Source organism: Magnolia sinica, chromosome 19 (assembly GCF_029962835.1).
Source record: "Magnolia sinica isolate HGM2019 chromosome 19, MsV1, whole genome shotgun sequence".
Classification (NCBI taxonomy): Eukaryota; Viridiplantae; Streptophyta; class Magnoliopsida; order Magnoliales; family Magnoliaceae; genus Magnolia; species Magnolia sinica.
In genome coordinates, this window is record NC_080591.1 from 29,458,104 (window position 1) to 29,602,282 (window position 144,179).

A 144,179-nucleotide genomic window follows, 5' to 3' on the forward strand; every position below is an offset into this window, starting at 1 on the left:
CATATTTGGCCCTTGTGTGAGGTCATGGGTCCACCGTATGTTATGCTCTATATGGGCCATTCCTTAGGGGCAATGTTGGTTAAATATCCACATTGTCGAGGTCAATTGTCGATGCCGAGTATCGATACCGATTATGAGTATGTGATAGCATAGCACATGATGCATGCCCATATGCAGATGAGATATGATTGACCATTGCATATGCCATAGTGCCGCTTGTTATGAGACTCCCTAATAAGCGAAGATTATCTCACATGAGCGCACGATATGCGTAGAATTGATGCATGACTGGATTGTATGACTCATGCATCTTGCATTGTGTCTGTGATTACTATACGCCCTAGCGACATCGGAGCCGTAGCCTCCACGTGCATATCGTGGATGGCCGATGGGACACCGAAAATCTGTTTTACATGGAGTGCTATAGATATCCCTATGTGAAAGTCCCTAACCCTCTTGGTTCCTGAGGTTGCTCCAACGTCTAGACCGAGTGGATGCATGAGCGCATGAAGGCCATATACCGTTAGGCCGCTTTCCACCGTATCGTGGTCGGTTGAAAGGGGGTACGGCCTTACCTACTCGAAAGGAGGGGACAATGCTAGGCCGAGTCTGACCAACTCGAGGAATGGATCCGCTATCGACGAGGTGGGCCCGATATTGGTAGGCGGATAGTAAGGTCTCTTCCACTCACCTTATTGCGCCGATGGGGCGGCAATCTAGTTTGGACCGTAATAGAGCCCGATGATTTTCTGAGAGGAACCATTCTCGATATGTGGACTTATTGAGTCGGAATTGCATACTCATGCATTCATTTCATTCACTATCCACTCGGCTAGTGGTACGTAACTAATTATTGTGTACCTTCGCATGGCCTGATTTCAATTGGGCGCACGACTAACCCGAGATCAGGAGTTTACCATATTGAGTCTGACTATCAAAATTTAGATATGGGACCTGGTTTGGATAGAAGTCCTTTGTGATAAACCCTATAGCTATACTACTTACTATCATCCCGACTTCACACTCCAGCTTAGTCATTCCATTCGCACCGCATATTGCATTGCATCCCCGGCATCTGATATTGGCTCATTATGTTTTTACATTGCATAGCCTTGATATGGCCATTAGCATTCATGTCTTGCATCGCATAGCACCCAGCCATCTAGCAAAAGGCCAGATGACCACACTCCTCGCGATCGTCGTTCGAGCAGAAAACCAGAGGGTAAATTTCGTTCCTACACCCCCCTCAACACCTCTATCGAGCAAATTCTACTAGACATCAGAGGGCAGAAGCTTCTGAATTGGCCTGTTTGCATGAAGGCGGACCCAGATCATCGAGACAAACGTAAGTATTGCCATTTCCATCGAGATCACGACCACAACACATCCAATTGCGTGGATCTTAAAGATGAGATTGAGATCCTTATTCGTAAGGGTCATATGCGCTGGTATACCAAGGAGGAGAGACCAGCTCGGAAAGAAGAGCGAGACCAACCAAATAGCATCGTAGAAGAGCCAACCGATATCTGCACCATTTTCGATGGCTCATCCGGTGGAGGAGACTCGAACAGGGCTTGAAAAGCCCATTCTCGGAAGCTAACCTGGAACACTACATTCACATAACCGAGCGGCCGAGCAAGGGACTCCGGATCAACCCGTGCAGCCTGACATTCACAGAAGACGATGCGCAGGGAATATAACATCCGCACGACAATGCCCTAGTGGTTACTATGACCATAGCCAATCATAAGGTGTATCGCATCCTGGTCGACACCGAAAGCTCAGTAGATGTGATCTACTCCGACCCCTTCGAAAGAATGGGGATTCCAAGGTCACGCCTCAAACCTGTAAAGACCCCCTATACGGCTTTACCGGAGAAAAGATGATCTCTAAGGGGGCCATCTCCCTCCCTGTGACGGCGGTAGAAGGACAACATCAAGTCACTCTCCTGGTAGACTTCCTCGTTGTCAATATACCATCAGTGCACAACATCATTCTGGGTAGACCTTCTCCCAATGCAATGAGGGCAATCGTCTCTACCTACCATCTGATGATGAAATTTCTCACTGAGGGCGGAACAGGCTACCTCTGAGGCGATCAGCGTGAAGCTCGAAAATGTTATACGATTGTAGTAAAGAAAGGGTTCATGAAGCAAGCACTCACCGTCAATGTCCTAGATCCTAGAGGACCTGCAGAGGACTCATCTATGGAAGACCTGGAGAAAGTATCGCTTGACGAGGCAGACCCAAGCAAAACCGTTCAGCTCGGAGCATCGTTGAATTCTGAGTAGCGATCTGAAACGCTGGCTTTCCTGTGATAGTACAGAGATGTCTTCTCATGTTCGCATGAGGACATGCCTGGAATCCCTCCAGATGTAATGGTTCATAAGTTGAATGTAGACCCAGATCACAAACCCGTAAAACAGAAGAAAAGACCGTTTGATGTCGAGCGGTATGAAGCCATAGCCGATGAAGTCTTCATACTGCTCAATGTTAGCTTCATGGAGGAAGTACACTATCCTGATTAGATCGCAAACATGGTCCTTGTCTAGAAAGCTAATGGAAAATGGTGGGTCTGTGTAGATTACTCGGATCTAAACAAGGCCTGTCCGAAGGATAGCTTCCCATTGCCTCGGATTGATCATCTGGTGGACAGCACAACAGGGCACGGACTACTCTCCTTCCTGGACGCTTATTCCAGATATAACTAGATCACGATGCATCCCCCAGATAGGCAGAAGACTACCTTCGTCATTGACAAGGGACTCTACTGTTACCAGGTCATGCCGTTTGGCCTGAAGAACGTCGGGGCCACATATTAACGGCTGGTGAATCAAATGTTCGCCAAGCAGATCAGGCATACTATGAAAGTTTATGTCGACGACATGCTTGTTAAAAGCGTCAAGGCATCCGATCACTTAACAGATCTCAAAGAAACCTTCGCTATCCTCCGAGAATACCAAATGAAACTAAATCCTGTGAAGTGTGCTTTTGGAGTTGGCTCTGGTAAATTCCTCAGGTTTCAGGTCAGCCAGAGGGGCATCGAGGCAAACCCTGACAAAATCAAGTCACTTCTCGATATAAACTCGCTTCGGACTATCAGGGAAATACAATGCCTGACCGGACGAGTAGCAACGCTTGGACGGTTCATATCCAGAGCCACGGACAAATGCCTTCCATTTTTTCAGCAATTGAAAGGTCATAAGAAGGCAGAGTGAACATCGGAATGCGAGCAGGCTTTTCAGTAGTTGAAACAGTATTTAGGTTCGCCACCCCTACTATCTAAGCCCAGAGAAAGTAGTTCCTATTCTTGTACCTGGCAGTTTTAGCCTCAGCCGTCAGCTCAGCCCTGATTAGAGAAGTAGGGGGCAAGCAACATCCCATATACTATGTGAGCAAAGTCATAGTGCCAGCTGAGACGAGATATCCAACTCTGGAGAAGTTAACACTTTATCTCGTTGTCTCGACTCAGAGGTTACGTCCCTACTTCCAAGCTCATTCCATCGTCGTCCTGACAGACTCTCCCCTCAAACAGGTCCTTCAGAGGCCCGAAGTGTCGGGTCGACTAACCAAGTGGGCCATCGAACTCGGGGAATTCGATATCTAGTTCCAACCAAGGACAGTGATTAAGGGCCAAGCTGTGGCCGACTTCATTGTAGAATTCACCTCCCCAGGCGAAGAGGGGATTAGTGCCGAAGTCGAAGCGGCTCTTTCGCCTATTCTTCTAAGTAATCAAGAGACGGTATCGGAACCAGGATGGACCCTTTATGTAGATAGATTATCCAATGTCAAACGTGCTGGAGTAGGAATTGTCCTGGTCGCGCCTGATTCTACACCCATCCAGTATGTGATCAAACTTGGTTGCAAGGCCTCTAACAATGAAGTGAAGTACGAGGCTCTGCTGGCCTGACTCAGGCTGGCGGCCAGTCTGGGGGTCCAGTCTCTCCAGGTACGATGTGATTCCCAGCTGGTAGTGAATCACATCCCCACTGAATATGAAGCCAAGGAGACTAGGATGGTTGCTTACCTGGACGAAGCAAGGAAACTAATAGAAAGATTTTGGAGCTGCACTATCTGTCAGATCCTCAGATCAGAGAATTCCTGGGCTGATGCCCTAGCGAAGCTAGCCTCGGCCACGGAAGGAAAGATCCCACGAATCATTCCCGTGGAGTTTATAGGACATCCGAGCATTGATCAAACAGAAGAAAACAGTAAATCCAGTAAATAATACTCCGAGCTGGATGGACCCGATTTATAGCAACCTCACATCCGGAGAGGTCCCCTCGGATAGGTTGGAAGCCAGGCGCTTGAGAGTCAGAGTGGCACGGTACATAGTCCTGGACGGGATATTATACAAGAAAGGGAATTCACAGCCCCATCTCAGGTGTCTCTGTCCCGATGAAGCGGATTACGTGATTCGGGAGATTCATGAAGGCATTTGCGGGAACTATTCTGGTGGTCGAGCCCTGGCTCTGAAAATACTCCTCCAAGGATACTTCTGGCCGACCATCAGGGAAGGCTAGAAGAACTACGTCCAAAGGTGCGACAAGTGTCAACGGTACGTGGCCGTGCCGAAGCAACCAGTAGAAGGAATGACCCTCATGAGTGGACCGTGGCCGTTCACTCAATAGAGGATCGACATCATTGGACCTCTGCCCACAAGGAAAGGGCAGGTCAAGTTCATCATCGTCGCAGTTGAATACTTCACCAAATGGGTCGAGGCCGAGCCCGTTGCAAAGATCACAGAGCAGAAAGTGATTGACTTTGTCTGGAAGAATATCATTTGCCAATTCAAAATCCCACGCACCATTTTGTCTGATAATGGTAGGCAGTTTGATAACGACAAGTTCCGAAGTATGTGTCGACGGCTTGGCATCTCGAACGTGTATTCCTCGCCGCGGCACCCACAATCCAATGGACATGTAGAGGCAATTAACAAAGTCATCAAACACCATCTCAAGACAAAATTGGAGAAAGCAAAAGGCAACCGGGCTGAAGAACTCTCATTCGTCCTCTGGGCTTACAGAACTATGGCTCAATCATCTACTGGGGAAACCCCATTCTCACTTTCCTACGGTTCAGAGGCAATGGTGCTAGTCGAGATTGGTCTCCCCACAGCTCGAGTCAGAAATTATCAAGAGAATTAAAATGCCGAGCAGATTGCGGTCAACTTGGATCTACTTGAAGAAGCCAGAGACATCTCTAGACTCTGGGTTGCTGCTCAACATCAACAGGTGGCATGATTTTACAATTCTAAAGTCAAGACCAGGCGGTTCCGTCCACGAGTCTTAGTCCTACGCCGAATCTTCCAAAACATCACAGAGCCGGGGGCTGGGGCATTCAGGCCTAACTGGGAAGGGCCATACCATGTAGTCCGATCAACCAAACCCAGCTCCTACCACTTAGAAGATCTCAAGGGCCGTCAGCTCCCCCACCCCTGGAACGCCGAACACCTAAAAGTCTACTACCCTTGATGTAATGGCCGCTGAAGGCCTTCAATAAAGTTACAAGCCTTTTAAGGCCTTTAATAAAAGAAGTTTTCTTTCCACATCTACTCGCACGACTTATCTCGGACTATGTACAAGCGGAAAAAGTTACCCCTGATGAACAAAGGTTAACTTGACGGACCGATCCCTTCGAGAAGGGGTTGGGACGTTAAACTCACGAAAATCTACATAGGAATCTCCTCGAATTCAGAGATCAAATCCCAGGGACATCCGAACTCTCCAATAAAATCGACTAAGCACACCTTTCGTGAGGGGATTAACCCCTCAAAGGGGTCAGTCCTTAAAATATTAAATATCAACAATTAATCAACACACGTGAACAAGTCATATACCCACAATCGCCATTAATGCAAAAGGGAAGTCTAGTTACAAAAAAAGGGAAGAGAGTGAAAACATGAAATTGTTAATCCCTCTGAGCAGAGGGACCAGCTACAGAGTTGGGGGGTTAAACGTTGACAACGGCCTCGAAGACCTGAGCAACTTGGACAATCTCCACAGGAGGGGCACTCTCAGGCATGTTTGCAGCTACAGGCTGGGCGTGACCAGTGGTATCCGCCATGAGAGCGTCGAGGTTTAGAGCCGAAAAAAGATTTTTAACCTTGATTAGACAGGCATCAAAACCTGTGTCATACCCGAAATAGTACAACTTGTCCAGCTCCTGGGCCCTTTCAGCGGAATCCTTGTATTCCGCCACTGTCGCGGCCACCTGTAAGACCGTTTGAGCCTCTAGCTCGGCCCGTAAGGAAGCCTTCTCTACAAACGCAACATTCTCGAGGACCTTCCACTGTTGGACTAAATGGTTTGCTGCCATATGCAACTTCGATTCGAGGTCTGCCTTAGCCACCTTGATCCCCGACTTGGCTTCTAAGGCCCTGAACTCCAGGTCCTTGTTAGCCTGGCGCAAGCTCCTGACTTCGAGCTCGGCCATGTCCAAGCGAGCTTGGAGTTGGTTAACTTAGCCTTGAAGTGCAAGTTCTCTCACCCGGCCTTCCACAGCAACCTTCCTCAGTTCCTCTTGCTCCGCGGCTGAAGCCTCCAGTCTATTCTCGAGCTCGACTCGTTGTGTGTTTTGCTCTGCTCTCTCCTTCTCGAATTTCACCCGCTCTACTTCTTGTTCCGCCTTCTCGACCACAAATTCGGCTCACTCGGCTTCAACCCGCTCCATCTCCTTCAACCTCTACTTCACCTCTATCATTATCGACAACAACTGGTACATTACAGTTGCATAGTTGTTCACAAAGCTGACGTGGCGGCGGGAGAGTGTATCGGCGATCTGTGCCTCCAATACTGCTTAGCTGCCCAAGGATTCAGCTGAGCCATGTGAAAACCAGGAGACAGGACCCTTAAAGAGGGTGAGGAAGTTCCCCCCTTGGAGAGGAAGCAGAAGCTTCTCCCCTTGGGGGAGATGTGGAAGCCCTCCTTGGAGAGGGTGTGGAAGCTCCCCCCCTTAGAGAGGGCGAAGAAGCTCCTCTAACCCCACTAGCCGCAAAGCTTGGGTAGCTGCCTCAGGTGCATTTGCTGCCCGACCCAGACCTCAGCGTGACCTAGCATGAGCTCAACTTTAGCAAGGGGGACCGCAGGTCGCGAAGAGGTAATCACACCGAGAGTATCCCCTACTACCTCCCTCTGTGACCTAGAAGGACCCGACTGGGGGGCTTGCTCCTCCACAGAAGGCGATGAAATGGTGATATGTTCGGCTCGGGTAGGAGCTCCAACCCCTGGAGCCTCAAGAGCCCGGGCAAGAGCTCCAACCTGCAAAGCCTCATGAACGGTGGTCGAAGCAATGGCGGGAGCAGCCTTTGAGGGAGCTTTAGCGGGCCCAATCCCAACTAGACCTATAACTGGAGCAACCTCGGCCTCAACTTCAGGAGCCTTCCTCTTCCTCGATGCTACCCGCGTCCTCGGTTCGGAGGAGAGGACAACATCCATCGGAAGACGCGGAGGCCTTCTCCTCTTTGAACCACCATCCTCCATCCTTGCAAAAAAAAAAGAAATAGAGGGGAACAAAAATCAGCCCAGTGTGACCAACTAACTAATCCCCGATATCTCTAACCCCGCTTACCTAGGGCGAAGAGAGTGGGCTGAACTCTACAGAAGTCAGACGACACCAGACTCTTAGGGTTAATGAGCCCAAACAAGGTACGTCGACCCGCAGGGATCACTCAAACCCGGTCGACCTGACGCTTATGAAAAGCAAAGAGATCGGGAGCCCCCTTCGATTGAACTACAGGCAAAAACAAATTATAAGACCGGGCACAAGAAATAACCGAATACATAATACAATTAAAAGAAAAGTCTGACGACCTGGATTGGTGAACTTGGTCGGGACCCAAGTCTGTAGCCGATCCAATTCAGAGGCTGGGGCCTCCCACTCGCCCGAGGCCCAGAACCACTTCCCCTTCCAGTCTTTATTAGAAGAGGGAAGCTGCGTTATCAGGCCTAGGATACATGGGGGCTTAGCTGAGAAGTACCACCAGGCTTTGTCTATGGTATCATATTTGGCTATGTACAAGAACAAAAATTCCCCTGGCATCAGTCTCTGGTTCCCTGCCTGATGACAGAGGACAAAGGTGGAGGCCAGAGTCCTCCAAGAGTTCGGGACCAGCTGCCCCAACACGATTCCCAGTTGCGCTATTAACTCACGCAAGAAAGGATGGAAGGGGAATTGAAACCCACACTGGAGGGCGCAGATAAAGATGGTGATCTCTTCCTTAGCAAGGGACCCTACTTGGTCCGTGGGGGCTGGGGCTCGAATATGGACCGAACTGGGGATCTTTGCGGATTTGAGCCATTTGAGACTCAACTATAACCAATCCCCTAGGGACTATTAGCTTAGCTCTGCCTCCCTTGGAGCCTGCTTTCGACCGCCCTGCGGGGTCTCAGAGAGCCCTCTTTGCTCCTTTGTCACCACTCTTAGCCCTTTGACTTGTGAATCTTTAGGCAGGAGCTGGGTTGTAGAGGGGTACGGCCTCGAGAGAGCCTTCAGACTCTCCAGATCTCGAAGCGATGGTCTCTCGTTCATCCTTCGAACCAGCTCCCGGACCAAACTCATCTCGTCAGAGTCGCTCGACATAACAGAAAAGAGCGCTAAGTGTTGGAAGACTCACAACAGTGCAGCCGATACCTCATGGTGAAAGTTGTTTTGGCTCTGAGATCTTTTGCTAGATTGAACCCCCCCTAGCAGTCAGGAATCCTTTTTTCGGCAAAAGGCGATTTCCGGTGAAGGCGATTTCCAACGAAGGCGATTTCTGGCAGAAATTCGGAAAGGAGGAATGCAAAAGGATGAAATACGAGAAGTATGGGAACAAGGGGAAGAGGGGTTTATATAGCCACCTCATCATTCGACGCCATCATTATTAGTGACTATACTGAGGGCCGATATGACTTAACATCAACGCCATGAGATCCGTGGAAGGGAGCGATACGTCCAAGTCCACGCTTCAACGTCAGAATCTTCCTAGCATTTAATGTCATTCAATGCCGCAGGCATCTCTCCGATCCTCTAGCACACGTGGCGCCGTTCCCCTTGCCCCGCCCCACCATCTGCAAAGCGTAACCGTCCCCATGCATCCTCTACTGAGAGGACGGGAACTGAAGAGACATAGCCGTTATGCCGCACGTGAGATCACAGAAGAGAGAATCGCATTAATTACGCCCCGATCGTCTCAATCGACAGCAGAGATACGAGTGACATCTTGTCTCCCCAGGTATTTACTCTCTAAGTCCATGCTCGAACTAAAAGAGTAGGGGCTTCTGTTAGGAAATCCAACTCGACGAATCAAGTTCGCTACCTACCTCGGAGCTCAGGGAAGAGACCTTGGAGGTGCACGACTAGCGAACAAGCGGGTTCAGGTCCACCCTCGGTCCAAGCTGAAGCCTGCCTCGGCTTCTAGCCTTCTTGTTCAATAACTCAACGAAAGAGTCATATCTGCACATTAGTCAATGTCCAAGCCTTGGGGTTGGGAGTATCTTGGTTCCAGATCCAAATCCGAGGCTGTGGCTATACGTGTACATTCCGGATGCCAAACTAAGAAACTGCCTTACGCGGACATGACCGGATATCTCGCCCATAGTTACGCTCCTCTAAGACACGATACGCTACATAATCCCTAAATTACGGTCAAAATCTCCAAGATCACAGAATCCAACTGATTAAGTAAATCATGCCGAGATTAACGGACGCAGATCACTCAATACGCAGGTATAAATACGAGGGGATTTCATTGATACAGGTACGCAACATCTCACACCCTCTCTCGACATTCAACTTAGACCCAGATTCCCTTGACCTAACTTAGGCATCAGAGGGTCCCCCGGCTTAGCCAGGGTCTCCTTTGCTCACCCCTTGTGCAGGGACAGGGCTTGTCGAAGGTTTATTGCATTGAGTGGAGGGTGATCCAGATTTTGACCTCAACACCACTTATTGGATTTCTTGGTTATACAATTAAATCATTAAGCCAAGGATCCCCATTACAATAATATCATATTTCAATTGTAAGCCAGAAAAAATTTATGAAATAACAGATCATCCTATGCATTAATTACATAGATCATTCACTCTTAATCTAAATCACATACCTTAATGGAAAGCCACATCTAATGTTGACAAATGAGGAAAAAATTTGATCTTCCTCACCCTACACCCTTCTAAAAGCTGAGATAGGAGAAGAAGTTTTTTGTATATTTATAAGGGGACTGAGGCTTTAAGAATGAGGGTTTGAGTAGTTCAAACCATGACAACTACTCCTCCATGAGTCTCACACTATAAGAGTGAGTGTCTCTCTAAAATACAATGCATACATAATACAATCCAAGTGCACCTCCCCTTTCTAATATAAACTTATCACAAATACTATGTGGCTCACCAATATCTCAATTTAAATAATCCAATGGTAAGATGTAGACCATTGATCTTGTGGGGCCTACCTAATAAAAGTCTTATAAAATATACCAAAAATACAGAGTAAATTTATTTTATAGTAAAGACTTTCACCTTGCAAATGGTTTTATAGTAATATTTATTATGGAAGCACTAATATGTGTTTATTATGAAAGTGTTAATATGTAAATATTGTAATAACAAACATGTCAAATATTGCTTTTCTCATAATAGGCCATCCGCAACCGGTATTATAGATGGACGTTTCAAATTTATGCATTATTCTACCATGTGTATTTGAGAGATTGCTCTATCATAGTTTGGTTCTCCCAGCTCTACCATATGAAAAGTGAATTACCTGTCTCTAAAGTCACATCAATTTTCTGTTATTAGATTGGGTTCCACACATGGGGCACGTGTATGGTTATCTGGACTAAGCATCATGTGAACAAAGTTGTTGATTAGACCTTAACCAAATTTCACTAAGTTGGATTATCTTAAGAGTCATTTGATTTATGGGAAAGAAGTTCAAGAAAAATGATGCATTTTTAGAAACATTATTTAAAAAATAATGATAAAAGAAAATTTTCTTGATTGTTTTTTAATAAGATTTTCTTTAAAAAACCTCATTTTGTAATTTGTTGTTTAGAAAAAGAAAAAATTTCAAAAAAAATTTACTCGAAGAGGGAAGACGACACATACATGTGCCGAAGATGGATTGTGGCACTGCCACATTGGCAAACATGGGACATCAGCATGTGTGGGATGTTTGAAGATGGATGATGGCACATGTGGCATGCATGTTGACATATTTGCTTAAAGATAGATGGAGGTACATAAGGCACATGTGGTACAATTATATGTGGTGTATTTGCACATGTGGGGAGCTTGAAGATGAGGGCACATGTGGCACATTTTGGGAATATGGCACATTGACACACTTGACAATGTGTTATTGCACATGTCACACATGTTGCATATTGGCATGTGTGTGGCATGTGATTTAAGATGGATCATGGCATATATAGAACATTAACACATGTTGGGCACTTGAGTGAATGTTGCAATATGTAGGGCACTTGAAGGTGGTTAGCGGTATATATTGCATATGTAGCACATTGGCATGTGTCACGCATTTAAAACACTTAAAGATGAATAACGGCCATGTGGCACAGGTGGCTCAATAGTACATGTGGCATATGTAGAGGGTTTGAAGAAGAGGATGTGATGTTGTTCACTCCCCAAGTATAGGGTTGTGATGTAGTAATAAACTTGGTAAGACCGAGGTCGAATCCCAAGGGACTGATACCTGTACGTAATCTGAAACTAAGTAGAACTAGAACTAGAATAAGATGAAATCTAAATCAAATAGAATTTAAGGAATAATGGTGAAATATTAATCTAAAACTTAAAGAACTCAAAGGTAGGAAACTAGGGTGCCAAGGATCCACTTGTAGCAATTGAGAAGTTACCTTGCATTGATTCAGGGACACGGCTGGAATCAGAGTCCTATCCTATCCAATTGGTAAAAAGAGATTTGTTAGATCTCTGAACTTCTCATGAATCTAATCATCAACAGATAAAATTGGTGAAGATTTGGAAGTGATTCCGTCACCTAACCATGCCCAGGAGACTATGGCAAACAACAGCAATTTACCAATCTCACAGCTAATCATGAGAGAATTGTGAAAGTTAGGAAAGGTTCAATCGCCCAACCATGCCCATGAGACAATGGTGAACAACAGGGTTCCCCAGTTCACAATCTCAATAATGGAAAGAACATACTTAAAGCTATCACAGATCCATTGTAATTTGAGTCACAATAAACCATTAAAAACTAAAAGTATACCTTAATAATCAAATTAGAATCCATAAGGTTCAACAAGACATGAATCAAAACAAGCAACCATCCTAATCACGCTACCAGCTTCACCTCTTAGCCCTAGCTGAGAGGCTTAGCTAACCATGGATCTGATTAACTAAGAAAAGAAAATAAACAAAAAATAGGAAAAACTCTTCTTCACGTGTGCATGGACTCCACGATTGCTCGTCGCCCTGGTTCCCTCCCTCTCTTTCTCTCACGTCTTCCTTTATAGGCAGAGGGCTCGGTTTGAGTCGGTTGTGTCCTGTTTAGAAACTGCCTGCGAAGGCTTTTACGCAGTCAAGACAGCTCTCTGTTTTGCGCGTTGATTTTCGAAAGTTTCTTGCGTCAAGATTGGAATCGACGCAGTTAATGGTACGATCCTCCATCTCGACTTCTTGGTTAGATTCGAAATCGCTTAGGAGGTAGTTGGGACATTCCTGATTGTGCCAATGAATGCGATGGTAATCACTGAACGGCTTATATCGATGGTTTCCTCAAGAAATGGTCTCCCTTGCGCCCATTATTGCACATGCCACATCTTGCATGGACTTCTCCAAAGTGTGTCTTTCTTTGCTTGAACGATGCCCTGAGAAAGATAGACGGCCCGGATCAACCACCGGATATCCGGATGGTGGCCCACCAGACTTGTCCGCAAGCCCTGTTGCGAACAGAGCTTTCCGTTTTCTTACTGTGATGGTCGGTGAGCCCCACATTGATGGTTACGAAGAAATCCATGCCATCCAATAGGTTCCCCACGGAAAACCGTTCGGGAAGACCAAGTCCAGTTTGATTTCGGTGTGACCTACAAAACTTCGCGTTACACCATTCATCCTACGTTTTGGATGAGCACTCCACACATTTACTTGCATGGTAGAGAAGGGACACCTAGGCGTGGGTTGTGGTTGCCCCACGGGACAAATGAACGGTCCAGATCATGAATTTGAATAAGTAGTGGGCCCCATTGAGAGAGATCGGTGGATGCTGGTGCGTCCGCTGTTACTGGTGCGGAAAGAGTCGGGTAAGCCGACTTTGAGTGGGATTCCTAGTCCGGTGCGGCTCGCGTGCGGACGTGCTGTGTACACGCACGTCGCACGTGGGGTCCACTGTAATGTGTGTGATCCATCCACTCCGCTTATTCCTTTCCTCTTGTAGATTAAGTGGTTGAGACCAAACTTGAAGAATATCCAGATGTCAGGTGGGCCTGAAATTGGAGATTAATGGAATAATCTGTCCGTTGGCCCACTTCTTGAGATATTTAATGGTTGAAATTTAATATGTATGGTTTATTTATCGTTCCCATCCCATGTATGAATTTTTGAGTCAATCGGATGGCAAGAACCCTGTGATCTTGCATTTTGCATGTTTTTCAAGCCTGTTTGAAGTGAGTGGCTGGAATCTCTCTGATCTCTGGTGTGTAAATTCTCAATCTTGGTCCCATGGCATCCCGTCCAATGTCTTGGTGATGCCTAAGCGTTAAATTCATACTTTTAGTATCCTTTCCAATCCACACTCCTAAATTCACCTTGCATCACAAACACAATTAAAATGAACCGTTAAGCAATGTCATGTTCGTAAATCCAGGTAGTAACTGGGGTCTAATATGCAATATTTGACCCTCAACAGATGTAGAGCGGGTCGCGGATAGTTTCATGGCCAAGATGGATCAGAAAAGGCCCGGTCGACGACAGAAGTGATTCGGACCGTCGGACCTTAGATCGGGCGTATCTCACAATCCGGAATAAATTATCGGGCGTAAAATATATAATTTTGGGGTAGAACGAGCTACTTTAGCCAACCAACCCCACTATGTTGGGTTGCGCTGCCCAAAATTGTGAAAAACCCCTGAATCGACGGTCGTTTGTTTTAATTTCATTTTTACTATAAATAGTAAGTTTTAGTTTGATTATAACTCTTCATCCGTCGAGCTTTAGGAGTTATGCCCAACGTGAAAAGAGCTTAGAATAATTAGGAGAACGGTTTAGTAAAGCCAAATAGGACACTTACTATTTTTGGCCGAAAACGTTGCACACTAGTAGACATCACGGCCATCTATAAATAGTAAGTTCACTATTTATAGTAAGTCGCGGATTCTAGGAGTTTGAGTTGTAGTTTGATTCTGATTTCTTTCTCATTGCTTGATACCCCTATTTAAAGGGTTGTGAACTCATTTTTATTCATCAATTAATCAATTTCGAATTTATTAGAATTTATTTCTATTTTCTGTTTTCTTTCCTCGTGAATTCGAGAAGTCTCTGTGAGGAGTCCAGAGAAGCTCCATGGATTCGGAGTAGTTATCCTCATCACGTTCTTCCCTTCGTCAATTGGTATCAAAGTGAGGATTCCCCTCGGGCAGATGGTAAACAATGAAGGTATGAATCAAAATCCTGTGGACGGTGATCCAGGGATTTGTTATCTTTTGGAAAGAATGGAAGCTTTCCACCGGGAGAGTCAGTTGACCATGCGAGGGCTGCAGGAAACTATCGACCGTCTTACGGATGTGCTACTTCCTTCCCGAGTCCTAAGTGGTGCTCCACCACCCATGGTGGCTCCACCACCCATAGTTGTTGTACGACGCAATCCCGATTTTCATAAAGCACTACCAGTGGCAAACCTACGGCTACACCAGATGATTCAAGTTCTAGTGACGAGGACCTTAATGAGGGTTTTGCCCGACGACCAATCCATGGAGGTGATCATCTAGATCGTGCTGAAAGAGACTATTGAGGTAAGGTTGAACTTCCTAGTTTTAACGATTTATTGCGTATAAAAGATTTTCTCGATTGGCTAACCGAAGTAGAGAGATATTTTGATTACATGGACGTGCTAGATCATAAAAGGGTAAAATTGGTAGCGTTTAAATTAAAATCTGGTGCTTCTGCATGGTGGATGATTATTGAGAACTTAGAATGGTTAAGTCCCCAAGTTCGAATAACTTAGAGATTTTTTGACATAGCCCCTTACCGTTAAGATTGCGAGACAGCTTAATTCGAAGATTAGTAGGGTCACCATAGGGTCGATGATATGTCTTAGGGGTGCGAGGTTGAGATTAGAGACCGCTATCTTTATCCCTTTGCAAGTTAATTGTGCCTTCACATATATACTTGATGATGCTTCCTCTTCCTCCTCTTCCCTTGTTTATTCTGTAAATTTTGAGGACAAAATTTTTATTTGGTGGGGAGAGCTGTAAGACCCGTATCCTATCATGTACTATTCCAGAGGCTTCCGCGGTCATCCCGGTCGAATTTCGGTGACCTGCAATCGGTTATCAGTGTTTGCGCGTGACCTTGAGATGTGTCCCGTATATCTGAGTCAGCTCGACTGGAGACTTGTACCAGTATAACAGCGCCGTCACCGCGGTTCCGATGCCGCGTCTTGCACACTGATGCGGTACCCTGGTCAGGAGATATCCGCGTTCAGTTCGAGGAAAACGCCGTGCATTATAAATTTTGAGAGAATCCATCACATCAATCACCTCACTTGTCAAAAGTACACCCATCACTCAACCCATTACTCTCCCCATTCCCAAGTACAAAAGCAATCTCAAAAGTCAATTTTCCCATCACCTCACCATCCTCTCTCCATCACACATCACCTCTCCTTACAAACCCCTCTCTCTCATTTCTCAACACATTCCAAGCTAAGCAAAAAAAGGGACGTCCAAGCTCTCCCATATGAGAGAAAGTGCATGTGTGTGGCCCACTTTCCCATCCCAAATCCTTCATCCTAGCTATTCAAACCTCATCACCCTTCATCAAAGTAAAGCACAAGGAGCTCGGCCTTCCATCGGACCAAGAAGATCGAACGGTTGGTGCTTATTAGGCTAGAATTTTCATGTTTTGATGATGGGCCAAGTGAGGCCTACCGATTGATGGTATGGATCTCACTTTGGACCCTAGGTGTGGCCGATGGCCCACCTTGATCCACATGATCATTCCATGATGGGGCTATTCTCCATAGACCTCATCATGATGTTTATTTTCTTTGCATGGCTAGAAGTCATCTATACCTTCCATTTTTGTAGAAAATGAATCTCCACCGTTGATTTTTGATTTGATGGGCCCACGTGTTATGGGACCCACTTGATGTATGATTGGTTGCAAAGGAGGGCCCATAGTGTCGGGGTCCCTCCATCACACGCGTGTCTCTATCTGTCTCTATCTCTCTCTCTCTTTTTATGTGATGATATGGCCATGTGGCCCACCTGGATGGACCCCACCATGAAGCATTATTTGATCCAAGCCATTTGTAAGTGGGGCCCTCTTTATAAGTGTTGTATATACATCATCCATCATTTGGTGGCCCACCTAAGCAGGCCCATCTTCTAAGCTTGAAATGGCCAAACCATCCAGCGTCCCTAGACGCTGGACGTTAATGGAAGACACAAATATTTGCCTTGGGTTCAAGGCTGTTTGGGTAGACCGCTTGGGTAGGCCCCACCTTGATGTTTTAACCCAATCCACATCGTCCATTCCTTTCCCAGACCATTTTAGGCGTTGAGCCGAAAAATGGGGCCAATCCGACTTTCGGGTGGGCCATAGCATAGCAAACAGCATGCTTACCGTTGAAATACCCCCTGTCATTTCTATATACCAAAATATATCAGATATTGAGCTTATTTGGCTTGTCCTGAGCTATGAGAACCAGTGGGCGGGGTGAATTCTTCCAACGTGGGCCCCATGCATGAAAAACTGTAAAAATATGCGATTTCAAAATAATAATAATAATAATATATGCAGCAAACACTACTGCTGCCAGAGGCCCGCAGGCAGCGCCTGCGGCATTGGGCGGACGGACAGGAGGACCCACGGTCCAGCCGTGAGCCCCACCATGATGTGTGTTCAACATCCACTCCGTGCATTTGGTGGGCCCCTTCCTGAAGTGGGCCCCCTCCAAAAATCAGCCATGTAGGGAACTTAGGTGGCCCACGTCATAGGAAACAGTTGATTAAATGGCTGCCATTGAAACACTTTTGGGTGTCCCAGAAGTTTTGGATCAGCGTGAAGTTTGTTTTTCTTTTCATTCAGGGTCAGTGTGACCTTATCAACGGCTTGGATGGCAAATAAACATTATGGTGGGCCCTACTTGGGACCCACCTTTATCGTTTAAAGCAGCTGACGCTGTAATGTACAGCAGCTCTATAGCTGTTGTACTGATGCCAGCAGGGCATATGGGACCCAGCTGTTGCGTGGGTTCCATCCACGTCGTCCGTCCATTATTTAGATGGTGGAACGTAACCATGATGCATGTGTTATATCTACCGTCCATCAAGTTAGGATGGTGGGACCCACCTGCAGTGGGAACGGATTAGCTGGGTACCTCACACCAGTTATATTGCTTGCTGGTGTATTAACGCCACCAACCTTGAGGGTCCCACTGTTGTACGATGTCAACAAGTTCTACAAGCCCTGCAATGATGTATGTGTTTTATCTAGGCTGTCCATCTATATGGGACCCACCATGATGCATGTGTTGCATCCAAACCATCCAACCATGTTGGGAAGCTCATTTTAAGGCTTGAGTTTAAATACGAGGTAGATCTAGGATTAGGTGGACCACACTATAGAAATTAGTGGGTTTGTCCGTCTACCATTAAAACCCCTTTTAGGTCATTATGACCTTATGATCAGATTGGATGGGAAATAAATGTTATCGTGGGCCTTGGGAATTTTAATAGTGGAAATCATTATCACCACTCATCTTTGGTATGGCCCATTTGATATGCATGGGGCCCAATTAGTGTGGCCCATTAAATATACATATGGCACATGCGAGGTGGCCCACTAGTCATATTTATGGCCTATTGGTTGAGGCCCACCTCGATGTGTATGAGGCCATTGTTGAGGCCCACCTTGATATACATGAGGCCGATGTTATGAGGCCCATTTGATGTTTTGGAGGCCCATGGGTCGAGGCCCAATGGGATGTACACAAGTCCATTACAATGTGTGATTCCTCCATAGTTTGTGTAATGATGTTTTATGGCAGACCATGCCTTAGGAGCAATGTTGGTTTGACGTCCACATTGTAAGAATAATGTTGGTTAAATATCCACATTGTGACCTTGCATTAGGCCTTGTTAGGCCCATTCTTACCAACTTCGATTAACGTGACCGATTTGCCAATTCTGATTATCGTGACCGATTACCGACTCTGATTGCCGTGACTGATTTGTCGATTCTGATTATCGATCGATCCGATTATCATGACCGATTTGTCAACTCTAATTATCGATCGACCCCGATTGTCGTGGCCGATTGCTAATTTTAATTGACACAACCTATTTGTCGATTCTGATTATCGATCGATCCGATTGTCATGACCCATTTGCCGACTCTGATTATCGATCGACCTCGATTGTCGTGGTCGATTGCCAATTTCGATTAACGCGACCGATTTGTCGATTCTGATTATCTATCGATCCCGATTATCGTGGCCGATTGTTGATTTTGATTGACGTGGTCGATTGTCGATTCTGATTGACGTGACTAATTTGCCGACTCTGATTATCGATTGATCCCGATTGTCGTGGCCGATGGCTGATTCCGATTGACGTGACTGATTTGTCTATTTTGATTATCGATCGATTCCGATTGTCGTGACCGATTACCGACTCCGATTGTCGTGATAGATTTACCGATTCTGATTATCGATCGATCCGATTGTTGTGACCGATTTACCGATTCTGATTATCGATCGATCCCGATTGTCGTGGCCGATTGCCGATTCTGATTGACGTGACCGATTTACCAACTTTGATTATCAATTGATCCCGATTGTCGTGGCCGATTGCGGATTATGATTGACATGACCGATTTGCCGATTCTGATTATCGATCGATCTCGATTGTCAAGGCCAAGTATCGAGGTCGACTCCGATTGTTGAGGTCGAGTTCGAGTGTCAATTTCGATTGTCGAGGCCGATTTCAATTGTCGAGACCTATATAGTGTATATGCGACTCGTAGTTGAGGCCCATTGTGATGTATATTCGACCCGTGTTTTAAGTCTAATGTGATGAATATGAGGTCTATGTGATGAGGCCCATTGTGATGCATTTGAGGGTCAGGCGATGAAGCCCATTGTGATGTATGTTAGGCCCATGTGAAAGGTCCATCGTGATGTGTATTAAGCTCTTAAGCGAGGCCCATGGTGTTGTATATTTGGCCCTTGTGTGAGGTCATGGGTCCACTATATGTTAGAATCTATGAGGGTCATTCCTCGGGGGCAATGTTGGTTGAATGTCTACATTATCGAGGTCGATTATTGATGCCGGTTATTGATACTGATTATGAGTATGTGACAGTATAGCATCATGATACATGCCCATACGCATCATCTGCATGTTTGTTATGAGATGTGGTTGATCATTGCATATGTCATTGAGCGTGTTGTTATGAGACTCCCTGATAGGTGGAGGTTATCTCACATGAGCGCACGGTATGCGCAGGATTGATGCATGACTGGATTGTATGACTCATGCATCTTACATTATGATTACTGTACGCCCTAGCGACATCAGGGCCGTAGCCTCCACAGGCATATCGTGGATGGCCAGACGGGACACCGAAAATTTGTTCTAGCATCGGGCTACCATAAATGGCCCTGGGTGAAATTTCTAAACCCTCTTGGTACTAGAGGACGCCCCAAAGTCGAGACCGAGTGGATACATGAGCGCTCGAGTGCCGAATACCAGGAGGTCGCGTCTCCCACTGTATCGTGGTCGGTTGGGAGGGGGTGTGACCTTACCCGCCCGAGAGCAAAGGGCATTGCTAGGCTGAGTTTGACTAGCTCGTGAATGGGTCCACTATCAACGTGCTGAATAGGTATTGGCAGACTATTGGCCAGGCGGATAGTGAGGTTTCTTATGCTCACTTGGACTGTGCGGCTGGGAGAGCAGCAATGCCATTTGAAGTGTACTAAACCCCAGTGATGATCCCAGAGATGAACTATATTGATACGTGGACTTATGTGGAGTTACATACTCATTCATTCATTCATTCACTATTCACTCGGACTGGTGGTGCGCAACTATTTGTTACGTGTACATTCGCACTGGCCAGGATTTCGGTTGGGACGCGCAACTAACCTGAGATCAGGAGTTTACCACATTAAAACTAACTATCCAAATTAGGTATGGGACTAGTTTAGATAAAAGTCCCTTGTGATGGGCCTCATAGCCTGCGATACTACGTACTATCATCCCAACTTCACACTCTAACATGGTCACTCCATTCGCACCGCATATTGCATTATATCTGTGGCATATGGTAATTTGGGTTATTATGTTTCTGCATTTATATGGTCTAGGTACGGCTGACGCTATTTGTGTTACTCATAAGGAATGTATATTGCATTGCATCCTCTGCATCTGATATTTGGCGCCCTATGACTCCTCATTTGTATAGTTGATTCATACTGCGTATTCTAATATTGTATGACTTATGGACTTGTCAGTGTTTCCGTTTACTCCGTTATCTTATGATTTGTTATCTTGTCAGTATTTCTGTTTACTCTGATAATTCCTGATCTTGTCAGTATTTCTGCTTACTCTGATAATTCATGATCTTGTCAGTATTTCTGCTTATTCCGACATTGTATGATTTATGGATTACCAGTATTTTCGGTGTTATATAACTATGGCATTGTATTGAATAATTAGCACTTACCTTGTGCACACACTTACACCACCCTCTAAGCTTTCTATAAGCTTATGCATGATAGATGCGTGCAGGTGATGTTAGGTTGCAGCAGTGTTGAGCTTGGAGCATACAGTGGTCTTCTGGAGCTTGATTTTCGATTTATGTATTTCCTTTTCAGCATTGTACTGAAATGATTATATTAGTGGATATGTGATGATGATGTTACCTTTGTGAATTGAGTAATCTTGTGGTAATGCTTATTATGAGTTAAATGTACAAAAAAAAATTCCTCCATTTAGGATCCCGAATCGGAATCTAGCATATGGATGCTAGGAACTGAGAATGGGGTACTACAGAGGCTGTCGGCACCGGATTTGAATATCAGGATTCCTGTGAATCCGATTTTCTAGTTTGGGGCGTGACAGTAGAAACACAACTTGCAAGAGCTCCTGCTCGTTCATATCCTTCAACTCAACCCCCCATGATGGGTCCCACGCAAGATCCAGTGCTGACACAAGGAAAAGACTCAGTAGGAGAACGTCCTCAACTTTCTACAACCGCAAACCGTGATACGGGGAGCCGCTCACTCAGACCTCAACGTGCAACACCCACAACAGCGGGTCCGAGTAGGATTCCAAATCCTTATGCTCGGCCAAGGTCGAACAATTGTTACCACTGTTGTCACGCCCCAAACTCGGAGACCGGGCTCACAAAATTCCCGATCGCCGAATCCGGCGCCGACAGCCTCCGTAGAACCCCATTCTCGGCTCCCAGCGCCCATTCGCCAGGTTCCGATCCTGGGATGCTACAAGGAGGATTTTGTACATCAGTTTGATTCGTAATAAGCATAACCAAAGGCATAACCCACAAACAACAACCAAAAACTCCATCACATTTCCACTATAATCAAAAACTTTCCAAGTACAATGAGCATAAGGGAAATACAATGAAGATAGACCAAAACTCCAAAAGAAGATCAGCCACGCGTCCAAGCCTCAGCGCTGCTGCGATCCAACGTCACCTGCACGCAACGGTCGTGCATAAGCTTATAGAAAGCTTAGAGGGTGGTGAAAGTGTATGCTCAAGGTGATAATGTAGTCATGCAGTATCAGAGTAATGCGAAAAATGCTAATGAATGCTAAGAATCCCATTAGCCGTACCAAGGCCATGCGGTGCAAAGAATGATGTCGGCCATACCAAGGCCATGCAATGCGAAATGCAAGTCAAGCATACAAATCCTCGTCTAAGTCCACATGTCAATACGGCTCAAATCTGGAATATCACCGGGGTCTAGTACACTCCAAGCCAGATTGCCGCCCCATCGCGCGCAATAAGGTGAGTGAAAAAGACCTCACTATCCGCCTGCCAATATCGGGCTCGGCTCGTCAATAGCGGACCCATTCCTCGAGCTGGTCAGACTCAGCCTAGCATTGCCCCCTACTCTCGGGCGGGTAAGGCCGCACCCCCTTCCAACCGACCACGACACAGTGGAAAGCGCAACCGTCTGGTAATCGGCACTCAGCGCTCATGCATCCACTCGGTCTAGACGTTGGAGCAACCTCCTGGTACCATAAGGGTTTAGGGACTTTCACCCAGGGATATCTATCGCACCCCATGTAGAACAGTATTTCCGGTATCCAATCCTGCCAACCATGATACGTCTGTGGAGGCTATGGCCCTGATGTCGCTAGGGCGTACAGTCACAATATCACACAATGTAAATGCATGAATCACACTATCCAGTCATACAGCAATCCTGCGCGTATCGTGCGCTCATGTAGGGCAACACCCCCTGTACGGGAGCCCCTAAACAATCTGCCCAAAGGCATATGCTATGATCAGTCATTTCTCATATCAAGCATACGTATGATGCATATGATCATGAATCATGAAATTAAACATGCTATATAGGATGGATGATGTACATAATGAAGATGGGCCTAGACGGCCTACACATAACACGCACGAGCCTAACAATGGGCCTTAGGGAATGTCATAATGCGGACATTTAACCACACTATACTTGCAATGTGGACATCAAACCACCATTGCTCCCAAGGCATAGCCCTGACGTAAACATCATTACATAAATCATGCTGGGATCGTACATTGCAATGGACCTTAGGCACGTCCCATTGGGCCTTAAATACGTCAAATGGGCCATATCATATGGGCCTTGTATTCATCAAGTGGGCCACATCACTGGGCTGCACCAATGGGCCTTATGTGCATTGCAATGGACTATAAACTGTGGGCTTTAGAACGTATCAAATGGGCCTAATCTTATGGGCCTTATGTGTATCAAATGGGCCACACCAATGGGCCCCAAATGTACATCAAATGGGCCTCAACTTTTAGGTCCTAGTACATCTTGACGGGTCTTAACTCATGGGCCCCTAACACATCAAATGGGCCTCGTCCCATAAGCCCAAAACACACCAAATGGGCCTCGACCCATGAGCCTTACATGTAATCAAAGTGGGCCCCAATCACGGGCCAAAAATAATTGAGATGGGCCTCCCTCCATCATTATATCAAATATAATGTAATATATAATATATATGTAGTGCATATATAATATAATATTTTATATACATATAAATATACATATATATTATATATATATATATATACACACGCACGCACGCAACACGCACGCACTCAGCACGCACGCACCCACACCCATCACTCAGCACGCACGCACCCAGCACGCACGCACCCACACCCCTCACAGTGGGCTCCACCGTCCAGGCGGACGGTGGAGATAAAACACTTACAGCACTGTGGGCTCCATGTGGGGCCCACCATAATGTTTAGATTCCATCCAAACCCTTAATAAGGTCAAGCAGACCTAGGAGAAGGGTGATAAAAATTTTCACCTTGATCCAAGACTTCTGTGGGCCCAAAAAGGGTTTCAAAGGTAAATGTTCAATCCCACTGTTTCATACGGTGTGGGCCACCTGAGTCTTGGATCAAGCTGATTTTTGGGGTGGGCCCACGTCAGGTAGGGGCCCACCATATGAACGGTTTAGATGGTATATCAACATCAAGGTGGGGCCCACGGCTGCAGCCGTGGGTGGCTGAGCTACGTCCGCTCGCCCGAGCGCTGGTGCGCAGGCAGCGTCCCTGCTGCCGCCGTCTGACACAGCAGCGTCAGCTGCTGTGTTGCCCATTTCTTTTTTTTTTTTATTTTTGAAAATCCGAGGATTTTATAGGTGGGGTCCGCATCCAGAGAATCCACTCCGTCCAGTGGCGTCCCATGGCTCAACACGAGCAAAATAAGTCCAATATTGGACATATTTTGGCATATAAATAATCAGGGAGGGTTTCAATGGTGAAAACCACCATTTGCTATGGTATGGCCCGCCTGAAGGTCTGATGGATCCCATCTTTCAGGTCAACGCCTAAAAAGGGCTTAGGGAAGGAATGGATGGTGTGGATTTAATACATACATCAAGGTGGGGCCTGCATGAATGGGCCTCCTCCATTAGCTTGAACCAAGCTTGTATTTGTATTTTCACCAAACGTCCAGCGTCCCTGGACGCTGGACTCTCTGGCCGAGCAAGGTGGGCCTACTCATGAGGGTTACCACTGATGGATGGCGTGGGTACAATACACGCAAAGTGGGTCCCACAGGTAAAGGGTTTGGATAACCTACTAACTTCATGGTGGGGTCCTGATGGGCCACACAGCTTCATCATCATAACCACAAGGAAAATAGAAATAAAAAAAATAAAAGAAAAAGGAAGAAAGATAGAGAGTGAGACCGTGTGATGGAGGGACCCCAGCACTATGGGCCCTCCCTTGCACTAAATCATACATCAAGTGGGTCCCATCTTATGTGGCCCATTAAAATTAAATCCAACGGTGGAGATCCCTTCTCCACCAAATTAAACGGTCTAGATGACCCTAAATATACAAGAAAATAAACATCATGATGGGGTCCATGGAGAATGGCCCCATCATGGAATGATCATGATGATCCAAGTGGGCCATCGGCCACATCTTAGGGTCCAAAGTGAGATCCAAACCATTGATCGGTTGGCCTCACTTGGCCCATCTTAAAAATATGAAAATCTACCCTATCAAGGCACCCACCACTTGATCTTCTTGCTCCCTAGGCCTCCTTAGCTCCTTGTACTACCCTTTGATGGTGGAAGATGGGAAATGGATGGTTGAGACGAGAGATGAAGGGGTGGGAAAGGTGGACCTCACAAGGGAAGTTTTCTCACCATGGGAGGACCATACGTATGGGACTTGCTATGGGAGAGTTTGAATGAGAGAGAGACTTGTAAGGGAGAGAGAGAGAGGGAGTGAGATAGGGTGATGGAGTGATGGGGGATGGTTTGGGTTGAAAATGGTAAAAAGAGGTATGGTTGTTGTTGAAATTTGGAAAAGAGGAGTGGTGAGGTGGAAAGAAGGGTGGACTTTTGTAAAAGGTGGTGATGGGTTGATGTACTTGAGGTATGGGGTGCTTTGATGGTTGATTGATGGGACTAATAGTAGAGATTCCCTCGAAATCCGCAACGCGCGTTGTTTCTTCGGAATAAACGCTGATCGGCATCTTCTTGCCTGGGTATCGGTTCAGTGCGCAAGTCACGGCGTTGGAACCGCGGCGACGACGCGGTCACTATGATATATCTTTCAGACCAAGCCGACGTCGGTGCGCGGGACCTGGCTTAGGATCGTGCGCAAATACCGAATATGGTGCGAAGGTTGCCGGAATTTGACCGGAAGGACCGCGGAAGCTAACGGAACAGTACGGATTAGGACACGGGTCTTACAACTGTGGCCAACCAGGCCACTTATCAAACACTTCTCCTCAACATCCCACAACACACTTGACTATAAACGAAGGGGGCACTGAAGATGAGGCCGCAGAAGAAGACCATGGGTTTGATAAACATGAACAAATCACTGAAGAAATAGCAGGTGGCGATGAAGTGACAGGCGATGATCGTGGCGAATTTCTAGTTGTGAGGCGATTACTGTATGCCCCATGAAAGGAATTACATCCATAACGACACAATATATTTTGTACTCGATGCACTGTCAACAGAAAGATCTGTGATGTGATCATAGACAGTGGTAGTAGCGAGAACATCGTCTCAAGAGTGATGGTAGACAAGTTGCAGCTACCAATGACGAAGCATCCTTCCCCGTACTCAATTGGCTAGATAAAAAAGGTGAATGAGACCAAGGTAACTAAATAATGCATTATCTCATTTTCAATTGGCAAAAATTATAAAGATCAAATACTTTGTGACGTGGTCGACATGGAAGCTTGTCATATGCTACTCGGTAGTCGGACCGTGATGCGACCCATCGGGGACGAGATATGTCTACATATTCGTCAAGGATAATCGAAAAATAATCATTACCCCTATGCTACTAGAGAAGCACCCTGAAGCTTTTAAAGCGGAGGGGAGTTCCCTCTTGACCATTCGGGATTTCATGAAGGAATCCAAGGAAATCGGCAAGGTATACGCTATAGTAGTGAAGGGCGAGGAAAAGGAACCCTCAAACATCCCTCCAAGTTTAAGACTATTGCTAAACGAATTCAAAGAAGTCTGGCCTGAGGATCTACCTGATGGATTGCCCCCCTGAGGGACATCCAATATCACATAGACCTCGTCCCTGGGGCTAGCCTGCCCAACCGCCCTCATTATCGGATGAGTCCGAAGGAGTGTGAGATACTTCAGAGGCAAGTGGAGGAATTGATCCGTAAGGGTCTCTTGAGAGAGAGCATAAGCCCATATGTCGTACCAGCATTATTAACGTTAAAAAAAGATGGAAGCTAGCGCATGTGTGTTGACAGCCAGGCAATCAGCAAAATTACCATCAAGTATTGGTTCCCAATATCACGGTTAGACGACATGCTCGATATGCTAGAAGGGGCAAAGGTGTTCTCTAAACTAGATCTAAGGAGCGAGTACCATCAAATTCGTATTCGACCCGGTGATGAGTGAAAAATGACATTCAAGACCAAGGAATGGTTGTATGAGTGGCTGGTCATGCCCTTCGGCCTATCGAACGCACCAAGTACTTTTATGCGTTTAATGAATCAAGTTCTAAAACCGTTCACCGGCCGATTTGTGGTAGTATATTTTGATGACATATTGATATATAGTCACGATGAGGCAGAGTACAGGAAACATCTCAGGCAGGTGCTGCAGGTCCTACAAATTAACAAGTTGTACCTTAACTTGAAGAAGTGTAGCTTTTAACTAACAGTCTGTTGTTTCTACGATTTGTTGTAACGTCCACAGGCATTCGGTTGAGATGAAAAGGTACGAGCTATTAGGGAATGGCCGATCCCAACAAACATTCATGAGGTGAGGAGTTGTCACGGGTTGGCGACTTTCTATCGTCGATTTGTGAGAGATTTTAGCACCATAGTCACGCCTATAACAAATTGCATGAAAAAAGGACCGTTCCAGTGGACCGATAAAGCTGACGAGAGCTTTCATGAGATTAAGCATTGTTTGTTTACAATACCGGTCTTGGTGCTTCCTAATTTCGACAAATTGTTTGAGGTTGAGTGTGACGCTTCATACATTAGAATTTGAAGAGTGTTATCACAGGAAAGCAGGCCGGTAGCCTTCTACAGTGAGAAACTCAAGCCCGAAAGAAGTGGTCGACTTATGAGCTTGAGTTGTACGCAGTTGTTCAGGCACTGCGACATTGGCGGCGTTATCTGATTCAAAGAAAGTTTGTTTTGTACACTGACCATCAAGCATTAAAATTTATTAATAGTCAGACTAACGTGAATCGTGTGCATACTAGATGGGTTGTGTTTTTACAGGAATTCACGTTCGTTCTGAAGCACAAGTCAGGGCAGCAGAACAAGGTAGCTAATGCACTTAGCCGTCGTGCATCATTACTTGTTACGATGAGCAACGAGGCGGTCGGCTTCGACTGTCTCAAGGAGTTATATGTCGTGGATGAGGACTTCAAAGACTCGTTGATGATGTGCCAAGAAGGTCACCCCAGTGACCTTCATATACAGGACGATTTTCTCTTCAAAGGGAATCGATTGTGCATCTCCCAAAGTTCTCTGAGGGAGTAGATTATTCAGGAGCTATATGGAGGTGGCCTCGGTGGACACCTGCGGCGAGACAAGATGCGAGCTCTTGTGGAAGAGCGGTATTACTGGCCGCAATTAGTACTTGATATGAGAAAAGCCGTACAATGTTATCATGTGTGTCAGACCTCCAATGGGCAATCTCGGAATACGGGACTCTATACCCCGTTACTTGTACCTGACAATCCTTGGGAGGATTTATCAATAGACTTCGTGCTTGGTCTCCCACGAACACAACGCGGCATGGATTCGATGTTTGTGGTGGTAGATCGTTTCTCCAAGATGACGCACTTTTTCCTATACAAGAAGACCCTCGATGCAACACACGTGGCGAATCTATTTTTCAAGAAGGTCGTACGGCTACACGAGGTCCCCAAGACCATTACTTCCTATCGTAACATGAAGTTCATTAGCCACTTTTGGTGGACTTTGTGGAATCGATTTGATATACGACTTCAATTCAGCAGTGCTTACCACCCACAAACTGATGGGCAGACCGAAGTTGTGAATCGTACGTTAGGAAACCTCCTTCGCTGTATTAAAAGAGAAAAACCGAAGCAGTGGGATTTGGCCTTGTCTCAAGCAGAGTTTGCATTCAACAACATGGTGAACCACTCGACAGGGAGATCACCGTTCCAGATTATCTACGGACGAGTGTCTCGCCACACACTTGACTTGGTTCCCCTGTCCAAGCACCCAGGTACGAGCATTGCAGTAAAACATATGGCAGATAAGATCATGGGCATCCATGCAGAAGTGCAGACCAAGCTACATGCCTCGAACGAGAAGTATAAGGAACAAGCGGACAAGCATCGGCGACAAAAAGTGTTCGAAGAGGGCGACCGCATTATGGTCCATCTACGCAAAGAGAGATTTTTGACCGGGAAGTACAACAAGTTGAAAAATAAGAAGATTGGACCCGTCCCAATCATTCGAAAGATCAATGACAACACTTATGTTGTTGATCTTTCAGATGACATGGCGATCTCACAGACTTTCAATGTCGCGGATTTGACTGAGTATCATGAACCAGAGAAGGATGAAAACTCGAGAACGAGTTCTTTTAAAGTGGAGGGGACTGATGTAGAGCGGGTCACGGACAGTTTCATGGCCAAGATGGATCAGAAAAGGCCCGGTCGACGACAGAAGTGATCCGGACCATCGGACCTTAAATCAGGCATATCTCACAATCCGGAATGAGTTATCAGGCGTAAAATATATGATTTTGGGGTAGAACGAGCTACTTTAGCCGACCAACCCCACTATGCCGAGTTACACTGCCCGAAATTGCAAAAACCCCAGGATCGACGGTTGTTTCCATGTTTTAATTTCATTTTTACTATAAATAGTAAGTTTTAGTTTGATTATAACTCTTCATCCGTCGGGCTTTAGGAGTTGCGCCCAACATGAAAAGAGTTTAGAATAATTAGGAGAACAGTTTGGTGAAGCCAAATAGGACACTTACTATTTTTGGCCGAAAACCTTGCGCACTAGTAGACATCAGGCCGTCTATAAATAGTAAGTTTACTATTTATAGTAAGTCGCGGATTCTAGGAGTTTGAGTTGTAGTTTGATTCTGATTTCTTTCCCATTGCTTGATACCCCTATTTAAAGGGTTGTGAACTCATTTTTATTCATCAATTAATCAATTTCAAATTTATTAGAATTTATTTCTATTTTCTGCTTTCTTTCCTCGTGGATTCGAGAAGTCTCTGTGAGGAGTCCAAAGAAGCTCCGTGGATTCGAAGCAGTTATCCTCATCACATTCATCCCTGCGTCAGGATGCCACATATTATACATGGTATATTGATGCACGGATGAACGTGATGAGCTCGAGCACGTCTTCCTCGAGAGGATAACTATTCTGAATCTACGGAACTTCTCTGGACTCCTCACTGAGGTTTTTCAAATCCACGAGAAAGAAAGCAAGCAAAATAAAAAATAAATTCTATAAAATTCGAAATTGATTAATGAATCAAATAAACGAGTTCACAACCCTTTAAATAGGGATACCAAGAAATGAGAGAGAAATCAAAAGCAAACTACAACTAAAACTCCTAGAATTCGCAATTTACTATAACTAGTAAACTTACTATTTATAGACGGCCGTGATGTCTACTAGTGCGCAAAGTTTTCGGCCAAAAATAGTAAGTGTCCTATTTGGCTTCACCAAGTTGTTCTCCTAATTATTCTAAGCTCTTTTTATGTTGGGCACAACTCCTAAAGCCGAACGGATGAAGAGTTATAATCAAATTAAAACTTACTATTTATAGTAAAAACAGAATTGAAATAGGGAAATGACTATCGATCCAGTGGAATTTCACAAATCCGGCTTGCGCCACCTAGCATAGCAGGGTTGGGTGGCTAAAGTAGCTCGTTCTACCCTAAAATCATATATTTTACGCCCGAAAACTCATTCAAAATTGGGAGATATGCCTGATCTAAGGTCGGACGGTCTGGATCACTTCTATCGTCAACCAGGCCTTTTTTTATCCATCTTGGCCATGAAACTATCCGCGACCCGCTCTACATCACATATTGAGGTGTATGACATTTTGAAACGTGTGTCATTAAAAGGAAGGCGATGGCACGTTACACATGTGGCACAATGGCATATGGGTGACACTTTAAGATACAGCGGTGCATGTTGCACATGTGGCACATTTGCAGATGTGGGACACTTGAAGATGATTGCACGTGTGGGGCACATGGGTGGTGGCACATATGATGGATACAAGAGACACTTTGTAATATAAAAAAGTTCTCTCGTTTTCCTCAATTTATTGAAAATGAGACTTCTAGGCATAGAGAATGAAATGAAAATGCGGTATTTTTTAAAAAATGAGAGGTAAATGAAAACTACATTTCTATTTTATTTATTAAAAAAAATAATGAAAATGCCATTTTCATAAAAATGATGCTATCACGATTTATGTTTCAACGAATATAAACAACTCTAATGGGCCTGATTGGTGCTTAGGATTAAGTGGGATTAGGTGAGATAGAATTAGTTTATTACAATGAATATATGGTGTTAGAGATTGTCTTGAAATCCCATGTTTACGGGGACATCGTATTCCATGTTTGGAATATAATTGTTGAAAATGTAAATCCTAGGTTTTACTTGTAAATACGTTTGGATTGAACCTGTGGTAACAACGAAAATCACATCTCTGGAAGTATACGATTTGAAAATGTCACACACCAACGTTCCTTGTGTGTTGACGTCACCAAGTTTTGTGGACCCCACCATGATGTATGTGTTATATCCGTACCATCCATCCATTTTGCGCAATCATTTTATGCCATGGACCAAAAAATGAGGCAGATCCAACGATTACATGGACCAACCACAGAAAGCAGTGGGGACAATGATGCCCACTGATGAAACCTTCCTAGGGTCCACATTGATGTTTATTTGTCATCCAACCTGTTCATAAGGTCACACAAACCAGTATGAAGGGAAAACACAAATATTAGCTTGATCCAAAACTTTTGTGGCCCCCAAGAAGTTTTCAATAGTAGGAGTTCAATCCCCACTGCTTTATGTGGTGGGGTCCACTTGAGTTTTGGATATGCCTGCTTTTTGGCACATATCCTAAAATGATCTCAATAAATGGATGGATGGTGTGGATGGTGCCCATACATCATGGTAGGACCATGGAACTTGCTAACATCAACACACACATTTAAATATTTTCAAACAGTGCAGGGTTGGGAAGCAATGGTATTTTGAAAATCTCCTGCTACAATGCCTAAATCGGAGAGGGATTCCTCATATCCCTTTCCTTATTACAAGGTTTTGGGCACGTTTTTTTTTTAAAGCATTCAAAGCCAATATCCAAGAGAGAAAACAAACAAGGCGTGGGTTTAAAATGTGGTTCCATCAATTCAATACCACCCAATCCCTTCTAATAATCTGAACCAAACAAGCCTTAAACAAGAATTTCCTTAATGGTAGTTTGTATGCCACTTGCTTAAGACCTGTAATTGTCCAAACAACGTGATTTGTGATTTCTTCACCACCACCATTTTAGCATAAAATATATGAAATGGGTGGTTTGGATCTCATCTATGACAAAACTAATGGTTTAGATCTCATCTATTTGGAGACAAATTGCCAGATGACTTGCCACCACCAACGTTTGTGGTGACTCGACATGGCGGGATTCGATCGGGCCACCTGCCACTACTGTTAGAGATGGCCAGATAAATAGGTACTAAACCTAACAACTTTTAAACATACTTTGCGTGTGCCAACACTCCTACGTGATTTCCTCGAGTTTCTTTCAGCTGCTTCACATATGGGACGTGGTATTAACTCGGATATAATAATAATAATAATTAATTAGGAGTCATCACAACAAAATGAAGCTTAAAATTTATGACTAGCTAAAAATTATAGAATGACTTATGGGTTAAAGAATCATAAGAATCTCTAAATTAAGTGACTACTAGCCAAAAAATTTTGAATAAAGGCCCCAGTGACAAAAAAACAAAAGATTAGACACAATTTTCTACGCGTACAAAGTATGGGTCTCTGCTTTATGAGATTTTAAATCTTTTAGGGATTCAACTAAGCTCTAAAAATAACTAAATCTAGGGTCGTCCTGTTGAGTCACCTTGCTCAATGTCAAGCTAACATGAAGAAAAGAAAAGAAAGCAGTAATAAGATGTCATGTCCCCCAACTCCGGTACCATGATTATAGCCAACCATGGCCTCTGGTTAATTGATAGGACGTGACCCTAGGAAAATATTAAACATCCATATTCATCATTTATCAATCACACATTCACACATATAACCACATGTATTAAGAAATCATAACGTATTTTATTCTACTTTATTCTATCATCATTGCTTTTAATTATCACTTCACATGAAATAAAATAAAATTTGTCATCCACGTGGTTGAGAATTCAAACAGGAAATCTCAAAGTAAGTCATGTATGTTTTAACAATCATTCAGACATTCCCTGATCTTCTTTACTTTCGTATTATCTTTTTTCTTTTTATCTTGAAAGTCAATAAATTGAATGGAATGAGTTTTCCACAGCTCAATGAGATAATTCTAAAATAAGAGTACTTATGCTTTTTCAGGAATGATAAGAGTACTTGCGCGTTTTCAGGAAACCACCAGAACATAAATTTCCATATAACTAGAAATAATGAGTGCACAATAACTTTTACGATTCTCAATGTAGTTTGTATTATGAATACCAGGGCTAATTCTATTACAATTGGCTAAGTCAAATTACTCTCATATCATATACTTGTATTTCTTCAGTTGGACAACCAGGAGCCTTAATATCCAGCAACCTAGATTCTACAAAGGAGTTTGTACTTACTTCCTATTGAAGGACTAGATGTCAATCCCGACATGACCTATAACCTTGATTTCAAGAGAAAAACTAATTGATACCACTTAAGAGCGAGGACTATCAATCCCAAAGACCCCTCAATATTCCCCTCTATTTAGATCGCTAAAAAACATTCAATTATATCTTCACCCACTCTAAATCAATCATCACCCTCTCATTTGGTATTCAAATAATGTTCATGATGTATGTATAACATAATCAATCATATATAAACTTTCAAATATAACTTTATAAAATAGCACTTTCTAAATAAAGATTTTTCCAATTACAAACTTTCCAAATATAAAACTTTCTAAAATGGGAACTTTTCAAATATAAAATGATGCATGTAAGATGAGATGCTAGTGTAATTACTTGAATTAGAACCACTCCAAAATTGATTCAAAACTGTGGGTGAGACATCCTTTGTTTCGTTCATGGCACTTGACGTGTTTTTCTTCTTCTTTTTTTAATCCTGGACCTTAGGTGCATGCTTGGGAAAATGTGTCTTCTTATGGTGCTTCCGTACAATCGTTTTCATTTCAGTAAACTTTCTATAAATAACTTTTAAATATAGACTTTTCTATTTGAAAAAAGCTTCCTAAAAAGGAACTTTCCTAACTCGGATCCAAATCTGACGACCTTGATATGAAATCAACTTTATTTGGTTGAAATGGAATGGACCAACTATAGAAAGAAAAAAAGAAAAAAGTTTATTCGACAATCTGTCTTATATCCACCTGATCGTACTAACGGCCCATTCGTGAAGGATTTCTGGTTTGAGCTTATTCTAAGTTTTTTAAGTCTCGTATACATTTGGGTGAATTATTCCTTATTGGTTGTACTTACGTTCAAGTGTGGTCTAGGCTAAGTTGTCTCATGGGCATGGATTAGGACCGATCAATATTGGATCATGGGTTCGATATAAAGAGAAAATTTGATTCATGATAACAACTTAACAAAATTCACAATGGTTTCACCAAAAAAGTTTGATTGGATGGCCCGAATTTAACAGTCCAATCGGTCCACTAATGGGCCGTCTTGACGGTCCGATTTTAGCCATTGATGCTCATCTTTTACTATGGCCTTAAGGGTAAGTTCAGGTCTGGGTTTAAGGACTTTGAAGGCCTATCCAATTAGCCTATTTTGGGTTTATCCACAATCAGATCTAACATGTACTTGGGCTTCAAGGGTGGCCTATTGTTGGTCCATCTTGGGGTCCAAGAAAGGTCTCATTAAGATCATAATAAGGCTGAAAATAAATAATATAATGGTCTAAAACATCGATTTACTAGGAAATAATTTCTACATTAATCAACAAATTCAAACAAGAGGCGAACCACTTGATTTTACAATGGTTGAAAATATGGATTGCTGGAGGGTTTTGAGTCTTAAGTGGCCTGATTTTCAAGCCTAAAAAAAGGGCCCCAAGGACCTTCACAAGGTTGCCATCAAAATGGACCTTATTGGGCTTAACCATTGGACCACAAGTGGGCCCCACTTGCTGCCCAATATGTGGTAGCATGGCCCCCATTTTCTGGTCATTTTTTACCTCAAATCCCTAGGTCCATTGGGGTTCAGGTGGGTCCCACATAGTTGAAAACCATGTCAGCAAATGATCCAATTAAACCTCTTATTTTCCAACCTTTTTGCAAAACTCGATTCATCACAATGTATCGAGATCACGACAAGATAATTTTAAAATGTGTACTTTGGGTCATTAGCCGGCCTCACAAGTTGGTCAAAAGGTGGTCCTAAAGTCTCTTATTATGCCAATTAAAATCGACCCTAATTAGTCTTCTTCATGGGCTAGCAGCAGCTAGGCCCCACACGCTACCCAAACTGTGGTAGCGTGGTCCACTTTGCTGGTCCATTTAGATGATTGATCAAAACTCAAAAGGGTCTAGGTGGACCCCACTTATGTCGCAAGAACACATCAGCAACTTAGAAATCAAAACATTTATCGATCAATGCATGCAAAAGATGGCCAACATTAAGATTTGTGATTTTCCAAGAGAGATGGGTCGATTTGCTCCAGCTTTCCGGAGGCCATTAGTCGACCCCACTCTTAATCAAAACGCGGCCCTAAGGGCCTTCGCACGCTGGCTCGAACCGATCCCTAAACTGGTCCATGTTTTGGACCGCAAGTGGGCCCCACTTGCTGGTCCATTTAGAACTGTTGTTCTATGATAAAACAAGGTTTAAGTGGGCCCTGCTTTGGTCCCACGCACTCCAGCAATTTGTGTTTAAAGAAAGTCTACACTGATTTCAAGGTCGATCCATTGTAACTGTCTATCGCATCAATCATTGTATGGGCCAATCATGATCTTCGAATACACCATGTGGATCCGTACAAATCACACATAATTTTCTCTGATTGGTTCTCACAAGGGATGACAATAATGGGGATGAACACCCGGTACATAAGTTAAATAAAGTAAGCATTTTTAAAAATAAAAAAATAGATCTCCAAATTCAATGAGATCCATCCTTCAAATGATCGATCTATCAATCCCTTACGTGGATTGATGATTAAAAAGTGTTTTTGACAGTTGAATTGGTGATTGATCAAAGAAATAAAAAAGATATACATTAGGTTCAAGTATCGATAAGCAAAGATCACTCATTTAAGTGTGTAATGAATGCATCTCTATTGGACCTTATGAGTTCAAATAAGATAGTTTTCTAAAAAAAAATAGATTGTATATATAACAAACTTTTGAAAAAAAGAATTTTGTACTCTAAAATTTATCAAGAATATTATATAAAATGTAAGTAATGAAATATGTGAAATGCAAATGTTTGCTTGAATAAGATGTGAGAAAGAAAATGAGAAATCAATTACTCTTGTGAAAAATAAATGATCAAGCGTCTCTAAATCTATCCTTATTCCAGATTTAAGTAAACTTTTTCTTCTCTCTCTCTCTTGAATGGGTAGCCTTTCAGTTACTAGAGAGAGACTTTCTCAATGTATTGGACTGGATTCCCACTGGTACTTATGTGACTTGATAATGATGTGATTTGATTTTGCATTATTCAAAGTCATTAAGTGATAAGAGTTATCCTATGCTAATAAGCGAACGGTAGCAATCAAATTCTTATTGGTATTTTTTTTTACAGTCTTTGAGGTATTCTTGTCATTTCAATAGTTCTGGAGTCTGATATGAAAAATCCAGGTGGACCATTGTGACCAATGGGAATTGGATTTCCGTTGGCACCATGGGCCTAATCTAACTTGGGGAATGGTATTATAAGGTCGACCTCATGGGAACTTCCAATGAGGTCAAGCTGTGTGGGCCCCACCGTGATGTGTGTCAAACATCAACACCGTGCATTTGATGGGTCCCCTTTAGGTTATGGGATATCCCAAAAATCAGCTATATACGGAACTCAAGTGGGCCATACCATCTAAAACTATGTGAAGACATGCCTAAAACATATAAAAGCACTTGGTGGGGCCATGTGAGTTTTGGACACGGTTGAAACTTGGTCTGACCCCTCATCCAAGTGGGACACACAATGAATGGGATGGATTTGTGAACCACATCTCGGTGGGCCAAATAACTGATTATAAATGTTTTAATGGGAGGGTAACCCCTCTCAACTGTTATATGTGGTGTGGCCCACTCAAGTTATGGATTGACTTGATTTTTAAGCATGTGGCCTATCATGGAATGGTGCATCTAACTAATGGGGTAGATGTTTGATGCACATCATTGTGGGGCCCACACTGCTTGACCTCATGGGAAGTTCCAAGCCTCATTTTAAAGTTCGACTTAATTCCTACAAAGTGAGGTGTTTACAGCATGACTCCATTTTTAACATATGCACATGGCCCAATCAAATCTCATCCCTTTTTGAAACACGTGGCCCAATCAAATTCCCCACTTAGGTCACCAACCACATTAGTGCAATCTGCATCTCACGCAATCCACATTCTATTCATTTGTGCCACATTTTCTAAATGACATAGAAACACAGAAACGGAGGCACAAAATCCACTCTCATATCATTTACCAACAGCAGAGCAGGGGAAGGACAGAGACACGATGCTCTAATAACTAAATACAAATGTATGATGTAGACATTGTACCATAATCTCCAATACAACCGTTTTCTTCCTTTCACTTTTCAAATTTTTAGAATATCCAATCCACTTACACAATCTTCCATAAAACGTTAACCACACCATATGAAAAATATTAAAATCAAAACATAGATGAGAACAAAATAAAATGAATGGTCAAAAAAGAAAAGTAAAATTTGGGGTCGTCATGCGGAGTCGCCTTGCTCAATGTCAGGCTAATACGACTATAGTAAAAAAAGAAAAGAAAAGAAAGCAATAATAAGATGTCATGCCCCCAACTCCAGTATCATGATTATAGCCAACCCTAGCCTTTGGTTAATAGGACGTGACCTTAGGAAAATATTAAACATCCATATTTATCATTTATCAATCACACATTTGTTGGGATTTGGTCTACGGAATCACACAGATATGGATCTAGGATAGCAATCTAAGAGCACCAAGCAAATATAAAAGAACACAAAGATTTAACGTGAAAAACCCTTACGGGAAAAAACCATAGCACAAAGAGATAGAAAATTCCACTATGAAAGCACATATTACAAAGATGGAGGACTTACTCAGCTTGAACAATCCCCAAACCTCACCTTCTTTCCACCCCTTGAAACCCTAGAACCCTTTTAAAAATACTTAGAACCTCTTATAATATCCTCTCAGTACGTATACAACCCTTTATATAGTTTTAGAAAGAAGCCAAAACGAAATAAGAAACAAAAATCACAAAATCCGCGTTTCCGCAGAAAATCTACGTAAAACCTTCGATGTCATCGAAAAATGACAAAATATGTCTAGCGAGCAGGGGTGAAAAACTGAAATAAATTCGATAGCATCGACTGGCTTCGATGTCATCGAACTGGCTTCAATGACATCGAAGCTGGTTCGATGTCATCGAACCATGTAAACCACATTGAAGACATCTGTTTACAACAATCTCCACCATGTCTTCAATCTTCAAATATGTAGTTTCTTATCCCCTTCTCTTATCTCTACCTCGCATCATAGCTTCATTACTGCTTCTCGTGCACACTCCGTCCTTCTATTACACCATCGTCGAGCACAAAGAAGTTGCACAAAACTTGAACTTCTCTTTAGGAACGACCTTGGTGAGCACGTCTGCTGGATTCACGCTAGTGTGAATCTTTTCCAGTATTACGCCTCCTTCCTCAAGCACCTGTCGTATAAAATGGTGACAAACATCAATGTGTTTAGTACGTGAGTAATAAACAGAATTTTTAGCCAAATTGATAGTGTTCTCGCTATCACAGTTAACCGGCACGGCCTCCTGCTAAAGTCCCAACTGATTTATCATGCCTCTGAGCCAAATACTTTCTTTAAACGCTTCTATCACTGCTATATATTCTGTTTCGGTCGTGGAAAGAGCCACCACGGATGAAGCTTCGACATCCAACTGATTGTTCCACTCACTAGTACAAACGAGTAACCTAAAGTCGACTTTTTAGAATCCAAACTGCCTGCGTAGTTTGAATCCACATACCCTACCAACTTTGTCTCTGTTTTCTCAAAAGTTAAGACGCAGTCTTTCATACCTCGAATGTATCGAAGTAACCATTTCACCGCTTCCCAATGTTGCTTGCCGGGATTTGATATGTATCTACTCACAACAACGACTGCCTATGAAATATCTAATCTCGTATAGACCATGACATACATTAAACTGTCAACCGCATTCTATCAAGGCACATGAGACATAACCTGCTTTTCATCATTTGATTTAGGACATGTTCTGAGGAAAGCTTGAAGTCATTGGCTTTGTCTAGTCCATCTTATACTTGATCAACACCTTTTTAAGGTATTCTGCCTGTGATAACCAAAGCCTGCCCTTCTTCCCATCTCTATGAATATCTATGCCGAGAACCCTCTTTGCAACCCCCAGATCTTTCATCTCGAATGTCCTTGATAACTGAATTTCAGTACGTCGATTTCAAATATATCATGACTGGCGATCAACATATCATCAACATACAATACTAGGATGATGAATTTGTCATCACACAGTGTCTTGTAATAAATACAATGATCGTATTCACTCCGAGTAAATTTCTGACTCAACATGAAAGAATCAAATTTTTTATACCACTGCCTAGGCGACTGTTTCAATCCGTACAACAACCTCATTAACCTGCAAACTTTTTTCTCTATCCCTTTAATTTTGTAGCTCTCTGGTTTCTTCATGTAGATCTGATCTTCCAACTCCCCATGAAGAAATGCAGTCTTGACATTCATCTGTTCCAGCTCAAGATTATATTGGGCAACCAGCACCAACACGAATCTAATAGATACTTGCTTAACTACCGGCGTGAATATCTCTGTGAAGTCGATTCCTTCTCTCTGAGCATAACCCTTTACTACCAATCTAGATTTATATCTATCACGTTTTCTTTTGAATAACCACTTGCATCCGATCACTTTTCGGCCCACTGGAAGTTCTACCAGCTCCCATGTGTGATTTTTATGCAACGAGTTCATCTCACCGTCCATAGCGGCCTTACACTTTTCTACATCAGGCTCACTGAGAGCCTCCTGAATAGTAGACGGGTCTCCCTCATCTGTAACAAGGGCATATTTAATATTAGAGTCATCTCTATATCTTGTCGGTAATCTGCGATCACGCGGTGGGTTTCTTCTCACGTATGTCTCTGCCTGAGTATCATCTGTGTCAATCTGGACGTCTACGATCAACTTTTCTGGTTCCTCTTACTCCTCTTGATCATTCTTGTGGAATAGAGAGCTTTCATTGAATCTGACGTCACGGCTAGTGATGACCTTGCGTGTGACCTTGTTGAATAACCTGTAACCTTTTACACCAACATCATAGCCAACAAAAATATACTTTTTGGATCTATGGTCTAACTTATCTCTCTCAACTGACGATACATGAGAGTAAGCTTCACAACCAAATATGCACAAATCTAAGTAGTCCAGCTTATGACCACTTCATACTTCCTCTAGAATTTTATATTCAATTGCTGTAGACGGGAACCGGTTCACCAAATAGCAAGCCGTGTTAATGGCTTCTATCCATAAGTCCTTGCCCAATGCAGCATTACTTAACATGCATCGGACTAAGAGATTCTGATTCATTCGCTTAGCCACATTGTATTGTTCGGGCGTGTAGCGCACTATGTTGTGCCTAATGATCCATTCATCATTGTAATATTCATTAAACTTAGTGGAAGTAAATTCTCCACCATTATTAGTCCTTAAAATCTTTATTTTTCGCGCTGACTGTTTTTCCACCATTACCTTTCATTATTTGAATATGGTGAAAACTTTAAATTTACGTTTCATGAAGTAAACCCAAACTTTCCTGGAGTAGTCATCAATGAATGAAACAAATCATGATGACCCCCCAGTGGAAACTTCTGGCTATGACCCCCATACGTCAGAGTGTACATAATCAAGCACTCCCTTACATACATGTTTTCCAGTTTTAAAAGATAATTTAGATTGTTTACCATATATACAATGCTCGCATATATCTAAATCAGAATTTTTAAAAGCTAGAATCAAACAACGATTAGATAGTACCTTCATGCCTCGCTCGCTCATGTGGCCCAGATGAGCATGCCACATATGTGCAAACATGGAATCTACAACATTCGTTGCCACTTCACCCTTTAAAGTACTTTCGATCAACTAGTAAAGGTTTCCGTACCTTTGCGCTCTCATAACCACGAGTGCCCCTTTTGAAACTTTAAAGACACCATCAATACCAGTGAACTTGCACCTTATAGCCTGAGTGCACCGAGAGAAATCAGACTTTTCTTCATATCAGGAACATGCCTGAAATTAGTCAAGGTACGCTCCATCCCATCAAACATCTTGATACTCACCATACCAATAACCACAATATTACAAGCATTGTCATTACCCATAAAAACCTGACCACCATCGCATTCCTTATAACTGGCGAACCAACTCTGATGAGGAGTCGTGTGATATAATGCTCCTGTGTCAAGTATCCACTCGTATTTATGATTGTCGTGTAAGTGACCAATCATGGAAACAGACAGAACATTACCACCACTTGTCTCTTCATCCGATGTGACAACATTAGCCTCCTTGGAAGAAGCCGCTGAATTTTCTTTCTTCGCTTTAGAATTTTTACAATCCTTCTTCATGTGCCCAGACATCCCACAATTCCAGCACTTTAATTTTCCTTTACCCTTGCCCTTGGATTTGGATCTAGGTCTAGAAGATCCTGTACCTCAATTAAAATCTCTGCCCCTCGTAATCAATGCATCAGAAGATGTCCCCATGTCGCCTTTTAGCTTTCTCATGGCCTTCCCTTGAAAGGCTAAGATAATGGTGTCGATACTTAAGGTTTTATTTGAGGTCACATCGTGTCCTTGAATGACTCATAAGATGCATGAAGAGAATTCAACAATATACATGTCTGTTCCTCATCTTTGACCGCTTCCTCCATATCTAGTAATTTACATATCAATTTATTAAAGTTGCTGATGTGGGCTTCCAGATCTCTACTCTCTGTCATCTTGAAGGTATAGCATTATAGCTTCAAGTATAAGCGATTTTCAGAGGACTTTTTCGCATTGATGTTCTCTAACTTCGCTCATAAACTAGCTGGAGTTTTCTCCCTCAAAACATTATAGAGAACCTCATCCGTGAGACATAAACGGATAGAGGCTAAAGCATTACTATCAAGGGTTTCTCATTATTCGTCTTTCATAGAAGATTTCCACTCCTTAAGAACTTAATCTCGCCTTGCTTGGTTAATAGGCTAATTATTTTAACCATTCATAACTCAAAATTATTTTTGCCTGAGTACTTCTCAATATCAAACTTGGCGTTACTCATTATTGTTAATCCTTCAGATTCAGATCTGTGACCCAACGATTGTTCTGATACCGCTTGTTGGGATTTGGTCTGCGGAATCACACGGATACAGATCTAGGATAGCAATCCAAGAGCACCAAGCAAACACAAAAGAACATAAAGATTTAACGTGGAAAACCCTTATGGGAAAAAACCACGGCACAAAGCGACAGAGAATTCCACTATGAAAGCACAGATTACAAAGATGAAGGACTTACCCAGCTTAAGCAATCCTCAAACCTCACCTTCTTTCCACCCCTTGAAACCCTAAAACCCTTTTAGAAATACTTAGAACCTCTTAGAATACCCTCTCAGTCTGTATACAACCCTTTATATAGTTTTAGAAAGAAGCTAAAACGGAATAGGAAACAAAAATCGCAAAATCCGCATTTCCGCAGAAAATCTACGTAAAACCTTCGATGAAATCGAACTAGCTTCGATGTCGAAAAATGACAAAATATGTCTAACGAGCAGGGGTGAAAAACCGAAATAAATTCGATGGCATTGACTGGCTTACTGGCTTCGATGACATTGAAGCTGGTTCGATGTCATCGAACCATGTAAACCAGATTAACATCTGTTTACAACAACATTCACACATATAACCATATATATTAATAAATCATAAGATATTTTATTCTACTTTATTCTATCATCATTAATTTTAATCATCACTCCACATGAAATAATATAAATTTGTCATCCACGTGGCCTAAAATTCAAATAGGGAATCTCAAAGTAAGTCATTTATGTTGTAACAATCATTCGGACATTTCCTGATCTTCTTTACTTTATCTTTATACTAGAAGTCAATAAATTGAATAGAATGAGCTTTCCACAGATTAATGAGATAATTCCAAAATAAGGATACTTATGCTTTTTTAAGAAACCACTAGAATATGAATTTCCATATAACTAGAAATAATGAGTGCATACTAACTTTCACAATTCTTAATGTGGTTTGTATTATGAACACCGAGGCTAATTCTATAACATTTGGCCAAGTCAAATTGCTCTCATATCATATACCTGTATTTCTCCAGTTCGACAACCATGAGTCTTGATGTCTAGTAACCTAGATTCTACAAAGGAGTTTGTACTTACTTCATATTAGACGACTAGATGTCAATCCCGACATGACCTATAACCTTAATTTCAAAAGAGACACTTATTGGTACCGCTAGGAACTATCAATCTTGGAGACCCCTCAATCTTCCCCTCTATTCAGATCACTAAAAAAGCATTCAATTATATCTTCACCCACTCTTAATCAATCCTCACCCTTTCATTTGGTATTATGTTCATGATGTATGTATAACATAATCTTATATAAACTTCCAAATATAACTTTATAAAATAGCACTTTTAAAAAAAAAATCAAATTCTAAACTTTCCAAATATAGAACTTTCTAAATAAAAACTTTTCAAATATAGAATGATTCATGTAAGATGAGATGTGACGCAAGGATGGATGTGATGAGGTTGATCACCATCTTCCTGAAGAGGATAATTACTCCAACTCCATGAAGCTTCTCTAAACTCCTCACAAAGATTCCTGAAGTCCACGAGGAGAGGTAGAAAATAGAAATAAATTCTAATAAATTCGAAAATAGATTGATTGATGATAAAAATGAAATTACAACCCTTTAAATAGTGATACCAAACCTAGGAAGAAGTTTTAGAATCAAAATCCAACTCAAACTTCCTACAATTCATGACTTACTACAAATAGTAAACTTACTATTTATAGACAGTCATGATTTCTATTAGACTTCATGGTTTTTGGCCGAAAATAGTAAGTGTCCAATTTGGCCTAACCATGTTATTCTCCTAAATTTTCTAAGCCCTTTTCATGTTGGGCACGACTCCTAAAGCTCAAAGGATCCAGAGTTATGATTGAACTAAAACTTACTATAAATAGTAAAAACAAAATTAAAAAGGTTTTTTGACGGTCGATCTAATGGAATCTCGCAAATTCGGTGTGGGCAACCCAACGTAGCAGGGTTGAGTGGCTAAAGTAGCTTCTCTTACCTCAAAATCTTATATGGTACGTTGAATAACTCATTCCAGTTTGTGAGATATGCATATTATAGGGTTTTGATGGTCCTGATCACTTCTGCCTCCGATCGGGCCTTCTTTGGTCCATCTTAGACATAAAAGTGTCCATGACCTGCTCTACATAAAGATACTAGTATAATTACTTCAAAACCACTCCCAGATTGATTCAAAATTGTGGGTGAGACATCCTTTGCTATGTTCATGGCACTCGACGTGTTTTTCTTTCTTTTTTTCCCGAACCTTAGGTGCATGCTTGGAAAAGTGAGTCTTTTTGCGGTGCTTCTGTCTTATCATTTCATTTCAGGAAACTTCCTATAAATAACTTTTAAATATAGATTTTTCTATTTGAAATAAGCTTCCTAAAAAAGAGCTTTCCTAGCTAGGATCCAAATCTGATGACCATGATATGAAATCAACTTTATCTGATTAAAATGGAATTGATCAACTATAGAAAAAAAAAAAAGTTTATCTGTCAGTCTATCATGGATCCACCTTATCGTAATAACGGCCCACTTTTGACATGTAATTTCTTGAAGGATTTCTAGTTTGATCTTATTCTAAGTTTTTTGAGTCTTATATACATTTGGGTCAATAATTCCTTATAGGTCGTTCCTACGTTCAAGCGTGGTCTAGGCTAAGTTGTCTCATGGGCCTGGATTAGGGCCAACTGATATCGGATCATGGGTTCGATAAAAACAGAAAATTTAATTCATGATAACGATTTAACAAAATTCACAATGGTTTCACCAAAAAAGGTTTGATTGGATGGCCCTAATTTAACAGTCGAATTGGTCCACTGATCGGGCCGTCTTGACGGTCCGATTTTAGCCATTGATGCTCATCTTTCACTATGGACTTAAGGGTACGTTTAGGTCCGAGTTTAAAGGCTTTGATGGCCTATCCAATTAGCTCATTTTGGGTTATCCAAAATCAAATCTAACATTGCACACTAAATGACTGTGAACTGAGGGTAAATGTGGCTTGAGTGACCCAAACGCTTAACTACTACTTGGGCTTAAGGGTGGCCCGTTGTTGGTCCATCTTGGGGTCCAAGAAAGGTCTCACTAAGATCATAATAAGGCCGAAAATAAAGAATATAATAGTCTAAAACATGGATTTACTAGGAAATAATTTCTACATTAATCAACAAATTCAAACAAGAGGCGAACTACTTGATTTTACAAGGGTTGAAAATATGGCTTGCTGGAGGGTTTTAAGCCTTAAGTGGCCTGGTTTTCAAGCCTAAAAAAATGGCCCCAAGGGCCCTAACAAGGTTGCCATCAAAATAGACCTTATTGGGCTTAACCATTGGACCACAAGTGGGCCCCACTCGCTGCCCAATACATGGCAGCATGGCCCCCACTTTCTGGTCTTTTTTTTACCTCAAATCTCCAAGTCCATTGGGGTTCAAGTAGGTCCCACATAGTTCAAAACCATGTCAGCAAGCGGTCCAATTAAACCTCTCATTTGCCAACCTTTTTGCAAAACTCCATTCATCACAATGTATTGAGATCACAACAAGATGATTTTACAACTGATGTACTTTGGGTCATTAGCCCCACAAGCTGGTCAAAAGGTGGTCCTAAAGTTTCTTCTTATGCTGGTCAAAACCGGCCCCAATTAGTCTTCTTCATGGGCTAGCTGCAGTTGGGCCCCACATGCTACCCAAAGTATGACAGTATGGTCCACTTTGCTAGTCCATTTAGACGATTGATCAAAACTCAAAAGGGTCTAGGTGGACCCCACTTACCTCCCAAGAACACATTAGCAACTTAGAAATCAAAACATTTATCGATCAATGCATGCACAAGATGGCCAACATTAAGATTTGTGATTTTAAAGAGAGATGAGTCGATTTGCTCCAGCTTTCCTGGGGCCATTAGTCGGCCCCACTCTTAATCAAAACACGGCCCTAAGGGCCTTTGCATGCTGGCTCAAACCGATCCCTAAACCGGTCCACATTTTGGACCGCAAGTGGGCCCCACTTGCTGGTCCAGTTAGAACTGTTGTTCTATGATAAAAACAAGGTTTAAGTGGGCCCCTCTTAGATCGATCCAATCTAATCGTCTATCGCATTGATCATAGTACGGGCCGATCATGATGCATGTGCGCGCATCATCTTCTAACTACTTTTTAGTGGCCTTAATAAGTCCACATTGTGGTCTTACATCCGATCCAACAAGATCAGCCCTTGCACGGATCAATTTTAAAGGGCTAGATGATTGGACAAGAGTAGGCCCCACGTGCATACAACGGTGGGCCAAACGTTGGCCATGCCTCTCTCTCTCTCTCCATCATGCCCTCTCATGGTACATTGTACTTAAAAGCCTTTGAACTTAAAACTCTCTTTAAGCCTTAATATCTCTCTCTCTCTCTCTCTCTCTCTCTCTCTCTCTCTTTCTTAACCACAAGCTAATTGGCTTTTCTTCCTAGAGGAGAAAAATAATAAATATTTAAGCCTGTGTGTTTGGAAAGAGCTAAGTAAAAGTGAAAGTGTTAGGACGAACATTAAACTTTTCACCATTCACTCATGCCTTTTACCATTAGTCCACTCATGCTTTCTTGACCATGAGATATAAAAATAACTATGTGAATATGAGAATTTGCACAGGATGCATAATGATGCATGTATATATGAGATACAATAGTAATATTTGTTAATCTAGTAAATCAAGTCTCCAGTGTTTGGCATTATTTTTTACACTAGATGTACATGTGTGTCAGAATTGAAATTGCGGCTTCAATTCAAATCGAACGACAATGACCCAAAGTGCTAAAATAGGCAGACACATAGTGTATGACCGAAATCTGGTGAGATCGGTCGCCTATTCAGCCACTCGCTTCATGTGTAAATAGAATAAGAAGATATTTAGAGAGTTGGGTTCGTCCTTTGATGATGGGTTGCACCTTTACCTTCCATACGTCAGGAATTTTCGATATAGATAAAATGAGATGAGAAATGAATTCTTATAGTCGATCATAAAAAGCAGCTGCAAAACACATTTTCGATTAATGAACTGAATCCAGTGCATGAGCGTAGATTTAGATTACAACTAAAGATTACTAGCTACTTGGTTAATACTACGGATTATACTATGAAATGTAAACAGCGGACTGGAAAGTAAATGATTACACTAAGAAATGTAATTTGTTTAACATAGAAAGTAAATGTTACACTATGGAATGTAAATTGACTGGCAATTAAAAAATAGATTTGGGTTTGATTGAGTTGGTATGAGACAATTTTCCTTCTTTCATTCCTCTTCTATTTATATCTTTGATCCAACCATCTAAATCTTTCCCATGCTCTGATGATTGTTATAACCGTTCGTCATTACTTTGAAATTCTTTGTTTTTCCTCTTGCCACATGTCCTGTAACCGCTTTCACACAATTGCTTCTTCATCAACTACTTCAGCAATACACGACACCATCTGATACGCTCTAGCTGTGATTACCAAGAAATCTTCTTCGTATATATCTTCAGATCTTCAAATACACCATGCAGATCCATACAAATAACACATAGTTTTCTCTGATTGGTTCTCCCAGGGGATGGTAATAATGGAGATAAACACTCCGTACATAAGTTACATAAAGCAAGCATTTTTAACAATAAAAATATAGATCTCTAAATTTGATGAGATTCATTTATCAAATGATCAATCTATCGATCACTTACGTTGATCGATTATTAAAAAATGTTTTTGACAGTTGAATTGATGATTGATCGAAGAAATAAAAAAGATATATATTTAGTTCAAGTATCTATATCAAAGATCACTCATTTAAATGTGTAATGCATCTCTATTGAACCTTATGAATTCAAATAAGATAGTTTTCTAAAAATAATAGATTGTATATATGACAAACTTTTGGAAAAAAAAAATTGTACCAAAAATTTATTAAGAATATTACATAAAATGCACGTAATGAAATGTGTGAAATGCAAATGTTAGCTTGAATAAAATGTGAGAATGAAAATGAAAAATCAGATATTCTTTGTGAAAAAAAAATGATTAAGCATCTCTAAATCTATCCTTATTTCAGATTTCAGTAAACATTCTCTCTCTCTCTCTCTCTCTCTCTCTTAAATCGTGTAGCCTTTCGGGTGCTAGAGGGAGACTTTCCCACAAGATCTACGAGACAAAAACCCTTTCACCCTGAGAGTTCTCTTTGAGACTTTCCTATGATGCTCTTTGCTTCCAAACAAGGAGAATGAATTGGAGTTTTATGTATTAGATTGGATTCCCACTAGTAATGATATGACTTGATACTAATGTGATTTGATTTTGCATTATTCAAAGTCATTAAGTGATAAGAGTTATCCTATTGATATGTGTAGCAATCAAATTCTTACAGGTATTTTTTACATTTTTAAGGTATTTTTGTCATCTCAATAGTTTTGGAGTTTGAAATGGCAAATCCAAGCATGGACCAATGTGACCAACAAGAATTGGATTTACGTGGCACCATGGGCCTAATCTAAGTTCGGAAACTTCTCATGAGGTCGAGATTGGTGGGCCCCACTATGGTGTGTGTTGAACATCAACACCATGCAATTTATGGGTCCCATTTAGATTATGGGATATCCCAAAAATCAGCCATATATGGAACTCAAGTGCGCCATACCATCTAAAACTATGTGAAGATATGCCTAAGATATATATAAAAGCACTTGGTGGGGCAATATGAGTTTTGGATGCGACTAAAACTTGGACTAACCCCTTATCCAAGTGGGACCGCACAATGGATGGACTAGATTTGTGAACCACATCTGGATGAGCCAAATAAATGATTATGAATGTTCAATGAGAGGGTAACCCCTCTCAAGTGTCATGTGGTGTGGCCCACCTAAGTCATGTATTGATTTAATTTGTAAGCCCCTAGCCCACCCTTCCATGTTGCATCTGACTGATGGGGTCAACGTTCAATGCATATCACAGCGGGGCCTACATAACTCAACCTCACGGGAAGTTCCGACCCTCATTTTAAAATTGGTGGCCAAATAAATGATTATTAATATTTTAACGGAAGGATAACCATATGTGGTGTGGCCCACCCAAGTCATGTATTGACTTGATTTTTATGTCCGTGGCCATCATGGAATGGTGCATCTAACTGATGGGGTAGATGGTCGACCCACATCACAGTGGGTCCTACATAGCCCAACCTCATGGGAAGTTCTTGACCTCATTTCAAAGTAAAATTTAATTCCTACAAAGTGAGTTGTTTACAGCATGGCTCCATTATTAACATATGTACGTGGTCCAATCAAATCTCATCTTTGCTGAGACACGTGGCTCAATCAAATTCCTCACTTAAGTCACCAACCACGTTAATGCAATATTCGTCCCACCCAATTCCCATTCAGTTCATTTGTGCCACGTTTTCTAAATGACATGGAAACACAGAAATGGAAGCACGGAATCCGCTCTCGTATCATCTACCAACGCCACAGCTGGGGAAGGACATAGCCACAATAACTATATACAAATGCACCATGTAGACATTGTATCATAATCTCCAGTACAGCCGTTTTCTTCTTTCCACCTTTCAAATTTTTTGAATATCGAATCAACTAAAGCAATCTGCCACAAAACGTTAACAACCTCATATGAAAAATATTAAAATTAAAACATGATGAGAATAAAGTAAAATGAATGGATAGAAAATTTTACGACTCAACATATTAGTGTGGCCCACTATATTACTGGATTGGAACAATTTTCTTAAAATACAATAAAATTTATCTTTCCTAAGTTTTTGACGGTTGGATATTCTATTAACTTGATAATTTTGTAGGAAAAGTTAGCTGTCTCATAACCTATGGTACAGTCACTTTATTTGATTATTTCCGGTTGCAAATGGCTGATAAGCACTGCATCTCTCTCCATATCTTTCCCGAATCCGTTCCAGACGAATAAAATCCCTCTCCCTCTTAGACCGGATCCTCCACCACAGCTGTTTCTAAATGAATGATCAGCACCTGATTATAAGGTCCATCTTGATATATTTGTAAAATCCAATCCATTCATCAATTTAAATACCTCGTATTTTAGTACATAAGATTAAAATAAGACTGATATAAAACTCAGGTGGGTCAAACAAAAATGAACAGTGAGTATGGAAACCTTACCGGGGGCCACGATGCTGTTTATCTTCCATCCAATCCCTTAATTAGATGATCGACCGCGATATAGAGAAAATCCAATAACTATTCTGATGAAAAACTCATGTGGCCCAAGCCGAACGAATCCATATGTTTCAACCGTGACTTTCATTGTTCCCGTTTTGTGGTTCATGTGAGCTTCAGATCCAGCTGATTTTTCTTCTCTACGGCTAATATTATGTGATAAATCCGGTGAACTGGAGTAGAAGTTATATGAACATTAAGGTAGGCCCCACAGAGATCGGATGTTGGACGATCCTTTCTACAAGTGCTGTAGAGAATCTGGGTCTTCCCTATCTATAATAAATAATAATTAATAAGGGATTTTTTGTAGAACCGCTACCTTTTAGGTTATTTTCAAATAAACGCTTTAAAATATTTAAGGCCAAATACTTGATGTTACAAATAGCCGAAAAAACCGCCTAGACTAACGCTAAAAAAACGGATTTGTCCAGTTGGTGTCTAAATGACGAATTTACCCTTTTACCTTTTTGTTTTTTACGGTTATTACCATTACGATGGTAGGGGCGCAGAAAGATTTATGCGGCACTACATGCATACGTGTGATTGACGCCGCTCATCCATTGCCATCTAAGCCATGAGCCAAAAAAAAAAACAGAGGTATATCCAAATCACAGGTGGACCCACTACAGAAATGCTGGTGATGGAACACTTCCCATTAAAAAGATATTGGACTTATAAAGTACGGATCAAGCAGATTTTATAAATTTGCCCTTCATCCATGTCTGCGTGCCTTATCCACTGGTTAGATGGGCCCTAGGAAGTTTCCAACAATGGGTGTAAAACATGCTCAGGCCCTTGAAGCTCAGTGAAACAGATATTGGGGGACAGATTGGGTACTACCCCACCACGACCTAACTAAAGTTGGACGATCCTATCAGAGGATATGTGGGCTCCACTGTGATGTATATGTTTTGTATATGTCATTCATCCATTTTGATAAATCATTTTTTTGCCATGGCTCCAAAAAAAGGCAATTTTAAGGCTTAAGTGGACCACACTAAAGGGAGTAGTGGGGATTAAATTCCTATTGTTGAAGTTTCGAAGGGTTCACTTGCCATCCAACCTCTTCATAAGGTCACATAAACCCTTGTATGAAGGGAAAATATAAATATCAACTTGATACAAAACTTTTGTGTCGCTTGAGAAGTTTTTAATTGTAAGGTTTCAATCCTCACTTTCCCATTACTTTCTGTGGTGTGGTTTATTGGAGCTCGGAAAACACCCCACTATCAAAGCATGACCATGCGGCTTTGTAGCTATGGTGGGATCCCTAATCAGAGTGGATATGCGTTTAAAAACACCCCCAGTAAAGCAAATGACAATTCAAATTGAGCCAGGATTAGCCCAGCACAGCAAACCAATTGGGAGTGATTGGCTACCACTTTGCACAAAGGTGGCAGTGCTACAGCCGACTTTGCACAAAGGAGGTGATGCTACCGCCAGTTTGCATAGAGGTGGCCGTGCTTCAACCGGCTCTGTGCAGAGCCGATGGATGCTCAGTTGGTTGTGAGTATTTATCAATGTGAATTGACCCAATCAACGCACTCTAATAGATGCTCGATTGCTCCGATCCCTTCATCTGTACTTCGATTTCCTGAGCGTAAGTACTTCTAATGACTTGGCACTTTGATCAGAGGCTTAGGAGAACCGAACCTAACTAAACACTTTTACATGTCCCTTTTCAAATGCCCATTTAAAGGACCCCGTAACTAAGAACAAGGATGGCTCACAAAAGAGTAAAAAGAGGGGGAGAATGAGGGTAATCAGACTCGGGTAGACTTTGAGATAGAAAAATGAGAAAAAAAAAGGTAGAGACAGGTTTTTATTCTCTTGATCTCTTCCATTCTCTCAATCTCTCTTTGTTTTTTTGGATCTCTTCTATTCTATTTCAATTTCAAAGCCAAAGCATATATTCTTGATCTTTTCTTTTTTTTTCCTAGTCCGTACATCCTAATAAATTTTTTGCTGTTTATACTTTGAACACTTACGAGTAGGCTTTGCTCTAACATCACATAAAGTATGATTTACAGTTGCCTCTCCTTAGGGGATCTTTTGTATCAGAAAATGCATAATCTAAAGGAGCAATCGAAATCTCTCAATTCATTTCTTTTCCATACTTTTATCAGAAAACTCTTTTCTGTCATTTTCATTCCGTTTTCAATTTACGTTTCGTAGTTAGATATTTAAAGTTTAGCATTTAACTGAAAAATCCCTAAATTCCCTTTGAAAGCGTACAGTCTGGCAAAGTAGATACTGTATTTTATATGGGCGATAAAAGAGTGTTTAACCTCTTCCTTTTTTTTGTAACTGAGACCATTACCCAAAATTAATGGCACAGACCTATCCAAGAATCACTCAAGTTGAGAATCCTTTGGGTTTCCCTATCTTAAGGCGATTTCATAAATTTCTAGCCAACCATGGATTTTGAAGCTTTTATTTTGGTTAGCGATGGCTCCAGAACAATGTTCAATTGAGCCATTCAATTAATCTTATGAAAAGTAGTGTGCAAACCAAAACCAAACCGAGTTACTGGGTCAAATGGTACAAGTATGATACATGGAGGTGTTATAGACGACATTCATATCATCATTACCTTCTCTTTTCAACCCCTTCATAGGGTTCAGACATGGAGGTCTTAGTTTTAGGTTCTACCGGATCTAGAATTTTTTATCTGGGCCTACATAGCTAATGCCCATGTTAACTGAGTACACGTGCATATGCATTCTAGATTTGCAAATGACATATGCTTTGTAACTTGTTGGGTACCTGAATCCTATCACATTATAAATTTGAGTAAATTCTAGCCTTATATATCTATTTACGCTATCACATATCTATTGCTAACTCCATGTTAGCCATTAGATGGTCCATATTTTCATTAGGAACACCTAGTGGGCAGCCCGGGGGGAAAAGTTTCCCCGAGCGCACATAAGCTTTTAATTTGCCTCTTTTTTGGGGATCATGACTTAAAATGATCTATCAAAATGGATGGACGACATGGATAAAATATATACATCATGATGGGCCCCACAAAGCCCTTGACAAGACCACCTAACTCTAGCTAGGTCCTGGTAGGGTAGTACCCAATCCGCGCCATGATATTGGAGCACGACTTGGCAGTGATCCTAAAACTATTGATGTGAGCACGACCTTGACGACACGAGCTACCTTGATGTATGAGGGATGCATCCATGATGTTTATATGCTTTTCTAGATTATTTTTTGGCATCATAAAAAAATGAAGCAAATACAAATATCAAGTAGACAACATCACATGAAACATTGGTTATTGACCATTAAAAACCTTTTGTGAGCCATATAAGTTTTGAATCAACCTAAAATTTAATTTTTCCTTTCAATTCTATGTGAAATTATCAAGAGTTTAGATGGTCAAAAGAAATTCCACTGGACCCTTTGAAGTTTTTAATGGTGGGCGATCAACAACCACTTTTCCTATCATGTAGTCCACCTAAAGTTTCTATCTTCGTCATAGTTAGGATTATTCCTTAAAATAAGTTGGAAAAATATATGGATGGCGATGTGCATATATCGAGGAAGGCCCTATCTTCAAGGTCGCACCCACATAGTCGGCTCTGAGGTTATAGCTAAGTCACACTCGTTGATATTATGTCTTCCCTTTGTTCATGTCTTAGTAGCTTGGTCTCTATAACCTTATTAGTAGGTTGGATGGCCCTAATAAACATTAGGGTGTTTTTAACTAAGGAGAGGGTTCAATGATATTTTTATTGAATGAGAGGGAATGAGGAGACGCTCAGTAGAATGGGAGAGTATGGGGGCAGTTTTATCAATTTGAAGAATAAGGTTTGTAAACCTTATAAGACCTAAGGGCCTGTAAATTGCATGGGCTTAGATGGGATTAGGTGGGATGAAATTGCATTTGGTCCCATGTAAATTCCATCCGGTGTTTGGGGAGGAAAGGAAGTGTAGGGATTAGGAGGGATCGAATTGCATTTGGTCACATGTAGGATTTCAGGTGGATTTTGAAATCCACTACACATGTAAACCCCACATTGATGCATGTGTTTTATCCATGTTGTCCATCCATACATACCATTTAAACATGACATTCTAGTTATATGCGTATACAAGTGACCGACATCTATTACGAATTTGGTTCGTTGATTACAATTTCATGGTCCACTAAATTGGATTTTGCTTAATCCATTGTTTTTTAAATAGCAATAATTTAATCCCAAACATGAGGATTTGATGACCCAAATACCATGGTATTTCCAGACATGCAATCATTGTGCAAATATATGTTAATCCCATCTAATACAATTCCGTATTATTTAATCCCATAGAACAAACTGGTCATAACGATATGTAGAGCTATACATGAATCGAGTTAGCTCAGTTAACTCTCTCGACTCGACTCGAAAAAGCTCGATTCAACTTAGTTCGAAACTGAGTTCAAGTTGAGTCGAGTTGATATTTGGAGCTCAAAATTTTTTTGAATCGAGTTTGAGCTTGTTTAAGCTTGAATCAAACCTCAACTTGAAACAAACTTGGATCGAATCAGTTTGGTGACTCGATTATTTTGATATTGACGTTGCTCACCAAGTGTTTGATGAAATGACTCAATGAAGTGTTGTTTCGAGTACATATATTTTCCGTGGGTTCGGCCAGTAGCAAGGAAGTTATGTATACAAAACAAATCACTACAAAAAACACTTTATATGATAAAATTATCCTCATATTTTGATTTTGATGTTGCCTTCAAGTGTTTGATGAAATGCCTATAAACCATTATTGCTATTTTGTATCCTGTGAGAAATTGAAGGTACATTTCATGTGTTTGAGAAAATGTTATACAAGCTCAAACTTGACTCAAACTCTGCTAACCGAGTTGAGTCAAGCTGGCCAGTTAGGCTCAAGGATTGATCCAAACCGAGTTCAGCTGGGGTTAGCTACTGGCGGAGCCGAGTCGTGCTGTGCCCAGCTCCACTCGGTTCGACTCGTGTACAGCTCTCAATGTGGCGGTAGGCGGTTGAATGTCTAACAATGTAAACCTCGGGCAGTTTACTTTAAATGCTTTGAAAGCACGCGTTTATTCGTAAATAGCCTAAAAGGTAGGCCGTTGCACGGGGAATTCCCTAATTAATAATCTGTCCAAAGCCCTTATATATAACGAATCAAATGCTCAAACCATTTTCCACTGTCCTTGTCTTGCAAATCTCCTCCGCTTCTCCTCACCTACGGATCCGTCGCCCTTGCCGGCGATCTGCGTACAGTTTCCGGCCGATTCCCTGCCCGGAGAGATGTCGTCGGCGGCGCTGAAGGAGCAGCTGCACGGGCTGGTCAATTCCATGTTTCGGGAGGTAAAATCCGATTGTTCCGTTCTGATTGATTTTCGCGGATTTCATTAGACGATTTTTGAGAGTTTTGCTGGATCTGCACCTATTTTCTCTTCTTCTTCTTCTTCTTCTTCTTCTTTTTTTCGTATTTTTGTGTGATGTTAGGGCAATGGATTGATGAATTTAATTACTCCATTAGGACAGCTTTACAGCAGTTACAACTAGTGGTTTTGCTATTTTTAGGGTTTTTGTTGAGGATTTCTGGTGGACTCTTTTCTGTTTATTTTTTTACTCTTTATTACTCTATAGGTTTGGAAAATTATGATTTATTTTAGTGTAAGAGCTCAGTTAATTTAATTATTTTATTTTGATGGATTTTTGTTGAAGTTGCTTTTTTTTTTTTTTGAGTGAAGTTTAAGACTAGAGGACTGTTGAGAGCTGCTCTCAGTCTTGCATTCTTTTCTCTGTGGTTCGAACTTCATTCCTGTGCATTGAATCTTATTGCAATTAGTTTCTTCCTTGATCTAGTTGCATAGATTGATACTATCATTTGAACAGATTTTTGTTGATATGGATTGACAATTTCTTAGTTTTCCATGATTTATGTTGAGATTTGGTGGAATATGCTTTTCGTTTTTCTTTCTGGATTCTTATGAAGTCTTGGCTAGTTTAGAGTCAGCTTTCGGATTGTTGAATTCCATGTACTCATTGTTATGTATTTTCATTGCTTTTTCTTGATAATGTTTTTTTTTTTTTTTTTTTTCTCTCAGTTTTCAAGGATTCCTTGTAGACATTTGGGGTGGACTTTTGTTACTTTAATTTGGGGATTTTTACCACGAAGTTCATCTCACTACATGATTTTTCCGAAAAGTTCTTATACTTTGAATATAACCCAAACGATTCCTCTGATTGTATGGACAGGGTTTGAAAAGACCCATTTACCCCAATTTTAAAATTGAGAGCAATAATGGTTGCGTCATAGCCAAGTACCATTTGGTTCTTCATAGAAAAAACTCTCTGCTTTTATGCCACTTGTGCTGGATGTTCGTACCATGTAAACTGTAACCCCTGTCATCAATATCGCCTGGGAAAAAAATGCTTCCTTTCACCATGTAGGCCAATCCATTCGAATCAACTGACAACCACCTGATTTTTGGGATTAGCGATTTCTTGATGGGGCCTACTTTTTTATGGATGTTCTCTACGAGGGAGTTGTCTGCAAGAATGATAGGCCTGCATGGTCTGGTCTAGTAGATGGACAGTGCCAAGCCATGGGCACCCCTAGTAAGATGGACGAGCCCAATCCATGCACCTGTTGCCATGTGTATAGTTGAGAGAGGGAGAAAAATGAGAGAGAAGCTTTTGAACTGGAATCGTCTACAACACCTAATGCAGAAGCTCATGTAACACCCAAGCTTGGTGCAGCTTACCATGATGTTTGTGTGAAATCCACTCCATTCATTTGTTGGTCCACCTCATTTTCTAATTGCACATAACAAATAAATCAGCTCGATCCAAAACTTAGGCGAGACAGACCACAGGAACAATGTCAAATCACAACTAAAACCTCTAAATTTACGCAGTGTATCCCAGCTGAGTTATTGATGAGGCTAAATTTTGGGATATCTTTATCTTGGTGGGTCTCGCTTGATGACAAGGTTGGAGGGCATATCGATGTTGTCAAAATGGTATAATTGATCCTGTGTGACGTAAGGTTGGAGGGCATATCGATGTTGTCAAAACGGTATAAGTGATCCCGTGTGACGTAAGGGGGCTGTGTGCTAATGCTCACCATGATGTTTGTGTGAAATCCACTCCATTCATTTGTTGGTCCACCTCATTTTCTAACTGCACATAACAAAAATCAGCTTGATCCAAAACTTAGGCGAGACAGACCACAGGGACAATGTCAAATCACAACTAAAACCTCTAAATTTACGCAGTGTATCCCAGCTGAGTTATTGATGAGGCTAAATTTTGGGATATCTTTATCTTGGTGGGTCTCGCTTGATGACAAGGTTGGAGGGCATATCGATGTTGTCAAAATCGTATAAGTGATCCCGTGTGACGTAAGGGGGCTGTGTGCTAATGCGATGACACAAACCCAAAAAAAAAAAAAAAAAAAAAAAAACCACTACAGCTATAAAAACTATAAAAAAACAAAAAACAAAATTCAAGGAAAATGAAAAAACTATGTAAAAATAACTACACGTGTAGGGAATTGTTTTTTATAGTTTTATTAGACTATTAGACTATAACAAGTAAATTAACAGCTATTTAAATGAATGTATATACTAAAAAAAATGTGAAAAAACAACATACAAATTTTATTGATGAGAATAAGAGTAGTGGTAGAGTGAGAGATAGAGAGTAAGAGAGTTGAGAGGTCGGAGACATGCCTCGACTGAATAGGGTATTTCTATGTGTGGGGTATAAATAATTCTTTATGGGAGTCGAATTAAGGTTACACAAGAAAAGCTTTTCTGGGTATTTTAGGGTGCTTGAAAGTTCCAAGGTTGTAATCATTTTTTGAGAAAGTTTTAATTTCAAATATTTATAGTAAAAAAGTGAGAGAGTGAAACACAAAAAAAGTCCCAGCAATCAGAAACCTAACTATTGGGAGGTTATGCCACCACATACAGTTTCCAACAGTATAACCACAAAACTATAGGTTATGTGGTCACATACTTCTTTGTATGAGAGCATAAGCCCCAATGGCATATGTAGTCCACTTGTCCAAAATGGCATATTCGATGGCACAATCGCTTATGCGATTGCATATGACAACACTGGGGCATATACACAACGCAGTGGGACCCAAAAGGTTTTTTCTGGTGGGCAGTCCCCCTGCAAATATTTATTGTGGCGTGGCCCACCTGGGTTTTGGATCGGCCTTATTTTACTCAGGTTTTGTGGTGGGGTGTTGCAACTGAGGAACAGAGTGGATGTCACGTGAAAATCACGGTGGGCCTACAGATCTTGTGTGTTGCACGTTCTATTGGTGTTACAAAGGATTCTGGTCCATTTTATTTAGTCATCTAAGTTGTAAGCAGGCTCCCTCTCCCCCTTTTAAATGGACTGCACTAGTATAGCACGTCAGGGGGCATGTCTACAGCTGACTAAGCGCCATTTGGAGTAAATATGCATGAGATCTTCCCTCTCTATCAGTTGCACTAACTGATGCTCATCCTAGAACCCAAAAATCGGGCCGATCTATATCTAAGGTAGGCCACACCATAGGGAATGGTTCAGATGGAGGCACCTACTATTAATTGTGTGTGGGGGCCATTGTGGTGTTTATATTCCATTCGACATGCCTCTCTAGGATGAAGGGATGTGCAAAAAATGCCTTGTTCCAAAAATTAGTTGCGCCATAACATGTGTATTTAGATGTTTTAGGCATGATATGCAAGGTTCCCTGTGTTGTGGCCCCCTTGTGTGGAAATTGTGTTTTGAATCTCTCTATAACATTTTCTGGCTCTCTTCCTGAGCTGGTTCTAAATCTTTTGTTTGTGAACTTGACTCAATGTTTCTTGAAGGATCTTTGGTTTTCTGAGCATGTCATTATTTTTTGTCATTTCAGAAAGTTCTTAATTGTGAAGATGATTACTTGAAGGGAACTCTTGTGTTGAGCATATGATGTTGGATTTTTTAAAATATATTTCCCTTACAACAAGGTTTCCAATTGCGAAGGCATGGATAGCGTGTATTGCATATTTTCTATTATCAATCCTAATTCTGCATAGGATGTTATAGAGAGCAATTTGTTTGAAAGTCACTGATAAAACATGGAGACATTGTTGGGCTGTGAAAGAGGACTATTTTATTCTGGTAGTTATGAAATATCATCTATCTCATTCAGGGACTGTTGGATGAGCAATTCACGCAGCTCCAGATGTTACAAGATGCGAACAATCCTGGATTTGTGGCAGAAGTGGTTGCGTTGTTCTGTGAGGACTCAGAAAGAATCTTGGCAGAACTAACCAAATACCTGTACATTCAGATCTCATTCATCTCTATGGTTTCAGTGTTGATAGGTTTTATTGATTTAATTAAATTTGGTTTGGTTCTTCTTCATTCATTATGCAGGGATCAAGCTGTGGTTGATTACCAGAAGGTTGATGCCTATGTTCACCAACTGAAAGGAAGTAGCTCAAGGTAATTCATTGATTTGTTCATCTAAGCAAGGCTTGCAGCAGAGGCATTGTGTGTAATCTTTAGCTAAAATTGGAATATATATATATAAGCAACTTGCTGTAGTTCCACTAACTTGTTTTGTGAATGTATGGAATTACAAATAGCCACCAATTTAAAGGAAGGAAGCAAATCCATTAATGTATTGTTCTTAAATTTGCAAAATTTAGGTGACACTTATTCTAATGCTACTTCTGAACTTTGATCTTTTAAATAGTGGCCTCATACGTTAAAAATAGTTCCCTTGTTTTATTTTCCTTCTACTTTGAAACTTTGACACTTTATTATGACTTTCATCCCCTTCCATTATTCTTTATTTCTCTTTTGTTTTGAAATATATGCTTTTCTAATTTTTACATTGATAAATCAAAATAGCAGTAAATTGTGTAAGTTTGTGGTTGGGTTTTAGCTGTTTGTGTAATTGCAGTTGGACAAGCAGGACATCTTTGGTTATCTGATTTTTATTTTTTATACGTTCTCTTTTAAGGGTGGTTTGGATGCATGGAATAAAAAAGGGTGGAAATAACGCCTTTTTTGGAAATATAGTCTTTGGAAAGATACTCTTTATCATGTTTGTATGGTGGGATTGTGATTCTATAGAATCACAAATTTGTGTTTAGAGTGAAGAAGAGGAAAGACAATTAGTGGTTGAGTCCTTGTAGAAAAAAAGGGACAAAACTAGCTGCTATGAGGAAAACACATGGGCGCTACAAACCAACTTTTAGGCTGGAAAGATGAATCAGGCCTTTATGAAGAAACACATTCCTAGCAAAAGCAATTTTCAGGGCATTCCATGTATCAAAATGCAAGAAACAAGTCATCTTATAGACCGTTTTTGTTAGTGACTGCTTCCATGGAGCCAAATGATCCCTTGGGGTTTGTTTTGGGGTCAGATTAGGGACGATTCGGATTTGCATGCTTTCGCAGGGATAATTTAGGTGATGTGCGTAGTAAGATTTAGGATAAGTATGTTATTAGTTTCTTGTCTTGCTCCCCAGTTAGGCTGTGTCTACAAGACTCTACACTTGCTTTGAGAATTATGCGATTTAGTGTTTTATATTGGCATAAATATTTCCTTTTGGAGTTTTTACATGAAACCCTAGCTATTGAGGAAGTTTTCTTTTGCATCAATTGGTAGCAAAGCTGTTTTGCCATTATATGGTTCACCTTGATTAGAACAAATACTTCTTGTTATTGCATTACGCGAGTTGATCTAATTCCAAAATTTCAGTTTTTATTATAGGAAAAACTTTGCAGAAAGTAGAGGTTGAACGGTGAAGAACCAAACAAAGAGATGAGAGTTCAAATGCAAAGGTGAATCTCCAATGATTGACAGCGGTTTTCTGAATCTTTATGTGGAAAATTTTCTTGTAAGAATGGTCCCAAGTGAAATGCTATGGTTGGTTGGGAGGTTCCGTGGGGTCATGGAGGTTGTCATCCCTTGTCTGCCTTGATAAGCGATCATCTAGGGCTTTGCATTTCTGCAATTTTAAGCGGCGGTGCAAGATGTTGAAGAAGCATCAACCTAGCTGAACAGTGCATGTTTTTTTGGCATAAGAATAGTGGCTCATAATGCAAAATATGGGTTGAAGGCTCTTATTGGTCACAAGATAAGTGAACCAGATCCTTTTGGCCACTAGGAATCAACCATATCAGAGTGATGCCGGTCACAGTGGTCATTCACCCACAATAAGGCTGCGTGGAGGGCACCTTATCATTGAGATGGAAATCCTTATATGAAGCTCTTCAAGAAGGTTGTGGTCTGCCTCCAGACTAAAGGAAGGCTAAACCAGCAAGGAGAATAGTGATGATACTTTGGAAGGGAGGTATGAATGGGGTAAAATTTTTGAAGATGGGTTATCTTTCAAGAAAAAAAAAGTTGAAGATGGTTTGTCACGACTCATGAGGGTTTCTTTGGAAACCTCCTTTAGATTGTGGAAAGGGTTTTGGTGGATGATGGTTTTCTGATGAAGGCTTAGATGATGTTGTTCACATTAAAGGCTCTAAAGGGTTAGGGGAAGGCCCAAAAGGACTTGGGTGGAGATAGTAAGAACAAACTTGATGACCTATGGTCTTACTGAAGTTGTAGCTCTTGATAGAGTGGAATGGTGGAACATGTTCATGTGCCGACTCTAATGAACTGAGATCCGGCTTAGATGATGATGATGATGATGATAGTTTTGTGATGGAGGAGAGGAAGGGTGACCCTTGTGTGTCCATTTTCCTAAATAGGAGATTACGCCTTTTGGAGAACCTTTCTCTTTATTCTAAGTTCCAATTTCCAACTGATGGGGAAGTGTTGGCAAAGTTTGCATGGCTCATTGGGTGCATTGGATCAAAGACGACAAGGGCCACATGGGGAAACTTGTAAGAGTCTCCTTTAGGGTCCATGAGGACTTTATAGCATTATTCAAATCAGTGGCGGATATTCGTGCATAGAAGTTGGCCTAAACTTCCCCAAGAGAAGAAAACTCTGAAAGGTAGTCGTGAGCTATCTGGGTTGGTAACTCGCTATGATAATGGGAGTGGAACAATTAGGGAGATTGAAGGGGAAGGGAAACAGTGCTTGTTTGTCATGGAAACCCTCTATTGGAATGTTAAGGGGGTTGGGATGCCCTCTGAAAAGACCCATAACAGAAAGCTATATTGTCATTGAATGGTGCATCTAATGGCACTCGAGGAAACTCAAAATCAGGCTATTTGGAGGGTGGTAGATTCTTTATGGGTAGGGAGAAATAAGGATTGGATGGCCTTGGAGGTGGGGCTGCATGCAATGTTGTTGTTATTTGGAACTTGGGTGTTTGGATTAAAGGGGACTGGAGTTCGTTGTGTACTTCTCATGAAGAATGCGTCTAATGAACTCGATCATTCCAGTCAGAACTTCTGGCTTGAGCTGGATAATGTGAGAAATAGGGAATAGGAACAGTGGTGTATTGGGGGTGATTGGTTGAACAGAAATGAGTTGGTTGATCTTCCTCTAATAGATGTGTTATTTACTTGTATAATGGTCAAGAGTGTATGGCAATGTCCAAGTGGGACCACTTTTTGGTTATGATTGAATGGATGGATGTATTTCTGCTTGTGGTACAACGTGGTTAACCACATCTGGTTGCTGACCACTGCCTTATTATCCTTGAAGCTTAAGGAGGATGACCACTAGGTTTGATCCCCTTTCCAATTTGAGCTCATGCAGCTTTAGGAAGGATTATTTATTTATTTATTTATTTTTTTAATTTTTATTTAAAGCAAGTGAAGGATTTGTGGAATTATTGTTTGTAGGCTGGATGGGTCGCAAGACTGTTGCCATGGTTTTAAAAAAGGGTTAGAATAGGCTGTACCGTAATCGTATCGGTTCACACCGTTACACCATACGGGGTGAACTGGTTTATTAGAAAAGAAAAGGAAAAAAAGAGTCATACTAATATGCACAATACAAAATGGTAACATAATCCACCAAATCATGCTTGATTTGTGTGATTAGGGCCTAGTCCGTGTCAAGGTGACAAATGGTCTGGTATAACATTATGATTTGTGTGTGATTAGGGCCTTTAGTTTGCAGATGACAAGCTCCTGTTTTGTGATTCTGAGGATGACCAGGTCGATGATTTGTTGGGAATTATTGGTTGCTTTGAGTGGTCTCAAGTCTTGGAATCAATATCCACAAAAGCGAGATGTTTGGTATAAGGTTAACATTGGATGGTGTTGAGAGCCTTGTGGAAGTTTTCCAATATGCATCGGCAAGCTCGTTTAGTATTTATGGGATAAGATTGTTTAGAGGATTGACAGAAAGCTCTCTGGCTGGAAGAGCATGTTTTTGTTGACTAGAGATAGAACCACCTTGATTAAGGCATCCGTGTCCAACATGCCTCTATATTACATGTCCACTTTCATTGTTGGCTGGTGTCTTTAGCAAATAGGAAGGGGATATTGAGATTTTCTTTTGAGAGTTTGGAAGATGAGCATAAGTTTCATCTTTTGAAGTGGGGTGAGGGTTGGTGAACTTGTTAGTAAAGGCAACAATAGTCACTGAGTGGTGCTTCTTGGATTCATTTCTAGGAGGATGTTTTCATGCATCTATCCTTATTTTGGCACCTGTTGCTCTAGGAAGAAGATTTCCATCTGGCTTGGCCTTTTCTTTTAATAGAACTTTTCTCTTTATTGCTCAAAAAAGAAGAAGAAGAAGAAAATTTCCATCTCTCAAGGTTTCTCACTTTCAGGAGGCTAGGTGGTTTGGGATTTTCCTTGCTGAAAGAATTTGATGGATGAGGAGTTGGGGGACATGGTGTGTTGACTGAACTCTTGTTGCTTTATGTCCCTGTGTTTATTGATCAAGATGCTTGGATGTGGATGCTGCCTTCAGTTGTGTCATTTCTTCTTAGCCTGGCGTGGAGGGAAATGAAGCATGGGTTCTGTGGTGTCGCTCTTTTTCATCAGTTTGTCATCTGGCTTGAGCACAATGACAGACATTTCTGCAATTGTTGTCATTGCCACGGTGAGATGTTTAGGAAGGCTAAACTGGACGTGATTGCATGGGCTTTGATTCTTAAGCCGGTTGCTTGCGTTTTGATCATATCTTTGGATTTTATTTTATTTTTGTCTTGTTTTTTTCGTAGATTTTCTCATCTTTGCCTTTTTGTCCTTTTCAAACAAAATTTGGAGCGAAAGAAAGTAAAGAAAAACATTGCAGAGAAGATGTTGATGATCGATCAATTTCTCTAGGAAACCTGCTTTTAGACTTTTCCATTGTGGTTGTTTGGCTTCATGAAAATAATAATTTATGGAATCTGTTTCAATGAGCCTGGTCAATTTTTCACGTTTGAGTGCGTGGAAGTACTGCGAAACGCACTTTCCTCATAATGGTCCTCCCCCCCCTTTTTTTCCTCTTCATTTTGGTAGGTCCCAATTGCTGTCTCTTTCCTCTTGAATCCAAGCATAAATTCATGATTCCATGGAATCACAATCCCATCAACTAAACACGGCAAAACAAATCTCTTTCAGAGATTCCATTTCCTAGAAAGGCTTTGTTTCCACTCCTTGATGATTCCATTCATCCAACTGATTCTCAAGGAAACTTTGAATCCCTGGATATCTTCTTATATCAAATTGACCTGTCGGTCTTGTAAGAGGAAGAAAAGGGTATTCGCTATTTTTAAGTTGCATTATTCTAGGGTATTTACTATATTGTCAGTTCTTTGCAAGCCTGATAACAGATAGAGGACAAGTATTTTCTGATGCTATTTTTGAGTTGCATTTTTTCTAGCATATTGTCATGATTTTACTGTGATTAGTGATATGCTTTCTCGCACTTGAGAACTCGAGCTCTCTCGCTCGAACTCTCAAAATCATTGAATCAGCTTTCCGTTTTCCTTATCTTCTTTTCTGGTGTTGCAGTGTGGGTGCTCATCATGTAAAACTTGCTTGCATTGAGTTCCGTCAATTTTGTGAGGACAACAACAGAGATGGGTAAGGAATCTTATATGTATCATGATATTAATATGTTGTCTACAACTTCTATCATACGTATCTTTTGATGGTAATAGCTAAATATCCAATATCAAATGCATACAACTGAATATGGAATCTAATACTTGGATGCTGTTGCACTAATTTGTGATTTTCCTCTTTAATTTCCTATACATTTACGTGGACTGCCATGTGCAAGGAACAAGCCAACTGATTTGTGTAGTTAACGTGTATTTTTAATTGCAGACAATTTCATTGCAAGCACTTGTCGTGTGTAAGGAACATAGCTAACTAATTTGTGTAGTTAATGTGCATTTGTAGATGCAGACAATTTCATTGCAAGCCCTTGTATCATAGTTGACATCTCTAGACTATCTAATGGGACTAGCTAAACCATCCAGATTTCAGTGCCTCTCACCACAAGCTGGTCCCTGTCCATCAATCTCATGTGGACCACATCTTAAAGCTGGCTGTTACATTGATACCTTTCTCCACTATCACAATGGCTGCTGTTTTGAATCTGTCTTTTGTCATTACAATCTTCTTGTCAGTTCTTTCTAAAGTCATGTTGATAACATCAAAATCATCATTGGCCAATGTCCCTTTTCAACATCTCCGTATGAGATTTCATACATGCTTCTTTGCATCATATATCTTGTTGTTCTTTGTTATTTTTCTTTCGAAATTTCCTCTTTTATGCAAATTTGAGGTGTGGTTTGCAAGTCATGAGTTGTGCTTGTTAGGCCTTTCTCCTCTTAATTGCTAAAAGTGCTGCAAATTTCTGTGTACTAAACTAGTAATGTCCTGTCGAGTCTACAGAGGACTGGATTTGGATGAACAGTCATTAATTTCAACCTTGTTGGGATCTTGTTCAGGACTAGGGTTTTTTTTTTTTTTTTAAAACCATTTCAAAATTTCAATATATTTAAATATATTGCTTGGCCTTGTGAGAGAGGTGCTTAATTTGCATCAACATGTTCATTGGGAATTCTTTCGTTGTTGACAGTTGTCTTTTTTCGTTAGTATAATCTAAGACAGTAATTGTTTACAGGCATCATTACCAGTTATCAGCTTGGGTCTCAGATACGTGGATCATTGTTAGAACGTGCCTGTGTAGACACACATAAAGGATTGGTTATCTGATTGTCACGTACCACTCAAACTGAAAGGGAAATCTTATAGGATAGCTATAAGACCAACCATGCTTTTATGGGACAGAATGTTGGGCAGTTAAAGAACGTGTTTATAGGATGTGTAGCTGAAATGAGGATGTTGAGATAGATGAGTAGCAAGACGAGGTAGGAAAGAATTGAAATGAAGGCATTCAAGGGAACTTAGTAGCACCAATAGGTAATAAGATGAGGGACAGGAGACTTTAGATGGTTTGGTCATGTGCAGTGGAGACCAAGAACTGTGCCGCTTAAAAGGAGTTAGTGGGTAAAAGTTGAAGGATGTGTAGCTGAAATGAGGATGTTGAGATAGATGAGTAGCAAGACGAGGTAGGAAAGAATTGAAATGAAGGCATTCAAGGGAGCTTAGTAGCACCAATAGGTAATAAGATGAGGGACGGGAGACTTTAGATGGTTTAGTCATGTGCAGTGGAGACTAAGAACTGTGCCGCTTAAAAGGAGTTAGTGGGTAAAAGTTGAAGGCCCAAAAAGGGCAAGTGATCTAACCGAAGGTCTCGCCCTTAATTGAGTGGAATGGTGGAGCAGGATTCATGTAGCTGACCCCAATTAATTGGGATAAGGCTAGTAGCTTTGTTTTTTTGGGATTTGTGCCCTTTTAAGCCTTAGCTTGTTTTCCTAACTAATTCAATATTATGATGCCCTCTAAAACCTGTTGGCGATTGCCATGTGTCTCATATCCCAAAAGCCCCCAAAGTTCTCATATATTGCCAACAGATTACCTTAAAAATCTATGAAGGGGGCCCTCCATCTGTTGCAAAAGGATCTTTGGCTAGTGTCCCCTTTCTCTCTCTAGAATATGCAAAAGCCCTCCTAAAGTCCCTGTAAAAAAGGAGAGATTAACAAAAAAGGTAAGGTTAAAGGATTCAAGAGCTCTTGAATTCACCCATAAGCATACTGGCTAATGAGAATGCCCCAACCTTTTTGGGTTTGGAGAAACGGCTCCAATAACTGCTGCTAGAGAGGATTTGTTTGTTCTCATTTCTGAAGTCTGACCTCAGCCTTGCGAGAGAACCTGCAACTCAGTAGCCCTATCAGATCAACAAAAACTGTATAAGTTTCCAGCATAAGACTCACCGCATCTCCCCTTTCCTGCATCCTCTAATTCTTATTTGATTGTTACTTCATTTTCCTTATTTTTATACCCATGAAATCCAACTCTTAAAGAATTAATTAGGGTTGTAAATGGGTCGGCTTCCATGTTATATTCATTTTCAATGGTTCCTTTTAATTTTGTCTTTATGGGTATGCCAAGAATCAGTTACAACTCAAAAGAATAATCATGTAACAATATTTCCTGGACGTTGTTTCCTAGTTGGTCTTGTAGCTCAATTTAGTCAGCTTATGTCTTCAAAATGTCCTGGTATTGTATAAGAGCTAAAAACCCAGGTAGATCTGCAGTTACAATTAAACTCTGAAGAATCTGAGTAAAGTTCGAAGAATTTGAGTGTCATTGGCTTAAAGTAATTATATTGTGATTGCCAGACTTCTCCAGAAGGTTCCAGCATATCCTTAATGAATTAAGGAAAGATAATATAACCATATGCATAATCAGATTTTGCAACCTTGGGTAATGTTCTTGCATCATAAGTAGAGCTGGGCATATCTGACTCGATCCGGTGGATCTGACTCGATTCGAACCGAACCGACGGCCTGGATCGGGTCGGATTGAGTAGGCACACCCAAATCCGACTGTACATCGAGTCGAGTTCGGATTAGTGACCAATCCGGACCGATCCGATCTGCACAATATTCATTCAACATTGTTTCCTGTAATGTTGTCCACTTGAGATTAGGATATACCTCTTCTTTTTTCTTTTTCTTTTTTAATACTATAAAATGATCTAGAAAAATAGATGGACGGCACGGATGAAATAAATATGTCATGATGTGGTCCACGGAGCACTAACTACCAGTGTGGCAGGGGAGTAACGAATTAGGCCTCTCCTCTCAGGCAGCGCATGGCTCGAGGTGCATTGATCACCGAGCTTGCCAGGCTGCCAGGGGAGTAACCAATCAGTCGCAGTCAAGCTCATGGGAACTTTCCCCGAGGTCGAGCTGTGTGGGCCCCACCATGATGCGTGTCTAACATCAACACCGTGCATTTGATGGGTTCCCTTTAATTTATGGGATATCTCAAAAATCAGCTGTATACGAAACTTAGGTGGGCCATACCATATACAATCATGTGAAGACATTCCTAAAACACATAAAATCACATGGTGGAGCCCACATAAAACTTGGATGCATCTGAAACTTGGTATGACCCGCCATTCAAGTGGGACACACATAGTGGATGGTCTGGATTTGTGAACCACACTCGGTGGGCCCAAAAATGATTATTAATATTTGAATGGAGGGTAACCCGTAACGTCACCCAATTTTGAACGAGAAGTGAACTGGTGGCGGCGGGTGTACTGTGTACATGCTTTTGTACTGATGTAAGCAAGTTACGTGGGTCCCATCATAAGGTATGTGTTATATCCAAACCGTCCATCCATTTGGCGGGCTCGTCTTAAGGCATTAGCCGAAAAATAAGACAGATTTAAAGATCAAGTGGTCCACACTGTAAAAAAAAAAAAAGAAAATTTGATCTAAACCGTACCCAACCTGATCCGACTCGGTTTCCCTGACCGAGTTGGACTCGGTTCGGGTTAGGCCAGTACTGCACCGGATTGGATCGACTCGGAGGACCTGGACTCGGTCCCGGATCGGATCCAGTTCGGATCACGTATTGAAAGTCTTGGACCAATTCGAGTTGGACCCAATCCGGTCCGACTCGACTCGATGCCCACCTCTAATCTTAAGGGTCACATGGAACAGATTTGAAATTCATGTGATCTCATTTATCGAGACACTGAAATAATCAATCCTATTTATATCCAATGAAATATTTGAACTCTTTAGTATTTTGATAAGGAAAGATATCACTCTAAATATTTTCTGTTTTTTAAAAGAGTACCATTACTTTTGAGACCCTTAGCATTTTAGACTCACATCTATTGCAACCGACAAATATTGGTATTTGATGTTTATGAAGTACAGGGTGAAAAGATCTTCATTCCAAGCTGATGAATATGTTTAGCTTTTTTCCCTACTCTTTTTGTTGCAGAGCTATCTTGGTGTATGATGTTATTTAAATTTTCCTCTTTAAAAAAAATTGTTTTATTCATTTGGTTCTATCCTTTTGCTCATATATCTATTTTGTCACAAGTCATTTTCTTTCACTGAAAGGATGTATGTATTTTTTTTTTTTTTTGGCAAAAGGTGTGCGCGCTCGTTGAATATGGTCAAGCATGAATATTGTCATCTGCGTAGTAAATTCGAGACCATGGTTCAGGTAATTCAAAATGTACAATGGCTCATCTCAGTTCTTTAGCTGCATTCATTTGTAAGTATAAGCATATCTGCACCAGATCTTTCCCTCACCCTGCTGACTTGTCTGAGTAACTTCTCCATTTTCATGAGTTCTTTTGAAACTTTAGTTCATTGTGTAGCTTTATATGATTATGTTGACTGTTTAAAGGGACATGCTAATAAATTTTTATATTCATTCAAGATATTCAACCATCCACTATCATTTTGTTTCTGGTGTATCAATATAATAGTATTATACTTACTTTTTTTATATAAAAAAAAAAAATAGAGGTAATAATTTTATTAGAAAGGAGCCTAAAACATAGAAAACATTGACCCATATCAGCTTCACAGTAATCCATGACAGAGTTTATATATATATATATATATATATATAGCCTTCTGGTTTATCTAAGTGTCACAGTTTTCATATTGGTTCTTTCTTTTATAAATCACCGGGCATATCTGCCAAGGGCTACATGATCTCCTTTACACCCATGATCTCCTGCACATGGTACCCCCCTACATGATCTCCTGTGCGCGCGCACACAAACATCCAATCCTTAGGTCACAGCAGGGCTCGTTATTTGTACAATGTGTTGCTATCCATTTATGCATGGATGTCTCACCGTTTTTATCACCACATTCTAGCCTTTTTGTGAATAGCATTTTGCTAACCCCACACGCATATGCAATAAAGGGCCTGTACATGCCACACTTGTGCCAGCATGGCAAGATATGTCTGAGATCCAATCCCTACATCAGAATGGCACCACCATACCCTAGTCCCAAATTCAAGTTGATTCACTGGTCAGGTGGGCCACAGTTTGCAAAACGGATGTATGGCTATTATGGAAAAGTTGACTGAAGTTTTCTGATCTATCCACATGTTTCCAGTATCAGGGCCCGCATGCTGTCGGGCCTATGATGGATGGATTAGATCTCGCATGCAGGTGCCATGGTTGCACATGCCAGCTTTATTGCACACACGTGCTTGGCAAAGCTCTTGTGAATCACACAAACTCTAATTTTCATGCCTGTTTATGAAAAATGGCAACTCCAACGCAGCCCCACCTAGGGTCTCTCTCCTCATAAGCTTAGGTTTTCATTATCTTATAGTTCTTTTAGGCTCTGTTTGGGTAGACGCCTAAAATGAGTTAATTAGAGATTGAGATCTCTAATGCACAATTATTATTAACAAAAATGAGATTAACTCATTTCTAGGCATGTACCAAACAGGGCCTTAATATTTTTATTTGGGCAGAGATTTTCTGAAAATATCCTGATATGAACCTCGAAAATTTAAAATCTACCGATAGTTTCCTCTGTGAGAAAAAGCCTAGATGAGTTTTGTCACCGTTCATAATGGGCTGGGCAATACACCTTTTCAGTACTAGAAAAGGTTCTGGTTGCAAAGCTTAGGGTATGGTCGAAACTTTACATGTATCAAAACAATTTGATAAAAATGACCAAGTGAGGGACATTGATGATGAAAATTTACACACACCACATGTTATCTGTGTACATTTTAATCTAGCCTGCCTTTTCCCCCTGAGCTCGGATGTCGTGATTGCATGGCATGTGATTGGTGAAGAGATATGTCATGATTGGCATTGCGTGGCACCTTTTTGTTTGATCTAAAGGCCATTCATCAGTTGGGGTCCATAAAATCAGGCCAGTCCACTCGTGAGTTGGCAGCATGTGTATGAGATAAAAAATGAAAATAATGCTGAAGGTCTGTTTTCATTTTTCACTGTGCCCATGTGGTTCACATGATGAGTGCACCTTCCTAATTGTTGGGTCAGGCCATGTGCTGTGCTTTTCCCTGTTCTTTCTTTTCAAACAAGAGAGCGGAAATTTTTATTTATTTATTTGAGAAATGGTTGCATGCTGCTACCCAATTTTTTAATGCCTTCAGAACTTCGTCTCCAGTTTTTCCCTTAAAAGTACTGTGTATTTTTCAAGAGGGCTGCCCTTTGAAAGGTTCCTTTTTTCCTGCTGCCTGGCTAATCTTATTAGGTTCAGCCACTATAGCTGTTCAGTTGTAAATTAACCTACAACTGGTTGTAGGTGATCGGTTCTACATGTAAGCCCGTACTGATTCTTATGAATTTTGACAATGGTGCAGCTGGAGCAAAGAATCCTTGCCTATGAATCCAAACAGCAGCAGTGATGAGTGGGGCATGTGACACTAAAAGAGCTCCTTCAGATCTCTTCAGATCTCTCTCTCTCTCTCTCTGGTGTTGTAGATTTTCATAGTTTCAAAAAAAAATAATAAAAAAATCAAAGGGATAGTAATGTCTGCAGCAAGGAAAGAAATGGTGTGTTTGGATGACTTGTTTTTTGTTGAGTTCTCATGTTATAATACAAGTTAGTATTTTGAACCTCTCAAAAAAACCCCACTGAAAATGGATGAGGGTGGATTGAGTTTGGCGATCCACTGGACCCACTGGGGCAGGCAAATGTGGGATCTGGATTGAAGTTGCAGTTTTGTTGCAACTTCAATGGTGATTTATGATGATGATAACAATAATGTCTGTAAATAAGAATCTCTTGCCAGTTTGGATGGAGGAACTGGTTTGATTGTATTCGTTCCACTTTTGCAATGAGGTGTGGGAGGATTCCAAGGTATTAACACGATGCCATATGTTTTGTTCATTTCCTCAACCGTCCATTGAAATATTTTATAACGAAAGAAGGCATGTTCTAAGCATCATGGTGTGTTTCATACAGGTATCCTGTCCTTTCCATCAGGTCGAATCAAGTTGGGCCACCCATCAGGTGGTATGGAGTGGGTGTTTAAAGCAAATGGGACTCAAATGGGGCCTGGCTCGGAGAAGCCGTGAGGAAAGATGAGAAGAAAATTAATTGCTGACTCTGAGATGAATTGGAGTTTTTACTACAATTACCATCTCAATAGAAGTTTATATAGGCTCATCGTCGTTCCTGTTCCAGTTTTTGTTTTAAAAACAAGCACCGTTCTGGTCCGACCAGATGGGAATAGAACCGTCCGCCACCAGGTCCTTGGTCTGCATGAAACCCGCTTAGCATAGAGTGGCCTACCTCTTCGGGGATGTGGTTTGCTTGCGAAACCTTTTCAGATGAAGTTGGGTGGAGCATGCTGTGATGTTTGTGAGAAATCCACCCTCTCCAACCATTTCTCGGGATAATGTTAGGACATTAGCCCATAAATGAGGCAGATTCAAAACACAAAGTGGGCCGCACGACAGGAAACAGTTACATTCATGGGGCCATAGCTAATATTTGTGTTTTCAGTTCATCTCAGTAGGAATGACCTTATGAACAACATAAGGGTGGATCGTTGGGAGGTCTCATTTGGTTGGGTTGGCATTTCCTTGCTTACTTTTTCTGGTCGTGCGGCCAACTTGAGTTGTTTTAGATTATTCTCATTTTAGGGTTCATGTCTTAACATGATCCATAAACACGGATGGTTGGAGTGGATTTCTTGCAAACATCATGGTGGGCCCCACCTAACTTCTGTGCGCAGGTCTGACCCACCAAATTTGGCAGTTTTGAGTGACCATCCTTCTTCCTCAGTAGAAAGAGAGAGGTGGTCGGAAGCTCTAGATAGTGTCCCATCTAAGGGAGAGATTGGATGTTGCGCACCTGACTCCCAGCGGCTACTTATGACCGCACTGAGATGGCCAAGACTGCTGGAAGCAGATTGCGTCCTGCCCCCTGCAGGAGTCTAGGCAGGGTCTCTGTGGGGCTCACCGTGATGTATGGGTTTTATTTTATCTAAACTGTTCATTCATTTTTCCAGAGTATGAGCCCCCATTAAAAACATGTTAGGGGTCAGAGAAGTTTTGGATCAATCTGACATTTTTGTTCGCCCTGCATCCAGGTATTTGTAACCTGTAACCTTATGAAATGGTTAGATGGCAAACAAAAATCACGTTGGACCCTAGGATGGTTTTAACAGTGGCCATCATTATCACCGTTGCTTACTGTGGTGTGGTCCACTTGAGCCTTGGATCTACCTCATTTTTCGGAATAAGTCCTAAAATGATCTGAAAATATGGATTGACAGTGTGTATAAAACCCATACATCACGGTGGGCCCTACCCAGCCCCTATCCGGACCAAACTTTTGTGGGCTACAAGTATGAGTTGTACACGAGCCAAGTTCGAGTCGAGCTAGGCTAAGCTCGGCTCAACTCAACTGCACCATGGCCAAAGCTCGAGCTCACCCCTGTAGCTCAACTCAGCTTGCTGGTTCGAATCGAGTCGAGCTGGGATGGAGTCGGGTCGAGAGAGCTATTTGAGTTGAGTCGAGTTAATATTATTTTACAAATTATTAGAAAATAATTAAAATGATAAAAAATCAAGATTGTTAGAACTAAGACAAGTGGAATAGCGGTGCATAACAAGTTAATACAAGCTACCAAATAATGATACGAGAATGTTACTAGAAAATCATAAATTTACTCAAAATTCATCGACATCTTGTTAATATGGTCCATATGAGAAACACCTTTCCGGACGGTGGATAAGAGAGTTATCACCTTCATTTGAACCCAATTCATCAACATTGCTTTCATCATCCCATCCACTTGATGCGTTTTTTGTTGCATCAGCAATAGGAAATATGTTTGCAAACCAAGATGTGTTATCTTCTCCTAGGTAATTGTTTACTTCTTCTTAATCAGAAAGTGGTGAAATTCACCATCATGTTCCTGTATAGATGTAGCTAACTTTTTCAATCCTTCTTTATGAGCCGATTTATAAGGAGTTCCCAACGTCTTATAAAATGAAGAGAGCCTAGACAGAAACTTTAATGTTTTGTGGCTCTTCTTTGTTTCCATGCTTGGTCTTGCTTCAGCGTCATGTTGTTTTGGAAAACATTGATATCTAGATGCCTTCACCTCTTTCCTATTTATCTTCAAGACAAGTTTCAGTTGTTCTTTTTCCAGAGCTTTTAATATGGCATTTTCCACTTCTTCTTTCTTACAAATTTGTTGCACTCTCTCTATTTTTGAATCTTCATCTATTATAATAAGTTTGTTATGATATTTTTGTAACTAGTTGAATTTGGTGTGGAAGGGGTGAGTTTTCTTATATGAGTCTAAGAAAACCTAGAATAGAATTCGTACTTCCTGTGAGGTATTAAAACATGGTTTTGCGATATTTCTGCACAAAGACTTTTGTCAATAAAGAATAACATTTTTAGTGGAAGTCATGAAATCAATATAATTTTCCAAAAATAAATTATAGTACATTTAAAATTTCCATGTCAATGTCAAGTACTCTACTTTAAAAAACAAAAATTAAAGTCTTACGAAGTAAGTAATAAGATTAAGATATGCAAAATATTTAAAACAATGTTTAAACTTTAACCATATGAAGGTGCAGTGTCAGTCTCGTCCTCTCATCATTATCTTCATAAACTGCCACCCCAAACTGGACGCAACCAATCTTGTATACGAACGAGCGATTCAATTGTTTCAGGTGAAGGAGAGCTTCTATTCTTATTTACCACCTTACTACCGGTGCTAAATGCAGACTCTGATGTCACTGTTATTATAAGAATTGATAAAATATCTCGAGCCATCAACGATAGTGCAAGGTATTTTCCTTCACGAGATCTAGTCTTCCACCAATCTAAAATGCTAAACTCTTGGCTGGAGACCTCTATAACTGGCTCCTTGAAATATATATCTAATTCTGACTCATTTGTTTGCTGACTCGTTCTATCTTGTTCTAAGGCTGAAAAGTACTCATCGAGAAAATCGTCATCGCCTATAGATGAACTGGAACCACGTTCATGCATAAGTTGTATCCTGATTTCTGGTAGAATTACCCACATAAGAAGAGTACAATTCTTCAATTGCCATATGTACATTAGATGTTTCAACTGCTGCCTTGTCAAACAGATAAATCTTCTTATAAATGTAACTAACCAGTTCCATTTTATAACGAAGATCAAGTACAATAGCTAAAGCCATCAATTGGTGACATTCGCTTCAATACTTTTCAAATTTCACTTGCATGCTTAGTGTCATATTCTGAATATAATCTGAACCTGTTATGACACTTTTCTGAATAGCATCCTTAATCTTTTAAAGCTTTGGAAGAAACGGAGTTGCCATTGGATATTTATTTTTAGAAAATAACTTCGTGTAGTCATAGTAAACTCGAAGAAAACTACGAATATCTTCAGCTCTTCTCCAATCATCTTCACTAGGTAACCAAGCATATGCTTTTTTACAAACTGCAAATTATAAGAGTACAATTTTCAACTTAACTGTCATATCCAACATTTCATATGTTGAATTCTAATGGGTGCACACATCTAACTTCAATGTTTTTTTAGTTCCAACATTTAAACGTAAGTATGTCATTCCACAAGTCTTAATGGTGGCCTCCGTATATACTTCATGCTATCTTATGTTCTCAATCGTGGTCAATTATTTTTAGCCACTCTTACATAATTAGATTCAGAACAATATTTCACTTGGAAAATGTTTCCCCCAAAATAAAGATTCCTCATCGTCTTGAATTGGCTCTGTAAAAAAATAAAAAAAATAAAAAAATCACATTATCATTTGTAGATGCATTGTCTAGCATGATTGAAGATATCCTACTTTCGATGTCCCACTCCTAAAGACAATTGTATATGCAGTCTAAAGTAACCAAACCGGTATGAGGGGAAGGAAGGCAACAAAAGTTTAAAATTGTCTTACGTAGATTCCAATTTGCATCCACATAGTGTACAGTTAGCGACATGCACCCCTTCCTTTCGTACGATGTCGTCCACAAGTCTGAAGTAAGACTTATACGTGAGACTGATGACATAATGGCTTTCATCTTTATCTTCTCATTCATATACATCTTCACGCATTCTCTTTAGACCATGACCCGCAAACACTTCTCAAATTTTAGATTCAAGTATTTGCTATATTCGTTAAAAACTTTGCTCTCTATAAATCTAAATGGTTTCTCTTTAACAATAACTATTCTTGCAAATTACTCTTTCAGTTTGTCTTTTTCAAATTTATGAGTGATGAGATTAGCTTGCATGTCGGAGTCGTTTCCTCCAAATGAGGCAAATGAAAGCAATTGTTGGCCTGAACGTGGGATTTTTGGATTTTTTGCACAATTAATAATATGTCTACGATAATGTAAAGTTGATTCCCCAGAATGCTTTGCGAATGTTGACTTCAATGTTTACATCTAACATTCATAATACGGTTCGAACATTCTTTTATTTCAACCTCTTCAAAATCATCCCAAACTGCTTTTTTTTTTCCTTTATTCAATGTACCTGAATTTAAGTTTCTCTCATCTTGTTTAACATCAACAATTAGAGGGGATGTGCCAGATGCACTAGCACTAGGAGTATTAAGGACATCCTCACTAGCCACATTTAAATATGAAAATAAGAAAATACGTATAAAACATATGAAGTTGGAAGGTGTGATTGTAATATGTGATTTATAACATTAAGGTACATGATATATTACCGAACTGTCCAACTTGGACAATTTAAGAATTCATATATATATAATTAATTAATAATTGATTTGAATACAATTTATTGTATATAAATTCTTAAATGGGTAGGTAGATTATTAAATTCATCTATTAAGTGTGTCAAGTGTCAAGGAAAGTCGCTCTAAAACTAATTAATTTGTGTTTAATTGAAGTATGCAACTATAAATCATATATTTAATATATGATTTATAGTTGAATATTTGAATTAAACATATATCAAATTGAAGTAATCAAATACAAGTATACACAAGTTTAGAATTCCTCAAGCAATCTCAAATTCAATAACTTGAAGTCAAGAATCATATATTATACAAGTCCGCATAAGTTTACTATCCATCTATTGAAATTCAACTATTGAAGTAATCAAGAATAAATTAAGAAGCAACCCAACCCCACCTTGAACCAACCCGACGCAACCCAACCCACACCCTAACCCTAACCCAACTCGACGCAACCCAACGCAACCCAACCCTAACCCAACTCGATGTTGACTCAACCCCGACGCAACCCAACCCGACACAACCCTGACCCAACTCAATTGCATCATGAAAGGAAAAAAAAAAACCAGATATATTATTACCCAGCTTGAAGGAGAGTAGAGAGAGAGAGAGAGAGAGAGAGAGAGAGAGAGAGAGAGAGGTGGGGTCGCAGTTGTTAGCCTGCTCAGACCGCTCGGCTCGTTGGGTGGCGGGGTCTGTAGGATTGTTGCTCACTTGCACTCAGCTCAAGTAGGGTCAGAGGGGAAAGTGAAAGGGTTTAGGGTTTTTACTTTTAAGTTTTATTCTTTTATTATTATTATTATATAATATTTCGAGCGAGTCGGGTTCGAGCTCTATTTCGAGATGAGTTGATTCCAGCTTGACCAAGCTCAAACTCGACTCAATTTTATTTGAGCTACAGTTATTGGCACTCGGCCTGATCCTAATCTTTTTTGTGAGTCGAGTCGGAACGAGCTCAAATGAGTCGATTCAGGAAGACTCGTTTTCAGCTCTAGCCACGAGGTTTACGCGGTTGGTGTGCATCCCCCCACTCAAGTTTCGGATCTGCCTGATTTTTTGGGCTCGCATCCTACCAAAAGCTGGCGCCTCTGGAGGGAATGGATGTCAGATTTGGTGGGCCCCACAGATTTTTGTTGCATGGATTCCCCAAATAGTCACCCATGCGAGAGCCATCAATCCACGGTCTCTGATATAGTTGTGTGATCATTGATACGCAGGCACTCCGCTCACATCCTAACATGACTGGAGGGAATGGATGTCGCACAGATGTGGAAGGCCGCACAGCATTTTGTTGCATGGACCCCCCAGATAGCTCCTAGGCTAGGAGCCATCAATCCACGGCCTCTGATACTCTGGTTGAGTGTGATAGTTGATACTCGGGCACTCCAGTGGTTTTAAAAGTGACAAACATAAAACTCAAGACGTCCATATTGTGGGACCCAATGTAGAAATGTAGCAGCACAAAAAAAAAAAAAAAAAGGGCTGGTAAAATCAATCTACACTTGGATCTATGCACCCTTGTTTGCTGATAAGACCATTGGCCATTTTTCATCCTACTCAGTCCATTAAATTTCCATAAATCTGATAAACCAAGTAATTAAGTATAAATTTTCTACTTAAAATCTGTCTAATCCAGGCTCACAATTTGAGTTACTTACATCCAACATTTAAACTCCTTTAGTGCCTGTTTATCAACAATCTACTCAGCCAGACTATCCACACCAGTTTTGGACGTGTTTGGACCAGACCACCCACAAAAATAGCCCAGCCTGGTCACCTTTTTAAAACAGTGGTTCCAGTGGGGCTTGCTTTAGGTGTCCTGTTTGGCCCATCCAGACTCCAGTGAAATGTTTAATAACCATCTGCCATCTAAATATGTATACATACATGACATATCAGACATCATAACATTGATTTGGAACCAACGCACACCCACCCCCCCTCCCCTTTTTTTTTTTCTTTTCAAATCCCTATAGGCAAGCCATGGTGCAAAAGTCACACTGATAGAATGATAGTAACCATCTGATCAATAGCATGAGAAATGGACTGTACTTGGCAAAGGGAAAAAAATAAAATAAAATCTAATCTAATTGTCATGTGGAAACATCAGATTCAATGTGCTCCACCCACCTCGTGTCATGTCTGATTCTAAAGAACTTTGGGCTGATGATGCCTAACCATCCCATTAGTGGCCCCTGCAAAACAGATGCTTGTAACCAAAACAAGCAATGCTCAGAGAATTAAGATCATCCTTTCAACAAGATTTTTGCACCAATGGGCAGCCTAGGTCAAAATTAGAAAATCTCACCTGTCAATACACAGATACTACCCATAATCCCAGGTCTAATAAATTGGAACTGCTCTACTTTAGCCAGTTGCAGACTTTTATGTATCCCGAATGGACATGAAGGGTGACTCCCTCAAACAGCATTAGGCTAAAAGTGCATAAAAGGCAACTGCCCATTCTCATTCCACATGCAAGATGCATTCTTTCGCAATGCCTGATAATGCATCTCTCTGGTAGCCATTCCAACATTCGTTTTACTAATGTTACCATTCACCCCAAATGCGTTGACAGATGGATTAAGCTTATATGGGCATTCCCATGTGGGAGAGCCAAATCCAACCGAAGCGTGATGATAATTTTCGGATAATCTACTCATCCATGTACGGCAGTGATGGCTTCATGGTCCAATCCTGTTCATGTGCTGTTGGCATGAAATGGTTCATCTCCTTCAACAGCAAGCCTACCTAATGGAAAACAAAAGAGAGAGAGAGAGAGAGAGGACATATGATACATACGATGTGTATAATACTTTGATACACAGGTACTTAAAAATTATACTTGTGGCCAGTGTTTTAAATATCGACGATATCAGCCAATATATCCCACGATATATCTTATATCCCACCTGTGTGATACGAAATGCACAAGTAGTGTGACATATCCCACATGTTCAATCCAGTGAGCATTTTTTTATTTTCGATCTCCCTTTTTTTTTCTTCTGTAATTCATGTTAAATTAGTGTCAAATTGTTACAAATCCAATAATGGATTGGGAGCTTTAATTTCGAGATTTGGAGGAGACGGGCTGAGTTGCGGATATTTGAAAAAAAATAAAAAATTTCCAATTTCTTGCAAATCTTTTGCTGTTTGTGTCCAAACATAAAATTAAACATGTATGTAACCTGATCTAGTGATTTTTCTTTTGTTTTTTGAATATATTGTTTGTGTTCCCACACATCTTCTTACATTTATAAATTATATGAATAGACTTTGAATACACTTGCATAAATTCAGTTAGACAACGCATAGATCAGGACCTCATACAAAGAAAACATATTATTATGCATTTGTTTTTTGTAATGTTTTGATTTATACGTATATATTGATGTCTTTTTTTAACAATCACTAAAGTTTCATTGAAAAATTCGACCAATTTCCTGATGTTTCCCCATGTTTCTAACAACAATGATACATTATGCAATACAACCGATATGTCCCATGTGATAACCAATACGTATCCGTATCCCAAGGGCGTGATACGTAACGCAATATCGATATTTCGAACACTGCACAATGTTTTAAATATTGACGATATTGGCCAATATATCCCACGGTATATCTTGTATCCCACCTATGCGATACAAAATGCATAGTTAGTGCCAATATATCCCACATGTTTGATCCGGTGAGCGTTTTCAATTTCTGATCCATTTTTTATTGAAATTATGTTAAATCAATGTCAAATGGTTACAAATCCATTGGTTCTTTATGTTTTGCATGGAAAAAAATTAGGGAGTTGGAGCTTTGATTTCGAAATTTGAGTGTAGGTGGTCTGATTTGGGGAAAATTTGAAATTTCCCCAATTTCTCCCAAGTTACTTGCAATGTTGCATGTGAAACATGAAATCAAGCATGTATGAGAGCTGATCTACAATTTTCGAAAAATAAAAATCATTTTTAATTAAAAAACAATAAAAAGTTATTAAAATATTATTATTTTTTTCGAAATTTCCCTTCAAGCAGTTGTCTATTGAGACCAATTTCGAAGTATTTAAGAATGTTTGATGAAATGATCATCACATACACTCTAAATGGTATGCATTCAATTTAAATATAGTTGCATTAGTTCAGTCAGACATCACATAGCTTAAGAACCTGTACAAAGGAAACCTATTAGGTGCACTTCTTTCTTGAGATGTTATCATTTAAAAGTGTGTATTAAGGCCTTTTCAAACAATCCCTGAAGTTCCATTGAAAAAATCAACAATTTTCCTAATGTTTCCCAAAAAGTGCGATAAATTACTCGATACAAATGATATATCCCATGCAATAACCGACACATATTTGTATCCTAAGGATGCGATACATAACGCGATACCGATATTTTGAACACTGTTGTTAGACACTTGGATTTAAAATTGCGATTAGGCACGGAACTCGATTGCAGTTTCAAATATACAATGATTGGACCCTGAGTTCATGTAGTGGCATTTGGGTTTTCAATTTGTACAAGTGGGATACCATGGTCCAATAATCCAAACTGTTGATATGATGGCCTCATCATGGCACACCAGTGGCTTAGAATATTTGGCCCTTGGCTGAATGTGAACATTTGCTGTATTTTCTATTATCTACATGTTGACTAACCATTGATGGGCTGGTGCAGGCTATAGTGGGGTTAATAATATCAACTGTTTGGATCATGGAATCGTAGGACCTTGGGCAAACCTTGAACAATACCATACAACCTTTCGGCCCGAGTTGGTCCTTACTCATGCCTCGGTGGTAGACTCACAAGAGTTTCAACACAAGGTCATGGGTTCGGTGGTGAAATCCCACTGTGGTGTGAGTGTGTGGTGTGTGGTGTGTGAGTGCGTGTTAAAAAAATAAATAAATTGGCCCAAGCATTGTATATTCCTGTTGAACAGGATGGCAGTTATTGGTCGATACCCTTAGCATCAGTGTTTTAAAACCCCTGCCAATACGGGCAGTCAGACTGGTTTGGAATTGGATTGAAAGCAGTCACCACTCTGCTAATTGCAGAGTAACTCCTCATTCTTTCTATTTTTTATGCTTTTAGATTAAGCAGATTTCCTGGCCCAAAGAGGACCAAAGTGGGTTTGATCAATGGGCCAGAGTCCCACAATAATTAATGGGTTGAGGTTTGGTCCAAGTAATAAAATATTGCTTAGTAGTGTGTGCATGTGTGGGTGCGTGCATGTGGGTGTGAGGGCAGGTGCAGGAGCACGTGTGCATGCATATGTATAGGGGTGCGTGGGCATGTGTGCATTGTGGGTGGATGTGTGGGTGTATGTATGTGTGTGTGCATACATGTGTGGGCGCGCGCGTGGGTGTGTATGCATGCATGCACATGTTGGTGGGTGTGTGCGTGCGCGCACGCGCGCGGGTGTATGCATGCACACGTGGGTGTGTGCGTGCATGTGCATGTAATGCAGGTTGACCCCTCAAAAGTGGGATTTTTTACGGGAGGCATTGATAAGATGCTCAACTGAAACAAAACAATGTTCTTTATTTCCACCTTTTAAAGCCTAGCAACAGTACTGGTGAAGCCCACATTTCAACAACCTAAGCCATTGATCTGGCAAGCCCCATCCAGCATGGTCCATGACCAGATATCTCCCCTTTCAGATGATCCTCGAATTCATCCGATGGAAATTGACTATTTCAACCAGCAGTTTACATTTAATGGTGATCCATTCAGATGGTTAGGCTCATCCAATGTGGGAGATTTTCAGTGCATTTTCCATTCAACTCCATAGGAAAAAACAGTTCAGTTCATTAGGTTGAACAAGTGCTCAATTGAATAGCGACTTCTTGTAAGATGATACCCCACGCATACCACTGCATCATTAGTGGTCATGAGATCCAATTACAGATGCAGCACAGGCATACCGCATGCCACTGTGTTATAAGTGTTCATGACATCCAAGTTGTCCATTGAGTCGGCCCCACAATGAATCTGCCCTTAACCCATAGCAAATCAGGCCCATTGCACTAAATCATGGGCTGTAACCCATAACAAATCAGGCTCATTGCACTAAATCATGGGCTGGTCATGAACATCAAGTTAGTTCTCCCGTTATCCTTTTCTAAGCATGCCTATTTTTATTTTAAATGGGGCAAACCCAAAGAGTCCACCAGCCCGATTTTTGGGCTAGAGTACATTTGCCATGGGGCCCATTTGATGAATGGTCTGGATCTAATGAATGCATGTGCCACATCAGCACATGGTGGGGATTACTGAGTCTTTCAAGGCAACTGAGAGAACCTACCAAAAGAACCATCTCTTGCTGTTAGAACTTCCTTGTTCTTCTTCCTTTTTCCTCTTCGCAATACCGTGGTTCAAGGATTCTAATCTCTTCCTGTATAGAACCCAAGACAGAAAATAGATATTAGCAACAGATAATCAACCATACAAAAAGGGAGGATTCAATTTTGTGCATTGAGAAAATGGCATCACTTCAACGGTAGGCAAACACTAAGCAATTTAACTCGTAAATCATTTTTTCTGTCATGGAGATGAACGATCATCGTCATCTAAGCCTTATCCCAATTAATTGGGGTTGGCTACATGAATCTTGTTCCGCTGTTCCACTCTATCAAGGTCCATCCCTTTAGTTAGACCATAGGTCATCAAGTTTTTTCCAACTACCTCCATCCACATCCTTTCTGGACCTTCCTCTTGCCCTTTTTACACCCTTCAACTTTTACCAATTCATATTTACAACCGGCGCGGTTCTTGGTCTCGGTTGCACATGACCAAACCATCTCTGTCTACTTTCCTACTTTTCCTCATCTTGTTATCTGTTGGTGCTCCTCAGTTACCTCGAATGCATTCATTTCTAATTTTATCCTTCCTCGTCTTGCCTTATTTAAGATGAAATGCTACAGATAAATAGACCCTTGGGAAGCATTCTTCGAAGGGTTTTGCTTGTAGTCTTAAATGGACCGGCCCCCACCCTTTGAATAGATCAACCACAGGCCTCAGTTGGACCACAAAAAATCTTGTAGGGGTTAAGAAATGCAATATATCACAATCCATCTCAGGGAATAAAAAGGAGATCAACTCTCTTCCTCTTTCCAAGAAAGCATATATCTGAGAGTACCAAATGCCTTTTCTGGAGATTATTGAGATATTCATATTAACTATGGTTGTCCAATAAAAAGCTTTTGACTCCAGGAGGCACAGAAGACCCCGACATTGTGGTACACCTAAAGTGCGGTGGTTTTGGGCATAAACCTCAAAGAACACTCTACAAGCAAGGGGGTGCAAATCCATTTGTCAGGCATAAACCCATGAAGAACACTTTAGAAGATAAGGTGCCATTAAATGAGGGGGGCCCAAATACATTTGTCAACGTCATTCACAAAAAGAAATACTCCATCAAGCAAGCCCAAAGCTCTTCTACCATTGATATTTCACAATCCCACATGTATTAACTATGGTCCTCCAATAAAAAGCTTTGACTCTATGAAGCACAAAAGATCCCCACACTGTGGTACACCTGAAGTGCGGTGGTTTAGGGCATAAAGCCAAAAACCCTTGAAGAACTCTTCTAGAAGAGAATGCCCATTCGGGAAGGGGGCACAAATCCATTTTTCAGGCATAAACCCATGAAGAACTCTTTGGAAGATACATTTGTAAACGTCATTTAAGCAAGCCCAAAGCTCTTCTACCATTGGAATTTCGCAATCCCACATGTTTCTTCTAAAGACCAACCTCCAACTGATCTTCCCACCTTGGATCTCCACAAATTTAAGACATAATGAATACAACCTTGGGAAATTTTGTGATACAGCTTGTCCCCAATTCAAGTGTCCCCCCAAAACTAGATTCTTTCACTAAAAAAACCTACCCCTCTTGAAAAACCTTTTCCCGACCTTTCAAAACATCTCCAAATTTAGATATACCTGATGGGGACATCTCGCGCACATGCATGCCCCTCCTACGCATGTACGCAAGGAGGAGGAGGGCCCCACCATCGAACTGGATTAATGATGACGTCCAGGGAGGGCCTCCTAGTTAGAAGACTATGTTTTGGTTCCTTGGAGTGGACCCGATCATCATATGGATCCCACCATTGGATCTCATGATTGTGACCCACTACTATAAATGATCTAATACTTTGAGTTTTGCTTATTATTGTTATTAGGAATATCATGGACGATTTAGATTACTTTAATTAGTTGTTATTTTTGTTACTTCATCTCTAAGTAATAGTGTGCGCACATGGTGCGACTTTTGGGGTATAGGGTTTTCTTATAAATAGGCAACCCCTTGTAGGTTTTTTCTCATTGAAGATGATTAATAAAATTCTGCGTTTTCTTGCTTTTCTAATTCTTTGAGTTGTGAAAATCTAATTGGGTGTGAATCCCTTCCTTCTTCAAAGGGTTAACTACCATAGTGCGAAGCCACACCATCCCGATTCGCCCCCATCTCCTACCATCTATATTCACCATCTCTCACAGCCATCCACTCTTCAAATCCACATTTATTTTGCAGCCAATCCTTCTCTACAACAGATTTCCAGAATCAGGCCCTGCAGGAGGGCCGAAACTTCGATAGAGCACCGTGCTCAAAGTAGTCATCCAATTACCCTGAAACTTGGTGTGTGGGTGGCTCATCCCTGGCCGACCAACCCCTAGTTGGCCCTTTTTGGGTCCATGGGCCCCACACGTGCGGGCTGCAATCCATGCACGTGCGTCAGGCCAGCCTACTATCCACACGTGTGGACTGATTACAGGTTCTCTATCTCCTCTCTTTCACTCCTCTATCACCATATTTCCTTAAACCTAACCCTATATTATCCTAAATCCCAAGTCCTATTCCCCTTTTACAACCCCAGGGCTCTGAATTGAAACATGTGAATCCCTTGGATTGGGGAAATAATTTTTTGCATGTGTAAATGAATCTACTCTCCTTTGATCATTGTTTGGTCTATAATTTTAATTGATCCAACCCTAGCATGTGTAGGCTTGGACCCTTGTAGATCCCCCTTGTTGAATGCTTGACTTTATGTGGGATGTGAAATTTTTGTAATTGTTTCTAAATTAGTATGATCTAAAGTCTAAAATCTTGCATATCATATTTAATTTCCATGTCCTACATCAATACCTTTCCAAATGTGAGTAACCCCATCCTCTGTTTGCTCGACGCGAATTCCAACCTCCCTCCGTAATGCACCTTGATCACAACTAAACCGCTGCCCATCACTCAGACAGAAGGGCCTTTTCTTTTATTCTAGTTCTTCCTATAGATAATCCACATGCATATCTAGGTTTCTGCAAATCATCCCAATTAATGAGAGTAAATTTAAAGGAATTCTCATGATCACTTGGCAAATGTTCTATGACCGTCTGCCCACCTAATATCAAATCTACTTCTTGGGCTTAGGACAAGTTGATCCATCATTTATAGGCGACGTTTCCTAATTATATCCTGGATATTTAAGACAAACCCCCTCGAAAACTTATTTAAGAAGCTAAAGAATCTTGAGCACGGTGTGCTGTAAAGACCATTACAGGGCTGTAAAGGTAATGGTGGCACTCGTTGCACGTTACAAGGTCGTAAAAGCTGTATCGGCCATTATGGAAAAAAAATTACCTGTAAACGCCGTTACAGCTCTTGCAATGGCTCATTACGCCTCCCATAAAAGCCGCAACAGTTCATTACGGGTTTTTTAGATTATTATTTTTTCAATAGAGAGAGAGAGAGAGAGAGAGAGAGAGAGAGAGAGAGAGACCGTAATAGCAGTTACGGCCCCCATAACAGCCGTTACACCTTGTATTGTAAATGGAACGGTGGTGGCCGTTACAGCCACCGTTACCGTTACGGAATACCTTGATCTTGAGAACTCCTAACTTTTAATTTTGTGGCATGCAAATGGGCAATTAACAAGAGAACAACAACAAAGGTTACTAGAATATTCCAGCACAAAGATTTAAGGAACATGGTCCAACAAAGTGAGGCCCAACAGTCCAATGGTTTTGAACACTAAAACAATGGTGCAATTTGTAGAAAATAAAAACCCGAGTACATTGTGCCCATCCTTGGGTCCAAGATCATATAATTCCTCATACCCAAATCCAAGTACAACCAAATCAACTCGATTGAGTTTTAGGTTGATCAACGAGTATAAGTTGTGTTCTAACTTCATGAGGGTGTGTCCATGCAAGTTATGTATGGGAAGTGTGGGTGTGTTTGCAGAATATTTGCAAAATCTGATTTTCGAGCAAGATTAGAGTCCCCATGTTCCAACCTATAAGAGAAGAATTAGTAACTACAACAAGAATTATTTTCCACGAAGAGCTCAGCAATATGAATTAATTCAACCAAAACTCCAAGAAGTAGCCTTAAATGAAACCTTTTATAAAGGTAAAGATAAAAGAAATATAGTAGAAAACATGAAAACAATTTATGGTTACTTCATCTAAACAAAGTCAGGATAACGACGGAGGGATCTTACAGGGTGAAGAATACGACACTGTAAACAGATATAAGGACGCCAACAAATGAATGAATGCAATATGTGGCTATCATTAAGGGCGTGTTTGGATGTCGGGCCCACGTTGTACAACATTGTATATTTGAATAAAATATACATCTCACTGCATCTCTATCCAAACATCAACACGTGGTACGCTGGCAGGCCGAGTACGTCGCCGAACTATTTTTCAAAATCCACGCGTTTCATATGTCAGTGTACAATGCAGGCGGCAGTGCAGTGCTTTCATTGCATTGCACTGCCATTGCAGAGAGAAGTTATAAAATAAAAAAATAAAAAATAAAAAAAACTCCTTTTCAGCGGCGTGTTTCAGTGGACCATTTCACAGCTCTACACTGCGTGGTTTTCTCCTGCTTCTCTTACCCTCGGATGTGGCAGATTGTCTTGCAGTAATCCTATCTACGGACCTCCACCATCATATGTGGAGGATGATTCACATAGCTTGTGTCGGAAATCCCTGAAGCTTCCGTTCCTTTGTCTTCCTTCTGTCCACAAATTCTTGTGAGTGATTTGACGAATACAGGTATTGCCTTGTTGTTCCTTTACAGATGGTCTAATATACAAACTACTTGCTCGAAGAAGATTGTGGGTATTCACGTTTGCAAGTGTAGGATGTTATCCAGAGAATGTATTTCTCCATCTCTACGTATACTCCCCAAACCCAGAGATGTTTTGGATATGCATGAGATTGTGGAGTACACACCACATTTCCAAATCACATTACGACGATGGCAAGCGTGTGCAGGATATCGTCAATAAGATTTTCACATCCAAACTGTTGATTATGTTATACAGGCCCAGGTGAAGAGAAAGAAGTGGCTAATTAATGATGATCCGTAACCGTTATGGCCAGGAATCGTAACTGAAATCATCGACCCTCGATGAGCCACACTTCTTGTAATGTGGTCAATCATGTTCTTTGGATATACCTCTGATCGTGCTGATAGAGTAGATTAAGCCATAAAAATAGTTGTATGGCATGGATGTAGTTAGAACATCATGGTGGGGCCCACATAGTGTGTGGACAGTAATTAGTCCATTGATGGCCCGGATGTCCTTCAACAAGTTCCAATTCAAGGGTGGGTAGACATTAATTCCATACTTCATCACTTCAGATAGTGCAACACGAAGAAGACTCCACTCCCAAACATTGATTTTCAAAATCCACAATGTTTACGTATACAATTGTACTCTAACCCAAACATTGTGAGTGGTTTTCAAAATGCAGACCCCATCGCACTACAATATCACGAATACCCTGATGGGACAGTTTTACTTCCCAGTACAATACTATACGTGAATCCAAACACGCCCAAAGCAATCTTGTACACCCATTTGGCATTACAACTCCAAAAAGCACATCAAATTATCAAATTTGTAGAACATGAACAAAAGAACAATAAAATGAGAGCAAAAGTACATCACTTAACTAAATTTGACATTACAATGAAGCAGATTATGATTGGGTTTTGTTTTTTTTTTTTTTCTTTCTTTTCTTTTGAAATAAATTATGATTCCATATGAAGATAGGGTGTAGAATGGAATAACATGAATGATGGAGACAACATTGAAATGAATCAATGGATATGAGTCCACTACAATAATAGATGAAATCCCGGAATTTCCCATGAACTCGAGACCATGGGAAATTCTGGGATTTCATATAAAAGACATGAATGGACTCAGGACCATCATGTCATGGGCCAAATGCTTCCCCAACCTTAAACTGTTGGGGTACTTGACTTGCCAACCATTTGTGTGTGTGTGTGTGTGTGTGTGTGTGTGTGAGAGAGAGAGAGAGAGAGAGAGAGAGAGAGAGAGAGAGAGTTGTATTGCTAGAGAACTCCAAAGGTGTCTCCCAAATGAGGAGCCTTGCTTATATAGGCCTATGACCCCTTTAGCAACTTCAAATCAATGTCTAGGATGAAGCCAAGTGGCACTCATCTAACAGTCAAGAATTCTCTAGAATTACACTGGATACTTCCAAACAAGTCTAAATACAACAATCCACTAGAGAACTCTAGAACCTTCTAGAGATCTCTATACTACTCATTTTTACTGTTCTCTAGATTTCTCTACACACAATTTACAACTATCTTATATACAGGCTAAAGATGGCTAAGTTCATAAATGGACCTCTACGTCCATTATGATTCTCCCCCACCTGTTGTACCAATGACCTCATTCTGCCCTTCTCAATGACCTTTTGTGTCAGTTCCTTGAACTACCACATCATGGCATCTGATCTTTATGAGCCAATACCATAGAACCCTTTGTTGTGAAATCACACATGTTCACTGTTATGGCCAAGCATGCTCTCCTTATCCTCTACTGGAGTTGCCATCTCATTCTCCTTGTCATCCTCGATTAGCTGCAAAGTTGAGATCTTCCCAACCTTGACCTTCCCCTTGTGCACAATAGGGACCATTCAAAAAGTCCCTCGTTTATAATGCCGACCATCCCAAGGAAGGGCATAGCAATTGCTCTCGCCTCCTCAAAAATCCATGCACAAGATGATCTTAAAGTGTCTAGTGGAATAAAGAAGAGACTCATCTTGCTGATGCACTCACTGATGCATAGCTCTACATCGGCAAGCTGCTTCCAAAATAGGAACGCTTCAGTGGAGGAAGTTGTTAGGAAAATTAAATTCGATGTTGTTAGATGGGCCACTCATGTAGCCGCGGTGCGCTTCACCTCTTTATTTTTGCTTTTTGCATGTTAGCTTTGAGTTGTATTCTTTTCCCGTCTTTTCGGCGGGCTTTCTAATAAAAATTTTGTTACTTCTTTAAGGAAAAAAGAAGAAAAAAAAAAAAAAAGAAGCATAGTTGTACATCTGTCCCCACCTTGTATGGATTTGGCTTCCAAGTCAACCACCTCAATCCTACTAGAATCCTTCACCCATGTTGAACCCAGCCACTTCGCCTCCTCTCCTAAAATAAAGTTGTGAGTCACCCCCATAGCTAAAGTGGGCTTGCCATTGATGTGTACACCCACATACATCAATTCTCATCCAAGCAGCTCGGCCGCCTTCACCACTTGTCCCCTAAAGTGCATTCCATATCCTTATTGCCCTCATCCTTGGCTCCTTTTACCTACTAAGTTGGACCAAGTTCATGGATTTCTTCTTTGGGTATCCCCTTATCCAATGGTCACTATCACAAATGAAGCAACTCGAACTCTTCTCCTGGTTCTTGTGTTCGCATTTCATAGTGTTGAGTTACGTCGATCTTTTTTTCTTTTCTTTCCTTTTTCTTTTTCTTTTTTTATAATTGATGACACACAAACATAATAAAAAAGTGTATTATACAAGTGTAGGCCCTTTTTTTTGGAGTTGCATCGATCTAATGGGTAGCTCCTCGTTAGTTTTCAAATAGCACTCGTAACATAGCGCTACGTGGCGTAGCTAAATAGCGTAAATCCCCTATAGCGTACGCTACAAGGATCGCAGCATACACTACAGCTACGTAGCGTTCGTAGCATATGCTACAATTAGGGGTGTACACGAGTCGATCCAAGTCGAACTGGGCTCAACCCGGCCCGGCCCGGTCACCAGCCACACCCAGCCCGAACCCGGCCTGGCCCGGTCACCGGGCCAACATGTCCGGCCCGAATTCGGCCCGGTCAACAATCGGGCGAGTTCGGGCCAATGTCGGGCTTGCTCCATCTACGAAGGGACGGACGGCGTTCTCACTTCTCTGTCTCAAATGATTAGGATAAAGATTTAGGATATATATATAAACGGCCGAGTCGGACCGGGTCGGGCCAAGTCGAGTCGGGTTTTGGACCGAGTCACGCCGAACTAGGACATGTTTGAACTCGGCCCGAACTCAGTTTTGGGCTGAAGAAAATGGCCCGTCCTGGCCCGAACTCAGTTCCGGGTCGGGCCGAGTCGAGCGAGTTAATCGGGCTAGCCTGGTTTGTGTACAGCCCTAGCTACAATATATATATATATAGGGAAATGGTACTATAAGGTTGAGCGCATAGAACCTTAACATAAGGTCGAGTTGTGTCTTAGCCTGAGCTGTTGGATGATAAAAGTTCAAAATGCGCAATGTGACGGGAAGATGCAACAACCTCTCGGGGAAGCTTAATATGATAGGAAGCTAGTTAGGGTCCACCATCATGTTGTGAGAAATCCACACCGTCCATTTGTTTTTTCATGTCACGTTAGGATATGAGACAAAAAGTGGGGTAGATCCGAAAATAACGTGGGTTCACGATAAGAAATAGTGAGGAATGGATGTCTGCTGGTGAACATTGGTGGGATTACAGAAGTTCTGGATTGGGCTAATATTTTTTTATTTTCAGTTCATCCTAGTAAGAATGACCCTGTGAATAGTATGGATGGCATATAAGAATAATGGTAGACCTTAGGAAGGTTTCAACAGTAGGCATTTAATTACTCACATTTTCTTGTTGTGTGGCCCAGTTGAATTATAGATATACCTCATTATTTTTCCCACGTCCTAACATGACCAGAAAAAATGAATGAACGTGGTGGATTTCTCATAAACATTATAATGGGCCCACATATCTGTGTAGATAAAAAATTCCTTCCCACACAATCCAGACGACAGGCTGTCTGCGTGGGAGTGTATTAGGTGTGGCTCAGGCCTAACCCAAGACGGTGCGGCCCTTATTGTAGGCCCACATTGACGTATGAATTTTATATCCACTCCACCCATCTGTCTTTATAGATCATTCTAAGATATGATTCAGAACCTGAAGCAGATCCAATTCTCCGGTGGACCAAACCATAGTAAAAGGTTGTGAATGACAATTAATGGGCCACTTATATTTTGGATGAAGCTGATATATTTTTTTATTTTACTTCATCCAGGTTTATGTAACGTATCAACAGGTTAGATGGAAAATAAGCATGATGTAAACGTTACAGTGGGTCATGGGAAGTTTTTAACGGTAGAGTATTCAATCACTATTGTTTTCGATAGTATGGTTAACCTTAGAATTGGATCTTCTTTATTTTTTGAATCAAGACCTAAAATTGTCTTCCAAAACAGATGGACCATGTGGGTACACAATATGTAGATCAAGTTGGGCCCCACGATGAGGGACGCACTGTCCTAGGTTAGGCGGAGGCCGCACCTAATGTGCTCCCTTCCGCGAGGCGCCGATTAGCTACTTACAGGTTGAGTAGCGAGACTAGCTACTGAAGTGACGTCGGCAAGTTCCGTGGGCCCCACCATGATGTATGTTTTGTATCCACACCTTCCATCCATTTGGAGAGATCATTTTAGTGCAATATACAAATAACGAGTTAAATCCAAAGCTCTAGTGAACCCCAGCACAGAAAACAGTGGGACAGTGACGCCCACCATTAAAAATTTCTAAAGGCCACAAAAGTTTTAGATCAAGCTAATATTTGTGTTTTCCCTTATTTCATGTCTTTTTTAACTTTTGAATAGGTTGGATTTCAAATAAACATTATGATGGGCCTTGGGATAGTTTCAACAGTGGGAATCACTCTCCCCACTGTTTTCTTTAGTGGGTCCACTACAGATTTTTATTTGCCTCATTCTTTGGTTCATACCCTAAAATGATATCTAAAAATGGATGGACGGTGTGGATATAACACATACATCATAGTGGGGCCCACAGAACTTGGTGACATCACTTCAGTAACCGACTCGCTACTCAACCTTTCAGTATCTAATCCGCGTCCAATTCCGCCTGGGAAGCGGAAAGGATGGTGTGCCACACGCCATCGACCTTGGTGGTGTGTTGCTGTGGCTAAGTTCCGTGGCCCCACCATGGTATAAGTATTATATCCACACCGTCCATCCATTTGAAAAAATCATTTTAGGGCATTAGCACAAAAATTAAGTAGATCCAAAGCTCAAGTAGACCATAACATAGAAAGTAGTAGGGATTGAACGCCTACCATTGAAAACTTCTTAGGGCCACAAAAGTTGTGGATCAAGATGATATTTGTTTGGTCCCTTCATCTAGTTCTGTGTGACGTTACGGACAGGTTGGATGTAAAATAAACATCATGATGGGCCGTAGAAAGGTTTCAACAGTGAGCATCATTATCCCCGCTGCTTTATGTGTCATGGTCCACTTGAGGTTTGAATCTGCCTCAGTTTTATGGCCAAGCCCTAAAATGATATCTCAAAATAGATAGCAGTATGGATATAACACATATATCATCGAGGACCATACAATTGGTAACGGCAACGCACCTCAAGATTGTATAACGCCGATTTATCCGGTTTTGCCCTTTTTTTGGGGATGGCATCTCCGCTATATATTTTAAAATTTATCATCCAATGGTTCGGACTAAGACACGACTCGACCTTATATTATGGTTCCATGCGCTCAACCTTATAGTACCATTTCCCATATATATATATATATATATATATAGAAGTTTTGTTTGTAAAATTTGTGTAAATTAAAAAACTTAAAATGTAAAGTTAAACCAAACCTTTCTTTGTTTACTTTCACTTAAAATGGTGGTAATCCTTTGTTAAAGTTGGTGTGAAACTCACATGCAAAAAAACTTTTAAAACTAAACTTAAAAGAAAAAGGGTTTTCGAAAACCCCTCTTTGTATAGATGACATCTCTATTGTACTTCATACTCTTAACCTGTGGGATTTTTATTTCTTTTCATACTAGTGAGTTATGACTTGTGGTTTTCAATTAGATATTATTATTTAAAGTGGTTTGCTTATAAAGTAGTTGATATGAAAATTATTTGATTTGGTTTATGATATTATATATGTAGATTGCCTTTTGATAAATGATAACTAATAATTTGTTTGAACATGCTTATACTTGAAAAAATGAATCATCTTTTAGGCATTTTTATAGTTTTTTACTTCTTTTTTTCTTACCATTTACGTATTAATCATATTTTTAAATTAAAAAATAGACATTGTGTAGCGTACACTACATGCTACAGAGGGTTGAATGCTACGCAACACGCCACCGCTATTTAAAACACTGCTACTCATCATCCCATCCTATCCTCATCAAGCTTCATTGCAAAAGAAGTAAGAGCCTTCCTCTTTGGGCACTCCCTAGTCCAATGAGGCTCATCACAAATGAAGCACTTCAACTCTCGTGGTTTGGATGTCTTGTCTGTCCTTGTCATCCTTTTTTGTCCTTGACTAACCCCTCATGGCTATAGCTTCTTTGTTTTTGCTTTTTGTTCTCCCTATCTTTCCCTTGAACATCCTTGGGGGATCTTGACTTGAAAGAGTCACCCCTCGTCAAATTAATGAATTGTTCTACTTTCACCATGGCCGTAGCAAAATCCACTCCTTGCCATCGCAATTCCTATTGTGCATTGTAGTCCATCTATGAAGTAAAAGAGTAATTCCTTCTTGGGCTTGTTAGGAACCCCTAGCATAAGTGTCAAGAATTCTTGAACATACTCACGAATTGAACTTATGTGCTTTAACTGCTTCAAGTTTGGCCACACCAAGTCTTTGACATTCTCAGGATGGAATTGTTTCTTAATCTTGCCTTTTGAACAAAGTGTTGACGGTAAACACACCTTGCTCCATGTCAACACAACACCTACAGCATAAGTCGATGTGCATGTGAGGTACATCCCAAGAATCAATGGTCGACACACCTTACACCATGTCCACATAAAGCCTATGCCACCATAAGTCGTGTCGGTAAGGTAAATTACCACAATCTTCTGCACCTTAGCCCTCTCGTCCTCCAGTGAGCTGGTCTTGCTCCAACTACCATAGGAAATTGTCAAACACACTACCATCTCTTGATCTGTTGAGGTCCTACAGTTAAGCATCAGCATCTTAGGTGTTTCCATTGTTGCTGGACCCCTGTTGGTATGAAAGTTACCAGCACCTTCACTTACAGCCATCAATCTCCCGACGTTGAGGGTCAGCCAACCTATTCAGGACAAAATCTCTCACTCGGGTTCCTCGAGTCCACTATCAAGTCCCTATATGTTATTGCCCATCATCTCAAACAATTCCTATCCATCAGCCATGGTGAACGCCCAGTCATGCTATTTGTGCTTCCAAACAAGTCCCTAGACTTCTCCCTCCTAGGCTTGTTGCCAACACTCTCATTCCCATTTGCCTGATTGTTGTTGGTTACCTCCAACAATATCGTGTCTCTCTTATACCACAAGCATCATGAACCCCTTCATAACCACACTGATACCACTTGTCACGTCCAAATGCTTACCTTAGCATAAATTGTGGGGCACTTGCCCACAACCCCTTTATGGACAAGTCAGCCAATCACCCAAGTATCAATTAGGTTTACCTTGGAAGGAAAGAGAGAGGACACAAGAGGGTGAATGAAGAATTTATTGCTAACGAAATCAGGAGCTTAAAACTTTTGTGGTGCCTCCCAATTAGGAGCCTTGCTTATATGACCCAAAAACCTTCTAACTAGTTTATATCAATGGCTAGGACGAAGCCAAGTGGCATTCATTCAACGATCAAGAATTCTTTAGAACTGTTATAGATACTTCCACACATGTACACCTACAAGACCCCTATAAAGAACTCTAGAAACTTCCAGAGATCTCTACTCTACTCTAAGTGCTTCAACCATTCTCTAGAATTCTTTACGCAAAAAGAGTTATTAAAAAAAAAAAAAAAAAAAAAAAAGGGCCAAGTCTATGAGTGAACCTCTATGTCTGTGACAATCAACACTAAAAAGAGGTAGAAAAAACTTTAGCTAACCAAGACATGACAATGGATGGACAGAATAATGACTAAAATACATTTTAATAGGGTGTGGAATGCAATCATATATGAAAGAAAGGACACCCAGGAACAAAAAGTGCAACATGAATCTACTACATGAGCATAGGAAAGAAAATTGGGTATCAAGATACCAAATTTGAGAGAATGATGAATGAGATTGTGATAAGGATTAGAAAGCAACATTGTGAATGAAGAAAAGAGGTGCCAAAAAAGAAAAATCAGTGCCATATAAGGATCCATTATAGATGCAATCCCATATGATTGTGTGATTTGGGTAAAGAAAAGATCCAAAGCCCACTGTCCCAAATATTGGATCTTCTAAACAAAGATTAATAGTCCATATCTAAGAATTGCGAAAACAAGAAAAGGACATCATTTGAACTAGAAATATTTCTTGCAGGGTAGAGAGAGAGAGAGAGAGAGAGAGAGAGAGAGAGAGAGAGAGAGAGCACATGTTCTGATGACTTGGAAGAAAGACCTAATTTCAACAACATAATACCCAAAAACCAAAACTTATCTTAAAAACCAAACAATGAAATGTCTATGAGAAATACTTGGTATCCTCAAGGCGTCCATGCAGACTCCATCGCTGTCGAAACCCTTCTATGCCCTGAATTCCACTTGCAAGAATCATGCGCCTACAGTATCAGAATTTAGTCAATTAGCATATGAGAATTCAAATGACATTCAAAAGCAACATCCGACCATGCATCTTAGAAGGTTGAGGCCCAAAACCATTGTTCTCACACTTGAATACAGTAAAATTGATGGATTCTGCCTCATTAGGAGCCTGCAAAGTACCTCATGCCCATGGCTGTTGTCTCTTAAGAAAGGATATGATATGTGATACAAAAGGCGGATATTGGGCAAAGTAAAATCTATCACATTTACCAGTTCCTCAAACCAGGAAGAAAGGACCTGTTATCCATGAAATATGTCCTTATTTTGCATGAGTCTGTGGAAACTTACTTATTTGATATATGACTAATCGTACCATATGAGAACTACTTTACGACGAATCCTATGAAGTGATGCCCTACCATGAACATGGCAAATGTGTATTGGGAACATTGATCTGATGGCCTAACAAATGCACAGACTATAGGATATATTGGTGATTGAGAAGCTCTGACCAATACCAATTGTGGTCTTCAAGCCCCCCCCCGAAAAGAAAAACCCCTAATGTCAGGCTACGGACCAGTGACCAGATGACTATCACAGTCCAACTGCTTTCCTTTTGGGACATGTTCCATCCACATTTAACCTACCAAATCAATGATGATGGTTACCATACAAGTGTGACATATGTTCTACCAAGATTTTTCAGTGCTCACTTCACAGAACTCATGAATCACACCATCAACAATAGCATTCCTCATGTAATAGACCACTACATTATCATATGCAGGAAAATGTTCCCCCGTATCCGTCGACTACTACTTGTACTGCCTTTCAAGGTAGTTCAGAAAAAAATAATAATAATAATAAAATTCCCATAGAAACTACACGATGTCTGCAAAATGCCCCAATTTCAACTAGGTTTAAATAGCTGTAACCACTTAAACAGAGTACATAAAATCTGATTGCTATGAAACAAGTAAACGAACAAACTTTCATTTGAATACTACATGAAAGGGAATCCTTTTCGAAGAGCCTAAAGGTAAATACCTGTCTAATGTAGTGATTTCTGATTGAAGTTGAGAAGCTCTATCCTTGGCTTCATCTAAGGGCATTGATAACCCCAATTTATGCTCACTGTCTTGAAGTCGTTGCCTTATTTCCTTGTCCTGAAAATCGATTTTTACATATCCAAAAGAGATGAGAAAACATAACAAACAAATACAAAATTCATGGTCAAATAGCACTTCCCTAGAAGATACCTAGTTCAAAATGAAGATCAAAATGAACCAAATCCAAAAACAAGAAAAAGGAGGAAAAAAGAAAAGGGGAAAACATCTGACCCGTTTTTCAGCGCATTGCCGGTACAATGCAATCTCATCTTGACAGAATGGCTCAATATCGTTGATTTGCAAGCCTAAAATACGATGACATAATCAATCTCCTGTCTGGTTTCAAATGAATAGCTAAAAACATTATCATTTTAAGCCATGATAAGGTGCTTTCCAAACTTCTCTAGCAGATGTTTGCTAGTCCCACACATGTACAAGCAAATCTGTCTACACTTCAGCATACATGCCAAGTTGGCAGTGCAAGATCCGAGTCATCAGGTTGACCCCATTGTGTAGATGACCAACCCCAGGAGTCAGGCCAGTCAACTCATCTAGTGGGCCATAATGTATGAAACAAATGGACATCTAAAACAAGTTATAACGGCTATATATTTAGTTTGGCCACTTGGCCCACCTGATGAGGGAACACCATGAGGGCCACTTGATGGAGAGCTTTGCTGTTTACTCCACATGCCAGCATGGCACATGCACCCGTTATGTAGATGGCAAGGATATACATGTGCATGGGATTAACATACCTCTATGCAGCAGCATGCCAGCGTGGCACATGCACCCATTATGTAGATGGCAAGGATATACATGTGCATGGGATTAACATACCTCTATGCAGCAGCATCACTTTCTAGGGTAAAAGGCTGAGATAATTTGGGTACTTAGAATTAGGAAATGATTTCAGTGGCTAATAATTAATTTAACAACACTTACATAGGAAAAGATTCCTTAAAATCCCATCGCATATTTCAACACCTTCAAGGACATGAGATGCAATTTCTGGGGGTATAAGAGGAGATGGTGGCCCCAACATAAGGTCCTCACCGACCAGGATAGTTTCCTCCATGGTGGGCTCTGAATCAACTACATCCACCAAAAGAAATCCATGAATACAATTCAATTTTACATATTATAAAAGAATTCAAATATTGTTTGCATGCCCTGCCCCATGAGATTGAAATGAATTCTTATATGAATTTACATTATTCTATTCAAGTTATGAACATAAACCTTGTCATTTCAATTTCATGGGGCAGGTATGTTCCTTACATCATCATCATCATCATCTAAGCCTTATCCCAACTATTTGTGTCAGTTAAATGAACCCTGTGCCACCATTGTCAGGGTTTATGACCAAAGCTGCAGCAGAAGTTTCACTCCAGCTGCCAACCCGACGCAACCCTCCTTTATCTGTGCTTGGGACCTGCAATGAGAGCACAAAACTCCCACAGGCCTTATTATGTTTCTCACAGCCTCGCCCATCCAAATTGGGTTTCGTGTGCTATGATTACTTGCAATCCCTTGAATTAGGGATTTCCAAATGCAAGGGCTCTACTGCATCTGTCCTTGCTGCTCCGAAATGGGTGTGACAAAATTGTTACTGAACTGGATTAGTGGGTTTATACCATCTGGTATAAAAGCCACTTCATTGGCCTCATTTCCCATCTTAGTCTTCTTCTTGAAAAGAAACAGTCGTGTCTCCCGGCTGATAGAATTTGAATTCAAGAAGCAAAGAAGGTGGAATAGAAGCTGAAACATATCATAGAAAGCTTTGTGGAGAGCCTTAATCACAGCCATGGACTGGAAAAGGATGGTGGCAATCATGCATGCAATCACCAATTGGTGCCACTACTTGGTTAGACGACTCTTTATTATCCCCTCAGACCATCTAAGTCTTAGGTACACAATGGAGCAGCAGTTGTCCACTCTGGAGCAACAAAAGTGGGTAACCAACTCCTTAGGTATGGTTACAAGTTAGTACATTGCAAGGGGAGGGAAAATATAGTTACAGATGCTTTATCTCAACAATTTGAAGAGCTAGGCAGCCTTAACATTCTATCAATTCCAATTCGTGTCGATCAAGACATTTAAGATGGGATCAGCTATTAACAAACCCACTCAAAGCCTTCTTTGTAAAATTTACAATGAACCTACATACTCAACATTATACCTGGAAAGATGGCATATTGTATTATAAGGGAGGAAATTATCAGTGACACGCCATCTTTTTTGTTTGTCCTGTTAAACAAAAGGAAGCCCCATGCTTCCACAAGAGAATCTCGAGATCCTTCTACTAGAAGGAGATGAAGAATGATATCAAGCATGTTGTGAAATGACGCAGGACAGCCCTAATTATGATGCATGCTCATGGAGATAATTAAACAGCGGAAATAAAAGGAATAAATGATCTAAAATTCTAACAATAATCATCATAACTGAGAAAATCATAAAGGAAACATGCAATGGAGCGGGCCATCACTACAACCATGGAGTATAGAATTCAATTATTACTTAGGTTGGATCCGGCGAGGGATGAGACCTCCCGATCTTGCATGGTCACACCCAATCGATCAATGAAGATCACTAGTCCGAAGAACCAAGAAGTTTCTCGGATTAGGGATTTGAGAATTTGGGGATTTAGGGTTTAGATCGGTTCTCAAGATTTTGATCGAAGAGGAATTAGCCAAAACAAAAAAATAGAAGAAAGAAAGTTATTACCTTGAGGAAGTTGGAGGGGCACAAGAAGAAATTAGAAGAAGAAGATCAAGGGGAGAGAAGAAGCACCATTAGAGAGAAGAGAGGAAGGAGGCAACCAAAGGGTTTGCTTTTCATTCATCAATAGTTGAAATTCGTGTTTAGGGCTTTACCCCACTTAAATAAGCAAATAAAGACATAAAATTACTAAAATACCCCTAGAATAAGCAAATAAAGATATAAGATTACTAAAAGACCCCTAACTAAGTCAAAAAATGCACAAATAACATAAGTATGGGAAATTTTGTGCGCTCGGTCTTCTTTCTCCAATCTTCCTTCACATGTGTCTTCCCTAAGTGGGGTCTTCTATATGTCCAATCACATGTGAAAGGTCTTCAACTCCTCAATATTCGCCTATCCACAAGGACGGCACTTGTGGTTGGCGCTTTCTTCATTGGTACACCTTGAATGCACCTGTGTCCGCATCAATTCCCCTCGGGTGAGAAAAACTCGACTCCGACGAGTTGAAACTTTTGTAGCGCTCGAGTAGATCTGGATCAATACCTTGCAATGCGTCGCCCGACAGCCATGTAGATTCAGACGATGGTTTGTTTTTCCACCTGACAAGATACCTTTGGAAACCCCCATCTCTCGTGGATACTATCTCGTCATCCAAGATTTCCTCAATTGCTTCTTTATGGGTAATGGGTGGAGGAGGTGGTGGAAGGGGTTGGGTAGCAAACTCAAAAAAAGGCTATAAAAGGGACGATGTATCAATAATGGGAGTATGGGCACGAACTAGATCTTCCACATTAAAAGTTGGATTAATGCTCATTTCGGTGGAAGGTCAACCCGATACGCGTTGGACCCAACCTTTTGTAATATCTTGAATGGTCCAGCACTACGCGCTTGTAATTTCTTTGCAGATCCTTGAGAGAATCGCTCTGGCCTTATTCGCACCATTACATAGTCTCCTTCTTGAAATTCTTGCACTTTACGATGAGAATCAGCTGAAACTTTATAATCATTATTGCTCTTATTTAACCGCTGTCTAATATGTGTATGCAAATCATGAATATGGCGTGCGAATGCATCGGCTGACTCAGAAGACCTTTGGGTAACAGACATAGGTAAGAGATCTATGGGCATTCTAGGTTTATAACCACTTACAATTTCAAAAGGACTCAACCCTGTAGATCTATTAATTGACCCATTATAAGCAAGTTCAGCAATTGGTAAAATTAGGTCCCAAGTCTTAACATGTTCACCCACTAGACAACGTAGAAGATTTCCAAAGCTACGGTTTACCACTTAATTTGACCATCTGTTTGTGGGTGGTAAGCAGTAGAAAATTACAAACGAGTTCCCATAATGTGCCACAGTGTCTTCCAAAAATAGCTAGTAAATCGAACATCACGATCAGACACTATGGTTTTAGGTAACCCATGGAGACGCACCACACCATCAAAAAAGATACGAGCAACATGAGACGCATCTGACGTCTTCGAACATGGGAGGAAATGCGCCATTTTAGAAAAACGGTCCACAACGACAAAAATGGAATCGTGCTTTTTATAGTCTTGGGAAGCCCGAGCACGAAGTCCATACTAATGTCCTGCCACGGAATGTGGCACTGGCAATGGCGTGTACAGCCCGGTATTTTGCTTTCTTTGCTTTGCCGGTTGATAAGTCGACACCGCCCTAAAACTTTGGCTACGTCTCGCTTGAGGCTTGGCCAGAAACGATCTTCCACGAGGGCAATGGTCTTATCACGACCAAAATGGCCGCTATCCCTCCCGAATGAAGCTCCCAGATGAGGAATTCACGAAGGGACATACGGGAATACAAAGTCTGTCTCCCTTGAAAAGAAAGCCATCTTTAAGAACATATTCACCCATAATATGCTGGTCACTAGAGAATGACGCGTAAGTACCCCCAAAATCAGGACATATGGGGTATTCATCTTTCAGTTGCTCAAATCCGACTACCTCTACACTCAAGGAGTTGAGCAACGCCACTCTCCTACTAAGGGCATCCGCTGGTTTGTTTTCAACCCCGGCCTTGTGTTTCAAAACAAACGAATATTCCTGAAGAAACGCTACCCACTTGGCATGCCTTGGGTTGAGTTTCTTCTGAGAATGCAAATATCTCAAAGCCTCATGGTCAGAAAACAAAACGAATTCTTGCGGTAGGAGGTAGTGTCGCCAATGTCTCAGGGATTGCACTACCGCATAAAATTCTTTGTCGTAAGTGGAGTATTTTTGTTTTGCCTCATTCAGTTTCTCACTGAAATAGGCCAGTGGGTGTCCTTCTTGACTCAACACTCCACCTATACCGACACCAGATGCATCGCACGCTACTACAAAGACTGTAGAAAAGTCAGGTAGACGCATGACAGGAGCTTCCACTATCTTGCCCTTAATTTCTTTAAAAACCTTGACGGCGGCTTTAGACCACACGAACTCTCCCTTTTTCATGCACTCGGTAATGGGAGCCATGATCGTGCTAAAACCCCTAATGAACCGACGATAAAAAGTTGTTAGGCCGTGAAAACTTCGCACCTCATGAATGTTCCTTGGTTCTGGCCACTCAACTATGGCCCCTGACTTTTTCAGGGTCTGCGCGCATCCCTTCAGATGACACTATAAATCCTAAGAACACAACTTGGTTAGACATGAATGCACATTTCTTAAGATTAGCGTACAACTTTTCCTTCCTAAGGACACTACAGACCTTCTTTAAATGTTCAAGGTGTGATTCCTTAGTGGTACTATAAATAAGAATATCGTCAAAGTACACCACTAGGAATTTTTCCATGAACGGCCTCAAAGCTTGTGTCATCACTCGCATGAAAGTACTAGGTGCGTTAGTCAAGCCGAAGGGCATGACCAACCACTCATACAGCCCATCTTTCGTCTTAAACGCCGTCTTCCACTCATCTCCTGGGCGTATACGGATTTGGTGATATCCACTCTTGAGGTCTATCTTAGAGAATATAGTGGACCTGGCCATCATGTCAAGCATATCATCAAGTCTAGGTATAGGGAACCTATACTTGACAGTAATTTTGTTTATGGCACGGCTGTCCACACACATGCGCCACGTGCCGTCTTTCTTTGGCGTCAACAATGCAGGCACGGCACACGGGCTCATACTCTCTTGGATGAAACCCTTTTGCAGAAGCTCATCAACTTGCTTCTTCAACTCTGCATGCGCTGCAGGGTTCATCCTGTAGTGAGGAAGGTTCGGTAGAGTAGACTTTGGGACAAGATCAATGACATGCTGTATGTCCCTCATAAGTGACAACTCATTCGGTAAGTCTTCAGGAAATACATCACTGTATTCCTTCAGGACCGAGGTCACCTCACGGGGCAACTCTGATGGAACCTCAGGTATAATTTCTCTAGCCACAAGGGCATACACCATAGAATCCTCCTTAGCCTCTTTTTCAAACTCTCTTGCGCTGATTATATGTAAAGACTTAGGTTTGGATTTCTCCATTTCTCTAGGCTCACTTGCCTTCTCATCCTTCTTCTTCCCTAGTGTATTCTCAGGTGGCATGGGATTAAGTTTGATCTTTTTACCATTATACATAAAAGTACACGCATTCGAACGGCCAAAGATCGTGACATCATTATCGAATAGCCACGGTCTACCTAGGATAACATGTCCCACATCCATAGGTAAAACATCACACCACGGGGACTCTTTGTATGACCTAGACTCGATGGGAACTAGACATTGCTGGGTGACAGGTAGGGATGTTTTGTCAACTCAAGAAACTTTATACGGGTCTGGATGAGGTGTGGATTTCAGTTTTAAACGATCTAAGGTGCTAGTGGAAATCACATTCTGACAACTTCCATTGTCCACTATCACCTTACAATTCTTTTCACCACACTTGGCAATAGTGTAGAAGATAGTGCTTCAACGCCAGTCAGTACTACTTCTAGACTGAGCTAACACATGCCTAACTACTGCAAGCGTTGCTTCTCCATCCACTTCTTCTTCATCGGTAAGTCCTCCTTCAGGGTGATACTCTTCAACTTCATAATCACCCTGGTCATCTCCACCCTCGTGGGACTCGCCTATAACTAAGGCTCTCCCACGGCTCTTCGTAGGACACTGATTAGACATGTGGCCAAGGTTTCCACACTCATAGCACCTCACTTGGCTCATGTTACTAGGACCGGCATCAAGAACCCCTTTGCCCTTGTCCTCCCTAGGCCTAGGTGGAATGGTCGCCTGTGCCCTACGTTGATTACCAATATTAGGTCTAGTTCCTTGAGAACTAGATCTAGCATTGGAGTCTCGGGACTCAAAACGACGAACGACAGGAGCCTTCAGATATTGATCTAACTCCTGCACGACTTGATATGCTTCATCTAAGTCCGTTAAGGGCCGAGTAATAAGCTCGCGCTGAAGATCCGCACAAAGGCCCGTCTTGAAACGCGAGAGTGTTACTAGAGGGTCTTCTCAGATATCACATCGCATCACATACTCTTCAAATTTAGCGATGTAGTCAGCGGTAGGCATTGACCCTTGGCGTAAGGATTGCCATTAGTCAAGGAGCTTCTGACGGTATGAGAGAGGAAGGTACTTCTCCTTCAACTTCTCTTTCATCTCATACCAATGTGTGATAGGGGCTCTACCAACTCTCTATCCTACGCTCGGTGTTGGTCCAGAAGAGCTTGGCTTAACTCACAAGCTTCATCTTAGCAAACTGCATTTGACGGTTTTCCGACATGCCATACCACTCAAAGTAGTGGTCCATGTCAGCAACCCAGTCAAGGAACGCCTTGGGATCCAAGCGCACATCAAAACTCGGGGCCTCAACTCTCACACTCTTCATCGCACGCTCATCTGGATCATAGCGGTCTTGATGACCACATGTGGCTCGTGCCTCTCGCACTACACCACGACCATTACCACAATCTCTATCCTCACTACCACCACGTGTAGCAGCGCGTTCTTCAATAATTCCTTCCACTTGGGAGTGCACATCTTCCCCTACAACGGGGTTTTCCTTTTGGGACGCCTCTAGTTGCTCCACCATAATCATGGTAGTGGTAATTTGGTTCTCAAGGCGGGCAAACTCACGCCTTTGACCCGCTTCTAGAGCGGTTATCTTTTGTATCAATTAAGCAAGTTGCTCAGATAACTGCTCGTTATTCATGGTAGGTTGAAGTCCGAAACCTCTACCTCTTCTCGTGGGCATATAATGAAGACTTGAACCAAACTCTACCTAACTAGACTACTAGGTGTTATGACTTTCAAGATGAATGCGATGAATGTAAAACTACTATGAACTGACACAATTAAGTTGAAACAGGAAACAACTCAAATCTAGAAATTTTCCAGATTAGGAACTTTCTAAAATTGAAAAGTTTCTAAAATTGAAAACTTTCTAAACCTGGAACTTTCCTAAGTTAAACCTAAAACTCAAAACCCTAATTTGATAACTCGATCTAGACAAAAACCATGCAAGCCTAGGCTTTGATACCAAATTTGTTGAAGAGGACAACCCTAATTATGATGCATGCTCATGGAGATAATTAAACAGCGGAAATAAAAGGAATAAATGATCTAAAATTCTAACAATAATCATCATAATTGAGAAAATCATAAAGGAAACATGCAATGGAGCGGGCCATCACTACAACCATGGAGTATAGAATTCAATTACTACTTAGGTTGGATCCGGAGGATGAGACCTCCCGATCTTGCATGGTCACACCCAATCGATCAATGAAGATCACTAGTCCGAAGAACCAAGAAGTTTCTTGGATTAGGGATTTGAGAATTTGGGGATTTAGGGTTTAGATCGGTTCTCAAGATTTTGATCGAAGAGGAATTAGCCAAAACAAAAAAATAGAAGAAGAAAGTTATTACCTTGAGGAAGTTGGAGGGGCACAAGAAGAAATTAGAAGAAGAAGATCAAGGGGAGAGAAGAAGCACCATTAGAGAGAAGAGAGGAAGGAGGCAACCAAAGGGTTTGCTTTTCATTCATCAATAGTTGAAATTCGTGTTTAGGGCTTTACCCCACTTAAATAAGCAAATAAAGACATAAAATTACTAAAATACCCCTAGAATAAGCAAATAAAGATATAAGATTACTAAAAGACCCCTAACTAAGTCAAAAAATGCACAAATAACATAAGTATGGGAAATTTTGTGCGCTCGGTCTTCTTTCTCCAATCTTCCTTCACATGTGTCTTCTATATGTCCAATCACATGTGAAAGGTCTTCAGCTCCTCAATATTCGCCTATCCACAAGGACAGCACTTGTGGTTGGCGCTTTCTTCGTTGGTACACCTTGAATGCACCTGTGTTGTGAAATGAAACCTTTATCAAATACAAAAAGGATTAGGTGGTTGGTCTCCTAGGTCTATTACAACGCCTTCCCATACCTTGGCGAATATGGACAAACTTTTCTATGGATTTTATAAGGGGGTTACCAAATTCTTATGGTAAGAATGTGATGATGATAGGGATCGACGATTTGACAATGTATGTTCATTTTGTACATTAGCTCACTTCTATTTTGCATCAACAATGGTACAAACAAATTTGAACTTCATGGTATGGCAGTGTCCATCGTATGTGATCATGATGAGGTGTTTACAAGTAAGTTCGGGAAGGATTTTCAAGCCTCAAGGTACGCAACTGAAAATGAGTATTTCATATCACCCTCAAACTATGCCTTTGACACTCATCTTCATCCTCTTCCAATGATTAGAACTACATCTAGAGAGTGGTGAGAAGGAGAATAAGACGAAAAGAGTCGTAACTTACCAATCATGTGGGAGGATGCTCCAGAGTCTATAACCCAAGAGGTAGGAGAAGAAGACACAAGAAGAGCGGTACCTGATTGGGGCAAAGCTGCGTGAGAAAGCTCAAGAACATCACGAACATGAAGCCGCATTAGGGCATCATATGCAGCCCAAGAAATGATACGAGACTCCCCTGAAGAAGGCTACTCAACTATATTGGTAGAGGTTGTCCATCAAGAACAGTTGTGGTAGTAACAGAAGCAGTGGCACACGTTGGACGACCATAGAGCTACCAACAATAATTAACAGTGTGATTGGTTCCACCGCAATGCGAACATATATGGGAACCATCATGTCCTCGTCCACGTCCACTATGATCACGAAGATTATGATCGCCTCGACTCCCTCGTGGGCTCTATCATGACCATCATAATCAAAAGTGTACTCCGAACTCAAGAATGGTGCCCGATGGTCAAGAAGAAGAGAAGACTGATCGCCAGGAAGGTGTGCCAAACACTCTAGTGGCACAAATGAATGGGAAGGAATAGTAGAGACAGTTGCGCACTAGCACATGGCATAAACTTTCGTCAACGGGGGAAGATGATCATTCACAACAACCCAATCCTAAACACTAAGGTAATCGGAGTTCAACCCGCTAGGAACTGCATGATGCAAGTGTCATCACGCTGCTTACATACATGTTCATGATCGTCTTTACATTTGGAAGAAAGTGGTTGATATAGGTCCATCTCATCCCGCATGCCTCGAGTCAAATAATAATCTTTTAATGATCTCGAGTCTTGTTGGAACTGACTAATTTCTTAAATAAGCTAGAATACCCGTAAAAAAATTTGAGACTCAAAGAACATATGATGAAGCGTATCCCAAATGCCTTTAGCCGAGGATAAAAACATCACTGAGTGGTTAACCGAAGAATCCATACTATTCAACAACCATGCAATAACGTGACAGTTCTCCTTTGTCCAAGACTTATAAGTGGCATCTATAGAACTTGGAGGATCATCTAAAATATACGACAGCTTCTCACGAGCTCCCAAGAACACTTTTACAGATTGAGCCCATTAAAGATAGTTGTCACCATTCAATTTAATGGAGGTGATTTGTAGGGGGTTGGATTCGAGAGAACCCATGCCAAGAGATGAGGGTCCTTTGTCGTCCATAGGGGGGCTCTAAGTATTAAAAAAATTATTAAAAAAAAAAAAAAAAAAAAAAAAAAAACTTCAACCAACTCTCTCACACTCAATCCTTCAAGGAAATGGGAGATAAACCCTAAACAAACAGCAATCCTCCAAAAAAAACAACAAATGCAGTCAGATCTGACTCAAAAAGGCCAAAAAACGACATGGTCACACGTCTGTTTGAGGGTTAAAACCCACTCAAATCCTAACTAAATGCTCTTCATGATTAGCTTGGAAGTAAGATTTCGGTCCATCTTGAGAAAAGAAATTAGAGAAAAACTTACCGATTTAAGATAATCGAAGAAAATCTGATTGGGGGCCTGGTTTTTTAATTTCTCTATTTTGGCCAAAACACCATAGAAGGCTCAAAAATTCTAAAAACTTCATGTCAAATCCTCTAAAATCAAGATCTATGTAACCCCTAAAATTTCAACTCAAATGGGGTTCATGCGTCCGTACAACGCTGACGTCAGTCGTATAGCTACTGACGCCAACGAGCTAACGTGTCACCTCTCAACTGGTCTGATGCGGTATGGCCTAATCTAAGCTCTAATACCAAGTAGACGATGATTTGATGAAGAGAGGAGAAGAGTGAGAGAGAAGAAGAGAGTTTGGGGAAAATGTTGTGTCCACAACATGCCCACACACACAATGTTTTTTAAGAATAAAACATATAGTACACTATAGGAGAAGAAGAAAGTGTGCACATGCACTTACATTAAAAGAGTCACTTAACACACACTTTACACTAACACTATCTCGACTATGCACTCCTTCCTTCATAAGAGAGTTGGCGAAACAATTTGCTTCTTTTGGAACATGACCGAAGCTAACTAATGAAGAATGACAACGCATTCTACTAGCATTTAAAATGAAATCTAGAGTCTAAGGAGATGAGGCTTTCCCCAGGGCTCATGCTATGACCAATTCAGAGTTCCCTTCTACAATGAGCAAGCCTTCGAAGTGATTGGAAGATAATTCTATTCCAACTTTAATTGCTCAATTCCCACAAGCACCAAGAAAGAGAGAACAATAGGGAGGTTGAACTCATTTCCAATGACCCCAACAATACCTAACTCCCCAAGTGACCCAATGGACTACCATGGACATTGAGACAGAGGAATTATGCAAAATACATCTAGTGAGGTGCACCAAAAGGCAAGGGATAACTTAATTGTGGCAGCCAATGAGGACCCATGTATTCCTCATCCATGATAATTCTTGTATTCCTTCATTTCCACATTCACCACATTATGGCATAGAGTAACATCTTCCAGAGGGCTTCACCTCAAGCTTAAAGGGATCATAGCTCAACCTTATGACAAACTATGGTAAAACCCATTCAATTTCAAAAGCCAAAAATATTGGACCTAATCTTCCACCTACCTTTACTACATAATACACCAAGACCTGCCAGTTTCCAACTGGTAGAGAATTAAGTCATCATAACATCATTACACAAGGCTCAACATCATATGAAACAAATAAAGATCAATGGGTCGAAAGAGGTTTTGATTGCTGTTGGGGGCCGGATTGCCGGGGCACACAGTTTTTACCTCAGGCCAGTAATTCTAATTCCACTCAAACACTTCTGCTTAGTAGTTTGTATTACACTATTGCTATATATGTTCAAGATAAAACCATATTTTATGACGACATTATGAAAGGTTAGGAACCATTGTTTAGATTATTGCTTTGGACCATACAAATATTTCTTTAACTGATACACCTTTTCTTCTAGTCATTTTATTGTGTATCGTTCAGGTTGAGTTTTTAATTCTCCATTTAGGAAGGTCGTTTTGACATACATTTGATATAGTTCTAAGTTTAGAGGAACAAATATTGCCATTAGAATTCTAATAGATGTGAATCCAACTATAGGGGAATATGTTTCATTATAGTCTATTCCTTCCTGTTGGGTGTAACCTTTGGCCATTGATCTAGCTTTGTATTTTTATATGGTTCCATCAGGTATTAATGTCTACTCTAATACAAATTTACGTCTTATGGCTTTTCTGCCTACTAACAATTCTACTAATTCCCATACGTTAATTTTAATAACTTCTTCAATCGCCTTTTGCCGTTCTATTGCATCTTTGGAGTTCATTGCTTTCTTATAATTAATAGGATCAAGTTCAAACAGTTCTTCACTAATTGTATCCTCCCTAGTTTGAGGCGGTACTATTATTTCTTCTTGATCTGTGTTCTCTTTATTTTTTAGGAATTTCAAATAACTCTATCATTTTATTTTGAACATCGGGATCTAAGTTTTCTTCAATAAAATATGCATCCCTACTTTCTATCAAACTTATAGATCCATTTGGATGATGTATTACGAATCTATAACCCTTAGATTGATTAGAATAACCTATAAAAGTACACTTAATAGCTTTAGGGTTCAGTTTGGTTCTATTTTGATATGAGATTTTGACATGTGCATTAGATCCCCATACTCTAAGGTTGTTTAGTTAAATCTGATTTTCTACCCATCATAATTCATATAGTACCACTTTTATTGGTTTAGAAGGAACCCTATTTAGTATGTACATTGAGTATCCAAGGTTTCATCTCAAAAGTGGGTCCCTAAATCAGAATGACTCAAGATACTTCTAGCCATGTCCATTGGGGTTCTATTTCTACGTTCAACTACACCATTTTGTTGTGGTATGAAACATTGTATCTCGATGGATTATTCCATTATTTTTAGAATATTCCCCGAACATCTCCGTACCATATTCGGATATTCCCCACCTCTATTTATTCTAAGTATTTTAGTTTCTCTTCTTAATTGTTTTTCCGGTTCTATTTTAAGTTTCTTAAATATATCCAATGCATCTGATTTCTTGTTTATTAAATATTTATAACCATACCTAGAATAATCATAAGGGTTATAAAGTAAGTCATTCCTCTTTGTTTTTATATTCATAGGACCACATATATTTGAGTGTATAATATTTAATAGTTCACTGGATCTAAAGAGGCTTGGTTTTTACTGAGGCACACAGTTTTTACCTCGGGTCAATAATTCTAATTCAACTCAAACACTTATGCTTTAATAGCTTGTATCACACTATTGCACCCTTTCACACCAGCTATGTGCATGTATTTATTTCCACTTAGGATTCCTAGCCGTAGAGGTTTATGCTAGTTACCAGCTGGCCTTAATTTGACCGTTCTCCCGCACAACTGAGTATTTTCCAATTGTTGTGGGAGACTCGTTCAAGTGGAACAAAAACAGGGCCACGTAGCCACACTTATGTACACAACAAGTGGACACACATGCACACACTCAGCAACAAAAAGGCAGATAGTCATCGGAAGGAGAAAGAATTCCAAGAAGGGGACATGCTTGTCCCCGGGACTCCAGTCTTATAATAAGACTTTTCTAGTTACATAAGCATCCAAGAAGCTGGCTAAGCTGGGAATATTGATGATAGTGCAAACTGATCTTCCAAGGTTTAAACCACTGAAAGTGTTATAGTGATTGAAACAGAAGCCATGCTTCATCAACAGATGTAAAAGGAAATAACCATGTATTTACAAAAGTTCTTGGACAATGGGCAAAGATGGAACCAAAGGATGCAAAATGGCAATTACCACAAAAATCAGGGAAAATTTTCCAGATATGACCAGATTGGTCTTCTGGGGGGAGCATGCAACTTTTTTTTTTTTTTTTTTTTTTTTAAGTCACGGATTATATTAATAGAAAAAGGAAAAAGGAAAACAGAGGATAGGAGGCTGCACTGCCGAGGGAGCGACTCAGCCTACTACACACCCAGGAAAAGCAAATTACAACCCTTTAATTTATCAACATTAATCGCCCACTCTACTAGAAGCCTAGCTCCAGAAACCATGAAATCCGGTGAATTTGAAGTCCTGTTGAAGCATCTACCATTTCTTTCTTCCCACACTGCCCACCAAACAGCAAGAAGACTCATTCTCCATAACTTTGTCCTTCTCTTCCCCAATGATGTACCATGCCAAGCCTTTAGGAGATTTCCTGTCGAGTTAGGGGCAGACCAAGCCATATCAAAATGAGATAATATATCTGACCAGATACGACGGATGAATGGGCAATGGATGAATAGGTGATCCACCGATTCCTCGCTAGACATACAACACGAGCATACATTAGTGATAATCATCCCTCTTTTTATCAAATTATCTACCATGAGAACTCTTCTCTTGCCCACCAGCCAACCAAACTCCACAATCTTTGGAGAGGCTTGGTACTTCAACTATTACTTGCAATCCCTTGATTTTACGGATTTCCGACGTGTGTGTGGGATGGTGTCAAGTGGTTAGGCAACTAGTTGGATTACATTTGTGTTGCTTTTGACTCTTGTTAGGGTTTAGCATGGATTAGATTATATACCTAGATTCTAGGAGATAGTTGGATGGGAGATGAGAAAATGAAATGTGTGTCAGTATCAGATTAGAACGGCATTGGAAATAATCAAGAAACCCGCTAAGGAGGAGCCCCAATCAAAAGTGGAGGCATTCTCTTGTACAACCTCGATCACCGAAAGGTGGGCCCCACTAGTATGCTGGCCCACTCTAGAACATCATCAATCCAAACGAAGCATTCAATGTTTCCTTCTGACGAGATAACACCAAATGGAATGAAATGAAAATTTCACAAAGTCAGACCACCAAATCTCAAATTAGTAACAAACAGATATTTATGAAATAAATAGGCAACGAAATTCTGCGTACCATCCATAATTATTGTCCGAAATTAACACTTTCCGCTGAATATCCGTTTGAGTACTGACCAAAAATTGAACAATGAAAGCCTGAATTTCATAAAAGAAGAAGGGGAAAATTATCAAATGATCGCCGCCCACTTTCCTTCACAACAATGAATTTGAAAGTTTGAAACTCTTTTTTCTTGGATTTTGTAATTTTTATAGGAAATGTGTATGAAATGGAAAAAAAAAAAAAAGTCAGGATTTTGAGAATGAAGCAATCATTCCGGACACATGGGACCATGGTTCAGTGATCCAAACCGTTGATCGGATGAGATAAACAGTCCAAGGAATAACATCAAAAATCTTCGAGATTGGACCATTTGATCAATGTCACACGAAAAGACGGTCTCATATTCAAAGAAAAATAATCCAACGATCAAAGGGTTGAAATTTCCAACCTAGGAGATTTTTTGGATGTCACCCATCGACACTGTGGCCCATCGTATGAACGGTTTGGATCATTGAAAAAGGTCCCGCGTGTACGGAATCCCACTTTGTAATTCGTCTTCGAGCTTTTACCTCAGAAGGAAAGAAGAGCAGGAGAGAAGAAAGGACTGGGAGAGTTACTCGCGGGAGCCAGTGGAGAGTTTTATTTCTTGAGAGACGATACGGTACAACGAGTAGAACCGGACTATTATAGATCCATCTCTTCAAATCGCCTCTTTGGAAAGGTCAACTATCAATCAGTACCGTTCACATAAATTCAAATGCAATGGATGGGAATTTTTCTAAAGTTTTCAATCATCAGCTGATATAATAAATTGATAAATCGCCTTAAAATTCGACGCTACGAAGATCTCTCTTCTCATTTTCCGCGATGGACGCGGATTACCTGTGCCCCGCCACAGTAAGTTCTGTCGTCGGAAGCTGTGTGGGGCCAGAGAGATGCCCGTGACAAATACAGTCAGTCCATCAGCTTTGAAAGAACACAATAGGACTTGAATTTAAAAATCAGGTATATACCCAAACCTCATGTGGGCGACACCAAACGGAACAGTGGGAATGGAAACGTCAGCCGTTGAGACCTTCCTGAGCCGATCATGATGTTTATATGCCATCCAAACCGTTCATAGGGTTAGTACCATTCAGATAAACTGTAGGCGGAAATTCATCCTGACACAAAACTTCTGTGGCCCCCACAAAGTTTCCAATGGTGGGCGTTCAATCCCCGCCGTTTCGTTTGGTATGCCCACATGAGTTTTGGATCTACTTATTTTTAAATCCTGTCCTATCGTGTCTTTCAAAACTGATGGACGGAGTGGATTTTTCACGGGCATCTCTGTGGACCCACATACTTCCGACTACGCGAGCGGCTGTGGATCATACTCTGGTTGATTTTATTACAGGAGGAAAAACTTTGGTACTCGGGGTAGTGTAATGGACGATACACAGGCGTCCACATATCAGAGGTTTTGATTCAACCAATTTGATTTTATGATTTTGAAATTAGTAACAATCGGTTACACAATTTAGTCAGTTTAATTTGATTTAGTATATTCCACACGTACCATTTATCAATGCCAGTGTATCAACCATCATATCCAGCCGGTCTATATATACTTTGCCTTCGTAGGGAGAATCATGCTACTACAACCTACGTTGCTGCGCATGTAAGAAAACCAAGAGTGATGTGAACCCCACTGTGATGTGCTTCTGAATTTTACTCTGATACGAGTTGGGCTCAACGACCATCTCCATCACAATTCAGGTGCACCGTGCGACTGGAAAAGGTGCATTGGTTGACACCTACCTCCCAAGTTATTTTCCTTGGTGTGGTCCACTTGAATCATGAATTATCGTAATTTTTAAGCCCTAATATTAAAATTATGTATTTCATTTAATGGCCCGAGTGGATTTCATGTAATTATTTTAACATGGGCCTGGTAAAAAATCAACCGTGGATGTCTCTCTCTCAATTGTTTCCTTGGCATGACACATTGAAACATTTATCATCCAAAATTTTTTTTATAGATTGAAACATAAGATTGCATATCCAATGATTGAAGTAGATTTTAGATACACGTTGGGGTGGGTCACACTAAAAATCCACAAGTAGTGTATTTGTTTTATCCACGCCCTCCATCCATTTTGTCAGGTCACCTTAAGGCAAGATTCCAAAAATGAGGTAGATCCAAATCTCAGGTGGACCACACCATAGAAAATGATGGTGATTGAATGCCTACCATAAAAAAAACTTCCTAATACCACTCTAATATTCATTAACTATCCAAATTATTGATTAGGTCACATAAAATAAAGTACTTATTTTGACTTTGACTCTTGAGAGTCGGAAAATTCAAGAGAAATTTCCTACTGTACGCCCCAGCCCACCAGCCATTTGAAGCCCATTTCTTTTTAAGCTTCCAAGAATACTCTCCTGTGTACGGACGACTTTTCAACGGATCGAAATACCCCCGTCATTCCTTCCTCCCTGAAGCCGATTCGCCGGCGTGCGAAGACGAGCGCTGACGCTCCTCGACGTGGCCCCATAATGATGTATTTATTATATCTACACTGTTCATCCATATTTCGAGATCATTTCAGAGCATTATGGGAAAAAAAGAATCGTATCCAAAAATCAAATGGACCACACCACAAATAGCAGTGGGAAACTTGATTTTCACTATTAAAACTTTTGTAGGGCCCACCATAACATATATTTTCCATCCAATCTATTCACAAGGTGACAAAGACCTGGATGAAGAGGAAAAACAAATTTCATATTGATCTAAAACTTCTGTGACCTCTAAATGGGTTTCATTGGTAGACGTTCAATCCTCCACTGTCTTTTACAGTGTGGTCCACTTGATAGCTAGATCTGTCTTATTTTTCATCTCAAGACTTAACACGAGTTCGCCAAGTAGATGGACGGTTTGGATATAACACATATATCATAATGGGACCCACAAAAAGTGGCAGGAATTACAAGAGGGAAAAAAAAACAGCCTTGACCCGATCGACCCCGACTCGCTGTCCCACCTGTTTAAAATTATTTTTTTGTTTTTTTTTTCACAAGGAGAATTTTTTTCTCTTACATTTTTCTCAAATACATAATTATGTAAATATGTATATAGAAGTATATAAAAATATTTTTCTATCTCTTAATTCATTTCTTTGACTATTTATTTAACAAGCATATCTCCTAAACAAGAATGAGTTACTTAACGTACCATATATGATTTTGAGGTAGGAGAAACTAATTTAGCCAACCAACATAGTGATTTTCCAAGATTCCATCGGGTCGATGGTTAAAAATCCACTTCACGGTCAATTTACTTCACTTCACGCCCATTTTCACGCACTTCGCGGTCAATTCACTTCACTTCACGCCCATTTCCACGCACTTCGCGGTCAATTCACTTCACTTCACGCCCATTTCCATGCATTTCACGCTCATTCCCGGCAATTCCGTGTTGATTCACGGTCAATTCGACGCACTTCACGGTCAATTCCGTGTTGATTCACGATCGGTCGGCGCACTTCACAGTCAATTCACTTCACTTCATGACCATTTTCACGCACTTCGCGGTCAATTCACCTAACTTCACGGTCATTTCCATGCATTTCACGGTCATTCCCGGCGATTCTGTGTTGATTCACCATCAATTCGACGCACTTCATGGTCAATTCACTTCACTTCACGGCCATTTCCAAGCACTTCGCAGTAATTTCACTTCACTTTGCTGTCATTCCATGCATTTCACAGTCATTCCCGGCGATTCCGTGTTAAATCACGGTCAATTCGACGCACTTCACGGTCAATTCACTTCACTTCACGGCCATTTCCACGCACTTCGCGGTCAATTCACGTCACTTCACGCCCATTTCCATGCATTTCATGGTCATTCCTAGCAATTCCATGTTGATTCATGGTCAATTCGACACACTTCATGGTCAGTTCACTTCACCTCACTCCCATTTCCACGCACTTCATGGTCAATTCAATGCATTTTACCGTCATTTCCATGCATTTCACGGTCATTCCGGAATACCGTGTTGATTCACGGTCAATTCGACGCACTTCACGGTCAATTCACTTCACTTCACGGCCATTTCCACGGACTTCGCGGTCAATTCACTTCACTTTGCCGTCATTTCCATGCATTTCATGGTCATTCCCGGTGATTTCGTGTTGATTCACGGTCAATTTGACGCACTTCACAGTCAATTCACTTCACTTCACGGCCATTTCCACGCACTTCGCGGTCAATTCACTTCACTTCACCGTCATTTCCATGCATTTCACGGTCATTCCCGGCAATTCCGTGTTGATTCACGGTCAATTCAACGCACTTCACGTAACTCACTTCACTTCACGGCCATTTCCACCCACTTCGCGCATTTCCATGCACTTCACGCCCATTTCCATGCATTTCACGGTCATTCACGGCAACTTCATGTTGATTCACGGTCAATTCGACGCACTTTATGGTCAATTCACTTCACTTCACGGCCATTTCCACGCACTTCGCGGTCAATTCACTTAACTTCACCGTCATTTCCATGCATTTCACGGTCATTCTCGACAATTCTGTGTTGATTCACGGTCAATTTGACGCACTTCACGGTCAATTCACTTCACTTCATGGCCATTTCCACGCACTTCGCAATCATTTCACTTCACTTTGCCGTCATTTCCATGCATTTCACAGTCATTCCCAACGATTCCGTGTTGATTCACGGTCAATTCGACGCACTTCATGGTCAATTCACTTCACTTCACGGCCATTTCCACGCACTTCACGGTCAATTCACTTCACTTCACCGTCATTTCCATGCATTTCACGGTCATTCCCGGCGATTCCGTGTTGATTCACGGTCAATTCGACGCACTTCATGGTCAATTCACTTCACTTCACGGCCATTTCCACACACTTCGCGGTCATTTCACTTCACTTCGCCGTCATTTCCATGCATTTCACGGTCATTCCCGGCGATTCCGTGTTGATTCACGGTCAATTCGACGCACTTCACAGTCAATTCACTTCACTTCACGGCCATTTCCACGCACTTCGCGGTCAATTCACTTCACTTCACCGTCATTTCCATGCATTTCACGGTCATTCCCGGCGATTCTGTGTTGATTCACGGTCAATTCGACGCACTTCACGGTCAATTCACTTCACTTCACGGCCATTTCCATGCACTTCGCGGTCAATTCACTTCACTTCACCGTCATTTCCATGCATTTCACGGTCATTCTCGGTGATTCCGTGTTGATTCACGGTCAATTCGACGCACTTCACGGTCAATTCACTTCACTTCACGGCCATTTTCACGCACTTCACGGTCAATTCACTTCAGTTCATGCTCATTTCCATGAATTTCACAGTCATTCCCGGCAATTTCATGTTGATTCACGGTCAATTCGATGCACTTCACGGTCAATTCACTTCACTTCACGCCCATTTCCATGCACTTCGCGGTCAATTCACTTCACTTCATGCCTATTTCCATGCATTTCACGGTCATTCCCGGTGATTCCATGTTGATTCACGGTCAATTCGACGCACTTCATGGTCAATTCACTTCATCTCATGGCCATTTCCACGCACTTTGCGGTCATTTCACTTCACTTCACCATCATTTCCATGCATTTGACGGTCATTCCCAGCGATTCCGTGTTGATTCACGGTCAATTCAACGCACTTCACGGTCAATTCACTTCACTTCACGGCCATTTCCACGCACTTCGCGGTCAATTCACTTCACTTCACACCCATTTCCTTGAATTTCACGGTCATTCCCCATAATTCCGTGTTGATTCACGGTCAATTCGACGCACTTCACGGTTAATTCACTTCACTTCACGACCATTTCCACACACTTTGCGGTCAATTCACTTAACTTCACCATCATTTCCATGCATTTCACGGTTATTCCTGGCGATTCCGTGTTGATTCACGGTCAATTCACTTCACTTCAGCAAAAACCACTTCATTGATCTCATCCATACTCGGAGGATTGTGCAAATCTTGGTTCATACTAGCTGTGACTAGGCTGGGAATGGTGTTCAAGATGCGGTCTTCCTGATGGACCGGCTCCGATTCAAATAGCTTTCCGAAGAATTTAACTGCTTCCTCTCTCATCTCTTCAATCGATTGGGTAGATGCTCATGAGGGAAGGGTGATTGATATGATAGAAGCTACCCTCCTCTTATCCACAACCGAGTTGTGGAAGAATTTAGTGTTGCAATCTCCCTCTTTGAGCCACGATATTCTAGATTTTTGCTACCAATAAACTTCTTCCTGGGTTTGGTTGCCTTGAGGTCAGCCAAGGATAATTGCAATCTCGCGTTGCCTTGGGTTCTGCATCGCTTTTCTCTCGGCCATGTTCTGTCTTTCACTACTCAGTCATGCTTCGTCTCTATGGATGACGTGTAATACCCTGATAAGTGCCAACTATTACTTCTACAACACACGCTCCACACATCTTAGCAGATTGCATGTGTGTTGTACACTTCCCATGCAACGATGCATGTCCTCTCCTGATTGACTCTTCCAGGAACGGTAAAAAATAAGTTACAACACCTATTAGATTGCTAACAATGAAAATGTAGCAATGGTCCTATTGAATCACAAAGACTACATCATGGAAAAACTAAAATTATATTAATTTCTATGAGAATGACATGAATATATAAAGGAGATGGAAAATCTAAAGACATTTGGAGATGTCTTCACAAATACCTTATTTAAATAAATATAAAAACATCCCTAATTTAATCTGATACTCTAATTTATTCTAATATACGTTAACAATTCCCAATGAATGGACTATTAATACAATCGAGATAATAAATCCAAAGCACTTCATGATCATTTCCATGCATTTTATGGTCAATTTTGGCAATTCCGTTTAGATTCATGGTCATTTCGATGCACTTCACGATCAATTCCCTTCACTTCACGGTCATTTCCATGCATTTCACGGTCAATTCGCTTCGCTTCATGGTCATTTCCATGCATTTCACGGTCAATTCCAGCGATTCCGTTTAGATTCACGGTCATTTCGATGCACTTCACGGTCAATTCCCTTCACTTCACGGCCATTTCCATGCATTTCACGGTCATTTCGCTTCACTTCATAGTCATTTCAATGCATTTCACGGTCAATTCCGGCAATTCCGTTTAGATTCACAGTCATTTCGATGCACTTCATGGTCAATTCCCTTCACTTCACGGTCATTTCCATGCATTTCACGGTCAATTCACTTCACTTCACGATCATTTCGATGCACTTCACGGTCAATTCCCTCCAATACAACACACTTAAACCAAATCACTCCCTTTAAAATTCTCGCGACCTTCACACTCATTTCCATGCTGTTCATTCATTTCTTTAAATGATTTACGATCACGGACCAAAAAATTAAGTACATCCGAAGCTCAAGTGGGCCACATAATAGAAAATAGTGGAAATAAAACAGTCAGGGTCGATTGGGTATGACCCGGTCGACCCCATCTCGCTGTACATATTCCCGGTCGACTGGGGTTTGACCCGGTAGACCCCATTTCCCTACAATTCACAAAAGTGGGGTCGACCGGATCCTAACCCGGTCGACTGAGTAACTATACAGGGAGTTGGGGTCGACCTGGTTGACCCTGACTGTTTTCTATGGCAGACATTCAATCTGCACTGTTGTCTATCATGTGGCCCACTTGAGCTTCTTATTTTCATCATTTTTCATGTTAATTCACGGTCAATTTCCTTCACTTAACGGTCATTTCCACGCATTTCACGGTCAATTCACTTCACTTCACCGTCATTTCCATGCATTTCACGGTAATTTCGGGTGATTCCGTGTTGATTCACGATCATTTCCACGCATTTCATGGTCAATTCTATTCATTTCACAGTCAATTCAATGCATTTCATGGTCAATTCCCTGCACTTCACCATCATTTCCATGCATTTCACAGTCATTCTTGGCGATTCTGTGTTGATTCACGGTCATTTCCACACATTTCACGGTCAATTCTATTCATTTCATGGTCAATTCAATGCATTTCACGGTTAATTTCACCGATTCTGCTTCTCTTCATGGTTTGTGGTTTCTTCTTGCGACCCAAGCTCTTTGATCTACAGATGATGGCCCACCTTGTCGCACTCTCTCGTCCATTAACATCTCCTGCACCCCCATCTGTATGTAAACCGGGATCCTTGCTAGGCAAATGGTGGCCCACCTCCTCCACTTGGAATCCTTCACAAGAACATGATGGCGGCCCTTTATCTTTGAATCGATGGTAGGCATTCAATATCCACTGTTTTCTATTATGGGTCACATTGAGCTTTGGATCTACTTCATTTTTGGGTACATGATCTTAAATCATTTAAACAAATGAATGAACAGTATGGATATATGAAATGCATTGAATTGACCGTGAGTTTGGGAGTTGCAGAGTTCTTCTCTGTCTTTTCCGCACAAAATTGGTCTTCGGATCATTTCAAGCCTGCCTTTAAACATTTTTTCAGATTGAATTTGGGCTGAAAAACATCCATGCTTGAGAAGATTAGGACATTCAAACATACCCTACTGAACATTGAATTAAGTCAACTTTTTATGGTGTAAGAAATTCTACCAAGTTTACTAATGTCATAGTGACTCATCTGAACAAGAAAAACTGAGTTGCATTATGTCACAACTGAAAGGGGGGACAATGAAATGACCGTGAATCAATACAGAATCGCTGCGAATGACCATGAAATGCATGGAAATGACCGTGAAGTGAAGGGAATTGGCTATGAAATGCGTGGAAATGACCGTGAATCAACACGGAATTTCTGAGAATGACCGTGAAATGCATGGAAATGACCGTGAAGTGAAGGGAATTGATCGTGAAATGCTTGGAAATGACCATGAAGTGAAAGGAATTGATCGTAAAATGCGTGGAAATGACCGTGAATCAACACGGAATCGCCGGAAATGACCATGAAATGCATGGAAATGACCATGAAGTGAAGCGAATTGACCGTGAAATGCGTGGAAATGACCGTGAAGTAAAGGGAATTGACTGTGAAGTGCGTCGAATTGGCCGTGAATCAACACGAATCGCCGGAATGACCGTGAAATGCATGGAAATGGCATGAAGTGAAGTGAAATGACCGATAAGTGCATGGAAATGGCCGTGAAGTGAAGTGAAATGACCATGAAGTGCGTTAAATTGACACAGTGAATCAACACGGAATCGCCGGAATGATCGTGAAATGCATGGAAATGACGAAGAAGTGAATGTGAAGTGCATGGAAATGTCAGTGAAGTGAAGTGAATTGATTGTGAAGTGCGTCGAATTGACTAACACAATCGCCGGGAATGACCATGAAATGCATGGAAATGACGGTGAAGTGAAGTGAAATGACCGGTGCGTGGAAATGGCCGTGAAGTGAAGTGAATTGACCGTGAAAGTGTGTCAAATTGACCGTGAATTAACACTAATCGCTGGGAATGACCGTGAAATGCATGGAAATGACGGCAAAGTAAAGTGAAATGACCAAGTGCGTGGAAATGGCCATGAAGTGAAGTGAATTGATCGTGAAGTGCATCGAATTGATTGAATCAACACGGAATCGCAGAGAATGACCGTTAAATTCATGGAAATGACTATGAAGTTATGTTAATTGACCGCGGCTGCGTGGAAATGGCCGTGAAGTGAAGTGAATTGACCATGAAGTGTGTCGAATTGACCGTGAATCAACACGATATTGCCGGAATAACCGTGAAATGCATGGAAATGGGCGTGAAGTGAAGTGAATTGACCGCAAGTACGTGGAAATGGCCGTGAAGTGAAGTGAAGTGAATTGAGCATGAATCAACACGAAATCGCCGAATGACCGTGAAATGCATAGAAATGATGGAAGTGAAGTGAAATGACCGCAAAGTGCATGGAAATGGTCATGAAGTGAAGTGAATTGACCGTGAAGTGCGCAAATCGACCGTGAATCAACAAAGAATCGCCGAATGACCGTGAAATGCATGGAAATGACGGCGAGGTGAAGTGAATTGACCGCGAAGTGTGTGGAAATGGCCGTGAAGTGAAGTGAATTGATGCGTGAAGTGCGTTGAATTGATCGTGAATCAACACAATCCGGAATGACCGTGAAATGCATGGAAATGATGGTGAAGTGAATTGACCGCGAAGTGCGTGGAAATGGCCGTGAAGTGAAGTGAATTGACCGTGAAGTGCGTCGAATTGACCGTGAATCAACACGGAATTGCCGAGAATGACCGTGAAATGCATGGAAATGGGCGTGAAGTGAAGTGAATTGACCGCGAAGTGCGTGGAAATGGCCGTGAAGTGAAGTGAATTGACCGTGAAGTGCGTCGAATTGACCGTGAATCAACACGGAATCACCGGGAATGACCGTGAAATGCATGGAAATGACGGTGAAGTTAAGTGAATTAATTGTGAAGTGCGTGGAAATGACCGTGAAGTGAAGTGAATTGACCGTGAAGTGCGTCGAATTGACCGTGAATGAACACGAAATCGCCGGGAATGACCGTGAAATGCATGGAAATGACGGTGAAGTGAAGTGAATTGACCGCGAAGTGCGTGGAAATGGCTGTGAAGTGAAGTGAATTGACCGTGAATCAACACGGAATCGCCAGGAATGACCGTGAAATGCATGGAAATGACGGTGAAGTGAAGTGAATTGACCGCGAAGTGCGTGGAAATGGCCGTGAAGTGAAGTGAATTGACCATGAAGTGCGTTGAATTGACCGTGAATCAACACGGAATCGCCGGGAATGACCGTGAAATGCATGGAAATGACGGTGAAGTTAAGTGAATTGACCGCGAAGTGCGTGGAAATGGCCGTGAAGTGAAGTGAATTGACCGTGAAGTGGATTTTTAACCATCGACCCGATGGATTCTTGGAAAATTACTATGTTGGTTGGCTAAATTAGCTTCTCCTACCCCAAAATCATATATGGTACGTTAAGTAACTCATTCTAGTTTAGGAGATATGCTTGTTAAATAAATAGACAAAGAAATGAATTAAGAGATAGAAAAATATTTTTATATACTTATATATACATATTTACATAATTATGTATTCGAGAAAAATGTAAGGGAGAAAAAGTTCTCCACATAAAAAATAAAAAAACGCAGTAGTCTGGCCATTTTTTTTCTGTGGAATCTCCGTTACTGGGTCAGTGGGACAGCGAGTCGGGTCGACGACCCGGTCGACCGGATCAAGGCTGGTGATTTTTTTTTTTCCGTTGTAATTCCATCGTTGTTTATGGGTCCCATTACGATGTATGTATTATATCCAAATCGTCCACTATTTGGCGAACTCGTATTAAGGCTTGAGACTAAAATTAGTCAGATCTAACTATTAAGTGGACCACACTGTAAAAGGCAGTGGAGGATTGAGCGTCTACCATTGAAATCCTTTCATGGGTCACAGAAGTTTTGGATCATTATGAAATTTGTTTTTCCTCTTCATCCATTGTCTTTGTGACCTTATGAATACATTGGATCGAAAATATATGTTACGGTGGGTCCTACAAAATTTTTAACGGTGAAAATCAATTTCCCCGCTATTATTTGTGGTGTGGTCCAGTGGATCTTTGTTTTTTTTTTGATAATGCTTTGAAATGATCTCAAAATAGATGAACATTGTAGATATAATAAATACATAACTGTGGGGCCATGTAACTTTGATCTCTTTTGAACCGTTCGTACAACTCGGAGTTCAAGTAGCATCAGCGCTCGTCTTGGCACTCCATCCAATCCGCTTCCGTCCGAAAGGGAGGCCTGTGTATTTTGGTCCTCAAATGCTCATTCGCATGTCCAACATCTAAGTTGGGAAGGTAAGTTTTGAACTCTCCAAAAAAGAAGCTAGGTAAAAAGTTGCGTCTACAGTGGTCAAATTCTCCGTTGCATGCTAACGTGTATGGTAGAGTTGTACACGAGCAGCAAAAGCTCGGTAACTCACTCGACTCGGCTCGAAAAAGCTCGACTCGACTTGGAACTCACTCGACTCAAGTCGAGTTCGAGCTAATTTTTGGAGCTTGAAACGAGTTCGAACCGAGTTCGACCGCGCCGTCTCCGCGGTTCCGACGCCGTGTCTCATTGTATTGTGGTCGGTTGGAAGGGGGTACGGCCTTACCTGCCCAAGAGGAGGGGGCAATGCTAGGCTGAGTCTGACCAGCTTGAGGAATGGGTCCGCTATCAACAAGCCGGGCCCGATATTGGCAGGCGGATAGTGAGGTCTCTTCCACTCACTTTGTTGCACGCGATGGGGCGGCAACTTGGTTTAGAGTGTAATAGACCCCGGTGATTTCTCAGAAAGGAACCGTATTGATATGTAGACTTATTGAGTAAGAGTTGCATACTCATGCATTCATTTCATTCACTATCCACTCGGGCTGGTGCTGCGCAACTAATTATTGAGAACCTTCACATGGTCAGGATTTCGGTTAGGCGCGACTAACCTAAGATGAGGAGTTCATCACATTGAGTCTGACTATCCAAATTTTGGTATAGGACTGGTTTGGATAGAAGTCCCTTGTGGTAGATGTCATAGCCTGCGATACTACGTACTATCATCCTGACTTCACACTCCAGCTTGGTCATTTCATTCGCATTGCATCCTCAGCACATAGTATTTACCTTACAATCTCCGCATTACATAGCTGATCTACATTGCTTCCTCAGTATATGATATTGGCTTATTATTTTCTTGCATCACATAGCCTTAGTACGGCTGATAGCATTTATGGGCCCATCGGCATGTTTTCGCATTATTCGATATTGTATGATTATGAGCTCATCCAAAATTTTTTTTATAGATTGAAACATAAGATTGCATATCCAATGATTGAAGTAGATTTTAGATACACGTTGGGGTGGGTCACACTAAAAATCCACAAGTAGTGTATTTGTTTTATCCACGCCCTCCATCCATTTTGTCAGGTCACCTTAAGGCAAGATTCCAAAAATGAGGTAGATCCAAATCTCAGGTGGACCACACCATAGAAAATGATGGTGATTGAATGCCTACCATAAAAAAAACTTCCTAATACCACTCTAATATTCATTAACTATCCAAATTATTGATTAGGTCACATAAAATACAAAGATTAACATGATCCAAAACTATGATAGCCCAAGATAGTTTTAATGGTGGGTGTTCAATCACTACTAATTTCTATAGCATGGTTCACCTAATATCCCGAGTTGCCTCTTTTTTTTCTTATGCCTTAAAAATAACATGACAATTGACAAAGTGGATAAAACACATGCATCATTATAGTGGCCATTGAGCTTTTCAAACCTATGTGTTGTGTGATAAGCAGCATAATGATTGTTGATAGGGTTCACTCTAATGTGTCTGTGAAATCCATTCTAACCATTAAATGTGTAGTTCCATGTGAGGCTTATAACAACAAAAAAAAAAAAAAAATAATAATAATAATAATAAGCATATTAACCTGTGATTTAAGTGGGCCACGATAAAATAAATAGTTGGAAGAGAGACATCAATAGTTGATGTTTTACGTAAGTGCCTATCATGATAGTTATGTAAAGTCTATTTTGACTATTAAATAAAATATAGAAATTTAGTCATAGGACCCAAAAATCAGGACAATTTATAAATCATGTACACCTTACTAAGGAAAATAGTTTGGAAGGTGGTTGTCGGCCCACACACCTTTTCCAATCGTGTGGCGCACCTTAATTATCGATGGAGATGATTTTTCAACCTTACCCCTAAAAATGAATCATGCAATTGCTGATCCCAATGAACTTAGAAAACACAGTATGGTGGGTCCACATCACTTTCTATTTTGTTCCATATGAGATCAGATTGATATAGATTTTTGGTTTTTGCATAAATTATTTCATAGGGAAGATTAGGCATTTTGTCTTGTGTCTCTGCTGATGACTGTTTTGGTAAATATCCAATGTCAATCGTGTATAGGGAGGAAATTTTTGGTAGCAATTGCATACTCGCATGTAAAGAGAGCTTATGTACACGCGGCAGCAAGCGCATGCATGGCCCGGCAGGTGCAATATCCAAGCCGTTTAATTTGGATATGATCGTTTAGATTTTCTCTAATGAAAAAATAGATCTGCTCCATTTATTAGGCAGGCCACAATGTCAGAAACTGTTGGAAGGTCAAGAAAACTTCGATCAAGAATTTCTCAATAAGAGATATGTTTCACTGGCCATCTGAAGATTGTACCAATCTGATTCTCGGAAAAGAACATTTACGTAGTGGTACGCCTCTGATGAATGAATTGGACCTTATATGTCAGGCCAGCACACGTGTGGAGTATGGTGTATACATGAGCTGCCTTGTACACTCGTGTGGTTTGCATAGGCTTCTTCTTTTAGAAGAGCATGGCCACAAACAAGCCAGCTCCAAAGCTTCGTTGAAATTAATTTGAAAAGGTTCGGCTTGAATTGGCTGGAATAAAAGTTCAAACCAAACTAAATTTTAAAGTCAAGCTCATTTACAGAAAATAAACCAAGCTCAAACCAGAGCAGTGCTAGCTTGACTCGAATTGATTTAGCCTGACTTGATTCGGTTTGATTCGGACAGTAGATTATATGCAGATTATTTCTTGTGGTGCGATCTACATGAGTTTTGTATATGATTCAATTTTGGGATCATGTCCTAAAATGATATGTAAAAATAGATGAAAGGCATGGATAATACATAATACATATACATGAATGTACAATGTTTCATGTGGTTTGGTTCCACTTGAGCTTTGGATGTGATTCAATTTTGGATCATGTCCTAAAATGAGATGTAAAAATGAATGGACTGCCAATACATATGCATGATGGTGGGCTCACAAAGTTTACTCAGAATACTAAAATGGGATTTGAATTGGCTCGTATCGATTCGGCTCAAATATTTAGACCAAACCGAACCAAGCTCAAGCTTGTATAATCTGAACCAAATCAAGCTCATGTAAATCTCAAACAAATGGTGTCAAATAAACAAGCCAAACAAAACTTGGATCAAACTCAGATCAGTTAGGCTCAGCTCATGTACATCTCTAATCATACATAGGCCACCTATGACACTTGATAGGAGAGTGGATTAGGTGAGACTCCGGCTTCACCCAAGACAGTGCAGCTCTTAGTGTGGGGCCCACCTTGATGTATGCATTATGTATACACGTTGTCTATCCGTTTTTTCATAGCATTTTATGACATTAGCTGGAAAATGAAACAAATCCAATTATTAGATGGACCATACCATAGGAAACATTGTTGATTGATTATTAATAGGCCACAAAAGTTTTGGATCAAGCTGAGATTTGTTTTTACCCTTCATCCAAGCTTATGTGACCTTACAAATAGATTGGATGGTAAGGAAACACTACAGAAACATTAAAGTGCGCTCTAAGAAGTTTTCAATGGTAGGTGATCAATCACCACTGTTTCTTATGGTATGGTGCACCCGATAATTGGCTTTACTTCATTTTTGTGATAATGCTCTAAAATGATTTTGTAAAAGCGAATGGATGACATGGATACATAATACATACATCAAGGTGGGCATCACGGTGAAGGTCGCGTAGTCTTGGGTGAGGCGAGGGTCTCACTTAATCCGACTTGTAAATACATGATCCACATGCACCTATAGGCTAATCAAATGGTGCCTATGGAAATAACATCTTGTTAGGTGTTATAGGATAACACCTAATCCGCACCCCAAATGATGGGTTTTCAGTCAAAGTAGCCCCCAACTATCCCAAAATATCCTAAAAAACACTTGCTCAAAACAAGCCTTTGTGGCAGCTTGACAACTTCATAATTTTTTTAAAGACCATTTTGCCCTACACTCTTTACTCCATTAAGTTCCTCAGTGCGTAAAGGCCCTCCTTTCTATGAAGTGGTAGTGGGTCCCCTCAATGTTAAAAAGGACTACTCCATGAGAGATTCGATCCATTGATTATTATCAGACATCTATGAAACCTTGGGGTCTCTTCATAACCGATCAACCTTTCTGTGACTCCCGCGATCCTTCCCATCGAATTCCGGCAACCCATGACCTATAATCGACGTTTATGCGTAACCCTAAGTCGTATCTTGTAGATTTGAATTGGCTTAATCTGAGACTTGTACCATTACGACCACACTGTCGCTGTGGTTCTGACACCGCGTCTCGCGCACCGATCCGATACCCTGGCCAAGAGATGTGTGCTGGCGTTCAGTTCGAGGAAAACACCGCGCATTTACAATCCCAAGAGAATCTCTACAACATGTCCCATCAATCAATTAATAAAAGTATACACCCATACTTTCTTTCTCCCCAAGTCAAGCAACCACCAAGTCAAGTCTCATTTCAAGTACACTATCACCTCACATCCATCACCTTTCTCTTACAACCACCCTTCTCTCTCTCTTTCTCAACACACTTTTCAAATCTCAAGCAAAAAAATGGACGTCCAAGCATCCCAAGTGTGAGAAAAGGTGTTTTGTGTGGCCCACTTCACACCCCCAAAATCATTCATCCTAGCCATTCAACTCTCATCACCTTCCATCAAAGTGAAGCACAAGGAGACCAGCATTCCTAAGAAGATCGAACGGTGGGTGCTTTATAGGCTAGATTTTTCATGTTTTGATGATGGGCCAAGTGAGGCCTACCGATTGATGGTATGGATCTCACTTTGGACCCTAGATATGGCCGATGGCCCACCTTGATCCTCATGATCATTCCATGATGGGGCCATTCTCCATGGACCCCATCATGATGTTTACTTTCTAAGATTAAAGAGGTCATCTAGACCTTCCATTTTGGTGGAGAAGGAATCTCCACTGTTGATCTTTGATTTGGTGGGCCCACATGAATTGGGACCCACATGATGTATGATTGAATGCAAGGGAGGGCTCATAGTGGCGGAGCCCCTCATCACACGTGTCCCTCTCTCTTTCACTCTCCTCCCTTTATTTTGTGGCCCATTTAATGGGTGTATGTGATGTCCAAACCATCCATCAAATGGACCCCATGGCCGTCCAAGCCATGTGGGCCCTACCCTTTAATGATGGGAAAAACACAAATATTAGATTTATCCAAATCAAGTGGGCCACGTCCATGTGGGACCCACCTTGATGAAATATGATTCACACCATCCGTCGTGATGCCGGACGTGATTTTGTGAAGCGTGAGCAGATAGTGGGGTGCACTGCGTCTGCACATGCTTTGTAGAAACAAAAATATTAGCTTGATTCCAAACTTTTGGGTGGGCTGCTCATGCAAGCCCCACCTTGATGTATATATTACATCCACATCGTCCATCCCATTTCCTAGCTCATTTTAGGCGTTGAGCTGAAAAATGAAGTGGAACTGAATCTCTGGCGGGCCTTATTGTAGAAAGTAGTAGTTTGGGTGATCGAAATTATTACGGGTCGCCGTGATGTTTCTGTGCATCAGATATGTCCAATATTGGACTCATTTGAACTGTCCCGAGCCTGGGAATCTAACCGACAGATCAGATCCTTCTGATGTGAGCCCCACCTATGAAAATCTATAAGATCCAAAAAAAAAAACAGCAACAGTGTCCAGAGGATGCTACAGTAAGCAGCGTCCACTGATTGGTTGTATGCAGAATTAGTGGGCCCCACTTCAGGCCCCACCTTGATGTGTGTTTCACATCAACATCGTACATTTGATGGGTCCTCTTAAATTAGCAGGTCACCCCAAAAATCAGCAGTACGAGGAACTCAGGTGGCCCACACTACAAGGAGCAGCTGGGGGTCTAACGTCTACCGTTGAAACCCTTTTTATGTCCCTGAAGTTTTAGATGGATATGAAATTTGTTTTTCTTCTTTATTCAGGTCTTTGTTACCTCGTGAACAGATGGACTGGAAAATAAACATTATGGTGGGCCCCAGTGGGACCCACTTGCTGGAAAGTGATTGGATGTTGTACCTCGGACCTACTATATAGCTGGTGAATTGACGTCACCAAGTTCCATGGTCCCCATGATGTATGTATCATACCACACCTTCCAATCCATGGACCGGACGGTGGTACCGCCTGATACTTGTGTTGTATCATAACCGTCCACTTATCCGGACATGGTTGGCTGGTGCAACCAGCTATTTAGCTACTATAGTTGAGTGTGGGGACCTCATTGGTGTATGGATTTTATTTCCACACCATTCATTCATTTTGGATGGTGGGCCCATTGCTGATTGACGTCAGTATTGTCTATGGGTTACCATGATGTCTGTGTTAATCCACGCCATCCATTCCTTTGGCAGGTCATGAGGGATGGGACCCACCTTGATTTATTTATTATAATCCATACCATCCAGATTATGATGGACGGTGCTGGACAATGTTTGGATGTGCTGGACTGTTTGGACGGTGCTGTCCAATATTTGGACGGTGTTGTCCAATGTTTGGACAGTGCTGATTTATATAGACAATGTTTGGGCGGTGTTGATCATCATTAGAGTGTCATGTGCCCATAGAATGATAGTGTACAGTGATACACATGTTGCACCTGCAACCATTGAAATGATTTTGGTGTTGTCTAAGTTCGAGGCCCATGGGCAAGGCCCAATGTGATGTATACGAGGCCCGTGGACAAGGCCCAATATGATGTATTCGAGGCCCATGGGCAAGGCCCAATGTGATGTATTCAAGGCCCGTGGGCGAGGCCCAATGTGATGTATTCGAGGCCCGTGGGCGAGGCCCAATGTGATGTATTCAAGGCCTGTGGGCAAGGCCCAATGTGATGTATTCGAGGCCCATGCGATCAGCCCACTTGATGTGTATATGGCCCTTACGTGAGGCCACGAGCTCATTATATGTTTTGGCTCTATATGTAAGTCACTCCTTGGGAGCAATGTTGGTTAGATATCCACATCATGACCTTCCCTTAGGCATTTTTCAGTAGATTCCGATTGTCGAGGGTGATTATCAGTGTCGATTATCGATATCGATTATGAGTATGTGATAACATAACATCATAATACCTACACCTTGGAGCCCACCTTATGCATATATTGGGCCCATAGGAAAGTCCAGTTTATTGCAAGATAGAGAGGTTAAGGAAACTCATTTATTGTACTTAGACTTGGCTCTGCCCTCGGTCGGGGATATTGTGACACTCCATCACTGTGATCACATGTGGGTGGGCACATGTGGGCAGACACTGAGTGGGCGGGGCCTGAGGAGCCTGAGCGAGCTACTAGTGATTGGCAGGCTACTGTGCACACAGTGAAGGCAGAACTTTGTCCCACATCGGTTGCATCGTCCGATGTTGTGGTGGCTATAAGTTGGATTCTTTCCTTAACTATCGTAACACATTTTAAATCAGTGAGCTTATCTTGATATTTGGACTAGATCTGCCATCCTTCTGTGGACCCCCATCATTCGTATGCATGTTATGATGGATGATTGATTAAAGCAGATGTAATTGGGTTGAGATGTTTATGGGACTCCTTGTGAGACGGAGTTATCCCCACATGATCACGCGATACACACAGGTTTGATATATGGCCTAGATGAGGTTGATGGTATTTTGGCTCATCAGGATTTACATATTGCATTGCATCCTCGGCATCTGTTATTGTCTTATTATGTTTTGCATTGCATAGCCTTGATATGGCCGTTAGCATTCATGCCTTGCATCGCATAGCCTTGGTACGGCTGATAGCATTCATGGATTTACCAGTATGTTTCCGCTTACTCTGATATCGTATGATTCATGATCTTGCCAGTAATTCCGATATTATATGATTATGACATTGAATTGAATACTTGACATTTATCTTGTGCACACGCTTTCACCACCCTCTAAGCTTTCTATAAACTTATGCATGATAGATGTGTGCAAGTGGCGTTAGGTCACAACAGCGTTGAACTTAAAGCGTGCAGCGGACTTCTGGAGCTTTGATTTTGATATATGTATTTCCCTTTCAGCACTGTACTCAAATGTTTATATTAATGGATATGTGATGATGATGTTGCCTTTGTGATTTGGGTAAACTTGTGGTTATGCTTATTGCGAGACGAATGTACATTGAAAAATCCTCCTTGTAGGATCCCAGGATCGGAATCTGGTGTATGCACGTTGGGAGCCGAGAATGGGGTACTACGAAGGCTGTCGGCACTGAGATTCGATCCATTGATTATTATCAGACATCTATGAAACCTTGGGGTCTCTTCATAACCGATCAACCTTTCTGTGACCCATAAGATCTTTAAAAGTTTGCATTCATTTAGAAATTGTTTCTTCTGGTGTGGTCCACCTATAATACATTTTTCCCTCAAACTTGGTCTGTTCCCACGAAATTAAAACCCCTTCCATACGAATGAGATGGATCCCCCTCATGTCAACCTGGTAGGCCCCAAACAACACACCTCATATCTCCTTATAGGGCCAATTAGCAATAAATAAGTCATTGGCCCTTTCTTCTAGGACATTTAGTTCTCTTTTCTTGTGTAGCAAGGGACCATTTTCGACAACGGTTGGAGGTAGTTATATGGAGAGTACTATACTCTTCATGACTCTCTAACGACTCTCTAGTTGATGTATTTTTCGACATAAGGGTAAGTTATGCATATTTCCAATTTACTTTTTCGTCGTTCTATGAAGTAGGTGTTGTACATCTCACAACGCCAACCCCCTTCGAGGAAGATATGACTCGGAAATGGTCACTGTGAGTCACACTTAGGCTACAATACCCACAATTGGGGAGATGTCGCCCAGTCACGAGCCATCCAGTTATGAGTCATATGGCCTAGGTGTGAGCTCTATGCGAGTCCTGTGGCCCAGGTGTGAGCCAAGTGGAAGGTGCGAGCCTTGTTTCCCATGTGCGAGCCTTGTTCACCATGTGCGAGCCATGTGGTCCAAGTGGGAGCTACATGGCCCAAGGTGCCAGCCACATTGCCCAAGTGCAAGCCATTGTGGGTGTCCTAATGAAAATTTTCGATGATTTTTTTTTTTTTTTTTTTTGTAAGAGTTTCATATTGTATTTCATGGACTAATAGCCTCAAAATTTTCATCACTTATACTAAAATAGTTGAAGATCATGGCTTTCGGGCAAATACTGTATTGTTATGATGGAGAGCTAGTATACATAAATGATAAATGGGACTACAAGGGTGATGAGGCTAAAATGGCCGTTGTGAGAACAAACATAACATATCATGAAATCCTAAATAAGATGCACATGATTACAAATACCACACCAGATGAGTGTAAGATTAAAATGAAGGTTGTGCATCCAACTACGAGTCCAGTGCTAATACCTGCACATATGACCAGAAATGACAAAGATATCTTGGTGTGTATGATGAGCTACAATCAATGCCCCAAACTTCAAATACCTGTGTATATAGAGAAAATAAAATCTACAACCATAGTTTAAGAATCAGTTCTTAAAGATCTGAATGAGCACCCACGGACAATGGATGTTGATTTGGAGTTGAGATTTTCAAATGCGCCCCCAACGGTTGATGCAGTCATCCATGGCATTTTAGCCAATGTACCAAATCATGATCCGCGGCTCGACAAGTGGGATGGGTTAACCTTCCATCTATTTGGTAGAGAAGATAACTCCGACATCCCAAGCCCTTCAACCAATGTACCGAATCATGAACCATGGCTGGAGAGTTTTGATGGGCTATCTTTCAGATTGTTGGATAATGATTCCTACCCAAACATTTTCGGACCATCAACCGATGCACCGATACATCATCCTAAGCTTGAGAGTTTTGAGGAGCCATCTTTTAGGTTGTTGGATTATCAATGCCAGTCATCGATACCGATTATGAGTATGTGATAGCATAGCATCATGATACCTACACCTTAGAGCCCACCTTGTGTATATATTGGGCTCATATGAAAGTCCAGTTTATTACGCAATAAAGAGGGTAAGGAAGCCCACTTATTGCACTTAGACTCAGATTTGCCCTTGGTGGGGGATATTGTGACGTTTCATCACTGTGATCACATATGGGTGAGCACATGTGGGCGAACACCGATGTTGGCGGGGCTTGAGGAGCCTGGGCGAGCTATCAGTGATTGGCAGGCTACTGTACACACAGTGAAGGTAGAACTGTCCCACATCGGTTGCATCGTCCGATGTTGTGGTGGCTATAAGTTGGATTTTTTCTTTAACTATCGTGACGCGTTTTAAATCAGTGAGCTTATCTTGATATTTGGACTAGATCTGCCGTCCTTCTGTGGACCCCCATCATTCGTATGTATGTTGTGATGGATAATTGATTAAAACAGATGCCATTGGGCTGAGATGTTTATGGGACTCCTTGTGAGACGGAGTTATCTCCACATGATCGCGCGATACGCGCAGGTTTGATGTATGTCCTAGATGAGATTGATGGTATTTGTGACTCTTCAGGATTTGCATATTGCATTACATCCTCGACATCTGTTATTGTCTTATTATATTTTGCATTGCATAGCCTTGATATGACCGTTATCATTCATGCCTTGCATCGCATAGCCTTGGTACGGCTGATAGCACTCATGGACTTACCAGTATATTTTCACTTACTCTGATATCATATGATTCATGATTCATGATCTTACTAGTATTTCCGATATTGTATGATTATGACGTTGTATTTGTGTGTTTGACACTTATCTTGCGCACACACTTACACCACCCTCTAAGCTTTTTATAAGCTTATGCACAATAGATGCATGCAGGTGGGATTAGGTTGCAGAAACATTGAGCTTGGAGCATGTAGCGGACCTCTTAAGCTTTGATTTTCAATATATGTATTTTCCTTTCAGCATTGTATTCAAATTATTATATTAGTGGATATGTGATGATGATGTTGCCTTTGTGATTTGGGTATACTTGTCGTTATGCTTCTTATGAGAGAAATTCATGTTGAAAATCCTCCTTGTAGGATCCTAGGATCGGAATCTAACGTATATACGCTGGGAGCCGAGAATGGGGTACTACGGAGGCTGTCAGCACCAGATTCGGTGATCGGAGATTATTATCAGACATCTATGAAACCTTGGGGTCTCTTCATAACCGATCAATCTTTCTGTGACCCATAAGATCTTTAGAAGTTTGCATTCATTTAGAAATTGTTTCTTCTGGTGTGGTCCACCTATAATACATTTTTCCCTCAAACTTGGTCTGTTCCCACGAAATTAAAACCCCTTCCATACGAATGAGATGGATCCCCCTCATGTCAACCTGGTAGGCCCCAAACAACACACCTCATATCTCCTTATAGGGCCAATTAGCAATAAATAAGTCATTGGCCCTTTCTTCTAGGACATTTAGTTCTCTTTTCTTGTGTAGCAAGGGACCATTTTCGACAACGGTTGGAGGTAGTTATATGGAGAGTACTATACTCTTCGGCGACTCTCTAGTTGATGTATTTTTCGACATAAGGGTAAGTTATGCATATTTCCAATTTACTTTTTTGTCGTTCTATGAAGTAGGTGTTGTACATCTCACAACGCCAACCCCCTTCGAGGAAGATATGACTCGGAAATGGTCACTGTGAGTCACACTTAGGCTACAATACCCACAATTGGGGAGATGTCGCCCAGTCACGAGCCATCCAGTTATGAGTCATATAGCCCAGGTGTGAGCCCTATGTGAGCCTTGTGGCCCATGTGTGAGCCATGTGGCCTAGGTGGGAGCCACATGGCCCTAGGTGCGAGCCTTGTTTCCCATGTGCGAGCCTTGTTCACCATGTGCGAGCCATGTGGTCCAAGTGGGAGCTACATGGCCCAAGGTGCCAGCCACATTGCCCAAGTGCAAGCCATTGTGGGTGTCCTAATGAAAATTTTCGATGATTTTTTTTTTTTTTTTTTTTGTAAGAGTTTCATATTGTATTTCATGGACTAATAGCCTCAAAATTTTCATCACTTGTACTAAAATAGTTGAAGATCATGGCTTTCGGGCAAATACTGTATTGTTATGATGGAGAGCTAGTATACATAAATGATAAATGGGACTACAAGGGTGATGAGGCTAAAATGGCCGTTGTGAGAACAAACATAACATATCATGAAATCCTAAATAAGATGCACATGATTACAAATACCACACCAGATGAGTGTAAGATTAAAATGAAGGTTGTGCATCCAACTACGAGTCCAGTGCTAATACCTGCACATATGACCAGAAATGACAAAGATATCTTGGTGTGTATGATGAGCTACAATCAATGCCCCAAACTTCAAATACCTGTGTATATAGAGAAAATAAAATCTACAACCATAGTTTAAGAATCAGTTCTTAAAGATCTGAATGAGCACCCATGGACAATGGATGTTGATTTGGAGTTGAGATTTTCAAATGCGCCCCCAACGGTTGATGCAGTCATCCATGGCATTTTAGCCAATGTACCAAATCATGATCCGCGGCTCGACAAGTGGGATGGGTTAACCTTCCATCTATTTGGTAGAGAAGATAACTCCGACATCCCAAGCCCTTCAACCAATGTACCGAATCATGAACCATGGCCGGAGAGTTTTGATGGGCTATCTTTCAGATTGTTGGATAATGATTCCTGCCCAAACATTTTCGGACCATCAACCGATGCACCAATACATCATCCTAAGCTTGAGAGTTTTGAGGAGCCATCTTTTAGGTTGTTGGATAGTGATTCATGCCCAAACATTTACGGACCATCAACCGATGCATCAATACATCATCCCATGCCTGACAGGAAGATGTGCACCGGCGTTTATTTCAAAGAAACACCGCGCGTTTGCAATCCCAAGAGAATCTCTACAACATGTCCCATCAATCAATCACTCAAATCAATCAATCAATCAATCAATGCTTTCTTTCTCCTCAAGTTAAGAAATCCCAAAGTCAACTCTTTCTCACTCTCTTCCTTACACACCCATACATATTAAGTACAACATCACCTCACCCATCACTCACATCCATTACTCTCTCTCCTTATAACCTTTTCTCACTCTCTCTTTCTCAACACTCTATCCCAAGCAAGCAAGAGAACTCACGTCCAAGCATTCCATGTGAAGGAGAAAAGTGACTTTGTGTGGCCCACCTTTCCCACCCCAAAAACCATCATCTTAGTCATTCAAACCTCATCACCCTCCATTAAAGTGAAGCATAAGGAGGTCGGCTTTCCAACGGACCGAGAAGATCAAAAGGTGGGTGCTTCTATAGGCTAATTTCATGTTTTTATGATGGGCTAAGTGAGGCCTACCGATTGACGGTATGGATCTCACTTTGGATCCTAAATGTAGCCGATGGCTCACTTTAAATTCCATGATCATTCCATGATGGGGCCATCCTCCGTGGAACCCATCATGATGTTTATTCTCCTTGCATAAATAGGGTCATCTACACCTTTCATTTTAGTGGAGAAGTGATCTCCACCATTGATCCTTGATTTGGTGGGCCCATATGTATTGGGACCCACTTGATGTATGTTTTAAATTATGCAAGGGAGGGCCCATAGTGCTGGGGTCCTTCCATCACACGTGTCCCTCTCTCCTCCTCTCTCTTTCCCTCTCTTTCTTTTATTCTTGTATGTGATGATGTAGTGGTGTGGCCCACTTGGATGGATCCCACCTTAATGTATGTTTTACCCATACCATTCATCCATTTGGTGGCCCACTGGAGCAAGGCCCACCTTATGCATGTGTTACGCCAAGACCGTCCAGCGTCCAGGGATGCTGGACGTGGAAAGAAAATACAAATATTAGCTTGGTTCTATAAGCCTTTGGGGTGAACCACTTGTGTAGGCCCCACCTTGATGTATCAATCTCATCCAAGCCATCCATCCCCTTTCCTACCTCATTTTAGGGGTTGAACCAAAAAATGGAGTCAATCTGAGGTTCTGGTGGGCCATAGTATAGCAAATGGTGGTTTTCACTGTTGAAATCTTCCCTGATATTTCTATACATCGAAAAATACTCAATATTGGGCTCGTTGGATCTGTTATGAGCTGTAGAATCTAATGGTTGGAGTGGATTCACTTGGAGCGGGCCCCAGGTATGAAAAACCTTGAAAAAATAAGATTTCAAAAAATAAAAATAAAAACAAGCAGCAACTGATGCTGCTGCTGTCAGAGGTGCAGGCAGCGCCAGTGCTAGCGGGCGGACGGACGACAGGGACCCACGGTCCCAGCCATGGGCCCCACCATGATGTTTGTTGTATATCCACTTCGTCCATTCTGTGGGACCCTTAGGGCTGTGGGCCATCCCCAAAAATCAGCCCTATCTGAGGCTTAGGTGGCCCACATCATAGGAAACAATGAGATTGAATGGCTACCTTTGAAACCCTTTTCTGGGCCACAGAAGTTTTGGATCAAGATGAAATTTGTTTTTCCCTTTCAGCCAGGTACGTGTGACCTTATCAACGGATTGGATGGCATATAGACATGATGGTGGGCCCCACGTGGGACCCACAGTGATGTATGTGTTCTAGTCACACCGTCCACTGCTGTGGACGGTGGATCCCACCTAGATGTATGTGTTTTATCAATGCCGTCCAGTTGCTGGATGGCTAATGAACCCCACCATGATTTATGTGTTTATCCACACCATCCACACCTGGACTGTGTGACCCATCATTATGCATGTGCTGCATCCAACCCGTCCATCCACTTTGAAAACTCATTTTATGGCATAAGCTAAAGGATGAGTCAGATCCATAGTTCAAGTGGACCCCCCTATATTATATATATATATATTATATTATATTATATTATATAATATATACGTGATGGTGGGCCTTCAGTGGACCCCACCATAATGCATGTGTTGCATCCAAGCTGTCCAATCATTTTGAAAGCCCATTTTAAGGCTTGAGACTAAAAATAAGACAGATCTATAGTTCAAGAGGACCTCACCTTGGTATATATATATATGGCCCAAGTGATTAGGCCCATCTTATCATATTTATGGCCTATTGTTGAGGCCCACCTTAATGTGTATGAGGCCGTTGTTGAGGCCCACCTTAATATGAATGTAAGGCCCATGTTATAAGGCCCATTGTGATATATTCAAGGCCCATGGGTTATGGCCCATTGCAATGTATATAGGGCCCATTGGTGCGGCCCATTGATGTGGCCCACTTGATGAATATAAGGCCCATGTGATATGGCCCATTTGATGTATTTAAGGCCCAATGGGATGTCCTTAAGGTCCATTGCAATGTGTGATTCCTCCATGGTTTGTGTAATGATATTTTATGACAGGCCATGCCTTGGGAGCAATGTCGGTTTGACGTACACATTGTAATAATGTTGGTTAAATGTTCGCATTATGACTCTCCCTTTAGCCCATTGATAGGCCCATACTAGTTATGTGTAGGCTGTCTAAGCCCATCTTTGGTGCAAGGATAGTTCATTACTTTATAACATGCTTAGTACACTCCCATGATTCATGCGCATACGCATGCGCATACGCATCATATGTATGTTTAATATGAGGAATGTTTGATCATAGCATAAGCCAATGGGCTGAAACATTTACGGGACTCCTTATGAGACGGAGTGCCCCACATGAGCGCGTGGTACGCACGAGATTGCTGCATGACTAATAATTTGACTCATGCATTTCGCATTGTGTATTGTGATTCACTGCACACCCTAGCGACATCAGGGTCATGGCCTCCACAGGCACATCATGGATGGTCGTATCAGATACCGAAAATATTGGCTCTAGCATTATGGGCACTTAGGATGTCCTTGGGTGAAAATTTCAGAAGCTTTTTGGTAGCAGGAGATGCTCCAACATCTAGACCGAGTGGATACACAAGCACCTGAGTGCCGAATACCAGTAGGTCGCGTCTCCTACTGTGTCGTGGTCGATTGGAAGGAGGTGTGGCCTTATCCCCCCGAGTGAGGGGGCTATAAGCTAGGTTGAGTTTGACCAGCTCATAAATGAGTTCGCTATCGATGAGTCGGGTAAGTATTGACAGACTACTGGTCATGCGGATAGTTTGGTCTCTTCCACTTGCTTGGCTGTGCAGCTAGGGAGGAGGCAGTCAGTGTGAGTGTACTAGACCCCGAAGATATCCAAAGAGGAACTGTACTGATATGTGTACTTGATGAAGACTGACATGCTTGCTTTACATCTCGCATATGACATGTGGCTACATAGGCCTCGCATTGCATGGCCTTGGTATAGCCGATAGCATTCATGCCTTGCATCACATAGCTTTAGTATGCCTGATAGCATTCATAGACTTACCGCATCTTTCCGCATTACTCTGATATTATATACTTGGCACTTGTCTTGCGCACACACTTACACCACCCTCTAAGCTTTTGTAAGCTTATGCACGACAGTTGCGTGCAGGTAGCGTTGGACAGCAGCAGCGCTGAGGCAGGAGTGCGCATCAATTTATTTTGGAGCCTTTTGATCATCTTGTATTTCCCTTTCCGCACTGTACTTAAAGTTTTTGATATAGTGGATATGTGGTGATGTTGTTTTGTGACTTGGTTATGCTTGTGGTTATGCTCCATTATATAAAAAAAATTCATACTGAAAATCCTCCTTGTAGGATCCCAGGATCGGAATCTGGCGTATGGACACTGGGAGCCGAGAATGAGGTACTACGGAGGCTGTCGACACCGGATTTGAAGATCGGAAATTTTGTGAGCCCGGTTTCCGAGTTTGGGGCATGACATCAAAGGTTATCCCCTGATGATGAATGACCCACATCAACCGATGCACCGATACATCATCCTAAGCTTGAGAGTTTTGAGGAGCCATCTTTTAGGTTGTTGGATAGTGATTCATGCCCAAACATTTACGGACCATCAACCGATGCATCAATACATCATCCCATGCCTGAGAGTTTCGAGGGGGCCATCTTTCAAGTTGTTGGATAGTGATTCCTATCCAAACATTCCTAAACTATCAACCAATGCATCGATACATCATATAAGGCCCGAGAGTTTTGAGGGGCCATCTTTCAAGTTGTTTGACAGTTAAGACTTTTCAGGCATACTTGCTCCATCAAGAAATTCACCGATACTTCTTTTGAGGGTCAACAGTTTCAGAGCCAACTTTTTGAAGAGTAGATAGTGAATATGATCCAAATATTCCACTTCCATTATCCAATATATGCGAGAACAATATTGTATTCATTAATGTGGGAGTTTTTGAATCTTTTGCACTTTGTCGACTATCCCGGTCTAATAATCGTTGGTCAGATGTACAGGGACAAGAATCATATTAAAGATGCACTTAGTAAATTTGTCATAAAATACAACTTCCAATATAAGTTGGTGAAATCAAACAAGAAGAGATACAAATTAAATGCATTATAGAAAGTGGTTGGAGGATGCATACGTCGATAGTGGACATGTTTGGTGTTTTCAAAATAAGGACATACAGATCCGAACGCACATGTACACAGGCCGTCAAGGCGATAGCTTAATGATACACAACTTCAGTGGCGATATTAGGTGGTGATGCAACTCCTGATAGATTAATTGTCATAAATGAAAAGCATCTATAAGCACAAGGAGACATCATCGCCAGGCTACTACAAAGATAAGCAACAAGTTTGTTGCTAGTCGCGTGAGGCTGGGTATACCAGTCAGGCCACGTGATATACAACATCAAATGAATGAAAAATACAGAGTTGAGATCAGTTGTACGAAGGTGATCAAGGGCAAGGCCATTGCAATGAATAAGGTGATGGGATCCTAAGAGATATCTTACTATGTGCTTCTGACTTACCTTCATGAATTGACAAAGGCAAACCCCAAAACTTTAACAGATCTGAAGATAAAACAGCGAAACGAATTGCTTTGAGAGATGCTTCATTTCACTCAGACAATGCATTAGAAGTTTTTTACAATATTTTTGAAGGGTTTTGTGTGTGGATGTGGCTCATTTAAAAGAAAAATATAGAATGGTTTTGTTTATAGCTAATATGGATATAATCACATACTCCAAGTTGCTTATAAGATTGGAAAGTCTGAAAATATCGATATTTGGAATTACTTTCTTAGCAATTTGCAAAAAGTGATTAGACAAGTCAATAAACTCATTATTATTTATGATCGTCATAAATGATTAATGAGTGAAGCAAATGTCGAATTCTCATCCGCTACCCATGGGTATCGTGCACTCTATATTTTCACCAATCTGACGCATTTGTTTAAGGGCAATATGTTAAATAACTATTACTGGTTGACCACTAAGACATGCAGGAAAGTTTGAATTGATGATCTAATGTACTCGATAAGCCTAGCCAATACCTCTGCATATAACTTGATTGTTAACATCGGA

The 144,179-nt window shown here is 41.2% G+C and overlaps 2 protein-coding genes across 5 annotated transcripts; one reads left to right on the forward strand and one right to left on the reverse strand.

The window, feature by feature from the left end:
* Nucleotides 1-55,687: 55,687 nt before the first annotated feature.
* Nucleotides 55,688-72,634, forward strand: LOC131234421 (histidine-containing phosphotransfer protein 2-like). Of its 2 annotated transcripts, XM_058231278.1 has the most exons (6): nucleotides 55,691-55,869; nucleotides 59,708-59,838; nucleotides 59,935-60,003; nucleotides 65,431-65,502; nucleotides 69,957-70,029; nucleotides 72,175-72,634. In XM_058231278.1, the coding sequence occupies exons 1-6, from the start codon at nucleotides 55,810-55,812 to the stop codon at nucleotides 72,217-72,219; spliced, it is 450 nt and encodes a 149-aa protein (XP_058087261.1). In that variant the 5' UTR covers nucleotides 55,691-55,809; the 3' UTR covers nucleotides 72,220-72,634. The 2 variants fall into 2 exon arrangements, with proteins under 2 accessions (XP_058087262.1, XP_058087261.1); XM_058231279.1 differs by lacking the exon at nucleotides 69,957-70,029 and having other exon boundaries at nucleotides 55,688-55,869.
* A 7,251-nt stretch (nucleotides 72,635-79,885) lies between these two features.
* On the reverse strand, nucleotides 79,886-114,514 carry LOC131234479 (uncharacterized). 3 transcript variants are annotated; one of them, XM_058231391.1, is made up of 8 exons: nucleotides 114,487-114,514; nucleotides 113,933-114,012; nucleotides 99,484-99,633; nucleotides 98,770-98,843; nucleotides 98,477-98,595; nucleotides 97,363-97,446; nucleotides 83,858-83,947; nucleotides 79,886-80,306 (listed from the first exon to the last, which is right to left on the reverse strand). In XM_058231391.1, exons 2-8 carry the CDS (start codon nucleotides 113,937-113,939, stop codon nucleotides 80,261-80,263), a joined length of 570 nt encoding a protein of 189 aa, XP_058087374.1. In that variant the 5' UTR covers nucleotides 113,940-114,012; nucleotides 114,487-114,514; the 3' UTR covers nucleotides 79,886-80,260. The 3 variants fall into 3 exon arrangements, with proteins under 3 accessions (XP_058087374.1, XP_058087373.1, XP_058087375.1); XM_058231390.1 differs by having other exon boundaries at nucleotides 114,366-114,502; XM_058231392.1 differs by having other exon boundaries at nucleotides 83,854-83,947; nucleotides 114,366-114,502.
* Between the last annotated feature and the right edge of the window lie 29,665 nt (nucleotides 114,515-144,179).

Excerpts from the sequence above, each read along its gene's own strand:
- LOC131234479 (XM_058231391.1), bottom strand. Across the intron at positions 98,596-98,769 it reads GGCAATGCGCTGAAAAACGG|GACAAGGAAATAAGGCAACG; the intron begins GTCAGATGTTTT and ends ATCGATTTTCAG. Across the intron at positions 80,307-83,857 it reads AGCAAGAGATGGTTCTTTTG|GCTTGCTGTTGAAGGAGATG; the intron begins GTAGGTTCTCTC and ends TCCATTAGGTAG.
- LOC131234421 (XM_058231278.1), top strand. The coding sequence starts at position 55,810 with ATGTCGTCGGCGGCGCTGAAGGAGCAGCTGCACGGGCTGGTCAATTCC. Across the intron at positions 59,839-59,934 it reads GCAGAACTAACCAAATACCT|GGATCAAGCTGTGGTTGATT; the intron begins GTACATTCAGAT and ends TTCATTATGCAG. Across the intron at positions 70,030-72,174 it reads AATTCGAGACCATGGTTCAG|CTGGAGCAAAGAATCCTTGC; the intron begins GTAATTCAAAAT and ends ACAATGGTGCAG.